This window comes from Hyperoodon ampullatus, assembly GCF_949752795.1.
Source record: "Hyperoodon ampullatus genome assembly, chromosome: 14".
In the NCBI taxonomy this organism is placed as follows: Eukaryota; Metazoa; Chordata; class Mammalia; order Artiodactyla; family Ziphiidae; genus Hyperoodon; species Hyperoodon ampullatus.
In genome coordinates this window covers 86,963,279-87,072,193 of record NC_136927.1, presented here as the reverse complement: position 1 = coordinate 87,072,193, position 108,915 = coordinate 86,963,279, and the positions used below count along the sequence as shown (strand labels likewise).

The 108,915-nt window shown below is 53.6% G+C and overlaps 1 protein-coding gene across 1 annotated transcript; it reads left to right on the top strand.

The window, feature by feature from the left end:
* Positions 1-22,090: 22,090 nt before the first annotated feature.
* Positions 22,091-93,096, top strand: TAF4 (TATA-box binding protein associated factor 4; the record flags this gene model as incomplete). The annotated part of the gene is made up of 15 exons (XM_079718434.1): positions 22,091-23,363; positions 63,433-63,599; positions 64,845-64,964; positions 66,973-67,092; positions 68,269-68,391; positions 70,480-70,569; positions 71,104-71,349; positions 72,830-72,977; positions 73,428-73,542; positions 75,438-75,607; positions 75,918-76,048; positions 76,889-77,014; positions 77,460-77,516; positions 77,947-78,066; positions 92,929-93,096. The coding sequence occupies 15 exons, from the start codon at positions 22,091-22,093 to the stop codon at positions 93,094-93,096; spliced, it is 3,174 nt and encodes a 1,057-aa protein (XP_079574560.1).
* Between the last annotated feature and the right edge of the window lie 15,819 nt (positions 93,097-108,915).

The window sequence follows — 108,915 nt, the reverse complement described above, 5'->3', positions numbered from 1 at the left end:
AAAGGTCTGAGAGGGGGAGCAGTTGTGTGGAGCCTCAACTTGGCCCGGGAGTCCATTGGTGTCTGTTTTCCATGCGAGGGCACACCCCTCCCTGAACATCACCTCCACCCTCAACAGCTGTCCACAGTGCCCACCCGCTCGGTCATCACCAGGCCTTAGACTCCTGAGCCTGGGGATGTAGAGAGGGGAGCTGAGAAGCCGAAAAACCCTGGGCAGGTTGGACTCCCTGCCTCAGTTTCTCCTTTTGCCAGGTTGAGAAGGCAGCTGTCCTGCCCATCTCACTGCTGGATGTGAGGACCCCAGAAAATAATGCCTGTTGACGGGCTTTTGAGAGGCGCTAGGGGCCTGTGCACGGGAGACGGTGGTCCCTGCAGAGGACCACAGAAGCGGCTGGCTGGGTTTCCACTGCACCCACGAGCCACGTACCAAGCCCTGTGTGTTTGGAGGACAGCGTCCCTTATTAAGGATGCGTGTGAAGATAAGGACCCAGGACCCGGCCCAGGGTTCCATCGCAGCCCGTGTCCTGTAGCAGGTGAGGGGCACGTGGCCACAGAAGGCCGCTCTGTGACTGACGTGAACCTGAGAAAGAACGACGGGCCCAGCCCCTGATCTCACAGGCATCATTGCTTAGCAGGAGCCAAACAAAACTGGTGAGTTGATTCAAAGACGTATTAGTAATAGGTGGACACAGATAAAACAGAAATCGAGTCTGGGGTCTGAAGCAGGGGACGTGCCAGCAGGGTGGGACCTTGCCTGTCCCCTCCTCTCCTTCGGGACCTAACGCACGAGAGGGGCAGACGTCCACCCGCTAGGAGGGAGCCTTTGCCCGGAGAGAGCCAGGAGCCAGGAGGAAGCTGAGGGTTGCAGGCGGGAGGGGGACCAAGGGCACGGCTGGCTTTGAAGGTGACCCGTACCAGGAGCCTTTCAGGCAGGTCACAGGGCTGGGAGGCCCGGGCGGCTGTGTTCAGGGCCTCTGTGGTCAGGGAGTAAAGACAAGAAAAGCAGGGTTGATCCCACACGGCCAGGAATTCTCCCCGAGGTCTCTGCTCTCTGTGACTCCGGTGGGAATCCATCCGCGTCCCCGGGGCCTGCAGGGCTGTTTTCCCTGGAGGCTCCGTGAGCACCGGTGGCGTGAGGGTCCCGCCTCTTTGGACCCCCCGTCTCCTCGCCCTTCCCCTTTACCCCTCCTCCCCCTTCCATCTCCCCCTCCTCCCCCTCCCCCTCCCCTACCTCCACTCCTCGTCTCCCCCCGCCACCCCCGGCCGCCCACCCAGCTGAGCCTTCTGGTGATGAGGCGTGCTGCGGGAAGTAAGCAGAAGTGTGTTAGGACCCAGACCCAGCTGAGCAGCCTCGGCCCACCTTTCCAGGCCCAGCTGGGTGGGAGAGGTAAGCAAAGTTGATGGGACTCTGGCAGCCCCAGACACTAGGTCCCCGAGACTCAGATTCTAACATGGCGGCCCTTCAGAAATACAGAGAGAAAACACTTAGAGAACATCCTGGGAACAGGAAGATGGACAGGCCAGTCGGCTTTCCTCTCCTGGAAAGCCCCTCGATGCTGAGGGCTTTAAGAGCTCAGGAACAGCTTAGGGTGCACATTCCTGGGACCCCTTAGCCACCTTCACCACCCAGGGCCGGCCAGGCAGACCTGGCTGGCACCCTGGCCCCAGAGCCTCCTGGCTGTGCCTCCAGCACGAAAAGTGGGACCCAGGTTGTGCCTCGTGCTGTGAGGATGGAGAGTGCAAGCGAGCTGTTTGCACCAGGCCAGCGTGTGGGAGGGACCCTCATAACCCCTCATCCTGGGTCACCAGCGTCCGCTTGCATGTGTGGGGCCTCCCTGAGCAGGATGATAGGAAAGGTAGTTAGCGACCGGGGCCTACCACGCGCACAGGGAGGGTTGAGGGAGGCTGAGGTCCCCTGGGCCCTCAGCATCCCCAGCTGGGCCCACCCTCACCCACCCCACAAGGCCCTCCTCACCCCTTCCTGCTGCCTGGGTTCCGTCACCACCTCGTTTAGGGAAGAAGAGGTGTCCAGGTCAGAGAGTCAGTGGGGAGGGGTTGGCTCGCCCCCGCCTGCCAGACCGTCGGGTGGCTGCTGGGAGCAGGAGTGGGACGAAGACAGGTTTCAAATGGGAGAAGGAAATTGCCCAGAGGCAGAGCACGCGGGGCTGCTCCTGGTTCCTCCCGCCTCCCCCTCTGCTGTGTGCCTTGGGCGTCTCCTCCGGCCCAGCTTCTCCTGGGGCAGGGTGCCATCAGCCACGGTGACAGGGAGGCCAGCGGCTCAGGGTGACTTGCCCTCACACCCTAAGAGCTTCCACGCTGGCCTCGAGTTCTAGCGCAGAGCTTGGCACGAGGCAGGTGCACCATCGCTGTTTGGCTCACCTTGAAGGGGGCCACGAGAGAGCCCTAGACAGGGGCTCTGCCAGCGTTCCGTGCCAGCCGCCTGCACCTTGCCTCCTGGTGGGTCCCGAGAGGAGGTCGGAAAAGGGGTGTGGGCAGTGGGGAAGGGGACTGTAGGGTCCCCTGTGTTCCCCTGAGCGCACTACCTGCACAGTCAGGGTCGTTTATATTTATCGACAGAAGATCCCTCTAAGGGCCCAATGATGATGCGTGTGTCTCTTTGGCAGCAGACACTCACTGGAGCGTTTTCACAGCAGAGCTGGAGACCCCCACGACCCATGACCTCTAGCAGGAGACTGGGTCAGTCTGGGCACCGCACATGAGCAGACCCTGGCCGCACAGACAGGGCCACGAGGGAAAGATAAACAGAGAACAAATGCCCTGTACAGAGTCACCGGCCCCCGCAACGTACACAGGTTGTTAGAGGTCAGGATGGCGGCCCCCCGGGGCCTAATGGTGAGGAGACCAGCCTGGGCTAGATGCTCAGCCAGGGTCACACGGCCACTGAGTGGCCAACCTGGGATTCTGATGTGAGTCTCAGGCTGCTGACCCGGACACCCTGCCTCATGGCGCTCCCTGCTCAGCCGCGGGGGAGATGCCAGATGCGGCTTCTTCATTCAAGGAACGCACGCTGTACAGGTGCCCCGGTTGCGGACTGTCCTGAGGCTGCAGCTGGGCACTGCGGGGAGAGTTCCTTCACCTTGTCCTCTCTTGACCCCCTGCAAAGGATGCAGGAGGCGTCCCAGGGGGTTGCCACAGTAACCCAAAGGCCTACCCGGGGAGCGTCCTAGGCTGTGAGCTCCAAGTCAGCTCCGAGGCTGGGCGCTTGTCTTTGCACCTGCCTGATGGTGCACGAGCACCGGCCTGGCAGAACCGCAGCCCCAGGAATGAAGTCGTGTAAATAAAGGGGTGGGGGACTTTCCTGGTGGTCCAGTGGCTAAGACTCCACATTCCCAACGCAGGGGGCCCAGGTTTGATCCCTGGTCAGGGAACTAGATCCGCATGTCACAACTAAAAGTCCGCATGCTGCAACTAAAAGATCCTGCACGCGGCAACGAAGATCTGCATATTAAATATTAAAAATTAAATATTGAATATTTTAAATATTAAAATTAAAAAATAAAATAAAGAAGTGGTGGAGACAATCCAGCCCTCCCAAAGCCTGTGGTCACCTGGCAGTGCTCGGGAGCCAACGTGAGGACCCCTCGTCTGTGTACTGACATTCTTACCTGGCGAGAGGCTAGAGTGTGGATGGAAAGCATCCTGCCGGGCACATGGGTGTTTTTGCAAGTGTGAAGGTCCACCCTGTGAACACCATACACCTTCCCTTCTGTGGCTGCCTTAACCCCCTGAACGCAAAGGCTTGGTGGCCAAGCCTGGGCACCGAGGCAGACGCTTGTCGTGATGCGGACGCCCTCGGACGGGCGGGGGCGTGTGTGACAGAAGGGGCAGCATGCGGGCCGGGCTGAGAAGCGAGTTCTCCTCCAGGAAGGTGCCTCGGTCCAGAGCTGCTTCCAGATTTTCCAGGAGGTTTCAGCAGCTGGACGGGGCGGACGGCACCAAAAACACATTGCCATGGCTCATGTTGCTCATACAAGCGATCGCAGACCTCCAGAAGTATATATTTGTCTTTCCCAAGGAACAAACATGAGAACCACGTTTGCCTTGGGAGTCTCCCTGGGTTCATGGAAGTGTTTTCACAAATGGCGTTTACCATGCTCCCTGGAATCTCGGGGCCAGTGGTCCTGAGTCTGATCTCTCTCCACGCTGGGCTGGACTGAACTCACGCTTATTCATTTATTTGTTTGCTTAGCAACATTACTGAGGTATTATTTACATACCATAACATTCACCCATTTAAGGTGTTCAGCTCAGTGGTATTTAGTATAGTCACAGAATTGTGCAGCCATTACCACTGTGTAATTCCAGAACATTCCAATCACAACTCCCCAAACCCTATAGCCGCTAGCGGTCGCTCCCCACCACCCTGTCCCCCAAGGCCCAGGTAACCACTATGGATTTGCCTGTTCTGGACATTTCCCATTCATGGAATCATACACTATGTGGTCTTTTGTGACTGGCTCCTTTCACTATGCGTACGTTTAGGAATGTTTTCAAGGCTCATCCAGGTTGCAGCATGTATGAGTACTTTGTTTCTTTCTGTAGCTGAATAACATTCTGTTGTATGCTGGTGTTTACGTGTTCATCAGCTGATGGACATTTGGTTTGTTTCCACCTTTCAGCTACTATGAATAATGCTGCTGTAAACACTGTGTACAAGGCTTTGTGTGGATGTATGTTTTCATTTCCCCCGGTATATACCTCGGAGTAGAATTGCCTGCTCATATGGTGAGTCTATGTTTAACATTGTGAAAAACCACCAGACGGTTTTCCAAAGTGGCTGCACGTCTTTATATTCCCACAGCAGCGTGTGACGGGAGCCTGGTCCTCGTTTGATGCTCTCTGGGGGCAGGGTGTCCATGTCTCAGCAGGGCTGTTCCTTCATTTGGGGATGAAAGGCATTTCCCTGCTCCGAGGAGTGCCTTGGCACCAGGCGTCCACATGCGCTGTCAGCAGTCACCCAAGGGGCCGGCTTCCATACTCAGATGAGCAGGGCAGGTAGAGGTTTCTTTTACCACAGGTCTTGGGAGAGGACTGGCGGGCTGCTCCTGGGAAAGCTGCACTGGGGCTGCTGCGCAAGCAGGCAGCCTTTTATCCCAGTCAGTCATGTAGCACAGGGGTCCCCAACTCCCGGGCCTCGGACCAGTACCGGTCCGCGCCGGTTAGGAACCAGGCCGCACAGCAGGAGGTGAGCCGTGGGCGAGTGAGCCAAGCTTCATGTGCCGCTCCCCATCGCTCCCCGTCGCTCCCCATCGCTCCGCATCGCTCCCCGTCGCTCCCCGTCGCTCCGCGTCGCTCCCCGTCGCTCCCCGCCGCTCCCCGTCGCTCCCCGCCGCTCCCCGTCGCTCCCCATCGCTCCGCGTCGCTTGCATTATGGCCTGAGCCGTCCCCCCCTCCCCCGTCCGTGGAAAAATTGTCCCTGGTGCCAAAAAGGTTGGGGACCGCTGATGTAGCACAGGAGACTCAGGCCTTCAGCCTGGAGTCCCCAGACCTTACAGCTCCAGGTCTTCAGGCCTGTGGTCACCATCCCTGCCCTGATACTAGCAGACCTCAGAGATGTTGTGGGTTCCGTTCCAGACCACCGCAATAAAGCGGATATCACAATAAAGTGAGTCATGAATTTTTTTTGGTTTCCCAGTGTGTATAAAAGTTATTTTTACGCTGTAGTCTATTAAGTGTGCAGTAGCATTGTGTCTGAAAAACATTGTACGTACCTTAATTTTAAAATAATGCTGTTGGAAAAATGGTGCTGATAGACTTGCTAAACGCAGGGTTCCCACAAAACATGTTTGTGAAAAATGCAATACTGCGAAGTGCAATAAAGCAAAGCATAATAAAACAAGGTATGCTTGTAGAATGCGGACTATGCATTCTAATTTCTTCAGAGAAAAATAAGGCCCATGCAGCAAACACCTTGAAGGAGTGCTCAGAGAAAAAAGAAGAACAGCAATTGAAATTCACAGTTGAGTGTGTGCTGGGCATCGTGCTGAGCAGTTTACACGCACACATCTGATGTTTGAAGCAGCGCTCTGAGTGGGGCTCTATAATCATCCCATTTTACAGACAGGAGGACGAGGATGAGGGCAGTTGAGGAACGTACCTACCATCCTAGCAGAGCCAGGTGCAAACGCAGGTTGGGGACGCCCTGGCCCCCAGCATGCTATTACACATCCTCCCCAAATATTTGCTGAGCTAATAAACCAGCCCTCCCTGGCCGTCCTGCTTGTCATCACATAAAGGCCAAGTGTGAGGGTCTCCAGGAAGAAAGTGCTGAGACAAGTAAGGGTACAAAGGGTTTAAGGGGGCTAACACCTGTGAGGGGAAAAGTGGAGGAAGTCAGCTTGGGCTGGGACCTGACCAAGTCTGCCTGCCGAGCAGGAGCTCTGGAGTCCAGGGGAGGAGTCTCACGTGGGGCAGAAATGGCCAGGCCTTCGGACCACGGCCTTGCTCGGGCCTTGCTCAGTGAAATCTGAGGTGGACCCTAAGCCGCTAATGGCTGCGGGCAGTCCGCTAGCCCTGCTCCTGTGTTGGGCAGCGAGTCTCTTTGGAAGGGAGATCTGTGTGACCACAGTCCACCCCTTGTGCCCACAGGTTCCCTCCCTTGCACATGGGGGGCTCCTCCAGGGGTACCCCAGCCTCTCTTCCTGGGGGAGACTTAGAAGAGGGAGGGAGGGAGGGGGGCGAGGCCCCGCCGCTGCAGCGGGTCTCGGGGCCCCTCCACTCTCCAGCCTACAGCCCCCCTCAGCTGTCACCTCTGCAGATCTTGGGGGCCTTCCTGGGAGTGTGAGCCATGTCCTCATCCAGGAGGGTCTGAGCCCCTGGTTGCTGAACCGTCTCAGGCTGGGGTGCCGCTCCGTCCATTCACGGTAAGTCACCACAGCGCCAGGAGCACCCTCAGAAGCCAGCCCCACCGGTCTTGGCAATATGTGCTGGCCGAGCCTTGCAGCCCTTTTCCTGCAGTATCGTCCCAGCTACACTGGAACTTAATTCTGACAGGCCTGGTGGCCCAGAGAGGGTGTGGGGACAGTCACCTGTTGCCTTATGGGGAAGAGACTTCTGTATCGTCTCCCCCGGGGCCGGCTGGCTCTAGCTGGAGGAGGGGGGCCACGTCTGCAGGCTCAGGTGGCTGAAGGCCTCTGAGGAATCAAATTCTGCATGCACACACTCAGGTCTCCACCCCCCGGGGTCCCCAGGGGTCCCAAGCAGGGTCCTGACATCGGTAGCAGTCCTGCCTCGGCTGAGCAATCAACCATCTGTGAAGTTCAGCCACTCTGGCCATCAGGTCTGAATGTGAGCTTGAGTTTTCGCTGCTTTACTGCCTGAGTTTCTTTGAAGCTGCTAATGAGACTGCTGGCTCCCACACATGGTTCTCAATCGTTTAAGTGCCCTCAGCTTGTCATTATCGTCTATAAGTCAGTGCAACTTAGTCAACGAGCCTCCGGTTCCATCTTCCCCCCACCCCCCCACCCCCACTCCTCTACCTTTCAAGCAACCAGATCAGTTTGGATCATGACACTGGGCAGACTGCTGGCCAGTGCGGCCCCTGTTACCAGCCGGTCCGCCAGCTCCGTCCCCCAAGTTATCCCCAGGGAAAGTGTTAGCAGTTGGGCCCCGGGCCAGGGATGGGCTTCCCTCACTGGCCCGGTGGTGAGTGGTCCGGTCTGCAATTCCATCCTGCTGCCTGCTTTGTTGGACTGCTCCACTCCGAGTCCCAGCTTGTTCTCCAGGACGTAGATGCTGAGGCGGAGGTTTCTTGGAAAGAAACACCTTCAAGGGGGAAAAGGGAGGCAGCAGGACTGGGCAGGAGGAACCACGGACCGCAACGTGCCAGCCCATCGGGCAGCTCTGGAGCACCTGCCCATTGCGGGGATCCCACGCTGAGTGGAAATAGGTGTCCTCATCCCACCTACCACCTTGCTGGCAGTCGCTGGGATCACCTGAGAAGAGTGTGACCTGGGCTTGAAGCTAATGGCTGGAGGCTCCCAGTTAGTTCACCCTGCTTCTTGCAGCTGGGCAACGGTCCTTTCCTGGAGGGGCTCTGAGCAGCACACCTCCGCATCTGCACAGAGATGGTGTCAGTATTTGTGGAATCCATCCCTTCCGCGGAGAGCCCTCAGCATTGTCACCCTGGGCTGTTTTGTGGAGAGTAACATACTCCCTCTGGGAGACTGGCATGGTCCTGGCCCTTTTCTGTGAAACTGGGCCCTACCCAGATGTTGAGCATCTTTTCATGTTCTTATTGGTCATTTGTATATCTCCTTTGAAGAAGTGTCTATTCATATCCTTTGCCCATTTTAAAATTGGGTTATTTGTCTTTTTATTATTGAGTTGTGATAGTTCTTCATATATTCTAGATACAAGTCTCTTCTAAGTATGATTTGAACTTTTTCTTCCTCTCTGTCGGTTTTTTCATTTTCTTGATGTCTTCTGAAGCACAAAAGTATTAAATTTTGAGGATGTCGAATTTATCTTTTTTGCTGTTGTTGCTTATGCTTTTGGTGTCATATCAAAAGAGCCATCACCTAATCCAAGGTCTATATGTATATTTTCTTCTAAAAGTTTTACAGTTTTTGCCCTCACATTTAGGTCTTTGATCAATTTTGAGTTAATTTTTGTGTCTAGTGTAAGAGAGGGATCTAGCTTCTTTCCTTTCCATGTGGGTATCCAGTTTTCCCAGCACGATTTGTTGAAAAAACTGTCCTTTCGTCATTGAATCATCATGGCACCCTTCTGAAAAATCATTTGACCGTACATGTGAGGGTTTATTTCTGGGCTCTGTATTCTACTCCAGCTGGTCTATGTAACTCTCCATATGCCAGTACTGTTCTGTCTTGATTACTGTAGTTTTGTAGTAAGTTTGAAACTGGGAAGTGTGAGCGCTCCAACTTTGTTCTTCTTTTCCAAGATTGTTTTGGCTATTCTGAATCTCTTGAATTTCCATATGAATTTAAGGATTCGTTTGTCAATTTCCGCAAAGAAGCCACCTGGGAGTTTGGTAAGGATTGTATTGAGTCTGATATACAAGTGGTTTCAGGGAAACGCAAATAAAAATCAATTTGGGGAGTACCACCATCTTAATGATATTCAGTCTTCCAATCCCTGAACACGGGATATTTTTCCATTTATTTAGGTCTTCTTTAATTTCTTTCAACAATGTATTGTAGTTTTCAGGATATATGTTTTGCACTTCTTTTGTTAATTTACTCATAAATATTCATGGGATTGCTTACTTAATTTCATTTTTGTTTTGTTCATTGCTTCTGTATAGAAATACAATTAATTTTTCGTATATTGATCTTGTCCTGCAACCTTGCTGAACTTGTTTACTAGTTCTAATAGTTTTCTAGTTGTGTCTTTAGAAGTTTCTATATACAAGGTCACATCATCTGCAAATACAGTTTTCCTTCTTCATTCCAATCTGGATGTCCTTTGTTTCATTTTCTCACCTCATTGCCAGCCCAGTCCACTGTTAGCTGTATTCCCAAAGAAAGTTTGTGTCGCCAAAAGTCAAGTAGGGAACGTTCAGAGCAGTACTCTTCATAACAGCCCCAAACTGGAGCCTCCAGTGCCCACCATCTGAAGAGTGGATACGTAGCGGGGTGTGTTCAACCATGGATCCTGCAGCAGTGAGCGTGGGCCCTCTGCAGGGTGGCAACAACACAGATGAGCCTCACCTACTGCTGAGGGAGAGAATGCCCATGCACAAGAGAACCCAGTTCCTCCGTAAGTTAAACGTAGACTCACCACGTGACCCAGCAATTCCACTCCAAGGAATATACCCAAGAGAAATGCAAATATATGTTCACACAAAACCTTGTGTGCAAATCTTCACAGCAGCACTATTCCAAAAATGGAAACAACCCAACTGTCCATCAATGGATGGATGGATGGATAAACAAAAGGTGATCCATACATGTAATGGAATATTATTCAGTCACAAAAGGGAATGAAGCACTGACACAGGCTACCATGTGGGTGAACCTCAAAAACAAGATGCTGAGTAGGGACTTCCCTGGCGGTCCAGTGGTTAAGACTCCCTGCTTCCACTGCAGGGGACATTGGTTAGATCCCTGGTTGGGGAACTAGGAGCCTGCCTGTCACATGGCACAGCCTAAAAATTAATAAAATAAAACATTTAAAAAAAAAAACGATGCTGAGTGAAGGAAGACAGACACAAAGGGAAGACACATATTGCATGATCCTATTTACGTGAAATGTCCAGAATAGGTAAGTCCATAGGGACAGAATGTGGATTAGTGGTTGCCAGGGCTGAGGAAATAGGAGGGTAGGGACTGACTGCTCACAGTGTTCCTTTCAGGTGAGGAAAACGTTCTGGAACTAGGTAAGGCCGATAGTTGCACAACATTGTGAATGCCACGAAGTTGTACACTGTAACAAGGTTGAAATGGTGACTTTTATGTTATGAGAATTTTACCACAATAAAAAAATTAACCCCCCTGCCCCCCCAATACACACACACACAAAATAAAACACTGGGGAAACAAAAGACAGAAGTCCGTATAATTCCATTTACCCCAAGTCACCAACCTGGCTACAGGAATGCGTGATACTAGAAGTCAGGTGGTGGTCACTCTGGGGAGGGGTGGCCAGGTGGGGAGGTCTCTGGGGTGCTGGGCACATCCTGCTGGTGACCTGGGTGTGTTTAGTTTGCGAAAATTCACTGAGTTGTGCACTTTCCAGTGTGTGTGTTTTCCCTCAAGAACAAGTTAAGAGATGAAAAATCAAGCAGTGCTCTCTTTTTTTAATGATAAAAGAACAACACATCCATTTAAGAAAATAAATTGCAGAAAAAGCACAGAGCAGAAGGAAACGCCAAGGTCCCCGTCACCTTTCCAGTCTTTTCCTGGAGAGCCTTGGGCCCCAGGGCAGCGGCCAGCACTGAAGCCTGAAGCTGGTGAAAACCAACGCTCTGGTTTTGGCAGATGGTTTCTGGCAGACGGATCAAGTCGACCTGGTGCTGGTGAGCGGTGAGTCCCCAGCCTGGGGCACGCCTTCCTCCTGGTCTCTGGGTCACGTCTTTCACGTTTCAAGTTCATGCTTTGGTTTTTCTCACGCCACTCATGTTTATCACAGAGGGCCAGCGGGCCGTCAGGCTCCTAATGAGAAGATTCGACCTTTTCCACTCTAGAGCTGGGCTATCCTTCTGCTCTATAAGCTTTAAAAAAAATAGCATGTGGGTTCTTGGGGCAGGACGTTCAGTTTGCAAACAGTTTCTGAATGACACAACCCATTTTGATAAAATATGACTGTCAAAATACATATTGGCATGAATTTGGGAAAGGTTTTTTATTTATTTATTTATTTAGTTTATTTATTTATAAATATGCGTTGGGTCTTCATTGCTGCGCGCGGACTTTCTCTAGTTGCGGCGAGCAGGGGCTACTCTTTGTTGCGGTGCGCGGGCCTCTCATTGCGGTGGCTTCTCTTGTGGAGCACGGGCTCTAGGCGCGCAGGCTCAGTAGTTGTGGCGCACGGGCTTAGTTGATCTGCGGCATGTGCGATCTTCCCAGACCAGGGCTCGAACCCGTGTCCCCTGCACGGCAGGTGGATTCTTAACCACTGCAACACCAGGGAAGCCCTGGGAAGTGTTTTAATGTGTGAGCCTCCCCCAAATGTGAAATTTACTGGCTTGTTCATGACTGCTAAGCTCATTCTGCACATGCTACTCCCTTTGCTTCCCGAGAAAAGAGCAAATGACTCATTTCGATTATTCCCCCACTTTAGGGAATCTGAGGGAAAAGTCTGGCAGCACAGACATCTTTTGTATGAGACCCAATCTCTTTTTTTTTTTTGCGGTACGCGGGCCTCTCACTGTTGCGGCCTCTCCCGTTGCGGAGCACAGGCTCCAGATGCGCAGGCCCAGCGGCCATGGCTCACGGGCCCAGCCACTCCGCGGCATGTGGGATCTTCCCGGACCGGGACACGAACCCGTGTCCCCTGCATCGGCAGGCAGACTCTCAACCACTGCGCCACCAGGGAAGCCCTGAGAGACAATCTTTTGATTGTCTCAGTGGGCGAGACCTCAATCATTTAAATGATCTTTTCAGAGTGCAGGTGACTGGGTCCCACCCAAACCTGTGGACAGACCTCCCAGAGAGAGGCTGGGTGCACCTGAATGCAAACCTGTGCAGGTGCATGCACCACGTAAATCTGTGTGGGTGAGTGTTTGTGTTTTACCTTTTAAATGCTAAATGTCGGGATTCCTTGGTGGCGCAGTGGTTAAGAATCCTCCTGCTAACGCAGGGGACACGGGTTTGAGCCCTGGTCTGGGAACATCCCACATGCCGCGGAGCAACTAAGCCCGTGCACCACAACTACTGAACCCACACACCACAACTACTGAAGCCCACATGCCTAGAGCCTGTGCTCTGCAACAGAGAAGCCACCACAATGAGAAGCCTGTGCACCACGATGAAGAGGAGCCCCCGCTCGCCGCAACTAGAGAAAGCCCGTGCACAGCAGCAAAGACCCAACACAGCCAAAAATAAAAAAATAAATGAAATAAATAAATTAAAATAAATAAAAATAAAAAATAAATGCTAAATGTCTCATGCATATAAAAGAGTGTATATATCACAATGCATCTTTTAACTAACAAGAAGAAAGTGAGCACCCATGTCCCCACCATCCAAACTAAGAAGTAGAGTATAACCAGCACCTCCAAGCAGGGGGAACCTTCTTCAGTGGAGAGTTTCACCCAGTCCACACCCCCCCACTGCCACCTTGCTGGGCTCCTGACTCTGAGTCTGGGGTGTCTTTGGCTTCAGTTCTTAAGGGGTGGGGGTAGTGTTGCCTGGCCATGCGGGGCAGGGGTGGCCATCCAGGGTCCCACTTCTCTGGACACTTCCAAGCAGGGCCCTGTTTCCAGCACCAGGCATCTCCTTGGGCTGTACATCAAGGGTGCTGGCAATTGGCACAAATCAGGTGTTCCCCCCGCTCAGGAAGACGGTTATTAAACACTTACCAACACCTAAGTGGATGATTGATCCCTGACTTCTAGGACCTTCTGTTTAGTTGAGGTGGTAAAACCTACAAGTATAAATAACTTGAGAATGTTGATGAGACCACTTCTGGGTATTTATCCAAAAGAACTGAAAGCAGGGGCTTGAAGAGATATTTGCACAACCAGGTTTGTAGCAGTGTTATTCACAGTAGCCAAGAGGTGGAGACAACCCAAGTGTCCATGGATGGCTGAATGGATAAGCAGAATGTGATCCACCCATACTCTGGAATATTGTTCAGCCTTAAGGGGGAAGGAAATCCTGCAATATGTTACAGAATGGGTGAACCCTGAGGACATTATGACCTACGATGTAAGCCAGACACAGAAGGACAAATACTGTGTGATTCCACTTATATGAAGTCTCTGAAGTCATCAAAATCATAGAAACAGAAAGTAGAATGGTGGTTCCCAGAAGCTGGGGGAGGGGGAGAGGGAGTTGCTTAATGGGATGGAGTTCAGTTTGAAAAGATGAAAACGTTCTGGAGCTCTGTGATGCGGTGCAAATACCTAACAGTACTGAACTGTACACTTAAAAGTGGTTAAGACGGTACGTTTTATGTTATGTGTTTTTTACCACAACCAGAAAAAGAAAAGGATTTGATGACAGCAGATTGCTGTACTGGGGAGAGCCCTGGTCCAGAATTCAGGAAACTTGGGTTTTCGTCCACGTCTCCCGTTTCCTGGTGGCCTTAGGCAAGTCACTTGCCATTGCTGGACTCTGGTTTCCTTCTCTCAGAGAATGAGGGGTGTGTTTAAGGCTTCCCAGCTCAGAAAGCTGAGTATGCACAGAGCCTGACACATTTCCTCATTGACTTTCACTCAAGTGTGACATTTACAAAAAAACTACACACATCAACACATTCTCTCAAACCAAACATACCACCTAATGCCATTGAACGAATGGACCACCATTTGTTTATCCATTTCACTGGTGATGGAAATTGGGGTGGATTCCAGTTTGGGGTGAGTCTGAACAGTGCTGCTCCGGCACTTCCATGTTCTGGCACTGTTCTGGCACTTCCATGGGGCACACAGGACTTGCATCTGTTGCGTGCCTGAGGAGCAGAATTGTTGGGCCCCAGGCTGAGTGGTAAGCCATGCAATGCCAAACAGTTTCCAAGGTGGTTGAACCAATCCCTACTCTCACCAGCAGATGCTCCTCCTCCTCGCCAGCTAGGTAGTGTTGGTCCTTTTCAGTTTGGTCTTTCTGGCGGGTCTGCAGTGGGTTTGGTTTGCATTTCCCTGGTGACCGATGAGGCTGAGCACCTTTTATATTCCAATCATCCTCTCTATCCATCAGAAGTGACGTGCCCATTTTTTCTAAACTGCACCTAGCTCCTCCCACTGCCTTTCCATTCTTTTAATGGTGTCTTTTGATGAGTTCTTAATGTAGCCCAATTTATCAACTTTTTTCCTTATAGTGTTTAGCACTTTTTGTGCTTATTTTAAAAGAAATCTTGAAAAAAAAAAAAAGAAATTCCCTCGCCATCCAGTGTTTAGGACTCGGTGCTTTCACTGGTGTGGCCTGGGTTCAATCCCTGGTCAGGGAACTAAGATCCCATGAGCTGCACAGCTCGGTGAAAAAACAAACAAACAAACAAAAACTTTACCTGCTCCAAGATTATAAACATATTTCCTTCTATAAGTTTTATGATTTTACTTTTCACATTTAGCTCTTCAATTCAGTTGGAATTGTTTTTTCTGTATGGTATGAGGTTTGGGTCACGATTTAGTTTTCACCCTTATGGGTAGCCATTGACCCAGAGCCAATGATTGAAAAGGCCATCCTTCCACCACCTCAAGGCATTATCCATTGTGTCATAAATAGATTGACTGTATATATGTGTCTTTTTCAGGACTCTCTATTCATTTGGCCTATTTATCTATTCTTGCACCAATACCTCACTGCCTTAATTACTGTCATGGTTATGATATCTGGTAACGAAGGTCCTCCAGAGTTGTTGTTCTTCAAGATTGCCTTGGATGTATTTGTCCTTTTGCATTTCCATGTGAATTCTGGAATTAGTATTTCTAAAATAAGCATTTATAAACTAAATCCCCTGCTTTACTTGTGGGCCACACATTTTGATATGTTGTATTTTCAGTAACATTCAGTTCAAAGTATTTTCAAATTTCCCTTGTGATTTTTTTGACCCATGGGTTACTTAGGTATTTCCAAATATTTGGGGTTTGCATTGTTTTGTTATTGATTTTATTCCAATATAAACAGAGAACATATTCTGCATGATTTCAGTCCTTTTAAATTTGTTGAGATTTGTTTTATGGCCCAGCATTTGGTTTATCTTCCTGAGTGTACTATGTGCAATAGAAAAGAATGTGTTGGGTGTAGTGTTTGATAAATATCAGATCAAGACAGCTCACATTGTCATTCAGATCACTTGTGTCCATCCTGAGATTTTTGTCCATTTGTTCGATGGGTGTTAAAATCTCCAACAATGGTTGTTGGATTATCTATTTTTCTGTTTAATTCTGTCCGTTTTTGCTTCACATATTTTGAAGCTATGAGGCACATACCAAGTTATGGTTTTTGTCTTCTTGATGAGTTAACCATTTTTCATTAGGCAGCGTCCCTTTTTATCTCTGACAAGCACTGTATTGAGGTCCATTTTATCTGATGTTAATACAGCCTCTCCAGCCTTGTTAAGCTTAGTGTTTGCATGATATATTTTTTTGAAGTGTCTCTCGAAAATAGCATATGGCAGAGTCTCGCTTTTCTATCCTTTTAATTGAAGTGCTTAATGCTTAACATTTAATATTATGGTCAAGTTGGTGAGATTTAGGTCTATCATCTGTTTTATGTTTGTTCTTTCTAAAATGTCCTTTTTTTTTTTTAAGGGAAGCCAATGTTGGGGGAAGATGTGGAATTTTTTAAAAAAATTATTTATTTTTAGTTTTGGCTCTTTGTTTCTGTGCGAAGGCTTTCTCTAGTTGTGGCAAGAGGGGGCCACTCTTCATCGCGGTGCGCAGGCCTCTCACTATTGCGGGCTCTCTTGTTGTGGAGCACAGGCTCCAGACCTCCAGGCTCAGGAGTTGTGGCATACGGGCCTAGTTGCTCCACGGCATGTGGGATCTTCCCAGACCAGGGCTTGAACCCATGTCCCCTGCATTGGCAGGCAGATTCTTAACCACTGCGCCACCAGGGAAGCCCTAAAATGTCCTCTTTTGTTTTCTTTTGGATTATCTGAATATTTTTCAATTTTCTAGTTTATTGATCGTATTTTTAGGTGTGGCTCTCTGTGTTAATTTTTCAGTGGTTGCTTTAGGGATTACAATACATGTCCTTAACTTTTCACAGTCTTCTTTGAGTTAACATTGTACCAAGTCACATGAAATGTAGAACACTTTCTTTTTTTAAAAAATTAATTAATTAATTAATTAATTTAGTTTCGACTGTGCTGGGTCTTTGTTGCTTTGCGCAGGCTTTCTCTAGCTGTGGTGAGCGGGGGCTACTCTTCACTGCAGTGCGCGGGCTTCTCACTGCGGTGGTTTCTCTTGTTGCGGAGCACGGGCTCTAGGCGCACAGGCTTCAGTAGTTGTGGCTCGTGGGTTCTAGAGCACAGGCTCAGTAGTTGTGGTGCATGGGCTTAGTTGCTCTGCAGCATGTAGGATTTTCCTGGACCAGGGATCAAACCTGTGTCCCCTGCATTGGCAGACGGATTCTTAACCACTGTGCCACCAGGGAAGTCCCAGAATGTAGAACATTTTCAATGTCACAGGTCCATTTTTTGCTATAAATTTGCTATAGTATACTTAAATGCAGTAAAACCCCCCACCATTCAACATTATAATTTTGCTTTAAATAGACATGTCTTTTAGAGAAATGAAGAGGAAAAATATTCTTTTATATTTGTTCAGGTATTTACCATTCCTGATGCTCTTCATTCTTTCCCGATGACCAAGTTTCTATCTGGTACCATTTTCCTTCGGTCTGAAGAATTTCCTTTAGCATTTCTTGTAGTTTAGGTCTGCTGGTGATGAATTCTCTTAATTTCCTTGTATAGCAAAATATCTTTATTTACCCTCATTCTGGAAAGATAGTTTGAAAGTTTGGCATTCTGCAAAAGGGTTCACGGGCTTTCTTTCAATACTGAAAGGTGTTGGTCCACTTTCTTCTGGCCTCCATAGCTTCCGATGAGAAGTCAGCAGTGTCACTTCATTGTTCCCTGCATGAGATGTGTTGTTCTCCTGTGGCTACTCATAAGATTTTTCTCTTTACACCCAGCTTCCAACAGTTTGACTATGCTGTGCCTGTGCATAGTTCTCTTTGAGTTTATCTTAGTTGGGGATTGTGGAATTCTTCAAGCATGTAAATTTATGCCTTTCACCAAATATAGAAAATTCTGTAAATTATGTCTTCAAATACTCTTCAAATACTCTTTCCTGCCCTATTCTTTCCTCCCTTTTTGTGATTTTAATTGCACAGATGTCAACATTTTGATTCCCTACCAGAGATCCCTTATGCTCTCTTTATTTATTCCCTACTCCTTCCTTTTCAGACTGAATAAATTCTGTTGATATACCTTCAAGTTCACTGATTTTTCTTTCCTCTGTCATTCCAGTCTTCTGTTTGGCCCATTCAGTTAACTTTATGTTTAGGAAATTTTAACTTTCAGTTCTAGAATTTCCTTTTTAAGATATATTTTCCAGTTCCCTGCTGTGATTTATTTATTTGTTTATTTATTTATTTTGGCCATGCCATATGGCATGTGGGATCCTAGTCCCCCAACCAGGGATCAAGTCTGTGCCCCCTGCAGTGGAAGCATGGAGTCTTAACCACTGGACCACTAGGGAAGTCCCAACTCTGCTGTGATTTTTAAAAAAATCTTTTCACTCATTAAAAGCATATTTTTCTTTACATGAGTGATTGTAATAGTTTAAAATTTTCTTTTGCTAATTCCATCACCTGTGTCATCAGGGATCAATTGCCCATACTTTCTTTTTTCTTTTTTTTTTTTTTGAGAATGGCTAAGATTCTCCTTTTCTTTGTTTAGTAACTTTAGATTGTGTCCTGGATATTGTGTTATTTTGTGTTGACCTTGGATTCTCTTATATTAACTCAAAGAGCATTGATTTGATTATTTCTGTGTTTGTCTTAGCAAATGGAAGGTGACTTGGTGGGGCTCAGACAGCAAATACTGTCCCTTGGACAGCAGCTCAGACCTCATCTCAGTTCTTTTATTCTTAGCCAAGATGCTTGGAGTCTCCCTATGCCTGTGTTCCAATGTCACCTGGAGATTTAGGCCCAGGTTACAAACAGAATTTGGGTCTCCCCTTCTCTCACTCCTTCCTTTCTGGGATGCCCCCAAATACTTTCCAGAGGGTGTCATTGCCCAAACTCTATCTCCTGGCTCTCAGGCCAGCAGGACTGCAGGTGTTTTGTTGGTGTTTATCTGCCCTGTATGGCATGGTCTGCCCTTAGGCTAGAAGCTGTGAAAGCAGGCAGCTCACCCGGCCGTTCTCTTCTTCCAGGGCTTCTCCTCTCCAGCACCTGCCTGTGCGCACTCTGGCTACTCCAGGTGAGCATTATGTTGTCCAGAGTTCATAGTGCTGTCTGTGGCGGGTTAGTTCAGTAGGAGTTTACATACTGGCAATGGAAGTCTGGCTTGTCCATTTCTGTGCAGAGATCCTGTCTGGGATCTTAAAATCCATTTGCATCGATCTGTAGAGTATGTTGGGGGAGAAATGACATTTTTACAATACTTAGTCTTCCAATTCTTGAACTTGGTATATCCCTCCATGTAATTATTTTTTCTGTAATTTCTCTCAATTGTGTTTTACAATTTTTTGTCTATAGGTCTTGAGCTCTTTTATGTTAGTTTTATATTAAGGTATTTGGTGATGCTGCTGCAAGCCAAGAATGCCTGGGGCCACCAGATGCTGAAAGAGGCAGGAAGGATCCTCCTGGAACCTCCAGAGGGAGCGTGACCCTGCTGACACTTTGATTTTGGACTTTTGGTTTCTAGAACTATGAGAGTAAGTTTCTGTTGTTTTAAGCCCACAAGTTTGTGATAATGTTACAACGGCCCTAAGAAACGAATGCACCTGCATTTACAATCAGTTATGTGTTCATCCTGGGACATGGATCCCCTCTTGACTGCGGCACAGCCCTCTGAGTCTGCAGCCCTGAGGGCTGCCGGCTGGGGCAGGGAAGTCTGGTGAACCAAGACTCTGGGAACAGGGTCGGGCCACCAGCTGCCATCTAGCTGCCTGTCTTTTTTTAAGATTGTTTTGTTGTGTTGTATTTCAGGCAGACAACAAAAGCATAGGAAATATAACAAACACTGCGTATCTTTCACACAGCCAGAGTAACACTGAAATTATTGACTCGTGGTTATGTTTATTCTTATATTTAAGAGACCGTGTCTGATGCTGTCTCCATTTTATTGAAAAGAATATACTGCTTAATAAACCTTAAAGTCCCACACAGCTGCCGGCCTGGGAGGCTGCCTTTTTGCTCATGGCCTCGCACGTTTGCACCGCTGTAGGTGGCGAGGCTGTACTGTTTTTGGGTTCTGCCGTTCTCACTTAACAAGAAACATTTTTCCCTGTTTAAACCTGGTGTTTATATTTACACTCATTTTCAGGCCCTTTTTTCTCTTCATGCTACTTGGGATTTTTGTTTCAAACTACAGAAGTCACAGGGAAGCTGCTTGTTGAAGCAAGTAAAACCACACAGCGATATTCATAGAAAATGCCCCAAGTCCCCAGGGTGGCCAAGGTTAACAGTTTGGTAGCGTTTCCCTGCCCTCCCATCGGGAGGAGGGGAGGAGCCACGTGGCTTCCGCCCTCACCCCCGCTCTCCAGGCTGGCCGTGCTCTGGAGGGCACCAGATGGGGGAGAGTGCCTAAGCGGTCGGTAACTCCCACCTTCCCTGGGGGCGACCCCTCTGGAAGGAGAATTGGGCGGAGCGGGGTGGGGCGGGGAAGGCGGCGCACGGACGCTTCACCTCCCACACTTCCTGCTGGACTGAAGGGCGCCCCGGAGGACTCTGGGGGTGATGTCAGCACCACTGCGGGGCGGAGGGTTGGAGGGGTCCTGGCGGGCCTTCAGAGGACGCAGGAAGTCCCTGCACTGTAGGGAAGCAGGAGGGGCCTGAAATGGCACCACCTCCTCCCTTCACTGAAGATCTGAGTAACTACAGAGGCGGACGGGAGGGGGACCCCCTCCCCCGGGCCTCAGAACCCGGGGGTCACGGTCTCGCGGCAGCCAGTAATCTGCCCAGTAGCACGGCTGCTAACTCTTCTACCCTAACTCCGATCTGAGTGTAGACTACGGTGTACACCTCTGTTTCCCACTACGGAGGTCGCACCCGGGGTTGAAGTCAGCTTGCTTTTGTTTGGCCCACCTGAACATTTTCTAATGAGTTGTCAATATTAAAGATGATGAGATTTTACACGTAATTCCACATTTCTGCTCTGGCTCGAAAACCAGACTGTCCTCCCCCGCTGGGCTCAAAGAGCGGTGGGGATGGCGCGCAGGCACGCCGGGTGCAAGGTCCCCCACCCCAGGTTTGTTCCACCCCTTTCCTTTCCTGCCTTCTGGGCACTCAAGTTCGGGTGCAAAATTCCGGTTCTCTCTTCGCAGGGTTCCCCCCTGACACTGTGGCCCGTGGAGGCCCCTTTCCAGGCTCCAACCGCCGCGCCCATTGTCTAAAGCCGCCCCGTGAGCGGGGCTCGCGAGGGCCGGCGGGTTCTTTTGTTAGGCGGTTAGAAAAGATCATTTACGTGTCAACAGCTTCCCGCATTGTGCTGCGGTCCGTTTGACTGCGGCGCGGGCTCTTCAGCTGCAGCGAGGCCGGAGGCACCTCTCTGGGTCCCCCGCCGCCCCCCCCCCAAAAAATGGGAGAGAAGAGAACCACTAGGCATGTCCCAGAATACGATCTTTCGGGGAAAAAAATCCGAAAACACGCAGGAGAGAACTTTACATGAACTCTTTCTACAGAGAAAGTGCTCGTAAGGTTATTTTAGATAACTTACTTCGTCAAAAGGACAGAACGGGAAATAAGGACCCGAGGAAGACCTCCAGGCTGGACGCTCCCTACGGGAGCTGCTGGTCCCGGCCGGCGCAGCCGTCTCACCCAGTAATTTACAGACACTCGTGTCCAGGGGCCGCGCCGCCGGAGAAGATGAGTCACCCTGGCGCGGCCCCGGGCGCCGACCCCCGCCCCGCCCCCGCCGCCCGAGCAGCGGCCCTCACGGCGCGAGACGCCGGATCTCGGGCGGACCGAGGCGCCGGGCCGAGGGGCAGGCCAGCGCTCGCCCCGCCCGGTGCGCTGAGCTCCGGGTCTCGCGCCCGCCGGGCAGCAATGGCGCCGACGCCGAGGCCGCCTCCCTGCCTCGGCCCCGGGCCCCAGCCCACACCCTCCAGGGGCGCCGGGTCCCCGCGGGCGGCGGCTCCATAAGGGGCGTTGGGGTCCCGGGAGCACGGCGTCCCCGGCTCCCTCGCCTGCCCGCCCGGCTCTCCCCTCAACTCCGGCCGCAGCCATTTTGGAGCGAGCGGAGACAAAGAGCCAGTCACCGCCGCCGCCCCCACCAGGTCTCGGCCACGGTCCCGCCCGTCTCGTCCTCCTGCCCACCAGCCTCTAGCCCGTCCGGCGGCCCAGACCCCCACGTCCCCGCCGGCCCAAGGGCGACGAGCTCGCCGCCCGCTACCCACCCGCCCGCCGAGCCCCGGTCGCCCTTCTGCGCACCGGCCTCTGCCGCTCGCAGCCATTGGACGCGCCTTTTAGGCGAGCGCCGCGGCCAATCGTGGGGCGCCGGGCGGCCGGGCGGGGGGCACCGTGGCCAATGGTGAGGCGCCGGGCGGCGGGCGGGGGCGGGCGCGCCGCCGCGCGTGCGCAACACGCCGCCGCCGCCCTCCCCCCCGCCCGGCCGCCCGCGCCCCCCGCCCGGCCGCCGCCCCCGCCCCGCCCGGCGCGCGCCGCCCCCCGCCCGCCCCCGCGGCCGCCCGCCCGCCAGCCCGCCCGCGCGGAGCCTCCTCCCCGCCCAGCGCCGGCCGAGCGGCGGCGGCGGCGGGCCGAGGAGGAAAGATGGCGGCGGGCTCGGATCTGCTGGACGAGGTCTTCTTCAACAGCGAGGTGGACGAGAAAGTGGTGAGCGACCTGGTGGGCTCGCTCGAGTCGCAGCTGGCGGCCAGCGCGGCCCACCACCACCACCTCGCGCCCCGCGCGCCCGAGGCGCGGGCCGCGGCCGCCGGCGCGCTCGGGAACCATGTCGGAGCCGGAGCCGTGCCGGCCGAGGGCGCGCCCGCAGCGGCGCCGGAGCCGCCCCCCGCAGGTAGAGCGCGGCGCGGCCTGAGCGCGGGCGGCCGCCGGCCGGGCCCGCGTCCTCACTGCGCTGCCTCTCTTGTCCCCGCAGGGCCCGCAGCGAAGCTGAGCGCGCTCGAGGCCGGCGCGAGCGCCGCGGCCGGCGCCGGGGCCGGGGCGGGCGCCGCAGCCGGGGCCTGTGCGCCGGGGGCAGCGGCCGCGCCCGAGCCCGCTGCCAAGCCCGCCGCCCGCAACGGCCCGCCCGGCGGCCCCGGCGCCGCGCAAACTTTGAATGGGAGCGCCGCGTTGGGGAACTCGCTCCGCGCCGCCGCCGCACCTGCTGTCAGCCTGCTCCACAACGGGCCCGCGCCCGCGCCGCCGCCGCCCAAGCCCGCCGCCGCCACTGTCATCCAGACGCCGCCCTTCCTCGGCGCCCCCCCCGCGCCCGCGCCCCGCGCCCCCTCGCCCCCCGCGCCCGCCGCGCCCCCCGCGGCCCCCGTGCCCGCCGCCGCTGCCCCGCCGCCGCCGCCGCCCGCCGCCGCCAGCCTGGCCCGGCCGCCCGGCCCCCCGGCCGGACCCCCGGTGGCCGCGCAGAACGGGGGCAGCGCCGCGCCCGCCCCCGCGCCCGCCCCCGCGCCCGCCCCGGCCCCAGCGCCCGTTTCTGCCCCGGCGCCCGCCGCCAACAGTCAGCCCGGGCCCGCCACCGCGCCCGCGCAGGTGGCCAAGGCCGACTCGCCCAAGACCGCGCTGCAGCCGGCACCCCCGCCGCCGCAGACCCTGGCGGCCAGCTGCCCGGCCGGCGCGGGGGCCGGCATGATCCTCGGGCCAACTATGCAAGGGGCTCTGCCCGCCGCCGCCGGCCTCCCACCGCCGGCCCCCGGTACCCCCACCGGGCTGCCCAAGGGCTCGGCCAGCGCGGTGACCCAGAGCCTGCCCAGGACGCCCTCGGCCACCACCGGCGGGATCCGGGCCACGCTGACGCCCACGGTCCTCGCCCCACGCCTGCCGCAGCCGCCGCAGAACCCGACCAACATCCAGAACTTCCAGCTGCCCCCAGGTGAGTGGCCGCGCCGCCGGGCGGGTGCGTTCGTGCCCCGCAGCTGGGCGTCCAGGAAGTTGTCGGGCTGGCAGGACGCGGAGGTCATGGGCCCTGCGTGGGCCTGCCGCGAGCGGGGGTGCGCCTCTGCCCCGGCGCGGGACGGTCCTGGGCATGCGAGTGTGTGTGCGGGAGTGTGTGTGTGATGTGGCAGAGTGGGGGCCTCCTACCTGGTGCAGTGCTTGGCTCCAGCTTAGCAGAGCTTCTCTGCCAGGGCTGCCGGTCCAGCGAGTGGGTCCTTTGCTCCCTTCCTGGCCCTGTGTGCCCCTGCCCAGTCCCCCCACGGTGGAGAGCAGTAGTAGCTGGTGCTCCGGGGACAACTTACTGGGTTATTCAGCCTGGGCCCGTGGCTTTCCCACGCTTGGCACTTCCCTCTGGTTTCTGGGATCAGGCATGTGGTCTGTGTCCGCATTGAACTCTCCTGCTCGTTTATTATGCTGGGCTGTGATTGGTGTCCCCTGCCGGTGGGCTAGGGACCCCCCTTTCCTGGTGAGGTCAGCGGAGTGACGCCCCCTCCACGAGGCTGGGCAAGGCTGCATGGAAAGCTTTCGCTGCCCTGCTGACACCAGGATGGCAGAGTTCCCAGGTGAGCCTGGAGGAGTCGCGGGGCACACAGCCTTCCTGGTCGGAGCCCTTGCCTCACGCCTGCTCTGCAGCCGTGTTTCAGCACTCCTCGTGGGCACGGTGTCGTTCTGCGTGGTGTCCTCACTTAGAGGATGCCCGGTTACCTTGATTATTACCAGTGAAGTCAGCGGTGGGCACGTGCTCTCCCCTCAGCGGGTCCCTCGGAGGTACAGACGGTGCAGGAGGACAGGGAGTCTCCCTGATCCCACGCTCCATCTCCCGTCATCTCGGCAGCTCTTCAGGTTCGCCAGCGAAAGGTCCCCCACGGCATTACGTGTCCCGCTGCTTTGTTTCGGGCTTCCTGGGCAGAGAGAAACTCCAGCACTGGAGGCTCCCTGTCTTCCCTTCCATGCCCTCCGCCTCGCCGGCGTGGACTCGGAGCGCGCCTCCCCTGCCGTGTAGTAATGTGTGCTGCCGCGCAGGAGGAGTAGAAACAGCACCTCCTGTGCCTGTGTCCCCCACGCTTTCTGAAAAGAACGGTTGGTCACCTTGAGAGGATTTCAGCGTCTTGGAAGGAAGGTTTTGCTGTCAAAGTGCTCTGAGGTTTGGAGCGGTGGCGAAGCCTGGCAGGGACCTGATGTCACACGGGTGGGAGGAGGGGAGGTTCCAGCCAAGAGCAGCGTTTTGGGGTGGTTGTGGGAGCCCCCCTGCTGTGAGGGGAGAGTGTGTGTGTGTGTGTGTGTGTGTGTGTGTGTGTGTGTAAGTCACTTGAGAGGTGCGGGCTGCCCCTTACAGCACAGTTTGTTTGCTTTTGAGTTTGTAGGAGGGTTTTATTAAAGGTTGTGTTTTGCTCATTATGTGTCTTTTGACCTTTTAGTGGAAGGTATGTTTGATCTTCAGTAACGTTTAAAAAAGAGAATTCGTGGTTGTAGCACGTTATGAAAAATGTCAAAATACTTTTCACCTACTTATTAAAATACCTCCTCAGTGGTCCTCGGCACCTTCCTCGCTCCTAGCAAGGCCGGTCCCCGTGCACTGCACTTTTGTTATTGAAAACTGTTGTGAGCTCGTCAGTAAATTTTGCGAGGCTGGCGCGCTGTGGCTGGCTCCCAGGGCGGGGCGGAGGCCCCCCCGACCACCCCCCCCCGCCGCCGCCTGCCCGGATGGTGCCTGTAGGTGTGGCTGTTTGGGGTTGACTGGATCCCCTTGGTCTGGGCCTCTGCTACGTGAAGCCTTCGCTACCTTATTTTTTCTGGGGGGAGGAAGCTGTGGTTTGGAAAGGGCACCTCTGTTATCTTCGTTGTGATTGACCCTGGACTCCCTCTCATCTCTTGTGCTAGCAGTGTGTTAGGGATGTCTGCATGTGACAAGCAGGCGACTCCTTGAAGAAAATTGTAAAAGCTCCGACTCTTTGCACGAGTTCTCACGAGTCTTTGCATTAGTCCCACGTGTGAGAGCAGAGAACAGCTCATGTTGACATTTGGGTGACAAATGCTGAGAGCTGTGCTTTAAAGGGGCCAAATGCTTTCTAGAAAATAAAAGATTCGCATTCATCTCTTCATGCTCCCCTCCCCCCACAGTTGATCTACTGATTTGGAGTGCTGATTAATTCCGCTCCTTCACGTTAATAACAGAAGAAGCACAAAAAGTATAGTTAAAATTACTACCAGTGCCCCACAGCGAAGTGCCTTCTTTTAACTAGCACAACTTAATTCTTTAAATCAAAGTGACAGCTTACGAATATTCTAGTTACCTCGTATAATTGGTCAATCAGAAAATGTTAAACTCTGTTTGATGTTTCCTTTTCATTGAAATCTTTCATCATAAAAGTGTACAAAGTGGAGGTGGAACTAACTTGTCAAAGTAACTATTGCTTGGATGATAACTCATTCTTGTTAGTACTTAGGCATTAGAGGTGGGCAGGGTTTTCAAAGCTACACTTAGGTGTCAAGTGAAGTAACAAGACTGTTGGCAGTTGGAGTGTGGGTGAGAGAGGCCTGCCCCTCCCAGTGTCTTCCCTCCCTGTAGGTCAGAGTCTGAGGGGGGAAACAGAGGGACAGAGGTTTCACTGAGTCCCTGAGGGCCGGTCAGGCCTTGCATGTTTCACCCTCACAGCCCACCGTGAGCGCATGTTGAACTTGGTTTCAGCAAACTCAGTCTCGATATTCCTTGTCAGGACAGTTTTGTAAAGCGACGTTGATGTTATTGTAATTAATTTACTCACTTAAGCGTACCAGAGTCTCAGTTTTATCTGCTGTGGGGAATATTAAGAACACATAAGCCTTCAGAGAGATTGTTGCAGCAAAGGCAGTGGACCCAAGAACAGTGAAAAGCACTAGTTAGTTCTGTACAGCTTAGAATAGTCATAACATTGAGGTAACATTATTATTATAGTTGAAAGGAGAGAAAAGTGATACGACACCAAAATTGGCGTGTGCGCAAATGGTTTCAAGAGATCTTTTCAGATAGGTGTTACGCTAGAGATGCTTATTTCTAAAGGTTATCTTTCCTTGCATTTTCAGCAGTGTATGTCTGTCTGTTCTGCCTTCACAGATAATTTGTTCTCCTGTGGGGCTAAGGTTTGGCCGAAGTGTCGGTTCTCATGTTTGCCTGGGGCTGGTGGCTTAAGATGAACACTCCTGAGGCTGCTGAGGTCTAGGGCAGGGGTTCCCGTCCTTGGTGAATACAATTATTGGATGGTGGGCAAAGGGGAAAAAGAGTCCAGGGTAGCCGACTGTGTTGTGTGGACCGGGTTGAGTTCTGGGAAGGCTGATCCTGAGCTGGGTGGCAGCCCCAGAGTTCTGGGCTCTGGACGTCTGGTGGCCGACTTTGGCAGAAGTGCTTTGGCACAAGGGTCGTTCTTAGGAGTTTAGATTTTGTTACTTGAGGGCACTCTCGACCTGGGACAGAATATATGGTTCTTCGGAGCCTCAGTTTCCCCAGGTGGAAAGTGAGCTTGACCGTTTTGTGAAGCACTGTGAAATTGCATTGGGAGGAACGGTACGCACCACTGTCAAGTAGCGTTTATTCACATGCTGTCTCAGCTCCATTACGTTTCTCACTGGTTTCCAAGCAGTATGTTGCTGTAGATGTAGCAAAGTGTAAAACACAGTTTTATTCCCATCAAAACCATGCCCAGATTGGACAGGTTCTCAGTGACCAGGGAGCCTGGTGTGCTGGCCAGTTCTGGTTCTGTAAGTGAGAAAGTGGCTGAGGTTGTCATCACAGGTGGGCCATAGACCTGGGGGACATGTCCTGGAAGCCATGGGGGACAAGGAGGTGCAGCTGTCTGCAGAGAGAGTGGACCTGGGCAGGGGGCTCACTTTAGGCCAAAGGCCTTCACTGAGTTTTTCTCTTGACATCCTTATATAACAGTGATATTTGAAAAAAAAAACAAAAAAAAAAACTTGGGGAGCCGTACCCGGCCAGCACTGGGCAGCTCTGCTTAGTGTAGCAGAGGTGGCGTCTCTGAGTTTGCTTCCACACCGCCGGCTGGGAGGCGAGGCCCGTGGCAGGCGAGCAGGCAGTCACTTTTCCTGGCTCTCTGTCCCACCTTGGACCCTGGCTGTCCCCATCGTCTTTAGGGTGAACGTAGCCGTCTTGGTGATGTGGACTGGGATGATGTTGCACACGTAGGTGGGTGCCTTTCGGAGCTGGTGGTTCTCACGTTTTAGCAACAGCCAGGAAAGGGGTCCCTCAGGCCCTTCCGGGGTGTCTCTTCTCACTGTGCTCCAGGGCAGCGGGCCCTACTCTTGTGGCAGAATCACCAGAGTTTGAAGAGACAACTTTCTGGGTACCACTGCGTGAGGGGTGCATCCTTATTTGTGAGGGCTCTGGAAGGAAGCAGTTGGGAAAGTGGTCTCCTGGCTGGGGGGCGGCTGTCTCGTCCCCCCAGCCTGTGGGGTGGAGCCTGGGCTCCGGCTCCTTCAGTACCTGCAGAGTTTCTGACAGGTGGGCGCTGGGCCCCCCCACCCCGGCAGTGATGTTTGATCAGAACTGGAGCGGCTCGGTTCAGACCCCGCCCTGGGGGGAAGCGGCCCAGTGGAAAGAGCAGCAGGCGCACCTGTCTGTTTCCTTGAAGTCGTAATGAGATGCCGGTGGTTCCTGACACGCTTCCCGAGCCCGTTTCAGTGTAAATGTAAGCTTTCCTCATCTTAAATGATACCTTTTAAGAAAGCTTTTTCATAAATCACTAGTCGTATGTGAGTTGATCAAAACATAATTAAAACCGTTTTTGAAAATCTTGAAGCAGAGATTTTGAAGGACTCCGGAGAAACTTGCCTGAGATTTGGGGTAATTTGCATAGGTCTCAGAAGCACTTTTCCTTGTCTTCATGTTGATAGCAAGCAGGAGACTCAGATTTTCTTGATTGTCTTGATTGATTCAGTCACCGTTCAGAGCTCTCACCTCTGAAATTTGTCTCAGGCTGGAGGTCGGCAGCTTTTTATTTAATCAGGCCTTTGATAGTAAATAAAACAGTCGAACTAAGTAAGAAAACCAAAGGAGAGGGGAGCTGTTTGCAGCAGGACCCTCTGTCCTGGGTGCTGTGCTCCTGGCAGGTGACTGAACTATGCTGTTTCCAGCTGGGCCTGAGGGGACCGCGGCCCCTGGCCTGTAACTTACAAATACGTGCACTTCAGAGCTTCTTACTTAGAATAATTGCTCTTAAACACTCTGTGAAAGAGCAGGTGCTATAAAGTCATGATTGATAATTGGAAACTTTGTATTTCTAGGGTAGGGCTATGCATGCTTTGAATGAGAAATTTTGAAATTTAAAAAATAAATTTATTTATTTTTGGCTGCGTTGGGTCTTCGTTGCTGCGCGCGGGCTTTCTCTAGTTGCGGCGAGCCGGGGCTACTCTTGCGGTGCGTGGGCTTCTCACTGCGGTGCCTTCTCGTTGCGGAGCACGGGCTCTAGGCACGTGGACTTCAGTAGTTGCAGCACGTGGGCTCAGTTGTTGTGGCTCACCGGCTCTAGAGCACAGGCTCAGTAGTTGTGGCGCACGGGCTTAGTTGCTCCGCGGCATGTGGGATTTTCCCGGACCAGGACTCGAACCCGTGTCCCCTCCATTGGCAGGCGGATTCTTAACCACTGTACCACCAGGCAAGTCTTAAAAATTTTGAATTTTATATATCCTCGAATAGCTACACCAAGGAATTAAAACCTTTAGTAAACAAAGAGATACAAACAATGTCCACAATTTAGATTCCTCCCCCGCCCCCATTTGAGAAGTGCATAGATGTCGCCCCCGTTTGTCCGGCTTCCTTGTCTGGCTGCCTGCCTGTCCGTGCTACTGCATGGGCGTGGATGGAGGCCGTGGATGGAGGCCGGGGGAGCTCCCCACCCTCCTGGCGTGGGCATTGTGAGCGGGGCTTGAAGCAGGGCCTGTGAGTGCAGAGCCCTTCTGCAGCCCTGCAGGCCTGTGAAGCTGAGTTGGACTTTTGTCCTTCCCCCCTGAAGTTAGAGCCCGGATGGGAACTTTCTGCCTCTTCCACATGGCCTGGGAGGAAGGGACGTGCGCGCTGATTTTGAGCCCAAACGCGGGAGACGTGTGACCAGGTGAAGAGGAGGATGCGGGATATCCGCGCTGACACTGGGGAGCTAGTATCCTCCAGGGCTTGTTTCCGAATATTTTCTAGCTTCAGAGGTTGGGGAAATCCTAAAACGGTTCTTACGACTGTATCAAATTGGGTGTCAGATTTTAGAACTTAGGGGCAAGCAAGCGGTAAGAAGGTTCTAGCTCTCAAGTGACTTGTTTTGGGGGGGGCGGTCAGTGGTCTGAGTAGACACCACGTGGACAGGGCAGGACTCTAGTAGCCAGGAGACCTAAGCCCTCCTCCCCAGTGCTGGGCGCGGCCTACCAGGTGTGTGTCCGCTGGTCAGAGTGGCAGGTGTTGGCTGGACACTCCACAGAGGGCAGAGAGGCCTGTGGGGTCAGCGAGGAGACTGTGAGCTTTGGGGAGGGAGAGGGCAGCGCGTACCGCTCACACGGCCGTGTCTCAGCATCGTGGGGAGAAGGCGAGAAGGCAGCTTCTCCACTCCGAGACTTTGTGCTGAAGTATGTGGACAGCTGCTCAGGAAAGGAGTTTAAAGGAGTTTTTACACCTCTCCCAGGGGAGCTCACCTTCATAAGGTTTATGCAGATGGACGCTGGGTGGTAGTGAGCCCAGCACATAAGAGACAGGCCTGATGCGTGCCTGTTTGATCTGTAAAGATGCTGTAAAATAGTAGCATCTTAAATATCACGACAGTTATTTGAAGAATTAAAAAGGAAAGCATTCTTGATTGGTTTTCAAAATGTAACTGTTATTAAAATCATTAGTCACTTGAAAATGACTCCTTTCTTCACCTGTTTTTTCTGATTATAAGACTAGGTTTATTCCTTCAGGAAGTTTGGAAAGAAAGGGGCCCTGTGGCCCGCCTTCCCTGCCTGAGTTTTGAGTGCAGCTCCCACCCCTCAGTGATCTTTGAAGTCCCCTTCGTCCGCCTGGTCCCCCACTGCCTCGGGCCGACACTTCGTCGGAGGCCCCTGTGACAGGCTGCTGTGCTGATGTCCACTGGTCTGTCATGAATGACCCTTAGGTGGCTGTCCTTGTGTCCACTCTGTGTGCGTCTGCTGGGCTGAGCACTTTCAGGTCTTTGATAAAGATTGTCTTCTGAAGAGCTCGACCATTTACGCTTTTGAAACCATGGTTTTTAGAAATGTGGCCAAAATACGACTCTTTAGAAATCGATAGCGGTCTAAAGACTTCCTTTAGACAGTTGTATCTAGTTTTACATCACATTGTTTTCAACCAAGTGAGGTTAATTAAACCCCTTGGTTGGTGGAGGTGTCGATGGAGACGGCGGCCCAATCACACTCATGCTTTCCTGGTGTGGACTGAGCCAGTGAGCCAGGCTGCTGTGGCGCCGGGGTCCAAGCTGGGGGCCCCCGGTCCCACAGAGCCCCTGCTGTCAGGGTGCTTCGTCGTGCTGGGCAGCAGGCAGCGAACAAACAAGCGGAGCCTCGGCAGGGTTTCTCACCCTAAGTTGATGAAGGAGTGGACGAGGGACCAGAAGGTACCGCCGGCCGGGAAGGCCTTCCGAGCAGGCGAGTGAGACCTGGGTGATGAGAAAGGAGCCACGTGCCACCCGGGACCTTGGTTCAGGCAGAGGAGGGGGCCGGTGCAGGGGCCCGAGGGCAGGTCAGGGAGAAGGTCCTGGGCCGGAGTCGGCGAGCAGGGGTGGGCGGAGCCACGGGGGATGGGTGGGGGCTGGCTGGCTAAAGAGGCGTGTAGCCAGGTGTGGTGGGGGTTTGAGTTTATTCCAGGTGCACTGGGAAGACTTTGGAGGGTTTTCGGCAGCGCGGCAGTAGAATCCGAGCTGTGTTGTGAGAGCACTTTGTGTCTGTGGCCTGTGGAATGCAGGGGTGAGGTGGCCAGGGCAGGACAGGCAGCGTCCAGGCCGGGGCAGGTAGCCGGGCCTGGGGTACCGGCGTAGGGTGGAGCGCTGTGGACTTGCTGATAGGCTCAAGGCCAGGGGCGAGGACAGGGAGTCCCAGAGGGACTGAGATTCGGGACCACAATGACACGGAAGAAGGTGGAACGTTCCCTGGGTGGGCAGTGAGGGTGGGGACAGATGTGTGTGTTTGGACACATTAAGTTTGAGATGCCTATTCCCAGAGGAAACATCAGAGGTGGGTAGTTAAGTATAAGGCAGGCGCTTGCGAGAGAGGTTGGAAGAGGTCAGAATTTGGGAGTCATGGCATTCGGTGGGATTTTTGGTTGTGGACGGTCACCCCCAAGGGAGCCTCAGCGCAGACCCAGCGAGTGAGGGCTGCCTCCTGGGAGAAGGTGGGGAGTGGGCAGCCCCCTGCTCGGGCGGAGTTGGGGAGGGCAGAGGGTCAGGAGGAAAGGGTGGCCCTGAATGCTGCCAGCTCTTTGCGGAAGAAAGACATGGGGCACTTTTTTTTTTCTTTTCTTTTTTTTTTGCGGTACGCGGGCCTCTCACTGCTGTGGCCTCTCCCGTTGCGGAGCACAGGCTCCGGACGCGCAGGCTCAGCGGCCATGGCTCACGGGCCCAGCGGCTCTGCGGCATGTGGGATCTTCCTGGACCGGGGCACAAACCCGTGTCCGCTGCATCGGCAGGCGGACTCTCAACCACTGCGCCACCAGGGAAGCCCGGGGCACTTGTTTTAAGAATGTTTTGTGATGTCGGATGTTTGTCACTGAGGGAGTGCCATCCCCTGGCCTCTTTGCCGTTTTATTTACGAAAATGGCTTAGAACGAACATCCTTACTTTCGACATGGTGTGTGAGTTGATGACCTCAGGTGGTTTGCAGTCATCGACTTCCTGCCACGTGCAGATGGAGGGGTGTAGGGGTCTGTAGGTTTCTGGAGCCGGTCGGTCCTGTGAAGATGACCTCCCCTGATGAAGATGCCGAGACTGGAGGTGAGTGGCTTTTCAGGGACCCGGCAGCCAGTTACTGGGGGGCTGGGCCTCCAGGGTGCCTGCTCCTTCCTGTGCACCCCTCATGGCTGTGCCGACTTGGAACAGCTGATGCACAGGGACCAGGCTTTTCACGGGGAAAATCCATATGGCGAGAGGCTGTTCCCAGGGTGAGCGTGCCCGCCACCCGTTCTGGAGACGCAGGTGCGAGAGGGCGTGGAGTGCCCGAGCCGCGGGCTTCTCGGGGTGGCAGGAACTGTGCTCTGCGGTCCCGGCTTGGAAAGGCCCCTCACGGCGCCCACAGGCTCTTCTCTGCACGGGCCGCAGGTGCTCCGGTCGAGGCCACCTTGCCGGCTGGAAAGGGTGAGCGATCAGGAGGCACCCTGGCCTTGAGGCCCGGGACCTTTCTCCTGGTGGCAGAGGCCGTGGGCTCCTTCAGCCTGTGTCCGGGGGCTGTCTTGGTGGACAGTCAGCAGCCCTACTCGTGGCCCCGCAGGCCAGGGCAGTGGTTTGAGAGCTTGGTCACTCGTCGGTCAGCAAGCATTAACTGAGCGCCAGGTTCAAGTCCGACCTTGTGCTGAAGCAGCGCGGTCCTGTCCTCAGGGAGTGCCTTTCTCATGGGGTCGTGTCGCTGAGCCACTGTAGGTCAGTGTGTGAGGGCAGGAGTGGGGCGAGTGTTATGTCATTTCTGAGATGCAGTGTCATTAGTCAGTCCCTCCCCTCGTATAATTTCTCAAAATAGAGGTTCTGTCTGTTATATTCAGTTCTGGAGGCTCCAGAGTTTTCTCGGCTGCTTTGGACTGATTAGATAACAAGTCAGGCCTGGTGCCACTTAGTTATGTGTTTGGCAGTTTAAGAAACTCAGTTCAGAATGCCCACTTTGAAAGTCCTCAGGTGATGTAGTAAAGATAGCCTACAGCTGGGCCACGGGGAGGCAGGCAGAGAGCCCTGAGCCAGAGCTTGTCAGTGATCGGGCGGGTCCAGGCAAGGCTCCTGGCTGCTCTGGGCCTCGGTGCCTGGCCTGGGCCCTCGTGGACTGACCCCTGCTTCCCTTCCACGCTGAGCAGTTGGGAAACCGCTGCCTGGTGCCGCCTAGCGTCCTGGTCCTGGAGCTGTGGGGGCTTTGCAAACACACCTCCACGGGGGGCTCTGAGGCTGTGCTTGGGGGTGCTGTTGGCTTGGTGACCTCGGGGCAGCCAGCAGAGTCTCCTGGTGTGGGTGTGGGCTGCCGACCCGCTGGGGACCTGCTTCCCTAGAGACAAGTGTTGTGTCTCCGGTCTAGCCTTAGCAGGATGGGACAGGTGAGTGCAGGGATGCGTGGGCAGGGCAGAGCTGGTGGAGGGCATCTGGGCTCCCTTCTCCGGGTCAGCACGGCCGGACGGCAGGAGTCCACCGCGTGCAGGAGGCAGGTGGGGTGGGGCCCTGTGTGAGCCCACTTTCGTGGCTGTGCAGGGACGCCACTCGGATCTGGGTTCGCACCTGTGTTGTGCCGTGTGTCCTTAACGCGCGGGCTTTCTCTAGTTGCGCTGAGCGGGGGCTACTCTTCATTGCGGTGCGCGGGCTTCTCATTGCGGTGGCTTCTCTTGTTGTGGAGCACGGGCTCTAGGCGCGCAGGCTCAGTAGTTATGGCTCGCGGGCTCCAGAGCATGGGCTCAGCAGTTTTGGCTTATGGGCTTAGCTACTCTGCGGCATGTGGGATCTTCCCGGACCAGGGCTCGAACCCGTGTCCCCTGCAGTAGCAGGCGGATTCTTAACCACTGCGCCACCAGGGAAGTCCTTGAATGTTTGTTCTTATGATCGTGTGTATTTAAAAGTTTTCCAGCTAACTCGTGGATGTGATCATGAATGGATGCTCAGTGTGTTGTCGTGGGCGGTGCCACGTGGAGCTCCAGACGTGGCAGGGTGTGGTCGCTGTCACTCAGGTGCCCCTCACACCCTCCTCACTCAGTTCCCCTCTGCTTGGGGCAGTTCCATATAGGGACCTCCGTGAGTTCTCACTGCTTGGGGAGGAAGCGTGGGCTCTCGACAGCGGCCTTCCCGCTGGGGGCTCACGGTCCTACCCCCCTGCTCCTGTGCATGCCTGTCTTCTTTTTTTTTAAATTTATTTATTTTTGGCTGTGTTGGGTCTTTGTTGCTGCGCGCGAGCTTTCTCTAGTTGCGGCGAGCGGGGGCTGCTCTTCATTGCGGTGCGTGGGCTTCTCATCGCAGTGGCTTCTCTTGTTGTGGAGCATGGCCTCTAGGCGCACAGGCTTCAGTAGTTGTGGCTCACGGGCTCTAGAGCGCAGGCTCAGTAGTTGTGGCACGTGGGCTCTAGAGTGCAGGCTCAGCGGCCATGGCTCATGGGCCTAGTTGCTCCGCGGCATGTGGGATCTTCCCGGACCAGGGCTCGAACCCGTGTCCCCCATATTGGCAGGCAGATTCTTAACCACTGCGCCACCAGGGAAGCCCATGCCTGCCTTCTTCCTCATCAGTCAGCGCCCGGGTCACAGCCGTACGTCACGGCCACTCTTCATTTTGCCGAGAACATCACTCTCTGGACGCTTCTGCCCATCATCAGGCGCCAGCTCCAGTGCTGCTCCTGGACCCTGGCGTCTGTGGCCCCCACGGCAGAGCAGGCCTTTGCTCAGGACTGCATGTCTCGCGTGTCTCTCACTGAGGCCTGTCTCCATGGGCCCCAGCAGCAGGGCAGGTGGCTCTGAGCCCGTACAGGTGGGGCTTCCTGTGGGTTACCAGTTGGTTTTGACTGTGGTCTCGTCAGCAAAGCAGGGACACCTGAGGGCAGCGAGCGTGGCCTGTGCGTCGCTCCTCTTTGACCTCAGCATCAGTGTGGCGCTCGCGTGGCGTATGTACGTGCTCGCTGCTGCGTCAAGGAGGCCTGGGGGTGTTTGTGGTCTGTCCGCTCAGTAGACAGGCCGAGACTTCAGGAAGCCGTTGGTTGAGATGGAGACCAGTGGAGGACAGGATAAGTGTGTTTGGATTTGAGATGTGTAGACATGAATTAGTCATGGTCTCTGGTCATATAACAGTTTAATAAGCACCTGTGACACCCCCGGCAGCAGAGCTGGGTCCCTGCACACCTCCCACGTGACTGTCTGGCCCCCACCTCTCCGGCCGCGGCAGCCGTTGTCCCCACTGGTGGCCACCACACCCTCGTTTCCCCTTCCTACCTGCTCGTGGCGTCTTCTGAAGGTTGCTGAACTGTGTGTCTGGTTTTGCCGTAACTTTGCAGAGAGAGCCGTGCTGTGGGCCGTCTTCTGGGACCTCGGCTCCTCGGGTGTCGTGGTGCAGGAGTCGTCCTCCTGTAGGGCGGGCGGTCCTTTGTCACCTGGGGATCCCACAGCTTCTTCAGCCCCGCTCACCTTGCTGGGGTGTCCAGTGGGGGAGCAGGGGGCACAATCCTGTTGTGGGAGAAATCGCCAGCCCAGGAAGTGTTGCCACTTCCCAGCAACGTGTGGGATATGCTGAGCACAGGCCAGTTATTTGCTTACGAAAACTCACGTACTTGGTTCTGGACGCTTGAGTTTGGGTTGTCCACTAGATGCCCAAGTGCGTGTGGGCGGGAATTGAGATGGGAGTCAAATTCAGAAGTGGGTTCGGGGCTGGGGACCTAGAAGGGGGGTCCCTGAAGGAGGGATGGTACTTTACACCAGGGGGTCGGTGTGCTCGCCTGGTTTGGGGGACGGGTAAGATAGCCAGGGAGGAAAGAAGCGCCCACAGATGTGTTCTGAGACCTTCTGACACCTGGAGGTGGAACAGGCGGATGCAGCAAAGGATGCTGCAGAGGAGATAGGGGAAGAAGGGGGCCCTCGGGGCGGGGCGGGGCGGGGAGGCAGGTGTGGGGTCAGGAGTGTGTCAAGGAGGTGAGTGTCTTCACCTGGCAGGGAGGTGAAGATGGAGCTGCCCTTGGGTTGGGCCCTGGAGGCTGGTGACTGGAATGGGCCAGCCTGGGGGAAGGTGAGAAGGGCCCTTGGGGTGTCAGGACAGTGCTTGGGGACTGTCGGTGGGGGACATGCAAGTGGAGTCTCAGGAGTCTCACTTTCTTTGGTTGTTTCTGGGCTTGTTTCTGAAAGATGGGAGATTTTAGAGCACGGCCCTCCAGTGGAAATGTGACGTGAGCCACACGGAAAGTTCAGTTTCCAGTAGCAGTTAAAAAGGACAAAAAACACGAGAGTACAACAAGATGAAAGTAATTTTAACATATTTTGGCCCACTGTATCACGTCGGGCTGTCACCCATGTCCGAGTCACCCTGAGCTGTTGGTGCACCTGCGGACTCAGCACAGCCCCGCCTGGGGCTTGAGGTGGCTTCTGGACGTGTACCTGGGGACGGAGAGTGCAGCGGGGGAAGGAGGGTGTGTGGTCAGGCCCTGGAGGAGGTCGCTGGGGGCCGGGCACTGAGCCAGAGGGCGCTGAGCCGGAGGGCGGTGTGCGGGCAGGCGGAGGACGGTGCCGCCCCTTGGGGTGGGGAAGCGTGGGCGAAGTGGGGAGGGCTGTGCAGGAGGCAGGTGGGAGGGGCTGGGCTGGATTGGGGGGCCCTGCCTCCTTCCCTGGGGGCGGCGGGGAGGGGGGCCGTGTGCGCTGTGGCCTGCCTGCAGCAAAGCACTGGGTCACCGGGAGAAATCGGGCAGTGGGTGCGTCCAGAGTCTACCCGGGTGGCCGCGGGGCTGACGGATCAGTGATTGCTCAGTGGTAGCTTTTTTGAGAGTGAAAGGAGGACACGGATAACGGAGCTCAGACAGGAGGGGGAAACCATTGCTCTGGGTGGGTCGGCCCCGTGGGGCTGGGGGGCGCAGCCCGTGGCGGGAAGAGGCCACGCTGGCTGGCGCTTGGGGTCCCCCGTGTCCCCCCCCCACCTCACTGCCCGGGGGCTGACGTCCTGCTGGAGCCGTTCTCCAGGAGCTTCCAGGGGGAGGCTGTGGCGAGCACGCCTGTCTCTGCCGGGGGCCCTGACACACTGGGCCCTGGCTGCACCGAGGGCCTGGACCTTCAGCCCAGCGTTGCCATCTCCATGCCGGTCGCAGGACCTCGGGCCTCCTGGGGCGGGTGCCCCCCGGCCCTGCCGTTGACCCTGCGCCCCTGGACGCTCCAGTTCTCCAGGTCGAGGACAGGGTGCTGCTGTTCCTGTGGGCACTTCGCCCCTTCTGAGTAATTTCGCGCCTGTGCTCTCTTTCTGAAATTCCTTTTAGTGTGTTGGGAGCATTGTGTCGTGTCTGGGTGGTTTGCTGTTGTGCGTTCTCCCCGGTTGTGGGTGCCCCATCTCCCCAGCTCTCTTGAGTTGCTTTGTGAGAAAGGAAGCCCTCTGATCCTCAGCACGCAGGACAGCGATTGGCACGTAGCAGGTGTGCATGCCCCTGTCCTGTAGGAGCCTTTCCTGAAGTGTCTGGTGGTCCTGGCTTGTCTGAGCACGGCATGAACAGGGTGGGGGTCCTGCTCGTGCCCCGGCACCCCTCGTCTCTGGGTGATCAGGTGTGACTAGGCGGGACTTCTTGATGCCAGAACGTTCTCAGTGTCTTAGGAAAGGTTAATCTGGCCCTGAGTTTTTCCTGCTTAAAGCCTGGACACGTGGCTGCTGTGCTACCCAGACTCCCCCAGTTCCCGTTCGTGGTCCCCGCAGCAGGCACCTCCCTCCGCGAGCCCTTGGCAGTGCTGGGCAGACCCCTTCCTGCCCCGCCTCCTGGAGTCTGCTTTTCCTCCTTCAGTCCTTGGTTCTTAGTCTCCTGACCAGGGATCGGACCCAAGTCCATGGCAGTGGAAGCCCGCATCCTAACCTCTGGACTGCCAGGGAATTCCTGGAATCTCCCGTCCTTCTATTCTCTCCTTCTCTTGGGGGCTTGGGACCACTTAGGTTCATTTATTCTCGGTTTAGTGGGTCTTGGTGGGGGAGGAGATTGTTCCACCGGTCAGCCAGCCACCCAGAGGCTGCTTCTCAGGGGGGTTTTGGGGCACCTCCCTGGACTCTCCAAGTACTAGTAAAAGCAGATTTTAAAAAAATATATTTATTTACTTATTTATTTATCTTTGGCTGCGTTGGGTCTTAGTTGTGGCGTGCGGGATATTTTATTGTGACGCGAGCTCTTTGTTGTGGTGTGCGGGCTTCTCTCCATTTGTGGTGTGCGGGCTCAGTAGTTGCAGCTCGCGGGCTCTCTAGTTGAGGCACGAGGGCTCAGTTGCCCCTAAGCATGTGGGATCTTAGTTCCCCGACCAGTGATCGAACCCATGTCCCCTGCACTGGAAGGCTGATTCTTAACCACTAGACCACCAGGGAAGTCCCAAAAGCAGATTTTTTTTTTTTTTTTTTTGCGCGGTACGCGGGCCTCTCACTGCTGTGGCCTCTCCCGTTGCGGAGCACAGGCTCCGGACGCGCAGGCTCAGCGGTCATGGCCCACGGGCCCAGCCACTCTGCGGCATGCGGAATCCTCCTGGACCGGGGCACGAACCCACGTCCCCTGCATCGGCAGGCGGACTCCCAACCGCTGCGCCACCAGGGAAGCCCCAAAGCAGATTTTTTTTAAAGACAATTTTTTTAGAGCATTTTTAGTTTCACAACAAGTTAAGAGAAAAGTATAGGGATTTCCTATATGCCCCCAGCCCCCACACATACATAACCTCCCCCATTATCCACACCCTCCACCAGATGGTGCATTTGTTACAACTGATGAACCTGAATTGACACCTCATCATCCCTCAGGGTCCATAGTTTACATCAGGGCTCACTCTTGGTGTTGTGCATTCTGTGGGTTTGGACAAACGTATAATGACATGTATCCACCATTGTAGTATCACACAGAGTCGTTTTACTACCCTCAAAATTCTCTGTGCTTCACCTATTCACCCCTCCCTCCCTCAACCCCTGGCACCCACTCATCTTTTCACTGTCACTGTCTCCATCGTCTTTTCCAGAGTGTCGTAGAGTTGGAATCGTACGGTATTGTAGTTTTTTCTGACTGTCTTCTTTCACTTAGTAATATACACTTATGGTTCCACCATGTCTTTTCATGGCTTGATATTTCATTTCCTTTTATCACTGAATAACATTCCACTATCTGAGCATACTGCAGTGTATTTATCCATTCACCTGCTGAAGGACACCTTGGTTGCTTCCAAGTCTTGACAGTTGTGAATAAAGCTGCTTTAAACATCTGTGCGCAAGTTTTTGTGTGGACATGAGTTTTCAGCTCCTTTGGATAAATACCAAGGAGCAGAGTTGCTGCATCACATGGTAAGAGTGTGATTCGTTTGGTAAGAAACTGTCAAACTATCTTCCAAAGTGGCTGCACCATTTCACATCCCCACCAGCAGTGAATGAGAGTTCCTGTTGCTCCACATCCTCACCAGCATTTGGTGTTGCCAGTGTTCTGGATTTTGGCCATTCTGAGAGTGATATCGTGGTATCTCATTGTTTTAATTTGCACTTCCCTGGTGACATACGACGAGAAGCATCTTTTCATGTGCTTATTTGCCATCTGTATATCTTCTTTGCTGAGATACCTGTTTAGGTCTTTGGCCCATTTCCAGTTGGGTTGTTTGTTTTCTTACTGAGTTTTAAGAGTTCTTTGTATATTTTGATTAATTGTCCTTTATCAAATGTGTCTTTTGCAAATATTTTCTCCCAGTCTGTGGCTTGTCTTCTTCTCTTGAAGTTGTCTTTTGTAGAACAGATGTTTTTAGTTTTAATGAAGTTCAGCCTATCAATTTTCTCTTTTATGGATCGTGCCTTTGGTGTTGTATCTGAAAAGGCATCACCAGGCCCAAGTCATCTAGGTTTTCTCCTCTGTTATCTTCTTGGAGTTTTACAGTTTGCACTTTACATTTAGGTCTATGATGCATTTTGAGTTAATTCCTGTGAGGGGTGTAAGGTCTGTGTCTAGATTCATCTTTTGCTTGTGGATGGGTGTCCAGTGGTTCCAGCACCATTTGTTGAAGAGACTGCCTTTGCTCCATTGTATTGCTTTTGGCCCTTTGTCCAAGGTCAGTTGACGGTATTTGTGTGGGTCTATTTCTGGGCTCCCTGTTCTGTTCCATTGATCTATGTGTCTATTCTTTCCCCAGTAGCACACTGTCTTCATTACTATAGCTTTTTAGTAAGTCTTGAAGTCGGGTAGTCAGTCCTCCGACTTTGTTCTTCTCCTTCAATATTGTGTTGACCATTCTGGGTCTTTCGCCTCCTCTCCATGTGAACTTTAGAATCAGTGTGTTGATACTCATGAAATAATGTGCTGGGATTTTGATTGGGAATGTGTTGAATCTACAGATCAAGTTGGGAAGAACTGACATCTTGACAGTATCGAGTCTTCCTATCCATGAACAGGGAATATCTCTTCCATATTTAGTTCTCCTTTGATTTAATTCATCATTGTATGTATTATGTTAGATTTATATCTAAGTATTTCACTTTTTGGGTGCTAATGTAAATGGTATTGTGGTGTTTTTTTTTTGTTTTTTTGTTTTTTGCGGTACCCGGGCCTCTCACTGTCGTGGCCTCTCCCGTTGCGGAGCACAGGCTCCAGACGCGCAGGCTCAGCGGCCATGGCTCACGGGCCCAGCCGCTCCGCGGCATGTGGGATCTTCCCGGACCGGGGCACGAACCCGTGTCCCCTGCATCGGCAGGCGGACTCTCAACCACTGTGCCACCAGGGGAGCCCCGGTATTGTGTTTTTAATTTGAAATTCCATTTATTCATTGTTGGTTTATAGGAAAGCGATTGAATTTTTTTTTTCTTGGTTGCGCCCTGCGACGTATGAGATCTTAGTTCCTCGACCAGGGATAGAACCTGTACCCCCTGCAGTGGAAGCGTGGAGTCTTAACCACTGGACTGCCAGGGAAGTCCCGCAGTTGAATTTTATATATTAACCTTGTATCCTGCAACCTTGCTGTAGCCGTTTATTAGTTCCAAGAGTTGTTTGTTTGTTGCCAGTTCTTTTGGATTTTCTGCATAGATGATCATATGATCTATGAACAAAGACAGTTTTATTTCTTTTCCAATCTGCATACCTTTTATTTCCTTTTCTTTTATTGCACTGGTCAGGAGGACTTCCAGTTGAAAGCAGTGGTGAGAGGGAACATTCTTGCCTTGTAACAGATCTTAGTGGGAAAGCTTTGAGCTCCTCATCATTAAGTACGATGTTAGCTGTTGGTTTTTTGTAGGTTATCAAGTTGAAGAACTTCATTTCTGTTCCTTTATTGAGAGTTTTGATCACGAATTGGGGTACTTGGGGAAGAGTCATCAGGCAGCAGCCTCCCTGGGACGCTGGAGGAGCCCTCCTGGCAGGGAGAGCCTGAGGGAGACTCCTGGCCTGTCCAGGCCTCGGGATGGACTGTCACTCTTCTCAGTCCCCGAGTGAGTCCAGGGTTCTGAGAAGAGCATTTCTGGAACTGGACCCCAAGGGCAAGCCCCCTCCCTGGCCTGGGGTTTAGGTGACAAGCGCCAGTGTCGCTGCCCAGGGGACCTGGCCCTGCCCGAGCCCCCGGGGGCTTTCGGGACTTTCAGGGGTGATTTTTGGTGCTTGCGTTAGAAGGCAACCCTCCCCAACCAGGGGTGCCCCGCTCTGGGGAGGGGGTGGGCTGGTGGCCACACGCTGTGGGTGGGGAAGAGGGAAGTGCCTGCTGGGTGGCCGTGGCGGTGGGGGCAGGGGCCGAGCCTTGGTGCAGGGTGTGAGGTAGGAGGAAGAGTGGGTCTGGGGGCTCCCCGGGAAGCAGTGGCCTGGGTGACACTTGTTCATCAGGCAGCCCCCGTGCCTCAATGTCCTGGTGAGTGATTCTGGGTGCTGTATTGAGATGGTAGACCTCTGGCTCCCCTGACCGTGTCATTTTCCATATGATCGGAATTTGATAGCAGACATTTATGTTCACCACACTCTTACCATGGAAACCAGGGGTCACTTTTCCTGTGGCAAAGCCCGACATGTTCCAGAGCAGGTTGAAGCCCTTTGGGGTTGGATGTGGTGTGAGTGCTGCCTTTACAGCAGAGAGGAGAAGGGCTTGGTATCTCAGCATCGTGGGCAGGTGTTCCTTTTGTAAGATTTTACCACCCCACTTGTAGGTCAGGTTCTCTAAAATGAGGCTGTGCCTCTGAAGGTCTCCCTGAGTGTAGTTTCAGACCAAGAATCCACCGAAGACATTGTCCTGTTTTGCTCGGTTAGGGTTTTCTCCTTCCTTGCACGTGAACTTACAATTTCCTTTTCAGGTTTAGGGTTCCCGTTCTAGGGGCAGGAAAGTAAGGCGAACACAGTGGGTCTTCCCTGTCTAATCTCTAGACTCTCACCCCTGCTGGCGAGGAGTGTGAAAATCCAGTAGCTTTAGGAGAAGCCCGCACTCTCAGTGCCTGCTCTCTCTCGGGGGAGGCCTCCTCTCCAGAGGGGGTGGCATCTCAGGGCTGGGGCACAGGCTGCTGGGTGGCCTCCCTGAGGAGACAGGGCGTCGGCCCGCCCGCCGCGGGATGGCAGGCGCTGGATGCAGAGTCCCGGGAAGCGAAAGTGCGTCCCACTCGCAGTGACACTGAAGTCACCGTCCTAAAAGCAAAGAGAAACGTAGAAAGCAGGTGGCGATCTTTCTACCTGTAGCTTAGGAAAAGATTTCCTGGGACACAGGTGGCTGAACCATCGAAGAAAAGATCAGTAAACTGGATTTGAGAATTAAAGGAAAGCTATTGCTAGCTGACAGACATTGTTAAGAAAATGGAAGGCAGGCTGTGAAGTGAGATGAGCTTGTGTCCAGAATACAGCTCAGTAGTAGGAAGACAGCTCTGTTCAGGAGGGACAGAAGTTTGGAATAGACACAAGAGAAGTTACAGAAATGGCCAGCAAGCACACGGAAAGTCATCAGAGGAATGCAAATTAAAGCCCCCGTGGGACTCCTCCACTGCTTCCACCTACACCGACGCAGGTAGAACGAGAGGGACCGACCGTACCTCCTGTGGGTGGATGTGGAGATCGTGGAGCCCTGTGGGGTGAGTGCCAGCGGGGACAGCCAGGCAGGCGGAGACAGCTTGGCAGCTGCTTGAAAAACGCGGCATGTGCTCATGGTGTCCAGCCCCCCCTCCAAGAGAAGTGAGACGTGTGTCCTCTCGGGGCTCGCTGGTCGCGTTGGCAGCAGCCCTGTTTTATAACAGCCCACGCTGGAAGTGACCTAAATGTCCACCAGGTGGTGAGCGGTGCACACGGTCTGTCCACATAGTGGGACATGACTTAGGATACAAAGGAATGGAGTAGGCCACGTGCCACGGTACGGAGGGATCTCAGCGTCGTCCACCAACTGTGAGAAGCCAGACACAGGACCGGCTATGATACGGTTCCGTTTATGTGAAATTCTAGCAAAAGCTATGCTGTAAAACAGTGGTTGCCTGGTCAGGGGTGATGGCTGTGTGCTGCCCAGAGACTTTCCAAGTTGATGGAAATGTTTCAAACCTTGATTATGACAGTGGGTACACAACTATATGCATTTGTCCAAGCTCACCAGGTTGTACACTTTAGATGGGTATATTTTGTTCTTTGTTAACTGTTTCAGTACAGCTATACGAGAAGAGTTCTTGGTGCCTCCTTTTCTTCCTGCCTTGGTGTTGCATGATGTCCCGGGGGAAAGAAGGGTAGGTAGTTGGAGCTGGAGTTACAGTCTGTGTTCTCGTGTGTTTGTGTGGGATACCAGTGTCCGCCCTCTCCTAAAACCAGGGTGCAACAGAGCAAGGAGTCGAGACTGCTGTTGAGGGGCTTCTTTGAAACGGCTTAATTGCCCTCTGGGTCTGACACTGGTTACTTAATCTCGCTTTTCTTATTTTTAAAATAGAGAGCTAGAACACCAGGAAGCCCGTTTGCCTGAGCTAAGGGGACGTTTATCAGCTGTGCCTGTGAGGAGTTACTTTCCCCCTGGAGCCCCTGGGGGCAGTGATGTGTCAGGGACTGACGGGACCACCCACATTGCTTCCATTTTGCTTCTGTTTAAGTGGAAGCATCCGTCTAGTCTTCATCGGAGGAAGTTGAGTGTCCGACAGGGGTGGTCTTCCTCTGGGCCTGCCTGTCCCAGAAGTGGCCATTGTAAGGTATAGCTTACCCCCTCAGTACTTGCAGACCAACAAGATAACATCTGGTCTCCAAATACATGCCCATCATAGAAAATTTGATAAACACAGAAAAGTATGGGAAAGGAATGGTTAATAATATGTATTTCTGTCACCAAGAGGTCATTATAATTATCTCTGACACGTTGTTTCCTGATTTCCAGAATTTCCCAGGTCCTTAACTATCCTCTGGTGTAAACATAATTTTAGTGGCTGTGTACCTAAGTTAACATTCGTTCACTCTTCAGTACTCGCCTAGTGCCAGGCCTGTCGTGTGTGGCGGGGACCCTGCTGAAAGGGGAAGCTGTGCTGGGGTGGGCGTGAGCACCAGTGGTGTGAGCAGCGGAGGGTGGCCTGGCAGGTTCCTAGCCTGCCTGTCCGGGGGGCTCTCGGCATCTGACACACCAGGTATGTCTTCACGTGTGTGTCTCCTTGCAGCCTTGACTGCATCTGGGATTCGTCTCCGTGTATCGTAAGGCGAGTGAACCTCGCGGCGTTTCTGGAGGTGCCTCTTTGTTCGCTGCCTCCCGTCTCTGCACTGGGGGCCGTGGGCTGGGTGGGGGGCCCGGCCTCCGCTCTGTGCTGCTGGGCAGGGAGCGCTCGCTGTGTCCTGTGCTCTGGGCCCCAGGCCTGGATGCAGACTTTTCCCAAGGAGCCTGGGAACGGTCTTTAAAGGAAAATGGCTCTGGAAACACCAAGGGCTGGGGCCAGGTCGTGTGTCCTGTCACTGTTGTGCACTCTGTGACGGAAGGGAGCTCCTGTCAGTGTTTCCAACATAGCAGGTTCCCCCCCATAGATTCTTTGAGATTATATTTGTATCTCTTCTCTTGCACGGAGCATCTTGAATCCTGATCATATACACGTATTTATCACTTGGCTTATTCTACCATATACTTAGAGATAGTTTCAAGATTATAAGAGTAAGACTGCAGTAAAGTTTAAGGCTTCTTTGTGGTTCTTTGTGTGCTCAAGACTCCATTGAAATTCTTTTGTGTGTGTGTGTTATGCTACCAAATTGATACATGGTTTAGTTTTTTTTTTAATTAATTCATTTTTATGTATTTATTTTTGGCTGCACTGGGTCTTTGTTGCTACGTGTGGGCTTTCTCTAGTTGAGGTGGGCAGAGGCTACTCTTCATTGCGGTGCGCGGGCTTCTCGTTGCGGTGGCTTCCCTTGTTGCGGAACACGGGCTCTAAGCACCCGGGCTCAGTAGTTGTGGCTCGTGAGCTCTAGAGCACAGGCTCAGTAGTTGTGGCACACGAGCTTAGTTGCTCCACGGCATGTAGGATCTTCCCGGACCAGGGCTCGAACCCGTGTGCCCTGCATTGGCAGGTGGACTCTTAACCACTGAGCCACCAGGGAAGTCCCCATGGTTTAGTTTTGTTTGTTTGTTTTGTTTGACTTTGTTTTCAACTCCCTGTTTTTTTGTTTGCTGTAATTTTGTGTCTTGAACGTGTGAAGCATTTTCACGGTGGGAAGAGGCTGAGCTCTGTGGAAGCACTTCCACCTCTAGTTCTGCCTCTCCTCTTCCCCTGGAGGGATAATTTAAAACGTTTTAATTTTCATTAGTTTGTGGGCCATCTTTTCAAGTATGTCTTTTTGTAAAAATAAGTGTGTGCACACAGAGATGTGTTCTTTTTCCCCCTTTTTCTTACACCAAAGGTGGCATATACATTGACTTGAACCTTGATTTTTTTCTGACAGTATAACCTGGAGATCATTCTCTGGTGGCATTTTATTTTAATTGAAAAAACAAGTTTTATATCTAGTACACTCTGAGAAGAAATTACTTTTCGTAGTGCCACCTTCCTGCACAGTTCAAGCACTAAAACGTAAACGTAGTTTTGGAAGGGAATGGGTTCAAAAAGTGCATTAGACCTTTCCCTGCAGGGTCAAAAGCATCCATAAGCATAAGTCACCTGTGCCAGGGAGTGTTGGGCTGCAGGCGGTGGCTGGTCCTGCTCGTGGAGGTGCAGCTGTGTGGTTCCAGTCCAGTCTGCTGTGTGCTTGGAACGGGGCCTCAGCTTCCCGGGGTGACGCAGAAGCCAGGTCCATGGTGTCTGAGGGCCGAGGGGCTCATCTTTAAATACTCTTCAGCACACATAAAATCTTTTGAGGGAGGGTATGCTTTCCATACAACAAAACGGACCCATTTTGAGCACAACAGGTTGAGTTTTGAGAAGTGGGTGCCCTGTCTGTCCACCGTCATGACCGAGATGCAGGTCGCTCGTTCATCCCTAGTACACCCTGAGTCCAAGCAAGTGTTCTTTTTGCTTTTGTGTCACTGCCGTTTGGTTTTTGCCTTTCTAAGATTTCATTTGTGCGGGATCGTGCATCACGTGCTTTCTGGTGTCCGGCGCTCTTCCCCCCGTGCGTGCTTTGAATTCATCCACGTGGCTGCGTGTATCCGTGATGCTTTGTTCGTGCTGAGCAGCGTTGCACGTTTGGACACACACCGTACGTTAATTCATTCACCAGTGGGTGGCCAGTGGGTCGCTTCCCATTTTTGGCTGTGGTGATTGATGCTTCTTTGAACGTTACTGCCCGGGCTTCGTGTGGACGTATGTGTGGACATCCTTTCCTCTTGGGTGAATATCAGGGGTGGAATTGCTGCCTTGTGTGGAAAGTGGATGTTCATTCTCGTCAGAAGCCACCCCCCACTGCTTTCCTGAGTGGTCGGTCTGCAGTGCACGAGAGTCCCTGTGGCTGCATGTCGAGCCAGCGCTGGGCGTGGGAAGGCTGTTTCATGTTAACCGTTCTTGTGGGTGTGCAGTGGTATCTCATTGTGTTTATTTTTTAAAGTCTGTTTTATTGAGGCGCAGTTTTCATACAGTAAAATTTACCCTTTTCAGGGTATAGTTCTTTGAGGTTTAGCAAACCTAAATTATGTAGCCATCACCACAATCAAGAGACAGAACCGTTCCAGAGCCTGGAAAAATTTTCCCCCTGCCCCTTGCCTTGGTAGTTAGCCCCTCCTCCACCCTCCCTACCCTGGCAACCAGCAATCCGCATCTCTGTGATTGTGCCTCTTCTAGAATTTTATGCAAATGAAATTATACAAGAGTAGTCTTTTCTGTCTGGCTTCTTTCACTTAGCAGAGTGCTTCTGAAATTTTCCAAGTTGTTGCATGTATCAGCACATGCCTTTTTGTTGTAAAGTAGTATTCCACGCTGTGGATATACACTGCATTTTATTCATCTAGTTACCAGTTGGTGGATATTTCGGTTGTTTCCAGCTTTTGGCTATTAAGAATAGTGCTTCTAGGAAGCTGTATAACTGAAACTAACACAGTGTTGTAAATTTAAAAAAAAAAAGAATATTGCTTCTATAAGCTTTGCCTGTAAGTCTTTGTATGGACATAAGTTTTAATTTCTCCTGGGCAGCTACACAGGAGTGGGATTGTCGGGTGTGGTAGGTGAGTATTTAACTTTTTAATCTGCCAAGATGTTTTCCAGAGTGGCTGTACTCTTTTACATTCCCACCAGCAGTATGTGATGGTTGTTTCAAATCCCTGCCGTTAATATGGTCAGTATTTTAAATCTTAGCCGATTTCATGGGTGTGTAATGCTATCTCATTATGGTTTTAATTTGCATTTCCCTAATGACTAATGTTGTTTGAGCATCTTTTCACGTGCTCATTTTTCATTTGCGTATCTTTCCTGAAGTGTCTGTTCAGATCGTGTGTTTTTTTTGTGTTGTTCGTTTTGTTATTATTGGTTTGGTAAGAGTTTTAAAAACATAGATACAAGTCCTTTATCAGATAGAATTGTTTTATAGATGTTTTTTCTTAGTCTGTGTTTGCCTTTTCATTTACTAACAATATATTGCAAAGAGCAAGTTTTCAATTTTAATGAAGTCCAGCTTATCAGTTTCTTTCAGTGTTCACATTATGTCTTATCAAAGGAATTTTTGCCTAACCCAGAGCACAAGGATTTTCTCCCATGTATTCTTACAGGGTTTTTATGGTTTTAGCTTTTACTCAATCCAAGTCAAGTTCATTTGGGGATAGTTGTAAGGTAGGGGGTTGAGATTAATTTTTTTCCGCATAGAATATCTAGTTGTACCAGCCCTATTTGATGGAAAGATCTTCCTCTCTCTGTTGAATTATCCTGCCACTTTTACTGAAAATCAATTGACCATGTATGTGTGGTCTTTATTTATGGATTGTATTGTGTCGCATTTATTTACCTATGCAGTACAACAGTGCGTGATTAGTGTAGCTCAGTCATAGTAAGTAAGTCTTGGACTCGGGTAGCGTGAGTCCTCTGACTGCTCTTCTTTTTCAAAAATGTTTGGGGGTACTTGGGTCTTTTGCGTTTCCATGTAAGTTTTAGAATCAGCTTGTCTGTTTCCACAAAGAAGTCTTCTGATATCTTGCCTGGGATTGTATCGAATCTGTAAACCAGATTTATGATAATTGACATCTTAACAACATTGGTGGAACTTCCCTGGCGGTCCAGTGGTTAAGACCTCACCTTCCAATGCAGGGTGTGTGGGTTCAATCCCTGGTTGGGGAGCTAAGGTCCCACATGCCTCATGTCCAAAAAAACCAAAAAAACGTAAAACAGAAGCAGTGGTGTCACAAATTAAATAAAGACTTTAAAAAATGGTGCACATCAAAAAAAAATCTTTAAAAAAAACAAAACCAAAACCAAAAACATTGGCTTCTGATCTATGAACATGGTATACCTCTCGCGTTTATTTAGGTCTTTCACTATTTCTCTCAGAATTATTTTATAGTTTTCAGTGTTTATGTCTTTAACATGTTTTGTTAAACAAACATATCTTTGAGTATTCATATTTTTATGCTATATAAATGGTACTTAAAAAAATTGCAATTTGGGCTTCCCTGGTGGCGCAGTGGTTGAGAGTCCGCCTGCCGATGCAGGGGACACGGGTTCGTGCCCTGGTCCGGGAGGATCCCACATGCCGCGGAGCAGCTGGGCCCGTGAGCCATGGCCGCTGAGCCTGCGTGTCCGGGACGGGAGAGGCCACAACAGTGAGAGGCCTGTGTACCGCAAAAAAAAAAAAAAAAAAAAAATTGCAATTTCCCATTATTTGTTGCTAGTATTTAGAAATACAGTCGCTTTTTAAGTATTGACCTTACATCCTGTTAGTGTGTCTAACTCATATATTAGTTCTTGTAGCAGTTTTGTGGATTCCTTAAGATTTTCTACAAAGGCAACCAACCGTATTGTCTGCAGCAAAGAGAGGCTTCCTTCTTCCTTTCTGTTCTGCATAGCTTTATTTTTCTTCTCACTATATTGCACCAGCTGAGACCTCTAGTATAACGTTGAATAGAAGCAATGGGGAGGGACGTTTTTGCCTTGTTTCCGATTTGGGGTGAATTGTACTCAGACTTTTTTCCATTGAATGTATGATACTAGCTGTAGGATTTTCATAGATGTCCTTTACTGGGTTGAGGAATTCCCTTCTATTCCTAGTTTGGTGAGAATTTTTGAATGGATGTTTAATTTGTCCAGTGCCTTTCTTCATGTATTGAGATGCTCTTGTGGATTTTCTTTTTTAGTCTGTTAATGAGGTGTTAACGTGGATTTGATTTTGAATGTTAAAAGCATGGCGTGTTCCTAGGATAAACCCCACTTGGCCATGAAGTAGTACCATTTCATGTACTGTTATATTTGATTTGCTAAAATTTTTCTGTGAGTTTGTGAGGGCTCTTGGTGTTGTCTTCTTGAAGTATCGCTGTCTGGCTTTGGTTCATGAGTGATGCTGGTCACAGCAGTTTACCTGCCTACACGCAGAGCTCCTGTCTGTTTACATCCCTGACAGCACTTGGTGTTGTCAGAGTTTTCAATTCTTCAGACCTAGTGCGTATGAAATGCTGTCACACTATTGTTTTAGTTTTCGTTTCCTTTTCCTTCAGTGTCGAGGAAGTTGACATCATTTTGTATGCTTACTGCTGTTTGTGGGTATCCTTCTGTGAAATGTCTGTTTATGTCCTTTTGCCCAGTTTTCTTTGGAATTTTCATGTTAATTTGTAGGAATTCTGTTTATATTCTGCTTACGACTCCTTTATAGGTCATGTATGTGGTCGGTGTGTTCTTTCGGTTTGTGGCTGGTCTTTTCACTTTCTTTATGGTATCTTCTGATGAATAGGAGTTCTTGATTTTAATGGAGTGGAATCTGTCTTTTTCTTTATGGCAAATACCTTTTTCAGTCATGTTTAAGAAACACTTTCTTAAACCCAAGGTCATATGAATGGTCTCCTGTATTTTCTTCTAAAATTTTAGTGTTTGCTTCCACTTTTATGTCTTTAATCCTCCTGGAATCAGACTTGCATGTGGTGTGTTAGAGTTCCGTTTTCACTTTTCTTCCATTTGGATAAACAGTCGTCCTGGTACTATTTACTTGAATGACCTTCCTTGTCTCACTAATCTGCATGTCCCTTCTGTAATATTTCAAGTCTTATATCATGTAGGGATCTGTTTCTGGGCTGTCGGTAGTTTTCTCTTGGTTTATTTGTCTTTTCATCAGTACCATCATGTCCATAAATAGTGTAGCTTCATGCTGACTCTAGGTGTCTACTGGGGCTGGTATCCCACTAGGTTCTTCCTGAGAATTGTCTATGCTAGTCTTGGTATTTTTTTTGTTTTTCTTCTTTTTGTAGTCTTGGTATTTTGATCTTGCTTATAAATTTTTGCATCAACTCTTTGAGGCCCAGGTTATTTTGATCAGAATTTTATCGCTCTGTGGGTCAATTTGGGAAGGATTGCCATCCACAGTATAGTGCTTAGTGTATTCATGAATAGGGCATATCCCTCTCCTTAGGTCTTCTATAACATCTTTCAATCAAGTTTTATATATTCTTTCCCGTATAGGTCTTACACATATTGTGTTAGATTCATTCCAGGACACTCTTAAGTTTATTCCTGTTATTGTAAATAGTAGTTTTTCAAAATTGTATTTTCTGATTCTTTGTTGATGAAATATTGAATTGTAGTTGAATTTTGGATATGGACTTTAAATATAGCGATGTTATCAAGCACTTTCATTTAAAAATGTATGTGCAGGGGCTTCCCTGGTGGCGCAGTGGTTGAGAGTCCGCCTGCCGATGCAGGGGACGCGGGTTCGTGCCCTGGTCCGGGAGGATCCCACATGCCGCGGAGCGGCTGGGCCCGTGAGCCATGGCCACTGAGCCTGCGCGTCCGGAGCCTGTGATCCGCAACGGGAGAGGCCACAGCAGTGAGAGGCCCGTGTACAACAAGAAAAAAAAAGAAAAGTATGTGCAGATTTTTTGGGGGGCGTTATATGTAGAGAATCCTATTGTATGCAATTAGTGATAGTTTTATTTCATTCCAGTCCTCATGTTCCCACTTCTCGACCTGTCTGTCCTCTGGTTTGTGGGGCTTGCTGGGATCTCTGGTTATGGTCTTGGGTAGAAGGGGTGCTGACTGGCACCCTTGAATTGTTCCTGATATCAGAGGAAATGCTTCTAATGATTTACCATTGGAGACAGGAGTTTGTAGGTTTATTTCATCAAGTTAAGGAAGTTCCTTGCCATTCCTCATTTTCTAAAGTTGTTTACTTTTCTTGGCGGAGGATGTTAATTTTTTTAGTCCATTGGACTTTGAGTTTGTCAAATGCCTGTTATGCTACTGTGGGTGCTTCAGTTACTTAAAACCCAGCAGTGTTGCTGGTCAGCTCCTGCCCATCCTGGTCCTCTGGCTTCTCCTGCCACCCCGTGCTCCCTGGAGAGCATTGAAGCCAGCAGCTGGGGGCCATGACCCGCTGCCTGGGCCCGCGTCCCTCCTGTCTGGTGGCCGAGGGGTCTTGGATCTCAGCCCTCGGGTCCCCTTGGCTCTCTCCTCAGCATGTCCCTCAGGTGGTCTTTGCCTGCCTTGCTGGGACGTGGGGGGCTCTCCCCTGCGTCTCCTGACAGCCAGCCCCCACTCTTTCTTCCTGGGTCATTTTGGTGTTGCTTCCTTCGGGAAACCAGGCCCCTCAGATTAGAGCAAGAACATCTCCTGGTTGCACAGTGCCGGGCACCTCCCCTTTGTAGCATTGGCTGTGGCACTGATGGATCACATTGCTTGGTTGTAGGGCTGATGGGAGGCGGTGGGCTGCTGGCTGGTGCCTGCCTTCCCCGCCGTGTAGGAAGCCCCAGCCCGGTGTGTGTTTCTGGTTCTCGTCGGGCTCCGCACAGCCCGGCACACAGTAGGGTAGGTCCTCAGTGAGCTGGCGGGCTGGCTGAGGGGATGAATGAATGTAGTTCAGAGTCCCTTGTTTTGTTCCGTCTTCTCCTCGGGTGTTTTCAACAAGTGAGGCGGCCAGGTAGCTGAGGTTGGCCATAAACGCTGTGGCGTGTGTGCTGTCTGCCGCCTGACCGTAGTCCCCTGGAAACTGTGCACGGGGTTCACACACTGCTCAAAGTGTGTTGACAACAAGTAGACCCACACTTGGAGTTCAGTTAGCTGCCGCAGACCAGGCCTCGTGCGGGCCCTCGGCCTGGACGCCGGAGCCCGGCCCTGCAGCGGGCAAGCTCTGTCTGGGGCAGTGGGCCGTGCTTCCCACCTTCGGCTCTCAGATCAGCCCTGGTCTGGCCTCTGGCTAAAGGCCGATTTACTGAGCAGTTGAACACCTGAAAGGGTGGAGGTGTTTGTATCAATCTGGACAGACCTGTGGAGTTTGGGTAAGAGAAGCTGGTACTCACCCGTCCGTGGAATCAGAGCTTGCTGAGTCACATGCCACGGCGGGTAACTCCGATAGAGTGGGTTCTTTTCTCTTTGCTTACTGATCTTGAGAAAGGCCCGGGACGTTCCTCCGGAGCATCCTGTGTGTTCTCCACCTGTCCTGTTTCCGGAGCTGCTCTTGACACGCGCACAGCTTTGCGGGGGAGGCGGGTGCTTCAGGCACCCGCCTGCTGGCTGCATCCCTGAGGTCGGGAGGAGCATCTGCTCGTCCTTCTTTTGTTTATTTACACACGTTCTTACTCTAGGAAGAACGTCAGATGAATAATAAGAATAATAGAAGATAAAGTTAAGAGAAGGTCAGGGGAAAGGGAAGGTAAAGGAAAGATAGAATGGAACAGGCTGAGGGAGGAGTGCTCACCTGGGGCTCTGTCGGCTGCCGTGGGGGGGGCGGGTGGAGGGCACCGATTGGCTTCTGCCAGTCAAAGCAAAGGGAGCAAAGTACTGTTTGAGTGGAGGTCAGAATCCGCCGATGAGAGAACACCGTAAAATGGGGCCTGGGTACAAGTTCTCCCTTAGTGTGGAATATTTAGAACTTTGGACGTGGGCACACGGTGAAATACGCTCAGGCTTCTGCCAAGAGTGCAGGAATGCTCAAGGCAGGTTCACCCAGGCCCGCAGGATGCTCGCTGGCTGTCCTCACGGGAGGGCCGTCTTGGCAGCTGATTCGCAGGCTCTGGGCCACTGGCTCTGGTGCTGGGAGGGTGGGGTTTGGATGCCCCAAAACCTCATCCTTGGCCACTTTGTGGGTCCAGGGCCCCCAGAGGAGGAACTCGGGGAAGCCTCTGAGGCCCATGGATTTCAGGGATTTTGAAAATGTGAGGAACTGGGAACCCACTGTTGGCTGCTTGAAGTGAGGACGTAAGAGACGGCAGAGGTGGGATCCGGGCGGGAGGCGTCCTCCACAGAGGCGTTCCACCGAAAGGCGCCCGGAGAGACCTGCAGGTCACACAGCCATTCCCCGTTTGCCGCACGTGTACAAGCAGGGGTGAGGGCATTCGGCCAGGTGTGCTTAGTTAGGCAGATGCACGGACATCGGAAAGTCAAGGGCCGTGGACACTACGGCGGGGCTGAGGCCCGTGTCCCTGGTGAGGTTGGAGGAGAGAGAGCTTCCCTCCGTAGTGCTGTGCTGTCAGGGGCGCCAGACGCGTCCTTTTGGGGGAACATTGTTTTCCCTCTACCACCCAGAAGAGGAGTGGGATGACAAGGCGCTTGGGGCCCCGGAGCCCTGCACTCGTGAGGCCCTGCCAGCCCCAGACACACGAGGCAGCATGGAGTGTCCGAGACGGGTGGCACAGCATGTGGGCCACGGAGCAGCACTGGCAGCTGAGCCACGCAGGTGGCACCCTCGGTGGTGGACCTTGGGGAAGAGGGAGGTGGAGGTGGCCCCAAGGGTTGAGGGGACCTCGGGGCCTGTGGGGTGTGGCCCCCCCCGAAAGCCCATTACCCCAGCGCTCCCTGGTGCTCTTTTTCTTTTTGTGGTTTCATTTAAATGACAGAGTGACCCTAGAGCTAATTTAAAGAACTGTGGACACATGTCTTCTCCTGAGATGTCAGCACCCTTAGGTGTATCTTCTTTTTTGTTTGTTTCTTTTGGCCGCACTGCGTGGCAGGCAGGGTCTTAGTTCCCCAACCAGGGATCAGATCTGTGCCCCCTGCAGTGGAAGCGTGGAGTCTTAACCACTGGACCGCCAGGGAAGTTCCCCTTAGGTGTATCTTGACCGTCGTTTTTCATTTCTCAAGTGCATAACTGAGCACGCACACGTGACTTTTACACGAGCCAGTCACGTGTGTTGTTCTGCCGTTGTCTTTTCACGTCACGTTGCACATCAAGGGCACGTGTCCCCGCCAGTGCATGGGTGGACTGCCTGTGGACACCATATGGGTACAGCAGAGTCGCGGCCACTTGGCCCCTGAAGGCGAGTGTCCCACTGCACGGGGATCCAGAACAGCTAGCGCCGGGTCAGGGGACACGTGTCACAATGTTGGTGTTGCCAGAAAGATCCTCGCAGGGACGTGTGTGCCCCGTGCCCGCCCTGTGCCGGGGCGGAGGGCAGAGATGACCCTGAGCCGCGTCTGGGGCAGGTGAAGGTCGTCGCCTGAAACCTGCCCCCTCGCTCGTTAGTGAGGTCCAGCGTCTGCTGTTCGGCCCTTCGTGTTGCTTTTGGGAATTGCGAGATAGACGTTTTCATGGTCAGTTTTTAAAGTAGATAAGACGGCTGTGGTTACTGGCAACTTAGTCAAGTTTTAGAGCAAAATTTTGTTTTCAGAAATTATTCCAGCCTGTACGGGCATGCTTGACGTGGGAAAGACCCCCTCCGTCCCCGACCCCCACCTGCCACCCTGCCTTCGTTCTCATTCTCCAGCCTGCCCCGTGGGACAGCTCTGCGGGGTGTGTGCCCGTGTGCACACAGTAGCGAGGTTCTGAAACGCAGCATCCGAGGAGCCCCAGAGGACGCCTCGCCTCACTTCAGATCATGGCTCAGTGTCACCAAGACAGTGAGAGTCACCGTGTGAAGTGAAGAGAAGTTAGAAGTAACGTGCGGGGGCCTGAGTCTCCGGAGCGCGACCCCTGCACGGTGTTTGTGTGGGGGACGCTTTGCGTCCCCCCTCCCCTGGGACGCCAGCCTGCGGCCCGCTCACTGGCCCTCCTGGTGCCGCTGCGTGCGCCGTCCCTGACGGTCTGGCCGGCTCCACACGCATGTCACCTTGACGTGGCTGTGCCCCACAGAGCGCTGTTCTCCCTGCTGTCCAGCCCCCAGGTCAGTCCCTGGCCGCTGTAGGTCATCTGGTTTCTGCCCCTGGCCTTACTGGGCTGTCTGTGCCTGGAGGCCGGGCGTGTGCACGGGGGCTGTGTGTGCCGGGTGCCCCAGGCAGATAGCAGGGTTCCTGCTACCGGGGGCTGGGACCTGAGCTCCTGTGGAAGTAGGGTTATAGGGACACACCTGTTTACCTTGCCCTCCCCCTCCCCTCTTCCCTCTTCCCTCCCTCAACCAAGCTCACGTCACCTCTGGTTGCATCTCTACATAGCGAAGCATTTCCCGCCTCCAGTTTTCATTTTGAGAAATTTAAAACTTACAGAAAAGACTAATACAGTGAATACCTGCGTACTCTCCCTCTAGAGTCACCTGTTCCTGACGGTTTTATCAAAGCGATTTAAGCTGTCGCTGACATGGGGGTGAGCGGCTGCGCCTCTGGTGTGTATTGTTGGAGCCATTGGGTAAAGCATGTAACGCGCAGCCACCGTGGGGAAGGACGTCTGTGGGTGGATGTCGGCAGCTTTAGGTTATGGTCTGTAAGAGGGGTCCACTTCCAGCGGGCGCTGCCTTAACAAACAAAACCCACACACAAGTTGTGTGTTACATGTAAACACATACACACATTAGTCATTTCTTAATCTTATCAAAGTATGTTAGTCATTTAAAGTTAACGTGTACTTAAAGAGAATTTAAGGAAGTAACATTTGAGGGGTGTATTGCGGCCTGGAGCAGCCCTGGTGGGACAAGGGCCGGAACACCCCGTGGGGCCGGCATTGTGAACCCCTGTGGTTCTGTGCCCTGTCAGCCGCACTGAGCTTCCACTTAGCAGGTGCAGGAGGCCAGGGTGCTGGGTCCAGCCCTTCAGGGAGACCCAGCTGCAGGAGCAGGGTGCACGGAACCCCAGACCGTGGGGTGGGGTCTGTGATGAGTGGGGGTTAGGAGGCAGCTGGGAAAGAGGAAGGTTCCAGGCGGAGGCCCTGTGTGCGTGCACGTGCGTGGTGGGGTCTATGGCTGAATCTGTGTCAGTTCCGTACCGTCTCAATTCCTGTAGCCTTCTAATCCATCTTTGAAACAGGAAGTGTTAGTCCTCCGACCGTGTACTTTTTCATAGATTTTTGGTTGCTCTAGGACCTTTGCATTTCTATATGAATTTAGAAGCGGCTTGTCTGTTTCCACGCACAAGGCTGCTGGGGTTTTGATGGATCGCATTGCGTCTGCAGGTTAGTTTGGGGAGCGCTGACATCTTAATGATTCTGAGTTTCCCGACCCATGAACAAGGTATGGTAAGTCTCTTCACCTGTTTAGGTCTTCCTTCATTTCCCTTAGCAGTGTCTTGTAGTCTTCAGTGTACGAATTAAAAGTGCGTGATTTTACAACAACGTGTGAGGTGTGCAGGGAGCTGCAGACGCTGGACCTTGAATTGGGTCAGAAACTTCATCTTTAGCTAAATATTCAGGAATGCAGGAATGCCAGTGCTCTTAGCACTTGGGGCAGCAGCGTTTTCTCTTGCGCTGCTCCGGCTTCGGCTTCGAGCCTTCAATTGCCCCCTGCAATGATGACAAAGAACACATCTGGCTTAGTGGGGAACCGGTTTTAGAAGCAATACGCCCTGTGCGCCTACTGTTACAGCACAGATGCCCCTTGAAGAAGTAAGACCAGCCTTCGAGGGGGACAGAGCGCCAGGTTCGGGTCGACGTCTTCACACGCCCGAGCTCATGTCACACTTGCAGGTGGGTCCTCCAGCACTTCAGGGCCGAGAGTGAGAATTCTCGGGAATGACGGTGAGGACCCTGTGGCGTCCTGGGCGAGGCAGGTGGAGTGTCCCCGAGGTGTGGGGAGGTCGAGGCCCTGCCCAGCTGCTCTTGAAGGAGAGAAACCCTGGGGCGGGGGGGCCGGGGCCCACTCGTGAGCCGGCCATGAACCGGGCTCCCTCGGGGGCGGTGCCAGGGCAGCACGCAGGTTGGCGCGGTTGCCGTGCTCTGCCCTCCATGCCCAGGGCTTGTGAAGTTGCGGCCAGGACGCGGAGCCGTGAGCACTCGTCTTAACCCCTCCCGCCCCTTCCCCCCCACGCTGGCCTTCCTGGAGCCACAGCTCTGCAGGTTTAAGCACTTTCTTTTAGGTGGTGTAAAAGGCAAACAGCCACAAGAGCGAAAGGAACATTTAGGCCGTCATTTAAGTCAGCTTCCCCAGCGCCCGTGTTGGCGTCTTGCTGACTCTGCTTCCGTTGGAGTAGTTGGGGGACCCCGTCCCATGGGGACCTGCTGGAGGGGCAGGCACCCTGGGCAGGGCTGGGGGAGGTGGTATGGCAGGAGGGCCACCGTCACGCTGGCCAGTGGCTGTTCTCCCGGGCTGTTGGGTCTCAGGGATGCTCCGCGAGGCCCAGGCTCCTCGCTCCGCTGCTGCGGCCTGGGTTCTGGACGGGGCGGTCCTGGGAGCCCTCCCCCCAGCCCCCCTGTACGATTAGGAGGCGTGTCACGGCTCTCAGGAGTGAGTTCTCCAGCTGTGTGACACCACGCCACGCGCGGGTTCCTGTGCTCCCGTCCCGATTCTGGCTTCTTCAGTATTCATGTCGGGGTTTGGGGGCAGTTCCATTTCGCACGTCTTGGCTGTGGAGGATCTGCCTTTCGTAGCGCTCTCTCTGCAGACCCTCTGCACCGTCTGGCAGGTGACGGTGCTGGGGACCCTTGTCGGGGTGGGGGGTGGGCAGGGAGCGGTCTGGTCCGTCTGACCCGGCCGCTGTTCCGTGCTTGTGCCAGCGCAGCCGGGAGCCCCCCCCGCCGAGCCCAGGTGGAAGGACGAGCGCATGTGACGGGGGTGAGGCCGAGGCCGGAGCCCCCGAGGCTCGTGCTGAAGAACATTTCCCCAGAAGCGATGTCTTGCACGTGGACGTTCCCAGGCGGGGCAGAAAATGCCTGTTTAATTTGTAGTGTAGCTCTGGCTGACCTACATCTTGGTTAAAAATACAGTGAAAAATGTTGGCATGAAAGGGGTCAGAAAAACCGTAACATTGGGTAAGAACACTCGAGTTGATATTGAACTCTGGTGACTGAGGGAGGCTGGGATTCATTCAGTCCTTAAGGGTTGTTGGTTGTGCTTGGGCTGCGATGGGGGACGCGGCCCCACCCCTACGGAGCTCACTCTGCTCTGTGGCCGCGTCGGCGCCCGGCCTCCCAAACAGGCGGTGTCATGTCTGTCTTACGTATGAGCACGCGGAGGCTCGGTCACGGCCAAGCAGCGTGGCCTTAACACGGCTGATGTGGGTTTGTGCTGCGCGTTGTAATTGAAGAACCTGAGCTCTCACAGTAACAAAAAATAGAAAATGCCTGTCTTCATCAATAAAGAAATCATAAATACATTCTGGATGAAATATGTAACCACTGAAAATTACGGTTCTGAAAAGAAATTACCAAGCCAAATATCAACAAAATTACCCCAATTTTCTTTATGGTTATCAAAGCACATATGTTATACATGTGCACGTAGGACAGAGAGTGGAAGGAAATACACAGTCTAGTAGCCAAAGGAGATGGGGTTTCTGGAGATTTCTGTCTTCCTTGTTACATCTCCATGTTTCTCAGGTTTTCTCTCATGAACACTTATCACTATACTAAGAAAGATGTTAAAATTATTTAAAAATGAAACCCTGAGTGGCTTTCTGGCTGCTTGAACTCGCCGTGTCGTGCTTGTTGCTCGTGCACGTTGGCCTGTTTTGGTTCCAGAGCGTCCTGGGTGGAGGGGTGAGGGGTGCAGGGAGGGGGACCTGGGCAGGGTCCATGGCTCCTGGCCTCCCCAGGCCTTCTGAAATGGAAGCTGTGTTCAGTGCGACAAGTTTGACTTCCTCCCTGACGTAAGGCTGGGATGAACATGGCCCATGCATACAGCCCTCCTCTGGGTCGCTGTTCAAGCCAGACTGCCTGGGTGTGTGTGCTGGGGTCTTGGGGGCTCCTGGGGGCAGCGCCGTGCTGTGCGGGCCTGCGTCGGGGCTCCTGGGAAGTCACTTCCCCGCCAGCCTCGGTGGCCCTGTCCGTAAGGCCCTTCCCTGAGTCGCTCCCAGAGCTGGCCTTGCGCCCGCGGAGGGGTGACGACAGGTGGCTTCCCAGCGTGGGTTGCAGCCGGGTGGGGCCCCCGGTGGTGTGCGTCCCAGGCCGCCGCGCTGCCTGTTGCGAACGCGGGGGATTGCTCTTCCGTGACCTTTAATCTAAAAGTCATTTAAGTTACATTTTGAGACAGAGTTGTGTTTCTTTGCCTTTGAATGGATACTGCATAGTTATCTGTTTGAAGTGCGTGTGGTAGCCAGAGTTTACAAGATTCAGAGCGTGATAGTGTCATTACGGCGGGGTGTTTGAGGCCGGTGCTGCTGTTTGGATTCACTCCGGGCGTCGCGTGCATGTCTGACTCCGCTTTTGTCAGAACCAGTGACTGTGCACGTGGTACCCAGGGAAGCTGACAGGTGTCCCGGGCGCAGCGCCTGCCACGCCTGCCCGCGGAGCCGCTGGCCAGACCAGCCCCGTGGCCCTCATGCCCAGAGGCTGTTGCTTTCCCGTGTCTGTAACCACTGGAGACGTTTTCAGTGCTGCAGAGAGGTCTTATCACTTCCAGGGTCCCACGGTCACCTCTTGGCTGGACTTCTGCTTCCATCCCCACCTTGCCGTCTCACCGTAGGCACATCACACAGCCCTAGTGTCCATTTTCCTAGACTTTGGTGTCCAAAAGACCACCGTCACTTCATGGCCATATTAATCCCATTGCTTTTCATGAATATTATTTAAACATTCCTTTATATTTCTGCAGACATCATTTTTCAAGCAAACGAGCATTCGATAATCAAAATGTAGGCAGCAGCTGCCCTGCCCCCTAGGATCCCTGCGAGGGAGGAGCAGGGGTCTCTGGACGGGCGTCTGAGCGGGCCGGTGAGTGAACGGCTGGGTGTTCACCGAGAGCCCTCTTTTGGGGGCCCCAGCACAGGCATGGGCCAGGGTGGGGGGCTGTGCAACACCCCGCCACAGTGGCCCAACCCTGACTTCTTTGGCCCCTTGAGCTTCCCCCTGGCCCACCAAACCTGTCCCGAGCGTGGCGCAAACTTCTTAGGGCGTGGACATACATCAGTTCCGGCTGTCAGCCTGCCAGGTCTTTCTCTCCTCAGTGCTTTAACAAGTTCCCAGGTTTCAAAAGAGTGAGTTATTTGCAGCAGCAGATGGTTTTTTTTTTTTTTTTTAAGCATGGCTTATTTTATTTTTTTAGTTTTAGTTTTTAAATTTTATTTTATATTGGAGTATAGTTGATTTACAACGTTGTGTTAGTTTCAGGTGTACAGCAGGGTGATTCAGTTATACATAGACATATATTCATTCTTTTTCAGATTTTCGCATATGGGTTACCATAGAACATTGAGTAGAGCTCCCTGTGCTGTACAGTAGTCCTTATTGATTATCTGTTTTATATATAGTAGTGTGTACATGTTAATCCTAACCTCCTAAATTATCCCCCCCAACCTTTCCCCTTTGGTAACAATAAGTTTGTTTTGTAAGTCTGTGAGTCTGTTTCTGTTTTCTAAATGAGTTCATTTGTATCATAATTTAGATTCCACATATAAGTGATATCATATGATATTTGTCTTTCTCTGTCTGTCTGACTTCACCTAGTATGATCATCTCTAGGTCCATCCATGTTGTTGCAAATGGCATTATTTCATTCTTTTTTTAATAGCTGAGTAATATTCCATTGTATATATGTACCACATCTTATTTATCCATTCATCTGTCCATGGACACTTAGGTTGTTTCCATGTCCTGGCTATTGTGAATAGTGCTGCTGTGAATGTAGGGATGTGTGTATCTTTTTGAAGTATGGTTTTCTCAGGGTATACGCCCAGTAGTGGGATTGCTGGATCACATGGTAGTTCTATTTTTAGTTTTTTAAGCAACCTCCATACTGTTCTCCATAGTGGCTGTATCAATTTACATTCCCACCAGTAGTGCAAGAGGGTTCCCTTTTCTTCACACCCTCTCCAGCATTTGTTGTTTGTCGACTTTCTGATGATGCCCATTCTAACTGGTGTGAGGTGATACCTCATTGTAGTTTTGATTTGCATTTCTCTAATAATTAGTGATGTTGAGCGTCTTTTCATGTGCCTCTTGGCCATCTGTATGTCTTCTTTGGAGAAATGTCTGTTTAGGTCTTCTGCCCACTTTTTGATCGGGTTGTTCGTTTTTTTTTTGATATTGACCTGCTTGAGCTGTTTGTATATTTCGGAGATTAATCCCATGTCGGTCGCATTGCTTGCAAATATTTTCTCCCATACTGTGGGTCACCTTTTTGTTTTGTTTATGGTTTCCTTTGCTGCAACATGGCTTATTTTAAAAGGGATGTTTTGGAGGGAAACTCTCGTAATGGGCATACACATGGTTCTTTTGGATCAAGTGTAGCAGATGTGACCCCAGGGAAAGGCCTGTTATTTCCTGATGTCACAGTGGGTGTCGCAGGAGCCGGGACCCAGCCGCTTCAGAGACTTCTCAGACTTGTGAGTTGGATCGCACTGGGAAAGCCTGATCTCACCTGTGAAGCTGGCAGGAGGTTCTCGGGCCTGATTTTCCGCTGTCTCATGGGAGGACGCAGGGGCTGCGCAGGCAGCAGGCTCTGTGGTCGACACCCCCTTGCCTGGCTGCGTCGCTCTTCAGTGGGGTGCCTCGTGCAGGGCCCTCTGCTGAGGCCTTGCTTTGGGAAGAGTACGTTGTTCATGGCGTTTTTAGGTCTCCCCTTGCAGCTCCATCACTAATCCGTCATGGGAAATCAAGTGTGAAAGTTGTGTTGCTGTTTCTAATGGAATCTAGGGTATAATTGGTTGCTGGTTTTTGAAGCTGGAATTAATGCCAAACCTGCCCGCTAGGGTTGGGCTTCCAGTGACGTAGCTGAAGCATCATGAAGTGCGAGTGGTCCTCCATGTCTTTGTGTCTGTGGTGGGCGCCTCAGGTCGTCGTGGGCACAGCACTGCCCCCCCACCCAAGAGTGGTCCTGTTCCTGGAAGGAGTGTCGGGGCCTCACAGGACTGCAGGCAGGGAGCCCTGGGCATGTGGGCTGTGGGGCGCTGTCTCCCAGGGCCCGGCCCAGCCCGCGGGGACGGGGACGGGGGTGCGGACACCTGCTCGAGGGCAGGGCTCGGGTCTGAGGCTCCAGCCATGACCTCCCGCCAGACACCTGCTGCCTTGTGAACTTGGCCACGCCGGGCAGCCCGTGTTTGGAGCACACGAGGCCCTCAGCTTCCAGGCCTCCTGACCTGCAGGCCAGTGCAGGGGCAGACGGCGGCGTGAGCAGCTCGGCTGCCTGGCCCACTGTTGCTGTTTGAACCCAGGAAAAAAATCCTTTTACGTTTTTGTCGTGCTGCGGACCCTCTTTCTCGGCGGGTGTGTTTAGAGTTCTGCGACTGTGTCTGACAGCTTCTCCTGCCTCCTCTGCGCTGCCGGGCTCCCCCGTGGAGTCCGGCCCTGGGGCGTGTTTCCCGATGCCAGCTCTCCTCCCCCAGGTATGGTCCTCGTGCGGAGCGAGAACGGGCAGCTGTTAATGATTCCTCAGCAGGCCCTGGCCCAGATGCAGGCCCAGGCCCACGCCCAGGCCCAGCCTCAGACCGCCATGGCGCCCCGCCCGGCCACGCCCACAAGTGCCCCTCCCGTGCAGATCTCCACCGTGCAGGTGAGTGCGAGCCAGCGCAGGGCCTGGCGGGGGCGGGGGTGTGGGGGGGAGGGGGCAGGGTGTGTGGCGTGGCCCACACGCCACGGGAGGAGCTTGGGGTCTGCCGCCTGGACCCCGCCTGGGCCCTCCCCTTCTCTCCTGTGACGCCACCTTCCCGGGCCTCAGTTTCCTCCTGTGCCACGTGGAGATCCCGCTGGTGCTGCTCTTGTAGGGCTGTTACGGGGACCAGTTAGGACAGTGGAACAGAGGGAGCACTGAGCAAGTGTCAGCCGTTACCACCAGGGAGGCGCGGAAGGACTTGACAGGATCACGTTAAACAGTCCTCCCCCCTCCCCCGCAGACAGGGGGCTGCAGCCTCTCGGGGTTACTGCCCTGAGCCCGGAGGCCGGGGCCCCCTGGGGCTGTGGAGGGGGGCCGGGTTGGAGGCCTGAAGCCCAGTGCCCGGGACGCGCCCTCGCCCCAGGGTTCTGCCCCTCAGTCTCCGTTTGGGTCCGCGCCCCACATCACCTCCCTACTCCCTACTCTGTCTCCTGATGCCTTTCTATCTCGTGCTGCCGTCCGCTGCTCTGAGCCGGGTGGCTGGTTAGAGACTAACGTGGAGATGAGGAAGATCTCGAAAACTCTTTTCTCCGTTGATTTCAGCCGCGTTCCTCTGGAGTTGAGACCCCTGCTCTGTAGACAGGGCGTGTACATGCGTGGGGACTGACAAAGGGCCCTCCCCTGACTGAACATCCAGAACAGCCCAGAGCAGTTTTCAGGGTCTGTCAAGGTCTGTCCAGTAAGATGCAGACGTGGGATATTTCACTTTCTGTACCCTAACTATGTAGGACAGTTCACTTTAAGTGTCTCGTTCACTTCCTTTTCTGCAGCACAGTGACCAGTCTTTAGGCCCAGGGAACACATGCTTCTTACTGTAGTGCCTTTGTTACTTTTTTAGCGCTTGTGGCCAAGATTACAAGCAATCCACACAAGTATTGATTTCCCAGGTATATGCATTCATTAAAGACCAAGTCGGAGACTTTGTTAAGGAGTGTATTACAGTTTATACAACGGAGGTTCCGATCATACACTTTTACTTGTTAAGGAAAGTTTAGACTTAGGGTGCCTTCCCTGAGGCTGGTGACTAGACCTGGGGGCCCTTGAGCGTGCTGGCTGTGTACTAGAGGATGGAGTGTTGGGTGCGCCAGGTGCTGGGAACTACTTTCACTTGTCTCTCCTTCTAGGCGACTCCTCCTTGTTTTTCAGGCACCTGGGACCCCCATTATTGCACGGCAGGTGACCCCAACGACCATAATCAAGCAAGTGTCTCAGGCCCAGACGACGGTACAGCCCAGCACCGCGCTGCAGCGCTCTCCCGGGGTTCAGGTGAGGCTGGGGCTCCGCGGTGCCCATGACGCAGGGGTCAGCCCTCGCGAGTTTGGGTGCTGGATGCTAAGTTTTGGAGTTTGGGGAACACAGCGTAGATCAGAGTTGCTTTTCTTTAAAGTCACATAGAGTTTAACACCAGCAACATTCTTAAAAGCTTCCCACTGTGCCGGAAGTACAATTGAAAACGTCGCCTTAGTAACTGACGGTGCGGCATCTCTGGAGAGAGAGAGAGAGAGAGAGAGAGTGTGTGTGTGTGTTGCTCACGAACTGTTCCTGCACCGAGGAGGACGCGCCCTCACTGTGTATGTGCGTTCATGCGTGCGATTCTCACAGCACCCCTCCCTGATGGGCGCGGACACGTGCGGTGTGAGAGGCTCCGGGCCCCTATCCCGGTGTGGCCTCGGCCGGCCTCCCTGCAGCCGCACCTCGTCCAGTACTCTCTCCACTCACCCTGGTCTTGTCCTCCTTTGCCTTTTGGCGTCTGCAGCCGTGACATTGCTTTTCAGAGCAGCTGGAGGAGCAGTTGGGTCCCAAGTCACTGAGCTCAGTGCTCTCCCGCGACGGGAGCTGCCCAGGCAACGGCGCTTCCTGAGGCGGGTCTTCTGGCCCGAGTTCAGTCTGATGATTGGCGCATCTGAACTTCAGTTATAGTGAAAGGAACCTTTTCTGAGAAGATAGTGAAGCTCATGGTCAGCTTTTGCGTGAGATTTAGTAGAAAATAAGTTTATCAACATAGGTTCCCAGAATCTCAGAATCATCCAGGTGAAACGTGTATTCATCTGACCAGTAGAAGCAAGTGTGAGGAATAAAGTTTCATGTAAAGGAAAACTCCCAGGAGTTGGAAGTGCCCTGGCTGGTTCTGGGCGTCCCGAAGCACCCTGCTCTTCCCCTTGTGCTGCCCAAAGATGGCTGTTGGTCAGTTCTTTACGTTTCTCCTCTGAAGTTTTTTATTTGCCATTTTGTAGTTACAAAAGTAATACATGCTTAACGTTACAAGTAAAATACACAGATAATAAAGGAAGAGCCCATCATCTCTTCCAACTCACAGTCCTCCCGTGAAACCAGTGTCCACAGCCTGGGGGGTGCAGACAGCTGCCCGCCCACCGTCCCCCCGTAGCGGCCATGGGGTCAGAGCCCCTTGTCTGGCAGGCAGGGCGCCCGGGGCCTGGTTGCTTAGATAGAAGACACAGGCGAGTCATGCTTGGGGTTACACTGCCCCCTACCTTCTGAAGTCGTAAGAGAGTAACGTTTAAAAAATTGGAGAAGGCTCCATTTTTAAATTGGAAAAGTGCTAATTAAAAAAAAACAGTAAATATTTGCATCCTGATTGTTCACGTAGACTAGAAGTCTTGGGAATTTGACCGAGGACAGTTGTTGTTTGATGTCTAGCTGTTTGTTGGCTTAAATATATTCGTTTAGCAAAGTAGCCCCTCCCTCCCAACACCAACTACATCGAGTCCCCGCCCGCTCTGAAAACCCCCTTTCCAGGATGTTTCTGGATGTGACTCGCTTTGGGGGAGCAAAGAAAGGTTGGTCCGGCAGCGGCGGGGGAGCCCGGGACCTCGACGAGTCCTGGTGCCGCCCTCCGCATGCGGGGGGGGGGCTGCCCGTGTGCCTGTGACGTCCTGGCTTCCTTGTCACCAGCCTGCCTGCACGAGCCAGGTGACGGGCTTTTCAGTTGGTTTCTCTGTTTGTTCTTTTCAGTTCTGAGACGGGATCTGGTTTGGTTATTAAAAGGTTATTTGTTTTGGTCACCATGTGACTTCTAGGATCGACTTCTGACCACCAGGTTCTTCCCGGCCATTGGCTTCGTTTCTGTCAGTTTTTGCTGCAAAATACTGCTTCCTCGGTGCTCAGGAAGGTGGCCCTCGGGGACGCGGTCCGCCGCGGGGCTGGTGTGGTCCCTTGAGGCCTCATGTCCCGTGGGGTCCCGCCTGCTACAGGGAGTCTCACAAAGGCCGTCTCCCCGCAGCCTCTATCTACCTTGTGTTTTGGCTTCTCGTAGCCTCAGCTCGTTCTGGGTGGCGCTGCCCAGACACCCTCACTTGGGACGGCGACAGCTGTTCAGACGGGGACACCTCAGCGAACGGTCCCGGGGGCCACCAACACCTCCACAGCCGCCACGGTGAGTGCTGCCTCTCGGCCGCGATTTGGGGCCGTGTGTGTGGTTCGTGCTGCCTCAGAGCGCCGGCCGGCCCGGGGGAGCCACAGCCGCGGACGTGGGGTTGCGTTGGGGTCTCCATGGCTCCATATGAGTGGGTCTGAAGGCAGTGGTCTCTGCAGGGCCGCAGGAAGGGTCCACCACCCTACACGAGGCTTTCGGGCCGTGGGGGACGTCTGTGGGATGGAGCCTAGACCAGGTGTGTCAGAGGGGTGACACAGGGGCTGGGCTGCACAGCGGTTGCGGTCTGTAGAGCGGCAGTGTTGCCCTCTTAACATTTATTTCCAGCAGTTTTCCTGAACACGTATGAATATTTAAACCAGTGGGATCGTGCTTTATTTATGACTTACGTTTTTCATGTTTCTCTGCTGAGTATTTTTCATCATCTTTAGTATCTGTGCCGTAATTCAGTTTCTTTTCTTGAGCACTTAGATAGGTATCAGTTTTTCTTTATGGTAAGCAACATCAAGGTGAATGTCTTATAGGTCATCTTTTTTACATTTATTGGTTATTAGTTACATTTCTAGAAGTAGAATTGCTGGGCTGAGTGAGCTGTAAACCTGGGTCTGGGCCTTCAGAGCACATGTCCTGGTTTATACTCCCATCATCAGGCCGTGAGAGTTACTGCATTTTCCTCAAAGAAGTTTAAGAAAAGAAATACACATTTCTTTTTTTTATTTTATTTTATTTATTTAATTTACTTATTTTTGGCTGCGTTGGGGCTTCGTTGCTGCGAGCGGGCTTTCTCTAGTTGCGTCGAGCGGGGGCTACTCTTCGTTGCGGTGCGTGGGCTTCTTACTGTGGTGGCTTCTCTTGTTGCGGAGCATGGGCTCTAGGCACACAGGCTCAGTAGCTGCAGCACGTGGGCTCGGTAGTTGTGGCTCGCAGGCTCTAGAGCACAGGCTCAGTAGTTGTGGCGCATGGGGGTTAGTTGCTCTGCGGCATCTGGGATCTTCCCGGACCAGGGCTCGAACCTGGGCTCGTGTCCCCTGCATTGGCAGGTGGACTCTTAACCGCTGCGCCACCCGGGAAGCCCACAAATACACATTTCTTATATGATACCCATATCTTAGTTAAAAGCTGTGATGAAAATCTGCCTTTTAAGAGTTTTTCGCTTACATCCTTTTAACTTCTATCCAGGAAACTATGGAGAACGTGAAGAAATGTAAAAATTTTTTATCTACGCTAATAAAACTGGCTTCATCTGGTAAACAGTCTACAGAGACAGCCGCTAACGTGAAAGAACTGGTACAGAATCTGCTGGTAAGAGCTCTGTACGCCGGCCCCTCTGCCTTAGAGCGCTGTACTTGGCCATGGGGGGTGGGGCGCGGCCGGAGTCTGGGCCCCTCTGCCCACCACCCTGCCATCCGCTCGCCAGCCCGGTTCTCGGAGCCTCACAGCAGGACGGCTCCCCTAGGAGCTCCTTTTCCGCGCTGTCAGTCGCTCAGCACGTTGGCCGCAGAGGAGCGATGAAAATTCACCAGATGGAGGGTGTTTAAAGGCCCTTGCTCGCTCCTCCACCTGCTCTACCTTTTTCACGGAGGATTTTTTTTTTTTTTAATATTTATCTATTTGGTTGCACGGGGTCTTAGCTGCGGCTCACAGGCTCCCTAGTTGCGGCAGGTGGGCTCCCCAGTTGTGGCATGCAAACTCTTAGTTGTGGCATGCATGTGGGATCTAGTTCCCCGACCAGGGATTGAACTCAGGCCCCCTGCATTGGGAGCACGGAGTCTTATCCACCGTGCCACCAGGGAAGTCCCTTTCACGGAGGATTTTAAGTGATACAGAAGCGGAAAGCAGAGCGACAGCCCTTCTGGGCCACCTGTGGGCTTCATCGGTCATGAGTTCTTATATGACTTTGCATCTGCTGCGCCCTTGTTGCCACCCACAGCCCCTCCCCAGTCTCATAAATATTTTAGCACAGATGCCTGGACATAACCTGTGGACACAGGATCCCTCGCAGCCCCCAGGCGCCCAGAGGCTGAGTCCAGTGTTGCCTGCAGGGCTCGGTCAGAGTCGGTCAGGTCCACCTGTGGCAGCTGCCTCTGTGTCGCTGGTAACCTGGGGGTCCCCTCCTTCCTGCTGTTTTCCTTTCCTCTCGGTTTCTCTATGCAAGGAAACCTGGTGGCTCAGCAGACGGGCTGTTGGACGTTTCTGTCCTGCTGGTGGGTTCGCCGGCTCAGACCCTCCGCTTGCAGCCCCTCTTCCGTGCTGACGGCTTGGGCTGGAGGGGAGCCACCCTCGGGGGCTGGTTCTGCGCCGTCTCTGCAGACCATGTGGGTTTGGGGCCGGAAAGGAGTGAAGTCCCGCTCTCACAAGTACAAATGATCGCTTCAGATGCTCCTTACATCTTTTGAGGAAACTCAGAGATTGAAAAATAATCTCGCCCCCTGCGAGGAACACGGACTCCCAGCTTTTTGTTTGTTTTCATTGTAACACTTTTACCTTCTAATGGAAATGTCTACTTCAATGAATGCGCTCCCTTTCTGCCCACGGCCCTCTGCCTGTGGTCCCTCCCTGGTGCTGGAAGCGTGGGCTCGCCTCGCCGACCCTCCCCCCCATCCCCCCACCCCTGGATGAGCCCAGTGCCGTCCCCCTTGTGCCGCGCCCTTACCAGGGCGCCGGGACCCCCGCTCCGCCCTTGCTACAGGACCTCTTTGCAGCCCTGGCCACTCCCACCTTGAACTGGGCCCAGTCAGCCACGGGCTTGGCTGCTGGTGGTAGGTGACCTCGCGGGAGAGGGCGCAGGTGGGCAGAGTTTGTCTCGTAGGATTCCCAGGTGTCGGCAGAGCCAGCTGGGACGGTGCTGACCCCTCCCGGGTGCCTGTGCTGTCCCATCCCCCAGCCCCCACACCCGGCTCGCTTTGGTTTCCAGAGCGGGGTCTGGGCCCTCTCGTCTGGGCACTCACTTCTCCCCGCCGGTGCCCCAGCTGCTCTGGGGTCTCGGCGTAGGTGTGGTCTCTCTGGGTAAGGGTGTCCCTGGTCCGCGGTACCTTCCAACTTGGTCACGAGGGTACTTTTAGGCTAGTCTGTCGCCTGGCAAAATGCCTGATGTGCGGTGGGTTAGGTGCCATGTAGATGTCCCGTGGGAGCTGGCGTACAGAAGTTGTGGAGTGGGCCAGTGAGCCCGATGGGGCGGGGCACAGGGAGGCCCGGGTGCCTCACCCACGCCCTGGAACCCGTGTCAGCTGAGCATGTGGCCCCTGGGCCCTCCCGCACCGTCGTCCAGTGCAGGACCTGGCATGAGGAACAGCCAGCCCTAAAACGCGAGACCAGAGAAATGCTGTATAAAGATATGCGTGTGTGAATTTGTATTCGGGGAGGAATTTCAATGTGAATTTTATTTTTAAGGACGGAAAAATCGAAGCAGAAGATTTCACTAGTAGGTTATACCGAGAACTCAATTCTTCACCTCAACCTTACCTTGTGCCTTTCCTGAAGGTAATTTGAAGCCCCCTGCGAGCACCCAGCGTCGGGCGGAGGGGCAGGTGCGTCCCGGGGAGGGGTGGGCGTGCACGGGTGTCACCGGTGCGTTTGCAGGTTTCAAGCCCCCTGAGACAGAATGTTAAGTTTTCTCTTTCGAGGCTTCTCTGTAAGTTACGAGACCCCTGCCACTGAGGCCACAATGTTGTGTCACAGCCGGGGACTACGAGGGGCCCTCTCCCCGCAGACGGGGGCCCCGCGCCGCTGGGATGAGGGTGTCACTCAGATGCCTCCGCTACCTTAACGCGCTTAACTGCATTTCAGAAATGGCGCTTCTGGTTTGTTTTTTAAACAAATTGCAGCCAGTTGTCACTGAGGGTAGCCCTGCTCAGCATCAGTGGGGGGACAGTGGTTTGGGACGCCGGCATCCGGCATCCCGGGGCGTCTCCTTAAGGCCCCAGACCGACGCTGTTTGGCCAAGGACGTGTTCTCAGGGTCGTGTGTTTTCTGAGTCGAGGAGGGAGCCGACCCTGTGTCTGTCTTTCCGCCCAGAGGAGCTTGCCCGCCTTGAGACAGCTGACCCCCGACTCCGCGGCCTTCATCCAGCAGAGTCAGCAGCAGCCACCGCCGGCCTCGCAGGCCACCACCGCGCTCACGGCCGTGGTGCTCAGCGGCTCGGTGCAGCGCACAGCTGGGAAGACGGCGGCCACCGTGACCAGCGCCCTCCAGCCCCCCGTCATCAGCCTCGCGCAGCCCACGCCGGTGGGCGTCGGCAAGCAGGGGCAGCCCACGCCGCTGGTATGGAGGCCGGAGCCTCACCTTGCTCCCCTGCGTGTGCCCGGCCGCCCACGGCTCAGAGAGACTGCTAGGGAGAGCCTGGGGCGGGATCCGAAGTAGCGAGGTGTCGGCCGGGGGCCCAGGCCCTGCGGCTTCGAGATTTAGTTCTCAGCAAAACGAAACAAGCCTACTGACTTTTGCCCTGTGGCACGTCCGCTGTCTGTACTATTTCGGGCGTCCCTGGTTTAAATGGACACAGTGTGTTTGTAGGGGATCTTTTAGCTGGATGTTATCTTTGATTATTAGGAGCAATGGCCCAAATACACGAAGCCGACGCTAAGTGCTTGGCTCTGGACACGTCCGGTTTCACGGTCTAGGACCCAGCTCTGCAGCCGTCGTGTGGGGCTCGGAGATCCTCGGGAGGCACGGCTGCTGATGGTGGATTTATCTGTGGTTGGGATCCAGGGTTCTGGTCGTGTAGCTGTAGAAAAGGGTGTCTCTGCTGGGAAGAGTTTAGGATTGAACGTGCTCCTGCAGGCAGATGGGGTTTGCCCAGTGTAGAAAGGCAGTTGCTATTCTTTTTTTTTAATTTCAAAGGGATTTTGTTCCTATCAGACGTTAAAAAAAAATTAAAACAACACAGGTCCTCACGTCACTTTCGTAGGTTGTGGAGTGTATTTTACGATAATGCTCGAGTGATAACCAGGCAGGCATTCAGAGTCATGAGGGGTGGTGGCCTCTCTCACCTGCTCAAGTTAAAATCTGCATTTGTTCTTGCCTTGATTGGTGGTGGGGAAGACAGGCTCCCACGGGAGGTGGAGCCGTGTGTGCTTTGGGCCAAAGTGCAGGTGTGAGATCAGGGCTCGCTCGCATGCCCCTCACTGGAGGGGCACGCCCTTGTAGAGTCGGGCACCACTGGTCCATCACCTGCTTCCCTTGAAGGCCGTAGGGACGTGAAACCTGGAGGCTCCTCCCTGAGTTTGTGGCAAAACTTGGCCTGAACCTCCTGCAGGCAGTCGTGTGTCTGCTTATTCTGGACCGTGTGAATTTTCATAGGGTTTTGTTGCAGAAATAGCTCGGCCCCGGGCACCACCCATCCCTCCCCGAGTGCGCTGTAACGTAAGAGTGTGCCCACCAGGTGACCTTTGTAAAATTCAGCAGCTGGATTCTGATCCAGCCCTAGAGGCTCTGGAAGGGATCTGAGGGGGCGCCCCGGCGCCTGTGCTCACATCTGGGGAGAAGTTGTCTGTTCACGCTGGTTCACAAGCTCAGCAAACACTGTCCTCCAGGCGCTGGCCTCAGGGCCCCATGTGTGGCTTCCGAGCAGTTAATCTGCCCCCAGGAGCTTGCAGCCTGATGCAGTGCCCCCGGCTGACCCTCCTGGTCCTCCCGGAAGGCCGCCCACCCCCCCGCCCCGGGCAGGGAACAGGTGTGGGAGCCCCCTGGGCGGTGGGGGCAGGGGTGGGACGTGTGCTCACGTACCCCGTGGGCCCTGCTCCAGGTGATCCAGCCGCCGCCCAAGCCTGGAGCGCTGATCCGGCCGCCGCAGGTGACGCTGACGCAGACGCCCATGGTGGCGCTCCGGCAGCCCCACAACCGCATCGTGCTCACCACGCCCCAGCAGATCCAGCTGAACCAGCTGCAGCCAGGTGAGGGCCGGCGGCCGGGCCGCTCTCCCCAGGGCCCCGTCTCCGTTTTTTTAATTGTGGTGAAACTCACGTAACACAAACTTGGCCGTTTTAGCCACGTGAACAGGTGTACAATTCAGTGGCGTTAGTACATTCACAGGGTTGTACGGGCATCGCCCCGTCACTACGATGTTTACAATTACACGTTCAGGACTGGGTGCTTAACCAGTGATCGTTCCTACGTTCCAAGAAGTTTGATGAGACACAGGAGGGCAAATGCGTGAGAGATGCTGCTTATGCGTTTACTCTAATCTAGAGTTAGTAACCCAACGTTTCTGACGTTTCAGGAAGCTTCCTTGTGGTGGGCTGGGGGTAGTGGCCCTCCCCGCAGCCCACCTAGCACCGGGGACAGCAGTGTCTCCATCTGCAAGTCCGTGCGTGGGGAGCATACCCTCGTCTCTTGTTTTGCAGTCCCTGTGGTGAAACCTGCCGTGTTACCTGGAACCAAAGCTCTTTCTACTGTCTCGGCACAAGCAGCTGCTGCACAGAAAAACAAGCTCAAGGAGCCCGGGGGAGGCTCGTTTAGGTAAGGAGTGAGCCCGTGGCTCAGGAGCCGCCCCGAGGGAAGGGCCTTACCCGGTGGCCGTTGGTGCTTTGAGGCTGCGTTCATTCCCTACACACGCGCGCGTGCACACACACACACACACACGCTGTGTGCGTGCAGAACAGCTGACTTTCTGCGCGAACCAGTGGGAGATTTGTGTCTGTGATACGATGGCTCAGCCTTCTGAGTGCATCACAGTCATAACAGAGGACGCTGCTGTGTCCTCCTTTCAACCTCAGAAGCTTCAGAGATGCTGTGCTTTGGTCTCTTGACGGGGAGCTGGTCTGAGCATCGCCATAGGAAGGGCTACAGTGGCTACTTTGGTTCGGATCCAGCAGTAGCAAAGTGCATGTGTCTGGGGGCCTGGGTGGTCCTTCCCTTCCCTCCCCAGACGCTTCGTCCCTCAAGCTGTTAGGGCGCAGGGCGGGTGTTGGCAGTGCTGGAGCCGTGGTGGCCTGAGCCGGGGTCGGCCTCCAGGCAGGGCGAGGAGGTGGGTGGCTGGCACAGCCTGGCACGGAGGGCGGGGGCCCACAGGGGTGGGGAGGGGGCCCACAGGGGTGGGGAGGACACCCACAAGGGAGAGGGCGGGTGGCGGAGACGGGAAGACGCGTCCACCTGCAGGTGTGAGGGAGTTAGAAAGACAGAGAGGAGCAAACGGGGCAACGGTGGGGTCGGGTCGGGTGGACGTCCGGCTGTGAATACTCTGGAAAAGCTGCGGCTGGAGCCGCCCGCTCTGCCACTGGAGGGGCCTGGGATTGGTGACACCACGATGGCAGCAGCACATCCAGCGCCCAGGTCTCATCTAAAACCGCTTCCACCGCAGTGACCAGGGTGCCTTAGGGGGCTGCTGATTCCAGGCCGGAGTCGGGAGGGTGCAGGACGAGTTAGTGCACTTTGGTCAGAGAGCAGTGCTCAAGGGTCAGAGTTCCCAGAAGCCCCCAAGTGGCCCCCTCCCGCCAGCCGTGTCTGTAGTGACATTGTACCTGCTGGATAAGACAGGAACCCGAGCCCCTAGAAACGAGTACCTGGGTGGTTTAGGGGATTGGGATTTGCACAGTCTCAGACCGCCTCCCCCGAGGTCCTCTTAACTACACAGGGAGGGAGGGGCGCCCCGACAGCAGGGAAGCCGGGCAGGGCCCCCCTGCGCTGGAGCTCCGTGTGCAGGGTGAGCAAGGCCCCGTGACTCGTGTGAAATTCATGCCAAAGGCGCATTAACCGCGTCTCGTCACAAAGGGACGTCTGTCAGAGGGAAAACGAGGACGTGCTGCAGAACAGCTGGCCTGTGACCTTCCAGGTGTCAGGGGCACGAGAGTCAGGGAGGGGCTGCAGAGACGTGACAGCAAAACGCAGCTCGTGGTTCTGAGCTGGACCCTTTGCTGTGGGAGACGCTGTAGGGACCATTAGCCAAACCTGGGGGTCTGGGCGTGGCTCGTGGCCTAGTCTCTGTCCACAGGGAGCCACCCTGCCGTGTCCCGGGGGGTGGGTGTCAGGTTGGCCGCTCATCCTCAAGTGATTCACGGACTTTCCTTTGTACTGTTCTTCCAGCTTTTCTGAGAGTTTGTGATCGTATTAAAAATAAATTAATGCTGTGAGATCATTTAGAAAAGGTTTCACAGAACGAACTCCTTGAAGCAGTGAGTAGGTGCTGTGCTCTCTGTGAACTTGGCATTGACATCTGTGTGCGAAGACTCCCATTCTGCCGTACCTTTGGGTGGGTCTTCTTTAAAAGAACAGATTCGCTTGCAGGCGACCGCCTTCATGCTCAGGTGACAGCAGCGCAGGGGAGCCGCCCCTCTGCCCGCCGAGTTGGGGCCACCCGCATGTGCCTCCTTGGTGGCCCTTGTTCAGTTAGACCCGCCTCCTCTTCTTACTTGAAGGGACGACGATGACATCAATGACGTAGCGTCGATGGCTGGCGTGAACCTCTCGGAAGAAAGTGCAAGAATATTGGCTACGAACTCTGAGTTAGTGGGCACCCTGACGCGGTCCTGCAAAGACGAGACCTTCCTCCTCCCAGCGCCTCTGCAGAGAAGAATATTAGAAATAGGTATGGATGGCCCTGTCTCCTACCGGCCCTGGGACGTCCGGCCTCCACGCGTGGGCTTGGTGTGGACCACGACTGCGGTGCTCAGTGCGGAGCTGTCCTGGGCTTGGGGGGGACACCCCTTGTCCCTTGTCACCTGTTTTGCCAGGGTTGTGCTCTCCATGGGGTTGGCGGTGACGTTCTCAGGTAGTTGAAGCAGGTGTAGACCACCCCCGACCCTCAGGTTGCACAAAGCGGTAACTGGGGGATAAGGGAAGAACAGCGAAGGAAAGAAAAGAGCTTCAGTGATTGTGAAACGTCACCTGTTCCCCAGGTAAGAAACACGGCATAACAGAGTTACACCCAGACGTGGTGAGTTACGTGTCACACGCCACGCAACAGAGGCTGCAGAACCTTGTAGAAAAGATATCAGAAACGGCTCAGCAAAAGAACTTCTCTTATAAGGTAACCCGCTGTTTCCTGGAGGGGATGCCCTGTCGCCCCTCCCGGGTCTGGTGCTGCCTGGAGGGCACAGGGGAAGCGGCGGAGTGTTGAGCTTGTTTTGAGTTTTTCCCAGAATGAGATTTTGGGAAGATGCCACTTCTTTCAGCCCCGAGGTGCTCTGGGCGCTATCCACTGGGCTGCGGAAGGAGGATGTGGGGTATCTGACCTCCGGGTTAGGGAGCCAGCCTTCTAGGTCCGGGCAGGCGTCATCTTCAGCTCTGGAGATGGTGGAGCCCCCCGCCCGTTTGCATGTGGGGGGTTCCCAGCAGCTGCGGCCCGAGCTGTCCCTGCAGACCCGAGGGGCTCTGGCTCACCCGCGCTCCTGTGACTCAGAGTGGTGCCCTGTCGTGTGTTGTGGAGGGCCAGCTCACCGGAGCCCAGCCTCGCACAGTCAAGGTTCAAGGCAGAATCCGCCTTCCTCTTCAGTCATGCAAACCCTCTTTCAAGGGCACCGTGGAGCGGCCAGGCACTGCCTGAGCAGCGTTTGAAGTACAAGCCTGTAGCCACTTTGCTTTAAAAATACTTTCTACGCTATTAGAACACAATTTTAAATGTGACTTAAAAAAGTCAAATGATACCAAAGCGTATAAAATGGAAACTTGCCTGTGAGCCCCTGGATGACTTACCTGAGATGGCGTGTGCGCGTCCAGAGCACTTCAGAAGCAGAGTCTGTTGGAGACGAGAGGGGCTTGGGTCTGCGCGCCCGCCTGGGGAGTGGGCCGAGGGAGGCGGGAAGCGGTGCGCCGACTGTCCGGTTGGGCTCCCAAGTTCGTGACAAACAGTCGTTTCACTTTTTTCTAGGATGATGACAGATACGAGCAGGCAAGTGATGTCCGGGCTCAGCTCAAATTTTTTGAACAGCTTGATCAAATTGAGAAACAGAGAAAGGACGAACAGGAGAGAGAGATCTTGATGCGGGCAGCAAAGGCAAGTGCTTGTGCTGCACTCAGTTTTCCCCTCTCCACCCTGGGCGCTCGCGGACACCCTTGGGGTTTCGAGGAGCCGGAGCAGGTTTGGGGCTGGCCTTGATGACACGTGTGTGGGGTTAGGAGCGGAGCCGGGGCGGGAAGCCTCCGGACCTCAGCGGGTCGCCCAGCGTGTGGGGCAGGCCCCTTAACCGAGCCCGGAGCCCCGCGGGCTGCCCCGGTCCACCGTCCTCCCGTCACATCAGACCGTGGCGTGGTTCTTACGTCCAAACGGTATTGATTTTCATGATGATAAATTTTCATGTGTTAGCTGTAAACGTTTAAAAATTTAATGCATTCTGTCACGTGACTTAGATGTCATTATGTCACGAATAAGATAACATGTTTATCAGGTGATGAATGTTTAGGTCACAACATATCTTTCTTTTTTACCTGTTTGAAAATAGTCTCGATCCAGACAAGAAGACCCAGAACAGTTAAGGTTGAAACAGAAGGCAAAGGAGGTAAGCTTTTTCAATCCAAGAATCTACACTGCACACTTGAAAATATGTTTGTATTCAACCTCGGCACCTAACAGGAGAGAGAGAGAGGCTGAGAAAGCGATGGTAGCTCTGCACAGTAGGCCTTCCTGTAGCGATTTATGATGTTTGCAAAAGTGTTTTCCTGTGCTTTTAAACTTCAAGGTAATTTCTCATTTGGTGCAGTCCAGTCTCTGTACTCTCACAATTTGCTCATATTTTCTGAGCTTTTTAAGATGAGCATCTATTGCTTTACTGTTTTTCTGATTGCAAAATATGCTTACTGTTTAAAAAAAAAAACAGTCAAATTTTCATTTAGGAAAATTTAGAAAACCCTTTGGTGTCTATGTATTACTTTTGTAGTAATAAAAAATGTGCGTGAAATGACAGTCCCTGTTTCCTTTTCAAAACAAAGATGCAGCAACAAGAACTGGCACAGATGAGGCAGCGAGATGCCAACCTCACAGCACTAGCTGCCATCGGGCCCAGGAAAAAGAGGAAAGTGGACTCTCCGGGACCGGGATCGGGAGCAGAGGTACCGCACGGATGCAGGGACGGGGGCTGGAAGGGCCTCGGGGCGCCTGCGTCCCGCTCACCTCTTCAGGGAGTCAGGCACGCCGAGAACAGGCTTCGTTCGCGCACATGTTGTCTCACCGCCCTTGGAATACTTGTTTTCTTGGTACATTCGATACTTTATATTCAAATCAACCTATTTGTGGATATCGTGTGAGCAAGAAGTTCTTTGCCTGAGGAAGTCTGATCACTGTAGCTTAACATGATGAGATTTTGACTGACTTTGAAGAGAATATGGGGAGATTCTGTCAGAAGACTGATGTTTGGGGGGCTGACTGTTCTCCCCGAGTAGTGGGGTTAGCATGAAGGAGGGTTGTTGTTGCCTGTTTCTGTTTGTCTAGATTTTGTTGGTTTCTTGTTTTGTTTGCCGTCGTGTCTTTCTATGTGATGGCAAACCCAACTTTAAAGTATTGTTCTTCTTTATTTAAACTGCCAGTTGTTTTATAAGTAAATCACAGGAAGAAAGAAAACATCGTCTTTTATATTTACCTGCTTATTTACCGTTTCTGGTGCTTTTCGTTCCTTCCTCAAGTTCCAGGCTTCCATGTGCGGTATTTCCCTTTGGCTTGAAGGACAGCATTTAGCGTTTCTTGTAGTACAGTCTGCTGGTGATGGATTCTTGCAGCTTTTGTTTACCTGAAAGTGGTTGTATTTCACCCTCAAAAGTTTGAATGAAGTTTTCCCTGAATGTTGACAGTTTTTTTTTTTTTTCTTTCAGCTCTGTTTTTTTTAACTTAAGGTTAATTTTCTCTCATATTCCTGAATAAGCTGAGCAAATCCAGACATACGTCACTTAGTTTTATAGAATGACCGACTGACAGGGAGGAGTGATCGTAAGAATTCTAGCCACGCTTCACGTTTTTCCTCTACTCTTTGAATCCTGTCTTAACTGCTGGTCTCTTTCTCTTTTCCAAGGAAACTCCTGTTCTCATTTAGACATGTTATCTTGTTCCAGATCACAAAAAAGATGGGAGATTTCCCAGTGTGTTTTGCAAAATTGCAGAGCTCTTATTCTTAGACCTGAAAACAGCCGTAAACGTGTGACCATCGCTGTCCTTAAAGACGTTGTTCCATCGTATTCGGGGCCCCACTGTGATGTCAGTCCTGGTTTCCTGTCTGTCACGTGTGTCACTTCTCCAGCTGTTTTGAGGTGATCGTCTTACTTCTTAGAAGTTCGTCTGTGTGGTGTTTAGACTTGGTCCTCTTGCTAGTCACTCTGCTTGGGCTTCTCTGAGCTTCTTGGATCTGTAGGTCAGTAGTTTTCCTCAAATTTGCAACACTTTGGCCTTCATTTCTTCAAAACTTTCTCTGTTTCAGTCTTTTTCTATTGGGATTCCCAGTTATACCTCTGTTAGATCTTTTGATATTGCCCTGTGGGTCTCTGAGTCTGTATTTGTTCTTTAATCACTTCTTTCTCTGTTCGGACTGGATCATTTCTACTGGTCTGTCTTCAGATTCCCTGTCTTCTCCAGTCAGCTCTGCAGTCCAGTGAAGTTTTCATTTGTTGATGTATCTGCAGTTCTGGGATTTCCACTTAAGTCTTTTTTATGGCTGCTGATTCTTTGCTGAGATTTCCCTGTCTGCTCACTTAATGAGGCCACATTTTCCCAACATTCTTTGAACCTATTTGTAAAAGCTGCTCTAATGGTTTTGTCAAGTCCGACATCGGGAGTGTCTCGGTTCAGTCTCTGTCGACTGCTTTTTCCTTTGACCGTGGGTCACGGTTTCCTGTCTCTCTGCATGTCTAGTCATTGTTGCTTGGATGCTGGATTTTGTGGATGACATGTCATCATCCTCTGAAGAGTATTGACTCGTTTTAGTTCAGCTCCTGGCTGCTCATCTGAACTTGTGTGTCTTGTGTCTCACTTTGGTGTCCAGTAGGGTCTGTGGAAATCCCATGATGTTTCTGAGGTCCCTCACCCAGTGGGGCTCACCCTGCAGACTTGCCTTCCCTGTGCAGGTTTTAGGCTTGGTTGGGGTGGGTCTTCCGTAGGGTATGATCCTTACTCCCAGGGAAGGGCCTTTGGCGACTTGGCTGGATGCTGGGAGGGAGAGCGTCGGGTGGGCTGCACTCCAGCGAGGACTGTCACTCATGCGTGTGTTTTGGTTACATCACGTGGCAGTTTCATGCTGTCCTCTCTCCCTGGACCCTTCATCTTAGTTCCATAAGTAACTTTATGTTTAATGCTAATTACAAGTCTGTGTGGATGTCTGTTTAGTCATTTGGTTTTCTGAATCTCGTTCTCTGTTGGATTCTTTTGGAATGTTTCATGGGGGCTGCGTTCCCCATATTTGTGCATGTCCATGACGGTTTTGATAGCTAGAAAATCCGTGGCTCACATTTTCTTTCCTTGAGAATCTATCTTGAGTAAGTAGTTATACTAGATAATTTTTTTCCTGGTATGAAAGGTTGCTGTCAGTCTGATGATAGTCTAATTTTATTTCTCGTGTGTTTCTCGTGTGTTCTTTCTGCCCAAAGATGCCCACAGAACTCTTTTCCCTTAAAGCCCAGCACTTTACTTGGAATCGGCTGTCTTGGGTTGTCGTTCTCAGGGAGAGGTTGTGTTCTTTCAACATGCAGTTAAACCTTTTTGTATTCAGGAACATTTTCTTTAACGCTTTCTTTGTTTTTGTTTTCCTCTTCAGAGATTCCTGTCACTCAGACGTCAGTGTCTTTTGTATCTGCCGTCAGGATTTGTCCTTTTCTCTTTAACCCTTTCAGTCTCTCTTTTAAAAAGTTCTATACTGTTGATCCTTCCCGCTCTCCTGATTCCTTCTTAAGGTATCAGTTGTTGCGTGTATTTGCTCTTGTGTTCTTTTCAGTGTAGTCTTCGTTTCTCAAGTGAAATTTTCTTTTGTTTCTGATTTTTCCTTGACTTTGTCACCTCATTTCTGAGTTTCGCTGATCCTGATTTATGTTATCCTTTCATGCTTTTTGTCATTTTCTCAATGCCTTTAGCTTGTTTGGAAATAGAACATAGCAGTTTTGATCTCTTGTTGATTATGTCTTTTTGGTGTTTTTGATCATCTGTAGGGATGTTATTCTGCTCCTTATTCTCTTTTTTTTCCTGGGGCAGCTTCTCTGGGATTTGACCTTTCTGTGGTTCACTTTTATGTGAATTTTGCTGTCTTGCACCTTTAGGAGGAGGTGGTTTGAAGGTTTGCCAGCTTCACTGAGCTCCTCTTCCGTTGTCTCCACGTGGTGACGAACTTGCTGTCTGAGATGTCAGGCTCTGCTGCTCCCTGACTCTTACCTTTTTGTCTCCCTTGTCCCTGTCCTGCTCAGCTTTAATTCCACTCCTCACAGGTTCTCTTTGTGAGGCCCTGTGCTGCGGGGCCCTGTGCTGCGGGGCCCCGGCAGGTCGGAGGCAGAGTTGCTAGTGGCGAGGCTGCTGCTGAGAGGAGGGAACTCCTGGCTGTAGCTGCTGCTCTCCAGTGAACCTGCCACTCCTCCTGGTGCACACGCGCTGGCTCCTGGGGGCTTTCGGGCCTCGCAGGTGCCCCACTGCTTTTCCTGCACAGTTTTGAGACAGGCTTGTGGCTGCTCGCGGTTCATCTTCACCGGTTTGGTTGTAAATATTGTCTGCTGGCGTTTGGTTTTGCTTTCTAGTTGCTCTGTGTTTTATATGGCCTTTGGGAAGATTAAAAAAAACTTTGACGCCTCTGGCATCTTCTTCCCAGAATATACTGATTAATGTTGTTCAAAATGTTTTTCTTTAGATTTAGAGTAGTTTCAAACCTATAGAGAAGTTGTAAGAACAGTACAAAAAACTCCATTCAGACTCTCAATTCTGAACATTTTACCACCTTTATTTCATCACCCCCTCTTTTTTTTTTGCGGTACGCGGGCCTCTCACTGCTGTGGCCTCTCCCGTTGCGGAGCACAGGCTCCGGACGTGCAGGCTCAGCGGCCATGGCTCACGGGCCCAGCTGCTCCGCGGCATGTGGGATCCTCCCAGGCCGGGTCACAAACGCGTGTCCCCTGCATCGGCAGGCGGACTCCCAACCACTGCGCTGCCAGGGAAGCCCTCGTCACCCCCTCTTTACACACACAAGTGTGCGTGTGGGACGTTCCATCGCCCCTAGATGCTGACAATGCTGGATGTTCCCTTGTGTTACCACTACCCCTACCCCCCGCGTCGGGAAATCAGCCCTGATGCCCCAGGGTCCCCAGACCTGCTCCCACTTCACCGCCTGTCCTGGTTTCTCTTTGATCCAGGCATGTGTGGTGTCCAGCTAGCTTGTGGCGTGGACCTCTTCCCAGTCTCCCCATCCCTGACAGTGTTGAAGAGGGCAGGTCTCCTGTTCTGTAGGATGACCCTTGGCATCACTAGGTGATCTTAGCCTTGATCACCTGGTTAAGTTGCCTGGCTGAGAAAGCAGCTTTCTCCACTGTGTGGTCAGTCAGTCCCTTAGCACTTATTAGTGTTGTGTAAGAAGGCACTGCAGGGTCACGCAGGTGCCCTGTTCCCATCACACCTCACCGGCCGTAGCACCCTTGCACGACTGCCCTTGCGTCAGGACCGCCAGGCCGGGGGCCAGATTAGGATGCTGTGTTTCCATCACGCCTTCCACGTTTACTGGGTGCCTTCTGCCGTGAAGAAGAGCTTCCCTCCCTCCCTCCCTCCCTCCGTCCTCATTCATTCACGCATTCGTTCATCACTGTGTATGGACGCATGGATTCCTGCTGTATTCAGAGGGTTGTAATCAGTGCTCTCGTTATTTCTAGATTTGGTCAGTGGAAGCTTCTTCAAGCTGTGTCCTATGTCCTTTGGAAACGTTGCCCTCGTCCTGTCAGCGTGAGAGGTGTCCAGGTGCCTCTGGTGCTGCCCCTGCCCTCACCCGCAGTGGCGCCCAGGAGCCTGCTTCCTTGCGGTGGAGGGTGGTATTTAGAGACCAGTATCTGAGCACGGTGTGTGCTGATCGCCACGGGGGTCCCTGCTCCAGGCCCCCAGCAGTCAGAGCCCGGAACGTATCTGTGTGTACAGGCGTGAGTGTGTGTGTGTGCATGCGTGCCCCTTTCTGTATCTAAAACAACCCTGTGCGTTCCAGTTGATGCTGAGATTCTAGTCTAGGACCTCAGGGCTTCTTCTAGTCTTCTTCCTTTCCTTACGTTCGGATCCCTTCACAGAAGAGAACACGAGTTCCCATTATTCTCAATATATTTGTTGTTTTTTTTTTTTTGGCTCAATGTAACCAGTCCCCGAACCACTCTGGCCGCTGGGGTCCCCGTGCTGGGAGGGGAGGGCTTGTGGGAGAGGCATGTTGGTTAACTTCTGCCTTAGGCGTTTTCTAAAGAAGAGAAAAAGAGTGCGTATTTCCAGCCTGACGGGGAGGGCGTGAGTGTGGGGAGGAGTGTGGGGTGAGGGGGCAGCACCTCGGGGAGACGGTGGGAGGGATGCACGTCACCAGAGGCCCTGCGGCGTGGCTTACGTACATTGCTGGTTGTGCCTGATCTTGGTCTTCAGGGATACTTGTGAGTTATATGTGTGACAGTTAATACGAAATCTGGAATTTAAAAAGTCCTTCATATGCCTTTCTTCATCAGAGCTAAGGCTTAATTTCTCTTTTTCTTTTTTTTAGTTTAGGATTATTTAGGGTGTGTCTTTAAAAAAAATTTTATTGTGGACTAATTTTAGACTTGCAGCAAAGTTACACGAAGAATAAAGAGAGTTCCTGTATATCTCTCACTCAGCTTACCCTAATGTGCATTATAGGTGTGATACTACTGACTAGAGACCTTATTTGATTTGATCTTTCAGAATTTAATTTTAAGTTAAGAAACTTTATATTTTAGAGCAGTTTTAGGTTCACGGCCAGATTGAGTGGGAAGTGCAGAGAGTTCCCATACGCCACCCCCACCCCACCCCCCCCCCGCACCTGCACAGCCTCCCGCATTATCCACGCCCCCCACCGGGTGCTGCGTTTGTTGCAGTCGATGAACCTGCATGGACACTTCATCACCACCAGAGTCCGCAGTTTACATCCGGGTTCCCTCTTGGTGTTGCACATTCTGTGGGTTTGGACAGATGTATGCTGGCCTGTCTCCACCTTTACAGTGTAATACAGGGTAGTTTCACGGCCCTAAACATCCTCTGTGCTTCATCTGTCATCCCTCCCTCCACCCAGCCCCTGGCAACCCCTGACCTTTTTACTGTCTCCATAGTTTTGTCTTTTCCAGAGTGTCATAGAGTTGGAATCATACAGTCTGTAGCCTTTTCAGACTGGCTTCTTTCACTTAGTTAAATGCATTTAAGGTTCCTCCGTGTCCTCTCGTGGCTTGGTACCTCATTTCTCTCTTTTCAAGGCTGAATAACATTCCACTGTCCAGATGCACCACAGTTTATTTATCCGTCACCTGCTGAAGGACATCTTGGTTACTTCCAAGTTTTGGCCACTGTGGATAAAGCTGCTATAAATACCCGTGTGCAGGCTTTTGTATGGACATGAGTTTTCAGCTCCTTTGGGTAAATACCAAGGAGCACAATTGCTGGTTCGTATGGTGAGAGTATGTTTAGTTTCGTGAAAAACTGCCAGACTGTCTTCCAAAGTAGCTGCTCCTTGTTGCGTTCCCGTCGGTTATGAATGAGAGTTCCTGTTGCTCCACATCCTCACCAGCATTTGGTGGTGTCGGTGTTCTGGATTTTGGCCGTCCTAATAGGTGTGTAGTGGTATCTCATTGCTTTAATTTGCATTTCCCTGATGCATGATGTGGAGCATCTCTTCATGTGCTTCTTCTTTGGCGAGGGGTCTTTTAAGATCGTTGATCCAGGGCCTCCCTGGTGGCGCAGTGGTTGAGAGTCCGCCTGCCGATGCAGGGGATACGGGTTCGTGCCCCGGTCTGGGAGGATCCCATATGCCGCGGAGCGGCTGGGCCCGTGAGCCATGGCTGCTGAGCCTGCGCGTCCGGAGCCTGTGCTCCGCGGCGGGAGAGGCCACAACAGTGAGAGGCCCGCATACCATAAGATCGTTGATCCATTTTAAAAATTGGGTTGTTTTCTTGTTATTGAGTTTTCGGAGTTCTTTGTATAGTTTGGATGAGTTTTTTTTTTTTTAACCAGATATGTCTTTTGCCAATGTTTTCTCTGTATTTGATTGTTACCATTCTCCACTGAAGATGTAGGATCCCATCCAGTACCCCTCCTGGTATTTGGTCACCATGTCTCTGTAGCCTCCTCTGGTCTATGACGGGTCCTCTGTCTTTGCCTGTCCTTCCTGATCTTGACACTTTGAAGAGTGTGTGTCGGTTATTTGGTAGGAGGTCTCTTAATTTGGGCTCATCTTACGTTTCCTCTTGATGAAACCCAGGTTATGTAATGTGGCTGGAATGTCACACCAGTGATACCGTGTCCTCAGTGTGTCGTATCAGGAGGCACGTGACGTCTGCGTGTCCCGCTGCGAGTGATCACTTTTTTTTTTTTTTTTTTTCTCCCGGTACGCAGGCCTCTCACTGTTGTGGCCTCTCCCGTTGTGGAGCACAGGCTCCGGACGCGCAGGCTCAGCGGCCATGGCTCACGGGCCCAGCCGCTCCGGGGCATGTGGGATCTTCCCGGACCGGGGCACGAACCCGTGTCCCCTGCATCGGCAGGCGGACTCTCAGCCACTGTGCCACCAGGGAAGCCCCAGTGATCACTTTGAACACTTGGTTCTAGGGGGGTCGCAGGCATCTCCGCTGGAAAATCTGTGTCCCTTTGTAATGAAAGTGTCTTGTGGGAAATGCTGAGGGACCGTTCCCTCCTGTTTCTCCTCATGGGCGCCACTGCTTCCCGAGTTCGGTGACCGCAGGGTGACAGGCTCTCCTCCTCCTCTGGCCCCCGTTTGCTGGTTGGAATTCTGCCAGCCCTGCTTGGTCCTCGCGAGCCCTTCAGTTGGGCTCCTCTGTCCTGTTGACGTAACCTGTCACCTTCTGAAGGGTTCTTACTCTCTCACGTCACAGGTGTTCCAGGCTTACTTTATATTTTTCCTGCCCTAACAGTGGAATCGACCGTTTCTCCACAGAGCCGCGGTTCTTCTTGTTGGGACGCGTGTGTAGGGACCAGGTCTGGGCACCGGTGTGCTCGGGCCCCTGGGTGTCCTGCTCCAGCCCCCTCGGGGGTACAGCTGGGGATACGTGCACTGCCCCACCTGTGTTTTCTGTGTCTGTAGCGAAGGCGGTGGGTCCAACCTGACGCGACAGGCCCTCTGAGCCGTCCTGCGTCCCATGTGGGAGGCCTGACTCTCATCGTCACGGTGGGGTTGCTGTTTGTCCCACCCTACTTTGCAGATAAAAAGGAGATCCAGAACTGCCAAGCCCTGTGAGGAGGAGGTGGCTGACTATCCAGAGTAGCACGTGTCTGCCCAGTTCTTCCTGTGTGCAGCCCTGCAGCGCCCCCGAGTCCTGCGTGCTCAGCGCCGCCCAGTTACCTAGATGAGCCCTTTCCTGCTGCCCCGCAGCAGGCTGTGTCCCTCCGAGTGGCACGGCTGGGCTCTTCTGCTGCTGTCTGTCCTCCGGTGTGGCCCCCCGCTCCCGCTTGCGTTTGGTTGTTTACTTTGGGGGTTCTCAGAGCCAGAGCTGTACAAAAGACTGCACCCAGCAGTGCCGTCTCCTCCCCCTCAGACACAAGCGTGTGTTTTGCGATTTCCGCCTCTCTTGAGGGAGCATAATTGCGGCGCCCTCTGCAGTGGGCCGTTTTCACTTCGCGCATTCTGGAGCGCACTCCATGCCGTTTTGTGGCGATGCTCCCCATTCTTCACAGCAAGCGGGGTGCTTCTCCGCATCCACGTGTCTTGGGCGACCCCCTCCCTTGTGCACGGACGGTGCTGTATCCTTGGGGGTGTTGTTGTGGGGTGAAGGTAAGTGGGTCGGTAGTTTCGTTAGGAATTGCCAGGCTGCCCTCTGGAGGGTCGTGCCAGTTCTCACCCGCCGGTGGTGAAGGAAGGGGCCTGTCTCACCACAGCCTCCCGGCGTGTGTTGCCACAGTTTGTAATTTTGCTGATCTGTTGGGCAACAGGGGTGCTCAGTTTCGGTGAATGTGCTGTGGGTGCTTGAGAACAAGGCGTATTCTTAGGCAGGGTGTAGGACTTGCTGGGTTTATATGGGGGTGCACCTTACCGATTTATGCCCACTGTGTCTTTGCTTATTTTTGTCCACGTGATGTGTTTTGTGCTGGATGTGGTGTCCCAGAGCTTCCCGTTGTTAATGTGTTTTTGTCTTTTTTTTTTTTTTTAAATGAATTCATTTATTTATTGTTTATTTTAGGCTGCGTTGGGTCTTCGTTGCTGCACGCGGGCTTTCTCTAGTTGTGGCGAGCGGGGGCTGCTCTTCGTTGCGGTGCGTGGGCTTCTCACTGCAGTGGCTTCTCTTGTTGCGGAGCACGGGCTCTGGGCACGCGGGCTTCAGTAGTTGTGGCGTGTAGGCTCAGCAGTTGTGGCTCGCGGGCTCGCGGGCTCTAGAGCGCAGGCTCAGTAGTTGTGGCGCACGGGCTTAGTTGCTCCACGGCATGTGGGATCTTCCCGGACCAGGGATCGAACCCGTGTCCCCTGCATTGGCAGGTGGATTCTTAACCACTGAGCCACCAGGGAAGTCCTTGTGCTTCTGTCTTTATCTCCTTGCATCTCCTGCAGTTTTTGCTTTGTATGGGGGTTGTCGTGTTATTTGGTACATAAATATCCGTAAGTGTTACCTGTTCACCATGAGTTGTTATTTTTATCATTGAAAAGTGTCTGCCTTTGCCCAGTGGGCTTGATGTCTCCTTTGTCCTCAGTCAGGGCCGTTACCCGTGCTCTCCTGTTTGCATCAGCCTGGAAAACCTCCATTCTGCTTGATTTGGAGCTCTTCCTTTAGGTATGTCTCTTGTGTAGAGCACATGGCGGGGTCTTATTGTCGAAAAGCGTTTCCCTGTCACGGGTGAGTTAAGCCCGTCATCTGTATTGATATGGCTGACAAAGTGGGTTCTGACTCGGTCACTGTATTTTATGATGATGTGTTTTTTGTTTTTTTTTTATAGTTGCTGTGTGTTTTGGTGAGATGTGTAGTCTTTGCTCCTTAATTAAGATTTTTGTTTGTGTTTAGGAAGGTTTGTAACTGTGCTCTAGTGGTTACTTTTGTATGTAAGCGTTTCTGGGTGTCTTCAGCCCCAGGTTTTCACGTGTGTTTCCTGTTCGGCTTGCGTCAGCGTTCTCCTCGGCTCCTCGGTGGCCACACCGCATCCGGAGCCTGTTGTGTCCCCTTCCCTTTCGTGCTTTGTTACATCACTTCTACCTTGTCACAGCACTTGACATTTCCCAGCCTCTTCCTCACCTCTGCTGTAGCATCAGCTGCACGTTTATATATTATAAATGCTTATTTCTGCGTTTTTCTGGGTTTCCCCGCTCTTCCCTTGTTGGGACGACCCCTGCCTGTGGCTGAGCCTTCACGAAGCTCAGGTGCAGAGTCCCCTGATGTTTTGCAGGTTGAAACGGTGTTTCTGTGGCCTTGATGTGTGGAGGATGGTTAGACTAGATATAAAAACGTTGGTTGCTTTCAGTGATTTTTCAGTGCTGTTCCATTGCTTTCTGTGTTGGTTTGGGAAAGCCTGATGCCAGATTAATTCTCTCGTCTTGATGGTTTATTTTCTCTTTTTACCTGGAGGCCTTTTCTTTATCTTGGGAAGCTGACAGTTTTATGAGGCTTTGTCGAAGTTGATTTTTATGGGTTAATTTTCCCAGGTGCCCACATGCCCTTTCAGTGTGTAGGTTTGTTTTTTTTTCTGTTTCTTGAAAGTTTCCTTGGATTATAGTTTGAGTATTAACCTCTGCCCGCACATTTGTCTTCCTTCTCCGGGGGCTCTGACGATTGAGTACATTTCCTCCTTTGGTTGCTTCCTTTTCCCCTGTTTTTTTCCTGGTCCTTTAATTTCTTTTCTTTGTCTCATTTTTATTCTCTTGTTTTTCTGCCTTTCTTCTTTGCCTCTTACTACATTTTTATTCGAGTCTTTTCTCTCCTGAGCATCTTACAGTTTATATTAATTTCTGAGATAGTTTTGTCCTTTTTTCTCATTTCTTTCTTGTGTCAGATCAACTCTCATTTCTTTCTGGTTTTCAATCCATTTTCCCCCTGAGTTTTGAGGTTTTGATTCAAGGTGATTTTCATGTCCTCAGATGTGAAGTATATATGCTTTTGTTGAAAGCGTTGTCTTACAGTTTTCTTGTTTTTCCAGACTGAGTTTGTCTCTGATACGTGTGGAGTTTCATCTTCTGATTTTTTGCAGTGGTTCTTTGTGGACCTGCGTGTCTTCCTCACGTGCATTTTCATGGTTTGGGTGTTTACAAGACTCGCCGTCCGACAGTGCCCTCTGCTGACAGTTCTGCAGAGGCCGGTGGCTTCGCAGGTGTCTGTCTGAGGGTGAGGAGGGCTGAGTGCCCTCTGGTGGCGAGGCCCTGTGCCTGCTGGACCCTGCAGTCACCCCCCCTTACTTCTTTGCCCACCGCCGCTGCCCAGTTTCAAAGGACTCATCTCAGAAGCTGTGCGCTCTTAGGCCCCCCAGGCCCGCTCTGGCGGGAACGCCCCCCTCCCTGCTCTGTCTCTGGTGCTTGGCCTCGCGGAGGCACTGTGGGCCCCGCCCAGGGGCATCGTTCCGCGTGGGCCCCGGGCCTCATCCTCGTGTTGTGCGGGTGCCGTGCCCTGGGTAGGTCTGTGTTTCCCTCCCTGTTCTGGACGGTTCTTGGGGAGACGATGGGAGGTGCCTGGGGTGAGCTTGTCTTCAGCCTCCTGTGCGTGGCCCTTGTTCTGAGCCGAGTGCCCGAGGGGCTCCGGCGCTGCCGCCTTTCACAGTGCCCTCCAGCTGCCTGTGCTGGGCGTGGGCTCCGTCTCATGGACGAGTGTGGGGACCACGCCGGCACGAAGAGGGGCAGGGCAGGCCGGCGGGGCCTGTGCTGTTGGTGCCGTGACCTCGTCACTCGCCGTCTGGGACGCAGGGACATCACGCGGGTTAGAGGTGCCCTCTCGTGGGCACAGACCTCTCACCGTTGTCGAGGGAGCTCTGGGGGGAGCGGCCACGAGGCCCCCGTGGTGCGAGTCCCCCCGAGACAGTCCCCGAGGGGCTGGTGCTCCCCGCCGACTGGGCGAGCGGCCACGGCAGGTCTGAAGCTGCACCGGCGGCCACCGCTGGTTGTGCACGGCCCTGGGGGCCCCAGCGGAGTGACCCCGCGAGCCAGCTGGGGTTGGGACGGAGGCGATTGTTTCCATTTGGTTTTCACCTTGAGTGTTTGTTGCCTGTCAGGTTGGTTGTGGTGTTTTTGACAGTGGAAAGATTGCCTTCAAAGGAGATAACCGCCTCCTTTCCTGAATCCACTCAGCAGTCCTGTGACAGGACGTGATGATGGTCACACGGCACTTTCAGGGAGGAAGCTGGCCTCCGGGAGAATGTAAACCGTGTGTCCACGGTCGCTTTGTTTCAACCCCAGTGCCTGCAAATACAAAACAAAACACACCGAGTCAGCCTCTTTGCTGGAGTGTGAATGTTGTTGAAGGTGGACGCCGGCACCTGCCCCGCAGTTTTCTGTCACCTGAGGTCATTGCTGGCCGCTCGGCTGCCGTGCCCGAGGGCCGCTTCCCCGGGCTTCCCGCACGGGGCTCAGGGCCGGACCGGTCCTCGCGCTCACAGGCTGGGCGCTGGGCTCTTGTGACCGCCTTCTCTGGCCAGGACACCCCAAGGGCAGTACGATCAAAGGACGGCACTCACGCCATGAAATCAGAAGTCATTTGAGTTGTCAAGTAGGATGCCTGTGAGCACGTAGGCTTCTTATTCAAGTCCATAGAACAGTGACGCCTGGCAGCGTCATGACCTTCGGAGCCTGAGACGTGTGGAGTGGGGCCGGCGTGGGCCCGGCCCCGGAGCCCTGGCTGTGGGCTGTGCTAACGCTTGCCCGTCTGGTCTGGATTGTGTGGAAGCACTTCTGACTTCTAAAAAAGATCTCATTAAAATACTACTTACAGGGATTTCTTGAGCTTCAGCTTTAAATGCTGTGCCTGAAGGGAGCCCTCCCCCTGTCCCAGCTGGTTTTGGCCGTTGAACTGTTTTGAAAGTAAGAACATCAGCCGTGGCCCAGAGTTGTAGCTTGTGTCACAGAGGACTCCTGGCCGTGGTTGAGGCAGCGCTTGGCTCTCCACGAGCCCCAGGGTCTGGCGCCACCCGCTCTGCCCCCAAGGCTGGGAGGAGCTCCCACCCGCCCGCTGGCCCCGCCGGCCCCGCCGGCCCCGCCGGCCCCGCCCCAGCCGTCTGGCCAGGCTCTGGCCTCGGCCTGGCCTGCAGGCTCCCCCGTGGTGCAGAGGCTTCACGCCCGCAGGGCCCCCCGGCGCAGGCCAGCTCCCCGGCTGCGGAGACGGAACCCCGTTTTCCTCCTGGCTTCTCTCAACTGTGTGCTTTCATCACCCCCTTTTCAGGGGCGCTGTTTGTCTCGTTCACAAAATGCTCCTTTAGGGCCGTTATGGAGACTCAGGGGAAACTGCCAAGAAAACCTCTAAATAGTTGTTCCAAACACGGAAAAGTAGTCACCAGAGGACTGGCCTGGAGGAGGGACCCCGGTGGTTAAGGGTGTCTGAAGGGGGCATAAGGAACACGCGGTTAATGGTGGAAGAAGCGCCTGCGTGCCCTGAGTGCCCAGGAGGGACCAGCCTCACCTGCCCCCTGCTGGCTGCTTGCTGTGCTGCCGCCGCCTCCAGCATCATGGGGCTCATCGCTCCCACCTTAAACTTCGAGAAAACGCTGTAAAAATACCACTGGAAGGTTTGCGCTTGAAATATACACGAGCGACTTTAACCATCAGAATACAGACGCTCTGTTCATTCCGAGTGGAAGACCGAGGACTGTCCGGTGGGGAGTTGCGGGGTTCACGCCTGCGAGTGTCGGTTGGAGGTGGTGACGTGCTGAAACCACGGGACGCTGCTGCCGAGGGGCGGCGACGCGGCAGGAGAGCGCCCGGAACCCCGCCTGTGCCAAGCAGGCAGGCGTCAGAGCCCCAGCCGTCGCCCGGATCATCCCCCGCGGGCCGACCAGGCCGGCCGAACCGCCGCTTTAACCCCGGGGAAGCAGGGAGCCCCCTCCAGGCCATGGACGACGTGGTGACCGTGGAGCCCTCGGCGCAGCCAGCCGACCACCACCAGCCCGCCCAGCCCAGGAGTCTAGACCTTGCGGCCTTGAGAAGTGTGCCTTTGTCGGCAAAGCGGGGATGTCTCGGCCGCCACGGCCACGGCGTCAGCACACCTGAGTCCCTGGACGCCTGGAGGTCGGGGACGCCAGCCACAAGCCCCGGAGCTGTTCTGCCGTCCCCTTGGGGCAGGAGCCGCCACCTTTTCCTTCCTCGTGCCCCAGGGGCCAGAGTCTGAGCTCTGGGGGGAATCTCGGGGTTAGTGTTCTCGAGCGCGTGCCTGAGAGCACCTGTCCTGGAGGGTCGGCGAGCCCCCTGCTCTCAGCCCTCCCCGTTAGGGACTCATAAAGCACTTCACCTCCAGCAGTAGGCCTGGCTTCCTCCAGAGCCAGGGTTTCTTTCTTTTTTTTTTTCTTTTTTTTTTTTTTTTTTTGCGGTACGCGGGCCTCTCACCGCTGTGGCCTCTCCCGTTGCGGAGCACAGGCTCCGAACGCGCAGGCTCAGCGGCCATGGCTCACGGGCCTGGCACGAACCCGTGTCCCCCGCATCGGCAGGCGGACTCTCAACCACTGCGCCACCAGGGAGGCCCTGGAGCCAGGGTTTCTCGGGACACGTGTAGGGAGACGTGAGTCGGTCCTGCCCCTTCCTTCCAGCGCCGAGGGCCCTGCCCACCTCTGCGCACCACTAACTCGGCTGTCTTCTCCTTTCTCGTCACCAGGGCTCGGGCCCAGGCTCAGCGGTCCCAGGCAGTTCCGGCGTCGGAACCCCCAGACAGTTCACGCGACAAAGGATCACGCGGGTCAACCTCAGGGACCTCATATTTTGTTTAGAAAATGAACGTGAGACAAGCCATTCACTGTTGCTCTACAAAGCATTCCTTAAGTAGCACGGACGCGGCCTCTTAGACGGAGACGCCTGGGGACTTTTTCTATATTTGCAGATTACGCCTTTTTGTAACAAGCAAATGGGATATTGTTTAAAAAACAGCCACCTCTTTACAATGGAACAGTTTTATATTCCTGTTTCTAAGTCAACTCTTCAGTATGAAGGAAAACACGTTTCTGTAACAGAGAACAAGAGGCCCGCGGGTCCTCTTAAAGGACAAGTAAATCTTAACTCATCTTGATCGAGTGGCCTTCTTGCCAAACAAGCCATATATAAAAACTGATGGAATCGTTTAGCAAATACGTAGCTGCCCTCTGTCACCTCATAGCGGTTTCTACATCGTTTGTGCATTTGGTTTAGTTCAACCCAACTTACTGCGGAGGTGTGTGTCTACAGCCGATGACCTCATTTCATTTATTTTATTTTTGTATGAGTCAGTTGGCAAAGCAAACTGATTTTTTTAGACTATTTATCTCCCTCCCGTCCCCGGCCCTCCATTCAGGACCCTCAGGGAGCAGGCAGCTCACCGTCTGCCTGCGCCTGGGGCTCATCCCTTTCTGCTTCGCGGGGGCCCGGCGACGCGGCTCCTTCCGAATGTGTGGTCAGCATCTGTACAAATGCATTTTATTTGCTATCGTTTGTAAAGCTGTAAAGTTAAAAGAAATGAAAACCTTTTCAGCATAAATCTATTTTACTTGCACTGTTTTTTAGCTAAAAGTGAAAAAACTTAGAGGAAATAAAACCAGACTTGAGAAGAATCATCAGAAGACTGTTTCAGTGTGAATCAAGTGTTGAAAACTGGTTGGTGTATTTTGTCAGTAATTGTACATAACCTTTGGCACACAACGTGAGGACGGCTATGTAGCTATAATTATTTTGCTAAGAGGCTGTATGCAAGCTGTGGACTCGCTTTACAGACGTCCAGAGCAAAAGCCCCTTCTTTGTACCTATTTTTTTATTACAAATATACTAATTGGTTCTTTATATTTTCAGAGGTTATTGTATTAAATTGTCTATTGATAGTACTTTTATGACTGTAAATACTTCGGCTTTCTCCGTGTGAATTCTCACGTTAGACTTTATTCGCGCGTGTGAACTGAATGCTGATCAGTATTTTTTATCAACGCCTGAAAACTGTTACACCTTTTATTTTGTCTTTTAGGAAATCCCTGTCTTTCCATTTTTTCATGTAAATTTTGCACAGTTACTTGTTCATATGTAAATATTTTACTTTCAAAAATGAAGTTTTTAATTGCTATTGTTTTATATAGGATTGAAAGAAAATTAACTCCTTTATTAAAAACAAATTTATCTGTATTTGTTTTGCCTATTTTTCCCAGTTTTCCAGTTGTAGATTCTGCTGCCAGAGATTCAGCTCTGGTTCCGCTGAGGTGTGTATTTATGAGCTACTTATTAGAATCAGTGTCTAAAACCCAGCGAATCTGGTAGAAATAGCCTCACCTCCAAGGACAGGACCTGCGTGCTCCAGAGTAGGACCCGGTGGGTCGCGTCCGAGGGCCCGGAAGCCGAGCTCAGGCCTTGCCCTCAGCCTGGGGCTCCCCACGTTGGACACAGATGGACTTGCGCAGCGTGGACGCCGGGCTCCCGTCCGTGCAGAGGCACAGGGGTACCCCTGGGAGAGGGAAGGTAAGGCGAGGGGTGGGGGAGATCCGGGGAGGGGGCGGCCCCAGCCCTGATGTGGGCCCCGCAACTGGATGGGGAGGGCGGGGTCTCCGGAGGCCCCGCCCCATCTGGTGGTGAGCATGACAGGCTGGCCTTGATGAACCGTAGCTCCCCAGGGGCCCCCCCGTCAGAGGCTTAGCCGCCTAAGTCCCCACCAGCACTCGGCCTCTCGAGAGCCACAGACCCTGTCGCTGGTGTGATGGGATTCAGCATCTGGCTTTCACGTTAATTTTGACGAGTTTGCTGGATCTCCCATGATCCGTGGGCTTATTTACGAGTTACGGTCTCATTCTGGTACGTGTTGCGTCAGTTACCTGGGGCTGCTGTGACAGGGCACCATGGACCGGGTGGCTGAGACCACAGGTTTTGGTCGCCTCCGTTCTGGAGGCTGAAGTCGAGACCCAGGTGTGTGGGCCGTGTTGGTTCCGAGTGCGGTGGTGGAGGATGTGCCCTGGCCCCCTGGCTTCTGGTGGTCGCGGGCATCTTGGATGTTCCTTGGGGCGTAGAAGCATCACCCCTTCTCCTTTCCGTGGCGTTTTCTCCGTGTGTGCATCTGTCTTTGTGTCTGAGTTCCTCCTTTTCACAGGATACCAGTCGTTTGGATGAGGGCCCATCCTAGTGACCTCATTTGAACTTGACCTCTTTGAAGACCCTGTGTCCAAATGAGGTCACGTTCTGAGGTCCTGGAGTGTTAGGACCGCCACACAACCTCGGCATAAGCTTTGTTTTTTTTTTTGTTTTTGTTTTTCTTTAGGGAGGGGGGGATTGCAGTTCAACCCGTAACGCCTGTGATTTTGGATGATGAAAGAAACTAAATCTGAATTTTCAGAGCCTGAGCAGGGAGTGCCAGGGCACAACTTCCAGTCTTCCCCCTGCGTGAAAACGCCCAAGGCGGTTGATTAATTAGGTCATGCTTGGACTTTCTGTCACGACTAATACTTTGTTTTCACTAAGTTCTTGGCCTGAAATAAACTAGGTCAGTCAGTAAGGGGCAGCAGCACCTGGGTTTCTGCAGGTGCGAGAGCTGTGGTTCTGGCTTCTCTGCACGTCCTCCTGGGCCCAGTCGTTCTGCCGGGGGCCTCGCCGAGGCACAGACTGATGCTCGCCGGGGATGATCCCTGGCAGAAGCGTGGCCAGCAGCCTCGAGGCGCACGTTTGTCCGTTATTTCTCCCTCCTGTGGGCGCCGGGTGCTGTTCAGTGTTTCAGCACAGCACCTTAGCACCGATTCGCGTACCTCTGTGGGCTCGGGCTAGAGGGCTGTGGGGATGGGCCAGGGCCACGACAAGGACGTCTGCTTTCACCACGTCCACTCCCCAGGGAACTGCAGTCCCAGTCGGGCAGAAAGGCGGGAGAGAGAAATGAGGCCTGAAGTTCGGAGAGGAAGAAGGTGAGGGCAGGACCCTTAGGCGACACAGTCGAGTGCACAGAAATCCCGAAAGAATCCACGCACACGGCGCTGAAACGGTTCCGGTGCTTGTGCGTTTTCTAAGATTTCGGGGTGCAAGGTCAGTATCCAGAATCAACCGTAATCCCTTACGCCAGCAGCAAAAAGCTAGACAGTGAGAAAAATAGCATTAACATCACCACCAGAAACATTGGGGTACGTGGGAATACATACAATTAAAGATGCCTAATATCTTTACACTGAAATTAGAGAGATGAAAGGAGACCTAAAGGGAGAAATTTCGCTGTACCCACGGAGGGGACCCAGTGGTTCTGTCTCAACTGATTCAATGCTGTCCCGGTCAGAATCCCAGCAATTTTCATAGAAACTGACAATCTGATTCTAGAAACTTACATGAACTTGCAGAGGACTTAGAACAGCCAAGACGACCTGGAACAAAACGGAAGCCTTTCCACCCCTGGATCTCAGGACTTCCTGTAGAGCTACAGTAATCAGGACAGCATGGTGTTGGCGTAAAGACAGACAGGATCCGTGAACGAAATAGAGAGTCCAGAAAGGGATCCATACGCTATGGTCACTAGGTTTTTGCTGGCGTGACCAGATGCCCTATGGGTGGTGGGGGGAACGTGAGCCCTCACACCACAGGCATCACTTCGAGATGGATCACAGACCTGAAAACGGGGGCTAAAACTGCAAAGCTTCTGGGAGAAAACATCAGAGATGGTCATGACGTGGGAGTGGGCAGGGGTTTGTAAGGGCATAGAAGGCACAAACCACAGAGAAAACACTGGAAAATTGGACTTCAAAGTTACAAACTTTCTCTCATCAAAAGATGCTCTTGTGACAGTGAGAGGGCAAGCCAGAGACTTCCAGAAAATATTTGCGAAGTATACGCCCGGCACAGGACTTGTGTCCAGAGTATACAAAGAATTCCACGGCTCAGCAGTCAGAAGACAACTCGGTAAAGGACGTGCGAGAAACTTGAACAGGTACTTTATGGAGGGTCTGCCCGTGAGCCAACAGGCAAATGAAAAGGCTCATCGTTACGGGTCATCGGAGAAACGCAAAACCACGATGAGATTCCACCACTCGCCCACGTTGGCTCAGATGATAAAGGTTGACGGTGTTGTGTGTGGGTGGAGCTTCACACAGGCTGTCAGTGTGTAACGTGGCGGAACCACTCGGGAGACCGTGTCACACCTGCTAACGTCAACATGCGTGACCCCGCAGTCCCACCCCTCTGCATCTACTCAGGGAAATGGGTGCCTTGTCCTCCCGAGAGGCCTTGCAAGGATGCTCACTGAGGCGCTGCTCGTTGATGGAGTGAAATGGGGACGGCCCGCGTGTCCATCGGGCGGTGAGTGCAGGCAAACCGGGGGGTATTTGTTCAGTGAACTACTACCTGGGAGTAAGAGGAACGCACTGATGATGCGGTCAGTAACGTACCCACGAGTTTCCTGAGAATGACGCTGGGAGAAGCCCGCCGCAGAAGCCCCCACTCACCCGACCCTGTTCGTTCGCCTGTAGCTCGAGAACGGGCAGAACTCCCAGCTGAGACGGGCGTCCGAGCGCGTTCCCCAGGCTGGAGGGGCCCCGGGCCCTCTGGGCTGATGGAAGTGCCGTCGGGATCCGGGCGGTGGTCACATGGGTGTGAACACACGTGAAAGGTTAGGCTGACAGGGAAGATCTGTGTGTTCTGGCGTGTGTAAAGTGTACCTCAGGAGAGCGTGGGGGAAAGACTCCAGAGCTGAGCGTCGGACCCCCTGGGTGGGTCCTCAGCTCCACCTGGGCAGGTGACCTGGTGCCACGCAGGAAGGCACGCGAGTGTCTCGGGATAGGTGTGCTAAGTAGGCGACAGCTTGTGATCTTCTGGGAATGCTGTTATCAAGGCAGATCTTGTGATTATCCACAGTCACTTGTTTTCCCTTCTGTCACAGCTGTGGTCTCCAAGTGTAAACTTTTATCTAAAAGAGGACTTCCCTGGTGGCGCAGTGGTTAAGAATCCACCTGCCAGTGCAGGGGACGCGGGTTCGAGCCCTGGTCCGGGAAGATCCCACATGCCGCGGAGCAACTAAGCCCGTGCGCCACAACTACTGAGCCTGTGCTCTGGAGCCCACGAGCCACAACTACTGAGCCTGCGTGCCACAACTACTGAAGCCCGTGCGCCTAGAGCCCATGCTCCGCAACAAGAGAAGCCACCGCAATGAGAAGCCCGCGCACTGCAACGGAGAGTAGCCTGTGCTCGCTGCAACTAGAGGAAGCCCGTGTGCAGCAACGAAGACCCAACGTAGCCTGGGGGTGGGGGCGGAGAGAGAGAGAGAGAGAGAGAGAGAGAAGAGAGGGAAAGAAAGAAAACATCTCTGAGAACACAGAGGTCTTAAAATGACTTATTACAGCTGAACAAATAAAGCATTAAAAAAAATTAAAAAACAAAAAAAACTTCATCTAAAAGAAACAACAGTCCACCCAGCGTCCCTCAGCCCTGCCCGTCCCGGTAGCCGAGGCCACAAGGCAGCTGTTCTGGTCTCGTGTTCTGTCGATCTGAGCAGCTTTGGGGACCCCTTTGAGTCCTGCGTAGCCTTCATGCCTTGCATACAGCAAGTGCTCAACCAGTGTGTGCTCTCACGGTGGAGGTGTGCTCTTAGCCCCAGTCCGTAAGCAGCCTTTCCGAGCTCCCCTTCCACAGCGACAGGCTGTCAGCCTCTCAGCCTCTCTGTCCTCCAGGTCGTTCTGGCCTCACCTGGGTCACCTGGCCCAGGAAGGGCCAGCCCAAGGGGACGTGTCCTGTTTCCTTCAGAGACTCACAAGGGAAACAAGTCACATTCCTACTTAGAAACAAATTTAGCTGCTTATTGAGGCGGTTGCATCAGGCTTTAAATCCTAACTGCCAGAATCTCTCCGTTTTTGAGGAGAACAGGCCTGCACAGATCTATTTCTTTTCTAAAATGTATTTGTTCAGCAAGTGCCAGCGAGAGGGCCAGGCGCCGTCGCAGAGTGGGTCAGACTTGGGCTGGAAGAGGTGGCCAGGAGCCCACCGGGTGGCAGGGTGTAGCGGAGGCCACAGCCTGGGCAGAGGTGTGTATGTGTGTGTTGGGGGGGACAGGGCTTCTCCTGCTGGTGCAGCTGGGGAGAAAGGCAAGCACACTTTGTCTGCTTGTTTGGAAATTAGAAGCACAGTGAGATGCCAGCAGCACACCATCAGGAAAAGACTGGCCGTGCCAAGTGCCGGGAGGATGAGGACCCGGGAGCTGCGGGGCTGCAGGATGCATGGCCCTGGGCAATTTCTTCAGAAGTGAGATGTGTGTTATGACCACGTCCACTCCCACACCCTGCCAACGCACTCCTGGGCTCTCACCCAAGAGAAATGGAAGAGCCGTCTGTGCGAAGATTGTACACGTGTTTTCATAGCAGCTTTATCTCAAATGGCTAAAGACTGGAGGAACCCTAACGGTCTCTCTACAGGTGAGGGGATATGTTGGCCTGTTCCTACAGGGAGGGGCCGCTCGGTGCCACGATGAGTCTCGGGGTGATGGGGGTGATGATGAGGGCACGCAGCCTGGCCAGAGGGCCCCGTGGGGTTCCCTTTATGTAGAGTGTTGGGGTAGCCTGGGGGGTGGGGGGAGTCCTGCAAAGGGTGCGAGGAATCTTTGAGGTCCTGGGATGTTTGTGACCTTGATTGTGGTGGCGCGTGCAAGTGTCGGAACATTTCAGATGGCACGCTGGAAATACGGGCAGTTTACCGTGCATCCGCAGGGTCTCAGTAAAGGTGCAGGAATAAGTGAAGATGGATAAAAAATGAAGCTGTGTTTCTAGGTGGGGACTGGCTTGGATAGGATGTGGCCAGGAGGAGGGTGTAGGTGGCGGTGGCTGGGAGGGAGGTGGACACGTCCTGGCGCTGGACAGATGAGGGGCGGGGGACCCGCAGTTCCGGTGAATGGAGGCTGGTGCTTGGACTGAGGTGCGGAGCCGGCGGCAGGGGGAGGCCAGGGAGAGTCCCACAGCGTCTGGAAGTGTCGTCCAGGGCAGGGGGCGTGTGGCAAAGTTTGTGTGGCTGCAACGTCCCTGGGGTGCCACGTGAAGGGTTCGGGGCCAGGACAAGGCTAGTCATCAGGCTGGGGACAAGGGGTGCCAGAGAGGGGTGAGCAGCTGCCCAAGGGAGCCAGGGGGGCCTGCAGTTGGGATTGTGCTGAGTGGGGGGAGGGGATGGGCATGGGGATCAGGCCGTATGGAACCTTGGGAGAGGCCGTGTGGGGAGGGGGGTGGAAGGAGGAGACGCGGGAGCATGTTTATACCCCCGGGGGACCGGCGGTGGTGGCTGCTGCAGCGGTGGTGGCAGGGTGGGGCATACTAAGGAAGAGAGAAGGTGCAAGGAGTGGGGGCGCCGGGTGTGTGAGGGGAGGGGAGGGATGCAGGCGCTCCACAGAAAGGAGCTGTACGTGTTCGGGGGCTGGTAGGCGGTCAGCTTTTCTGCCTAGGGCCACCTAGACTGCTGCTTCTCGAGAGCCTGGCTGAAATTGAGGCCAACACAGAACACTAAAGAGTGGTGTTCTTGGAGCACTTGGATCCAGCCGTGCCTGAAGGCCAGCACTGAGCCTTTTTTGGACGTGTTGGGGCAGGGTGGTGACAAGAATTTCACTTGTCAATTCAACTAGGCCTGCACATCTAGCCCAGCCCTGAGAACTGGCGCCCAGGAGTCTGGGGAAGGACCAAAGACCCCCCAACACTGCAGACTACACCCTGGAAAGAACCTGTCCGAGTACTCCCACCCTCACGGTCCCTCCCCTCCCCTCCCAGGGCAGACTCAGCGAGGAAGCCGGGTGTAGCCCCCAAGCCTGGCTGGGCCAAGGACCCGCACCAGAGCGGAGGGGAGGGGCCGTCTGCAAACTCAGGGTGAGGGCATGTCAGGGATTTCTGGAAGAAAGGAGACATTCGGAGAAGTAGGTTGGGGGGGTGGTGACATCCTCAGACTGAGGCCCCTCATTTGGGCGCCAGCAGAAGGGGTGGGGTTCTCCAGGCCTTGCCCCACCGCATCTGCACTTGCTGTGTTCCTGGCAGGGCCGGCCCAGGGCCCCCTGCTCCCCCAGCGCGGAATCGGGGCTCACACCCCCTCCTCTGGATGCAGACAGCATTTTCACCCTCTGGGCCTCAGTGTCCTCAGCTCTGAAGTGGGGTTAGCCTAAGAGCCCTAACTGCAGCCCTCTGAGCGGAGGGACCAGAGATGCTAATTCACCAGCGGGCATGGGGTCTCTGGGGCGCTCTCCGGGACCCCTCCCAACGCAGCCGCGGGGCTGTGCCAGAGGCCAGGACCAGCGGGGCGAGGAAGCAGGCCGGAGGGAGGATGGGAATGGTCTCGCCCGAGGCCACCGCCCTGCGGAACCCCGTGCGTCCTGGGGGCCACGCGGGGACCACTTCCGCGCATCCCAGGCCGGGCCGCCAGGTGGCGGTGTGGGGCCGCGGGACCAAGACGCCCCACCGGCTCCCGGGGGCGGGTTGCACGGTGGGGTGGGGGCGGGGCAGCGTGGTGGTGGGGGGGGAGGCGCACGTGACCCACGGCGGGGGGCGGGGCGCCTGAGCCCGCGGGGCTGCGGTGCACGCGGGTGGGGGCACCAGCGGAGGGTCCCTGGGTGCGCGCTTCTCAGGTCCTTGGCGGTGAGACGCCTCGCGCCGCAGTTCACCTCCCGGGAAGAGGGACGAAAACCTGGCTGGCGCCCCCAGGTTTAGAGACCAGAGGCTCTGTTACTAAGCTGATTGCCCCCGCGGGGCAGCTGTGCACCCGGCCCCCCAGGCCTGGCGGGAGTGGGGGTCGAGTCCATGCATCCAGAAGGCTCCAGCAAAGCTACCGAAATGTTATTTAAAAAGCGTGGGCGTGCCTCTGCGTGGATGAAAAGGCTAATCAGTAGTCAAAGAAAGAAATGGACAGTTTTATTGGTGCCGGCCTGAGGGTTATAACCCAGGAGACAGACGGCCTCTCAGAGGGCTCTGAGGACTGTTGGGAAGAGGTGAGGGGAGGTCAGCACACGTATATGTCATTTTGACGGCGGTGGACACGCACCCAAGCGCACAGTTTGGTGGAAGGTCACTGCTGTTTTCCAGGAACAGATCTCTTAGCTAATGGTTTTAGTGCTTTTCTAAGGATGGGAAGAGGCAAGAAACAGGGCTCATAGAATTTTCTCCTGAAAATATTTAACTACCTGAGGGCCAGTTCTGCCGGTTTCCCAGAGCTCAGAGTGCCTTGTCCTGATCTTCGCTCTGAATTCCTTTCAGGGTGTGCTGTAGGTCAGCGACTCCAGTGGCTGACTTGATTCTTGTAGAACCGGATGGTGGGCAGCGGTCCTTACGTACAATCCCCTCCGTTTCGGTCTTAATTTCTACCCAGGTTTGGGAGGCGTTTCATGACCAATTTGTCCCATGGCGCTAGGAATGCTCACTCCCTGGTCAGATGAGGATTCCATGGATGGGCCACTCGATGGGCTGCTCCTGCACTAGACCCCGTTAACAGTAGCCCAAGCCTCTGGCCGCCTGTCGCACAGTCTGTTATGGTCCAGGAAACAGTTCCCTCTTGTCGCTTTGTCCCACATCCAGAGCTACACTATTACAATCATTGATCTTATACAACTGTGTATTTGGTCAGTGGTTCCAAGTCCCCTAGTCATTAATTTTATCAGAGGTTCAGTCACATTTGGTAACGCAAGAACCAATAATCAGGTAAAATAGGCAGAGTACAGGTAATATAGCCAGTAACGTTAACAAGGTCGTAAGTAAGTATTTAAGCTAAGAACTTTCATTAGGTGCAGCCCAGTATCTCCCCAGGTCGTCTGATTAGTCTGTTCTGCACCAGTCATTATCTTTAAGGGAAAGGATTTAGTGGCCTTGTCCATAGAGTCCACCAAGGACGTCTGCACGTACAGGACGAGTGGTGGGTCACTGAGGCCCCCTTACAGGACTAAGAAAGGAATGTTATCTTTTAGGCAATTACATGGCTGGTACCAGAAGAAGAAAAATTGATCTTTATGGCTGTGCAGGTATTTCTGCTGTTGGGGAGGTCTGGTTAATGCACCCCGGAGGGGAGGGAGGAGGCCAAAGGGCAGAGAAAAAAATGTGTAAGTTTTTCTCGCTTGCCTTAAAATATGAATTTTTATTTCATCACCCACACCGCCAGACAGAAGATATAAAAGAAAGGCCCCGGAACCCCACAAAGGCTCTTCCCACGGGCCTCCTGGGTTCCATTGTGGAGAGTCCTAGGCTGGCCTGAGCAGAGCAGGCAAAAAGCAGACACATGCCCAGAGAAGAGCATCCTCAGGCCCTGAAATGGCCTGGTCCATCTCTTTCCACCCCTTGTAGCTGACCAGCCGCCTGGGGTCACCCCATCCTGCTAACGGAGGATGAGGTGGGGGGGCAGGGGTTGGCGCCCGCCATCCTGCAGAGGGCACGTGCCCGTGAGGGAGCGAAGACCCGTCACATCCCTCCAGGCGTGGTCACTGGCCCTTCACGTCCAGCACCCTCGCACGGATTCCTCCACATCTGTAGCCCTGACTGCCAGCCCAGAGGGAAATCCTGCAGCTTCCCAGGAGAGGCCCTGAACCCAGGTTTTCTTTCTTTCTTTTTTTCTTAAGGTTTTTTTTTTTTTGGATGTTGACCTTTTTTTTTTTTTTTTTTTAAGTCTTTATTGAATTTGTTATAGTATTGCTTCTGTTTTATGTTTTGGTTTTTTGGTCGTGAGGCCTGTGGGGTCTTAGCTCCCCGACCAGGGATTGAATCCGCACCCCCTGCACTAGAGGCGAAGTCTTAACCACTGGACCGCCAGGGAGGTCCCCCAGGTTTTCCTTCTGGGGGTGGTGGAGGGTTGGGGAGGGAGGTGGGTGACCGGCCCCACCTGGCCCTCCCAGCAGGCCCAGCTGACCAGTGCCCGACTGCTGCCTACTCCTCCGCTACTCCTGACCGCCGGCCCCTGAGTTTCCATGGCACCCGTTCCAGAAGTTTAAAAGGAAGGAAAAGGCCAGCGTGCGAGCACAGACCCACTCCTGGCTCCAGGTGCAGAGCGCTCTCCCCCCCACCCCCTGCCTGGCCACTCGGGCCAGCATGCTTCTGGAAGTTTCTTTGCCCCCCTCCCTAAGTCACCCTGAGTCTTTCCTCCGTGTTCAGCAGTGGGCAGAGGTCTCAGCCAATGGGACTGGAGTGAAGTGCCCACCAGCTGCCCGGGTGTATGGTGAATGGGGATGGTGTGCGTTCTGTGAACAAACACACACCCACAGCCTGTGTGCACACACTGCACGCTTGCTGACCACAGCGCATGTCCCTGGGGGGCTGGCCATACACTGAGGGTTCCCTGGGTGCCTGAACACCCTGGGGCCACGCTAATGTGCTCCTGGGCACTTGGACTGCGGCTCATCTCAGTTCACCGTCCCAGCCACCCACCGGGCAGGTGGTGTTGGCCCGGAGACCTTTACGGGACTTGTCCGGGGTCAGGAGCTCCAGGAGGAGCGGAGCTGGACTCTGGCCAGGCTCCGGCTGCACACTTGCTGCTGCCCCAGGAAGCCCAGGGGCCTGGTTAGCAGGTCTTTTTTTAAAAAATAAATTTATTTGTTTTACCTTTGGCTGTGTTGGGTCTTCGCTGCTGTGAGCGGGCTCTCCCCAGTTGCGGCGAGCAGGCCTCTCATTGCGGTGCCTTCTCTTGTTGTGGAGCACGGGCTCTAGGCGCACGGGCTTCAGTAGTTGTGGCTCATGGGCTCAGTAGTTGTGGCTCGTGGGCTCTAGAGTGCAGGCTCAGTAGTTGCGGCGCACGGGCTTAGTTGCTCTGCAACGTGGGGTCTTCCCGGACCAGGGCTCGAACCCGTGTCCCCTGCACTGGCAGGCGGATTCTCAACCACTGCGCCACCAAGGAAGCCTTGGTTAGCATGTCTTGACAGCTGCGACGTGAGCTCCTCCTGGCCAGGCCACCCTGGACGCTGGGAACACAGTGGGGACATCCAGGAGGGTCGCTGCCTGTTATGATGTATAGACAGGCCCGAGGAAGAACTTGGGGTAAAACACGTGAATGTAAATAATGAAGTTGTTTAAGGAATCAGACAAGGAGGAGGGCCAGAGAGGACCGCAGGGCGGGCGGGGGGAGCTTTCCCCACGGAGAAGTCTGAGGGTTCAGGGCCACGAGGGTCTCCCGGGCTTTGCAGGGGGGTTGCTGCCCACGTGGAGCCCCGGCTGCCCGGGCGCCCTTCCCACTGCCCGGCCCAGCAGGGCAGGGCCTGGAGAAGCAGTGTCCCTGTGGCAGGGGCTCAGCGGGGCCAGACCTCACCCCTCTCTGTCCCCGTTCTTGCCTTTGAGATACATTTCCAAGCAGGTGATTTTTCCTAAACAGGCAACAGTTCCTGTGGGCACGTCCTGAGGCCACACCGGAGCAGGGCCCGGCAGCTGGGATTCAGCCCCACGGTCAGCGCCCTTCAGCTAAGTGTGAGTCAGGACAGCCGTGTGTGTGTGCGTGTGTGTGTGCGCACCTGAGTCTGAGTGAGCGTGAGTGTAGGAGATGGGTTGGGGACGGGATTGGTGGGCATTTGGGGGATGTGACGGGGCACGTGGGTTGGGAGGGAGGGTGGAGAGTGGTCTGTCAGGCTCAGGGTCTGGCCACACCCCACTCCTTTGGCTCTTCAGCGGGTGTCCTGGGGCGTGTGCTTTCAGTGTCAACCTTGAGGGTCCTTGTTTTCTGAGGCCTAATGCTGTCCAGATGAGGCAGTGCTCACAAGGCCCTCAGCCCGCAGAGTGCCCCGAATCTGATAGAGCCCCTGAGGGCCTGAGTCAGGACAAGGTTACTGCCACCCAGGGCCCCCGGGGGGGAGGCCGCTGGCTGGGGCAGCAGGTGTCGGGGAGTGTGGGGTGGTCTTCAGGCATTCCGGGACAGGCCCTCTCGTTCCAGGGCGGGCCCCTCTGGGAGCCTCCGGGCCTCGGTCCCACCAACGAAGGGGGGCTGAGTGGACGGGACCACTTAACTCTGTTCCCACCCACGCACCCAGGGGCCGGACGAGCCCCTTCCCTCTCTGAGGAGGCTGCTTAAAGCTGCAGTTTGCAGGGTCAGGGGAGACCCTGCTTGTGCTCCTGCACTGCCCCGCCCGCCTTGGTCTGAGGTGCTTTGGGGCTGTGCAGGAGAGGCCTGGTCCTGGGTACCGTGGGGGCAGGTCCCGGTGAGCTGACAGCGCTCCCGCCCTCGGCGGGCGGGCCTGCTGGGGCAGGAGGCGGGCTTTGGTCTGCGCGTGTGAGCGCGGGGCTCGTGCTTGTGCCCCTTGGGCTCGGGGAGCAGTGGGATCACTTAACATGGTGGCACTGGCACATTCCTGGCAAACAGTAACAAGGTCAAACTGGCCCCAAAGTTGGCCGCCGCCGTCCTCTGCGGAGTGGGAGTCCCCGCGTCCCTTGCGTCTGTCTCGCTGTGAGACGCTGTGCTGGGGCGTCTGGCACGGCGGAGTCGTGATGACCGAGCCCTCCCCCACTTCCCTGCCCAGCCTTGGGCTGTCCTGGGGGCACGTCCCTGAGCAGATGGGAGGAACGTGTGTGTATGTGTGCCTGTGCGTGTGCGTGTGTGCATGTGTGTGTGTGTGAGGGGGGAGAGGGGCGCTTTTCTCGGGGCACTTAGGGGCTGGGAGACGGTGGGAGAGGATGCGGAGGCGTGCCCAGGAGAGCTGAGTGCTCCTGGCTCTTGGGAGGCAGTGCCCAGCCTGAGGTTATCAGTTAAAATTGGGCTCAGGGCGGAAGTTTATTTTTTTTTCCTTGGGTAAAAATGTTACTGAACTCAGGTCCAGCTGCTCGCTGTTTGGAGATCCATGCTGGAGAGGCAAGTGTTGGTAGAAATGGAAAACGGTGCTTTTAATCAGAAAACCAGCAATCTGGGGGAGAAGTCGTACTCAGTGTCTCCCTAAACCTACTCCCAAGATTCTGCTCAGCCGTGAAAGTTTTTTAAGGGAGAAGAGGCAGTAATGTCAGTTAATCATGGAGACACTGGGGTCAGAGTCGCCGCCATTCCCCACTGTGTGCAGGATGGTCGACTCCTTGCGACCTTTTTTTAGATGCTGTCTCGTTCACACAGTTTGTTCGTGAGGTTACTGAAGGGGAACCTGGGGAAGAGATCTGGTCGTCCGTTAGCTACTTATTCTTCATTTCTACTTCTTTGATCTATGGAGAGGGGCAACATGTTAAGCAAAGTATTGTGTGATCAAAAGATTTGAAAGGTGTGCTTGCGCCAGCGATGAGTAGAGCACGGGGGCGGGGGGTTTAAGGTCAGTGACAAGACAGAGGGGCCTCCCTGCAAAGAGCTGCTTACAGGCCCCCACTTGGAACAGCGTTCTATTTCTATGGGATTAGGGGTGAAGGCCTGTCTTCTGTAACTTCTTCCTGCAGACATAGGTGCCGTATTCTCAGAGTGGAGGATGTCGACATGGGTCTGTAGCACCTCTCTCTCTTTTTTTTTGTTTCTTGCGGTACGCGGGCCTCTCACTGTTGTGGCCTCTCCCGTTGCGGAGCACAGGCTCCGGACGCGCAGGCTCAGCGGCCACAGCTCACGGGCCCAGCCGCTCCACGGCACGTGGGATCTTCCCGGACCGGGGCACGAACCCGCGTCCCCTGCATCGGCAGGCGGACTCCCAACCCCTGCGCCGCCGGGGAAGCCCCTGTAGCACCTCTTTGCTGACAGTTTTAGTTGCCTGCTTACATACACGGGCAGAACGAGCTACACAAAGACACAGGTTAACGTGAGCCGTAATGTTAATCCCCTTCTCGTGAGGCCAGTTCTTGGAACCGTGAGACACGACTCAGTTCTGCTCAAGACGGAGCAGCTCATGTCACGGCTGCACGCCGGTCATCATGCAGCCAGCCTTTCCCTTCTGGTGGCAGTGACAGTATCAGTAAAATGACTCAGGAATGTGCATCAGCCCCTGAGTCTGTGACTCTTGGTCCTAATCATTAGCTTCTTGAGCTGCTCCTTTGTGACTCTGGGAGGCCTGGGAGACTTCAGTTTCTCTAGAAACAAGAGGCAGCGGAGGGCTTCCCTGGTGGCTCAGTGGTTAAGAATCCGCCTGCCAATGCAGGGGACACGGGTTCGAGCCCTGGTCCGGGAAGATCCCACACGCCACGGAGCAACTAAGCCCGTGCGCCACAACTGCTGAGCCTGCGCTCTAGCCAGCCCTCTGCCGTGGAGCTGGGAGGGGTTGACCTTAAGCAGACTGTCCCCCCAACCCCCCAGGTCCTGGCCCCGGGGATCTGATTACAAGGAGCTGTGCCCCCCAGTGACTGCCTGTCCCAGGCCCACAGCAGTTGCCTAATTGTGAATGTCATTAGCTGCCAGCACCCTTAAAATTAGCAAGGGCTCATCATGCCTGTAATTGTCAACTGCGCCGTGTGAGTGACTTTTTGTTACGCACCTTGTTGTGGATGCAGATTCGAGCCCCAGGAGAGGCCTGGAAGTGGGTGGGGGCTGGGGGGCGGGGCTGGGAGCCTGGCCTACAGGGTGGGTCCCTGGGGCTCTGATCTGACTGCGCCACTTATTAGTGGTGTGAGCGGGGTGCCCCTCAGCCTTTCTGAGCTGTTTCCCTGAGGCGGGCAGAGCCCCAGCGAGTCTGGCACTGAACCTGGGGGCTCCCCTGTGCAGCTTTGTGACCAGGAAGGTGTGAGTCCCCGCGGCTCAGACTCAGGCCAGCGGTTGAGGGCAGGCTGGGGCACGTGACCAGAGCTGCTGAGGACTGGACCCACTGGCC